This window comes from Molothrus aeneus, chromosome 10 (assembly GCF_037042795.1).
Source record: "Molothrus aeneus isolate 106 chromosome 10, BPBGC_Maene_1.0, whole genome shotgun sequence".
NCBI lineage: Eukaryota > Metazoa > Chordata > Aves > Passeriformes > Icteridae > Molothrus > Molothrus aeneus.
Genome location: NC_089655.1, coordinates 8,078,094 through 8,222,272, shown reverse-complemented (window position 1 = coordinate 8,222,272; position 144,179 = coordinate 8,078,094). Strand labels below are relative to the sequence as shown.

At 43.3% G+C, this 144,179-nt stretch overlaps 1 protein-coding gene across 1 annotated transcript; it reads left to right on the top strand.

Moving 5' to 3' along the window:
• The first annotated feature begins 30,957 nt into the window (after window positions 1-30,957).
• EPHA4 (EPH receptor A4) lies at window positions 30,958-136,049 on the top strand. Its single transcript, XM_066557045.1, has 18 exons — window positions 30,958-31,067; window positions 32,007-32,074; window positions 36,373-37,036; window positions 71,875-72,030; window positions 87,100-87,438; window positions 107,533-107,657; window positions 108,826-108,985; window positions 110,890-111,001; window positions 116,222-116,280; window positions 117,046-117,159; window positions 117,340-117,525; window positions 121,409-121,470; window positions 121,999-122,208; window positions 124,717-124,866; window positions 127,223-127,416; window positions 130,228-130,383; window positions 130,667-131,542; window positions 133,743-136,049. The coding sequence occupies exons 1-17, from the start codon at window positions 30,977-30,979 to the stop codon at window positions 130,779-130,781; spliced, it is 2,961 nt and encodes a 986-aa protein (XP_066413142.1). The 5' UTR covers window positions 30,958-30,976; the 3' UTR covers window positions 130,782-131,542; window positions 133,743-136,049.
• Window positions 136,050-144,179: the final 8,130 nt, after the last annotated feature.

Sequence of the window (144,179 nt, the reverse complement as noted above, 5' to 3'; positions counted from 1 at the left end):
AACCTATGGGATGAAGTACTTGAAACTGTTAATTTATAATGAGACATAAATTCGCTAACATGGTAAAGAACTTACTGCAGAATGATGGACAACTTGTATTAGAATTCCCCTACCAATGCAGTGCAACACTCATTTATTATTATTATATGTCCAAAAGTGCTTTTGGCACAGCTTTGACACACTTTGCTAACAGACATGCAGTCCAAATTTATTGCCAAAGATAGATCTCCAAAGGAATGGCAAACTATCCACACTGTTGCTGTACTGTCAGATACCAGGCTCTGCCAGCTATCCAAACAACTGCAGGCAGGGGGCCAGGGAAAACATATTATAACATATTATAAAACTCTATTTTGACTTGCACCTTTGTTAAAAAAACAGAAGGCTGGATTTTAAAGTAATAATAATAGAAGAAATGCTTTTGAATTGGAGACCTAGTAATCTGAAGGTAATTCAGTGACCCATCAGACTAATCACATATAAAATTCTGCAGTCAGTGCAGGGATGTGAAATGCAAACTCCTACACCTCACCATTCATTTCTTCTTTCCTTTATGATTTAATATTGAGCAATGATGAAATATGTCATCCATAACGGGAGAATTGGATGAAGTGATTTTCCAGTAATTAAAAAAATGTATGGAATCTGGGTCAGTTTTCCAACAAAATAGCCAACATAAATTGATTCAGAGAGAGACTAATCCATGAAACATATGATTTCAGTTCATTATCTGATTTCTGCAATGCTGTAGTACCTGAGGATCTTGTTTTCATTATCTAGGCAGGTGAAAAGTGATCCAAATTTATTTTAAAAGGAGAGGGGTGCATTGCAGTCTCCCCGTGATGGAAAGCATGCTGGGCATGATTGAAGAGAGTGTCAAAACTTCAGGAAGTTCAGTGTGCAGGGAGGGGAAAAGCATGTTAAATCTCCTCTCTGGCCCTTCCCTGGAAGGAATTTTCTGAGTTGCTGTGGTGCTCCCTGCCTCTCTCTAGCAGTGACAGGCCAAGTCCTGCCTGCTGTGGCCATGCAGTTGGTTTGCTTGAAGCCAACAGAAATATTTTTCTAAGTAACAAAAGTGGTCTCTAGCTGCACTAATTGCACTCATTTTTTTTCTCTATTCATCCAAAAGGCTGCCCTCTGATTTCAGTGAGCATTAGACATAGATTTTATAGCTTATTTCTTTTTTATATGGTATGTGCCTCCTGGTTTCTGAGATGCTTTTCTGGCAGAAAGTCTGTAAGATCTTCCAGACTGCAAGTAACTCCCTGGTAGGATATTTAAAGTCTGGTGTTTGTTTGTTTTGGGTTTTGAGGTGTTTGGGTTTTTTGTTTTTTCTTTTCTTTGTGGTAAGAAGAACTATAATCTTATTTGAAGCCAGACAGTTCTCCCGTTCCACTCTCAGCAATTTCAGCAAAGTAGATTGTGAGATTTTGTTTTTTAAAATTAGGATCTCTTTATTCCTATTTCATTAGAAGAATTACAGATTTGTAATAAAGGATTTGAAATCACCCTAATTTAATGGAAGCTCTTTCTAATATGAATGATAGAACCAGTACATGACTAATCAAATATATTAGTGCACAGAAGGGAGATTGCACAGGCTCATTTGTCTTTTTGTCCATGTTTTATACTGGCTATATTATACTATTTTTTTTCCATTTTCCCTTTACCTCTTTTCTGAGCTTCAACTGAACAAATTCACTTAGGGTTCATTATAAGATGGTCCAGGAGTAGATTACACAGTGCTTAATGGATTGTATTTCTGCAAGACCATTTAAAATGCATTTATTAGGGAGGTTAAGTTTATAGAAAATTAATACAAATATCAAAAGATTTGTAACATTATATATGATTCTGGGCTCCATAATTTTAACAGTTTTTGTGGAGATCCACCATCTTTGCAGACCATGCAAGTGATATGTAAGGGAAACAATTGCTGCTTTCTATAGAGCTTTCATGTTGTACTGTTTGCTCAAGGTATTTTAAAAATCAAGAAGTCTTATAAAAGTTAATTAGGTCTTTAAAAAGTGAAGTGTAATCAAAGAGTTTTCATGGCTGGATTTCAGTGCTAGACTACTGCATGATTAAGAGTCACTCTTCTAATTTAGCTATTAGACAATCATTAGCCTGACTACTACGTATTGACTGCTGCACTTAGCTCTGCCATCATACTACAGGAGGGGAAAAAAAATATAACAGCAGAAAGGAATAATTTACTGATGACAGCTCTGCTTAACAGTTCTCAGAGCTGTTTTGGTTTTTAAAACATTTTCCCTTTCACAGTAAAGGCTCACCTTGGCATTTGGGGATGTAAAAGCCAGTCAGTTGTTAGAGCAGACTGTGTGACTGGGGCTGGGTTTCATGCTCTGGATGAGGCCAAATGCTCCCTTTGTATCTCAGGCTCTGAAGTCACTCCAAAGTCAGGCTGTATTTTTATAGGAGGAGAAGGTAGAGTTTTATTCTGCTTCTGAGACCCAGAAAGCTTGAAAGCCATACTTCAGAAACATTTCCCAGCTCCTATTGAAATCCCTCTATGTAACAGATTCCTACTTGGAAAGTGGGGCTGATGTTAATTGGGTCTGTCTGGTCCTGTAGGGCTACAAACCCTGGCAGAGGCTGTCTGTAACCTCAGGGCTGGGCAGTGCCTGGCACTGGGAGGACCTGATTCCAGCTGGAGCCTCTGAGGACAACAGCAGTAATACGAAGTAAAAAGTAATATGAAGGCAAATATGCAGGCAGAAAGGAATTTTTGACTTTTTCAAAGACAAGGGGAAAATCTGTCGCCTTCAGGTTTGCTTTTAGCAGCAGTGTGGTGGCACAGCCAGCCTGCTCTCCCGAGCTCTGGATGCAGGGAGCAATTTCCCTCCTGCCCTCCCTTCCCAGGGATTTCTCTTCTGCCTGAACCTTCCAAACATCTCCTCCCATCCCATGAAGGCCCCCTGCACTGGACAGGACTCTGCTGACAGGAAGGAGGCAGAAATCTTTCATCTCCCTCTCTCCCAAGGCTGCTCTGAGCTCGTCAAAGCCCCCCTTGCCTGGACACCAGGGCACAGGCATGGGCTGGCAGGGGAAGCGTGGGCTCTTCCTGGAGCTAGGGCAGTCCTGGGCAGAGCTCTGCTGTCTTTTTATCTCTTCTAACATTTGTGCAAATGAACTGGGCACAGTGATGGACAGCCCAAACCCTGTCTGTTGTCAGTGCAAAAAATGGGTTCCAGTGAAATCTAATCAATGCCTTAATTGAATTTGGGGCAAATTCCTCCCTTCTGAGTTTGTTTTGTCCTGATCAGGCTGTTTGAAGATGAAGCCCTGGGAACAGTGAGTGCACTGTATCACCTGTGTCAGGGCTGATAGCTGCTGCTAACAGCCAATACTTCCATTCTTCCTCAGCCTGGCCCCGTGACCACCCTTTGTGCCAGGCTGTTTGTGCTGAAATGGAGCTCATCATACCTAGGATGAGCACAGAAAGCTTTATCATCCACTGCTTCTCTGAGGCTTGTTCTGTGGCTGCACTCAGCAGCACAGTGAATATCATCCATAGTAAGTAGCTAATTTAGCATCTCCTTTCTGAAAATGTGATAGTGATGAATAATCAGAAAAGATTTAAATGATCAGGAACTTAGATACTTTTTTGAAAGGCTGAAAGATGAAACTGAGATCTTCTGTTACAATATTCTGTGTATACTATATAATGCTAAGTGCCTATACGGTAGCTTATGTTAAAAGATAACATGAACATTGCTTCAACTTAGCCCCATTTTTATTCTCTCTGCAACTAATCTTAAATTATTTTCCTTGTCAGTATGATTGACTGATCCTGATTGAGGAATCTTTTATCATTAGAGAATACCTTTTTGTTTTATAATTTCCTAATTAGCTCTGAGTCCTGCTACCCCTCTCTGTAAAGAACTGACGTCTGCCAGACGTAACTGCCCACATAAGCGCGGATCCCTTTGAATATTGCCTCACAAAACTTTCTTTTCCATATCAAGAGAACACATGTGCACACAATAAAGCTAAATGGCTTCAGCTAGGAAAATGATAAGCGTGGAAATACTTGTCTCAGATAAAATACCAACCTGCCCAAGCCTCCCTGGCATACACATGCCAGCCTGGGCTGCTGCTGTTGAATGTGTTCTGCTGGGTTTTGGGGGTGAATTACAGCTGTAGGGACCCTTGTGAGCAGCGTCCCTCCATGGTTTTCCTGGGAATTCAGTCCTGAGCCTCAGGCTGTGGGTGAGAGCTGCTGGCTGCTACTGGTGCTCATTTTTACATCTCAATCCCAAAGTATCTCAGTTCTTTCCTACTTCTCCTTCTCTTCAGGTTCCTTCCTCACTCCAGGGGCTTTTCCCCTTTGGTGGGCGGTTTGCAGCTCAGGAGGGCTGCAGAAAGCAGAAGAGGTCAGTGTTCAGAGGCCATGCCATGGCCAGAGGGGCAGAGTGGCTGGTGCCCCAGAGCCCTGCCGGGGGTGGGACAGCTGAGCCCCCCTGTCCTCCCAGCACAGCTCTGGGCTCCTCTGGCCATGCCACCAATTGGGGCTGCTCCTGGAACAGGGAGCTGACCTGCATGAGACTAGAAAATAGCACCAGTCGTGGTTTTCTGAGGCTTTCAGCTCCATAAAGGGTTTAGATCAGCTTTGGACAAGTTTCTGAGCTGAAGCTTTTGTGGGGCATGAATCTTTTTTCTGCTCACGTCAGTGGGTTTTGGATCAGGCCCCTGGTTGGGATAGGCTGATGCCTTTGATATATTAGCCTGTTGCTGATTAAATGTATATTTCACTTTTTAATTTTCACTTTTTGGGGTAGCCATCACTCTAATGGAGACCCATTTAGTCATTGCTATAGATCAAACACCAAGCTTGCTCTGTGCTGCGATGGATTTTCCATGGAGCTACCCATAAGAGCCTTGTAGTTATTAAATCCTTTGTTTTGCTGTCAATTAAAGATGGGTAAACATCAGTCAAGGAAGGGTGGGTAGTTTTTTTTTGGCTTGTTAATTAATCAGTGAGCCCCTTCTCTCTTTCCTCTATGCTTTCCCTCTCCTTTCTGTGCTTTATTTTATATCTGTCCTGGATTCTTCCTAACAGTAGCAGGCAGCTGTACAGTGTGGACTTCAGTGCTTTAGCAGCAGCACTCTGTGCCTGATCAGTCACAGCCTCAGCAATTAGAACAGCCCCTGGTATGCATGTCCAAACAGGAGAGAGAACAGTCCCTATTTCATTTTATTTTATTTTGCAGCACAGCTTTGCACACAGCACACACAATGTCCTTTCACATTAAGAAATGAGTTATGTTTCCTTGATGACTCACTTTCTTATTAGGTTACATTTGGTATAACTGTTTAGGGCTACTTCTAATTATTCATATAATATTTTCTTATGTATGAGGATGGCCCATTTTCCACTAATTTCTCAACCCTGTTTTTCTTTCTCTAATGGCATATGACCAGCTCCTAACGTAAAAAAGAAAGAAAGGAGGGTGAATAAAAGGATAGGGAAAGAAAAAGAACTCTGCTGTACAACTGAAACGGGTAATTATGCTCCTCTAAGCACATCACTAGAGCCCAGCTGGCACAATTAAAGAAATAGCTGATCAGTTCCAGTTATTGATTCTGCTAACATGTTTGTTCACGGCTGCTTCTTGTCTAATTAGTTTTTTCTGCTTTCTTAGTCTGAAAGCATACCTTTTCAGTCAAATCTGTTTTCAGGCATCAGATAGCAATGCTTTATTTAGACCACTTGCTAGCCATTTATTTTAATGCAACAGTACTTCTGTTCACTTTTTTTTTAACCCTCTGTGGGGCTGGTTCTTTGGGACGGTGTTGAATTTCCTGGAGCATATTGAGATAGTCTAAAATTTAAGATGAGGCTTCATAATGGTGCAATGAACAGATCTGAAAGTAGGGGTTAGGGGATCTCTTGGGAGCACCTAAAAACATTTAGATAGCTCTTGCAGGTTGTAAGAAGTTACTGGCTGCACTTGGCAATTAGGGAAGAATGAATGCTAAGGCCCCATGCTCACATTCTAACTGTATGGATTGGCAATTTTAACTGCTCAGAGACTCTTCTGTTTACCTCAATCTGATATTTTTTTTTCTCTCTTTTGAAAAAACCAGATCCTATGTAGAAAACAGTACTTTGACAAAATGGCCCTTCTTCACAAAATGGGGACTGGACAAAGCAAAGGGGAGCAGGAACTTGGTGAGAACCAGGTTTTGTCATTTCTGAAGTGCAAATATATAGCTATAAAATGCTTTCTGTTTAAAATGAGTTTTACACAAAAGTGAAGAGAATTGATATATCAAACAAATAATAATTTCCTTCCTGTAAACCTAGATCAAGTGAAAACATTTAGAAATACAGCTTTTTGCCCTGACTCAAACAGCAACAACAAAGAAGAAGAAATCTTGGACTGTTTTGGAGCACATCAAACCTATTTGCTAACCAGCTCTAGTTCTGGTGTTCCATTGTGCTGCTGAGCAGCTCTCACACTGCACCTTAATCACAAATGCATTTCAGTGCTAGATAAAGCTTTATATATTTCAATGAACAGTAAATAGATCATTGCAGTCTGAATAATTTTTATTTTTAAAAACACCAAACAGAAAAGAATATCCTGCAGTCTCTATGACAAAATGTATGTGTCTGCACACATGAATGAACACAATAGTCTAAAATGGATAGTAGTAGTCTGACAGATTTAAAGGTGCAGAACATAGGAAAGATGTCATAATTCTCTAACTTAAAAATGTTGTTCAGGCAGGGATTCCTTCATAAGAGAGAATTGTTTACTGCCTTAATTTGAAGAATTGCAAAATCTGAACTGAGAGAAAAAATTCCTTTTATGTCTGTTTGAATCATGCTGTTCTTAAGATTTCTTTTTGGGTTATTGGAACTATATAAATACAGGTTGATTTTAACTGCTTTCAGCACCCAGAGATATATACATATTTTAGATATTGCAGTAATCCTTGTCTTTGTGACTGATAGTATTCTGTCCTGATTTCCCATTTTCCAATAAGGGGGGAAGCCAAAAAGTATTTAAGCAGTCAGCAGATGAAACCTGTACCCTACCAATCTGGTTATCATTCCAGGAGCACACACCACAAATATCCAAAAGTTTTTGACACCTCTTGGCTCTATCACTTCTTTCCTGGCTGAAATATTCTGCGCACCTTAATCCCAGCTCTTGTCCCAGCCTCCCTCCCTCTGCTCCCTGGGATGCTGTGCCTTTCCTGACACCTGAGGCCGCCTTGCAGGTCCCTTCCTGCAGCATCATGGCTATCCAAATGTAGAGGGCTGGGGAAGGGAGGGAGGAAGAGGTGTCAAATGTGACCGACCTAGGTGCTGGAAGAGCCTAGGGAGGTGCTGCTGCACACTGGGATGTGCTGCTGAGGGACCTGGGGGATGTGGGATCTGCAGAGGGTGGCTGAGCTGGGAACAGGGTGGAGGACAGCTTTACCTACCCCTGGCGGACTTGTGATGTTTGGTCTGCCCAGGGTGCAGGTGACACACTGGGAAGGGCCAGCAGAGAGGCCAGGAACAGCCCCCCAGTTAAAGAAGGGGTTTGGGAAGCTGAGGTTCAGCTCCAGCCCTGTCACAGGGGACCTTGAGCAGGTAACCTGATTTCACTGTGCCTCGGTTTGCTTCTGTAACATAGAGAAAATAGAGCAAATGTGCTCTCCACTGCCTGAGGGTGTTGTGGGGATGGAAGCTTTGGGGTGCAGGGATGAGAGGGGCAGGATAGCTCGGGGAGCCAGGGAAGAGGGGCTGCCTTGGGCAGGGGGCTCTGGCAGTGCTGGGCTGTGGCTGTGCACGGTGCTCAGCCAGACGTGGGGCTGTCTGACCTGTCTTTATTGAGCCTGCAGCTCATTGTGGTGAAGCTTTCTCTTCTGCCTACCATAAAAAAGAGATGTAAATTGGAAGGGTACAGCAGCACTTCTCATAAAAACTCTGTGCATTTATATTTAAACACTGAAGTCACACCACTCCCTATTGAAAAGCCCTCGGCTCCATTGTTGCACATGACTAGCCCAGAAAGAGGCCATTATACTCAGCAAAAATGTATTTTCCTTGCTCATTTTCCTGGAAACAAAACCTCCTGAGCTCTGGTGGCACAAGCCTCACCAAATGGTACGGATAAAGAGGGAGAGATTGCACATGGCACCGAGTCACCAGCTCTGCCTGAGAGGGAAGGAAAAAAGCTCTGAAATATGGCAGCAGATGCCTGGGAGATTGCCTTTGTGGCAAAGCAGAGCAGTTTACCAATAAAGCTCTCTCTGGCTGTTATAGCTGTGTTCAATAGCAATGACAGCTGTCAAGGAGCTCAGGGACTTGCTGGGATGCCTTCAACATTTTAATCACTCCAGCAAAGGCACGGAAAAACTGTTTGTGTTTGGAGCACTGTTATTGTCATATGATGTTTAAAAAGAATTGATAATTATTATTTACCTGAAAATGAGAAGGAGCTTTTAAGTGTTACAATACAGCTCTTGTTTCTGTAAACAGAAAGGACAGGTCCTCTCTCATTTTAATTTTGAGCAGTTAATTGGTTAAGTACATAGCCCCTTTTACTATCACACTCTCTGTCTTCGGATGATGAACTATTTTTCCCTGTGAAGCTCAACTGACAGATTTTAATATTCCATTAACTTTACAGTTTTACTATAACATTGCATCTTGAGACACTGGGGCACTTTGATTCAAACTGCAGGAAATTAATTTTCTCTCTTTTATTATACCACCAGTAACTACCTTAAAAAAAGAAACTTTAAAACTCCTACTGACATGAGTATAATACGTAAAAATGACAGGAAGAATTATGAATTTTATTTCCATAAGAGAAGGAAAAAGGGGGGGGTTGTAATTATAGTGCTGAACCATTGTATTCAATGTGAAATTAAGATACTTTTCTAAGACATGAAATTCACATAGTCAAGAAATGATCATGATGAAAATCTTTGCAGTTGAAAGGTATTAACAGTTGTTAACCCCTTTCCTTGCAGCCAAAATGTTTTGACTGAATATCTCTGCAAAAGAGGGGAACAAAAAAAATCACAAAATTTGGTGTTGGGAGGACTGAACCTTTAAGTCTTATCTAAAATGACCACAGTTCTTCCTGGGAAGGAAAAAATATATATCTGCTCAACTTGAATTTTAACTCCCATCTGAATGAGAGTTCAGTTTCTTGGTAATATTCTATTGTGGCAAAAGTTTGAAAATATGTTGAAACATTGGTATTTCTGGCTGTGTCTTAGCTTTTGTTTTATAGGCAAATATAGAATATATATATGAATATTAAATATTGCTTCATCTATATTAAACAGGAATATATATTTCAATGTAAGATTATTTATATATTCCTTGAACACAGGCAGAAAATGGTTAAAATTAAAATACTTTCAACTGGAATAGTGCATTGTTCTTCACATATCAAAAAAAAGTAACAATAAAAATTAAAATTAAAATGTGCTTTATGCAATTTCCCCAGACAGCAGAAATGCTATGAAGTCAAGAGGCTTCCTGGCAGTTTTCCATGCTGCTGGCCACACTTATCTCTGCTGCCACACTCCAATCTCTGTCCCCTGCCAAGCCACCCCCATCCCCTGTCCCCATGCTGGGAATTCCAGTGGCAATGCCCAGGCACGGCTGCAGTGGGTGCTGCCCCCCACAGCTGGACACACAATTTATTTTTAACCATTCAGTGATTAAAATGGCACAAGGTGTTTTTGGGTTTGGGAACGAGTCTGGCCGAGCAATGGATGAGAAAAGGAAAGTTTCTGAAATGCAGTAGTAACCCATATTACTGGGGTCATGGAAGAACACGTATGGGAGGATTTAAAATGACTTGGTTCTGTTTGCTTTTTAATTTCAGCTCAAATGGGGATTTCCAGGCTCCCATGCCATAGAATTATTTTTAAAATGGGATTACACACATGAAGGTTTCATTCAATTTACCTTAAATTTACACAGAAAGGACTTTCCCATGGAGTGTTGTGTTGGGTTGCACAAGGCTGGGATGTCTGCACATCATCAAAGACAAGTGCCATAATTGCTGCACAATTTGTGGCTCAGGTTGAGAAGACACTTCAATTGCAGGGGGAGGGATCCTGCCAGCAGAGAGGTTTTGGTTGCAGAGTATTTACTGGTTCTGCTTTAGAGTGAGAGTAGCTTGGGGAAGCTTTATTATTCCACAATAAGGAAATGAGATTTCTGCTATGTTTTTGGAAGGCAGGAGAAAATATGAGCATAGTTTCTGAGGAGATTCCAAAGCAACACTTGCTCTGTCTTGTTGGAATTAAGGCAAATAGAGACTAAATAATTTGAAGGTTCTGTCTTCTCTTTCTCAAAATAGTAATATCCTAATAATATTGTGTCCTTTTAGCTCTATCCTAATGAAAAGATTATTCACTGTCTTAATTGTTTAATTAATGTTTACACATAGTTTTAAAAACTGAAGAACATATTTTGCTCATACTTTCTGTGACACCTAATCCATTGGATTTGGGATGACCTGGGAGTTATATCTTCTGTCTGCTATTTTCACACAGCTTTTAGCAACCAATCCCTGCACCTTTATATCCATGGGTGAAGGATTAGTCATGTGGAGAGGAACCTGTGCAAAGTAAGCAATGTGACACTAATATTCCCTGCTGAGATAACAGCTCCACTTTCACAACAGGATGAGTGGAGAGGTAATTGAGATCTCAGAGAAATTAGTTCCACACACATTGCAGGCAGTGACTCTGGCACTGGTACCTCTATGCTACCATAACATGGGAGCTTTAGCACAGCTTCCATGTGTTTCATAGGAAGGAAAACAGGGATTTACTGCAGCGCTACAACATAGGAGGATCATACTGGCTGCTTGAGAATTCCACTGAGATCTGACAGATAAGCAGAAGCATTTAGAAAGAACTTGCCCAATGAAGCCTTCTGCCCCTAATCTACACGCTTCCCATATCTTGAGAGATTCTAGCATGAAAGTGTTGATTAATCTATATAAATTCTCAGATAGAAGCTGTCATTCACCCTTAACCAGCCTAGCAGCCTTTTGTGATGGCTTTGTATTTATTACTGGTATGAAATGTTGTCTGTGAGGAGATAAAGGAGGGGAGCAGAGGATTCTTCCATGCCTGTGTCACAACATGGATCTGCTGTCAGGTCTCTGCTGTTCCAGCCAAGCCAGCACAGTGGAGGGGAATGATAAATGCAACTGTTTCACAGTAAAGGGTTGGTTCTAAGTTTGGGCTGAATTTGGGGGTTGTGACAGTTGTTTTAAGTAGCTCTGAACTATCCATGAGTTTTCTTTCATAATTGGAGATTCAGCTACTCTTTCAGCCTAATCCCCATGAAATGCTGTAGTAAATTCAGGTATCTTCCTATGGTAATTCAGAGCCCAGGAAATGTTACTCTGTTCTGCTTTGATAACTAGTGAAGAACCAGCCTTAGTGAAAGAGTATTGCATTTTTACTCTGAACCTTAAGTCCAGATCGTGCTGACTTGAAGTGCTAGAGCTGTCACATGCTTGTGTGCCCCCTGAGGAGCTCCTTGCTCAGCACCAGAGCCACCACTGTGCAGGATGCTAGCAGGACAGCTATGCTTTCACTATTTTAGTATTAACAGTACAAGCACCTGAAAAGATACAAAAGTATTTATTGCTTCCTTTGATTTATTTGTAAATGCCCGTTGTGAGGCAGGCCTGCTGCAGAGGTACTTTGGGGCACCACAGCTGCAGAGCCTGGCCAGGGCAGTGGGGCTGTGGGACAGCGTGTCCCTGCTCCTCCTGGGGCTCCTGCCAGCCTGTCCCCTGCCAGCCTGTCCCCTGTCACCTGCCTGTTGCCATGGAGAGCAGGTTTGGTCCTGCACACTCATGACTCCCGTGTGGCTCTTCTCTGCCAGGGTAATCTGCTGTCACTGCGGTCATCACAATAACTAGCTTTTCTTTTTTTTTTAATATACTTTTCTCTGTACCACATCTTGTTTTCAGCTGCCTAGATACACTCTTGGTGTCAGCAGCATGATGTGATACTGCTCATTTAAACTGGGAAACAAAACCCTGATGTGATACTGCTCACAACATTGCTCAGTGCTCCTGTATATTCTGCAAGGTTACTTAGGATACATACAGCACTGCTTCACCTTTTGTCTTTAAAGTGATGTAGGAAGAATATCTTTCAAATGGAAAGACAGGCAACTGGAAAAAAGGGGGAAAAACAAGTAACAAGATCAAAGACATAAATAGAACAAAATATGCACAAGAGATCTCATCTGAGATCAAAGATGTGAATGTAATTACCATGAATAAGACGTGCAGAGCTCACCAGAACAGAATGGTTTGTGCCTGGAGAATTCTGCAGAAATAAACCATTCTGTGGGAAATTGAGTGCTCCACAGAGTGACAAAAGGACATTTATTCTGCACTGGAGGGGGAATAGCAGAAACCCACCATTACAGCAGGGTTGCTTATTGCTGCCTGACCCTGTGCAGGGCTGCAGCCATCGAAGTAACTCAAAAGAAATTTCTGAACCTTTTATGTTAAAAGATTCTGATCTGGGGCAAAAAAAAAAAACCCCAAACCCCAGCTCTTTAACCCTGGGAGGTGTGTTGTTCTTGGGCAGACATTTTCAAGGGCAAATGTAATGATTGTGTTATGAGTGCAGTTGGAAGAAAAACAATTGCTTCAGTTAAGCTTAACACATAGAGGAATTGTGCAGAGCATAAATCATTTATTTTCACTAACCCTGTTTGGTCAGGGATTGTGATTGTATTTTTGATTTTTATGGCTGTTATGTACACATGTCCACAGGCCCTAACAGAAAATCCTTAGAAATGCAATAAATAAATAAGAGAAGTCTAGAAGAGAATGTAAGGAAAGTTACAGCGACTGAGCTAAAATTGCAAACTGCTGATTCTTCTTTATGAGCTATATGTTGCTCATAGATACAAGAACATTGTTTGATTTTTAATGGAGTTACTAAATAAATGCCACTAAAAATAGAAAAGAAAAATAAACCTTTCTTTTTCTGATACTATAGATCTGGACACTGATCAGTCCTTCCTGTATTTCCAGAAAAGATGTGCCTTTGCCATGAATATCTCAAACCTGATGAGAGCATGAAAACTCAGAAAGTTTTAGGAGTGAATTTTGGTTTGGTTTAATTTTTACCTCTCTCTCAGTAGACATGAAATAGAAATTCAGACACAGGTCTACATATCAGGCTTATTTTCACGGGGGAGAGAGGTCAAAAAGGAAATCCTGTATGCTGAGCCTACTGTAAAGCTTATTTTCACAGAAACTTTATTAGAACAGTGTTTAGCATGTAGATGATTTCAGCAGTAGCCTAGTCCATCTTTGCACAGAAATACCTCCTGGAGGGAACCTGGAAAGCGTGTGCAGCCTCTAGAAATGAGCATTTCTGACTGCTTTGTTTTTGGGAAGAGCCCACTGCTGTCCATAGTTTCTGCTGTCTGTGACTTTGAGTCAAACAGTGGAAGTAGAACCATTTTCTGTGTCAGATCTCACGTGGATCTGTGAGCTGCACAGCCTGGGATGGAATCCTGCTTTTCCATGGCAATGGAATTCCTGTCTCCATTGCAAAATCCCCATCAGCATCATGGTGTGGTGCTGTGCCAGCTGATGCCTTCAAAGAGTCTTTCCTGCACAAGGCACATCTCCTCCCATGACAAAAACAATAAATGTAAAACTGTATCATTTTCATCAGACAAAACTTTAGTTTTCTTAGCAAAAAATGTACAGCTTCTCCTATTTTCTTTGGAAGAATAGACCAAATTCTGCCTCCAGTTGTATCCCCAATTTCTTTATGAAACAGAGGTATAGAGATTGAATTGAGAGAATGTTGTGTCCTTTTGCAGGGGATGTTACTTCACAAAAAGAGCTCTTTCTCTCTTTAGGCCAAAATGATGTATGATTTATTATCTTAAGATCATCAGTTACTGTCAGATGATCTGGAGACTGAGGAGAGTTTATTTTGTGATGTTCATGACTGTTTCTGTTCTCCTGCAAGTCTTTGCTTTGACTTCAGTTCTCTCAGGAATCTGTAAACTTACTCATAATATGAAATCTATTTTTTCTTTTTGCTTGGAAGTGTTTCTAGAATTCACATGTTTTCAAAATAACAAGAATGCCCATGGTTGTGGGAAGCCTGTGGTAGGTAACCCTCCTTGAGAAAGGGGTTGGATGAAATTCCCTCCACAAGTCCCTGCCAGTCTCAGGCTGTGGCTCTCGATTTGTAACTCCTCAGTCTCTTCATTGGGATTCAGGTGATAGAGCAATAGAAACCTCTGTCCTGTTTTATTCTATAAATGTTATCCATTCTACAAAATGGACTTCCCATAGCAATGGTGCTCACAAAATTTGTGTTTTAGTCCAGTATATCTAGTTTTTTCTTTAGATAATACTATGGGTTTTGGCTCAACTTAGTGCTTAAATGCCAAAGGCAGGCACACAAATAATCTTGAGGAAGTCAAGAGAGAGGTGCTTTTATGCTCAATACTTAAGCTTAAGGGCTTGGCTGCATTAAAGCCATCCTGATTTTTACTGAAACAGTACTGAGAAAAGCACATAGTTTGTGCAGCAGAGAGATGGGTGCATGTCAGTCTGTACCTTTTACACAGCCTTTGAAAGCCTGATGCTCAACTGATGGATGCACAGTCATCTCTCAAAACACAATTCACTGCTTAGCAATGAAGTAAACTGGATTTTGGACAAACACCATCTTGCCCAACGACCAAATAGTTATTTCAGTTTTCTTTTTTTTTTTTTTGACTGAGTTGTCTAACCTATTTTCTGGGCCAATATAGACAGAAGAGAAGCTCTCCTCCCCATCACCTCACCCTGCTATGCAAGTATTCAGTCAGTTCAAATAAGTTATTCTTACCTGAGAGCTGCTGTAGCTGATGGCAGCTGTGGGCAGTCATCACAAGGCAGCTTAAAGCAGTATGGCAAAAGAAAGCCATAGATAGGCTCTCAACTCTCCAAATATATCCCTTTTTATTTTTTTTTTTACTCATGACACCCAGGTTGTATTGAACATATTTAAATTGTAAGATTAAGGTTACTGTGCCCCAAAGCAGTAAAAGATAAAAGTTATGGGACAGTGTGAACTTGTCCCACCCTTACAAAGGGAACCAAGGCAGGGATCACTCACCATTGTCAGGGCACATGGGCTCATCTGCTCTCTTTCAAAAACATATTCACTGTCTTTTCTTGCATTTAAAAAGTTCTACACATCCACAGCATTTAGATAAATGAAACCAATGAGGGCTGGGTTCCAGTACAGGATCAATACAGGTCAGGCCCCTGTGGGTGGCAGGGCTGTCTCTGCTGCACGGGACCTCCTGTCTGAACTGGCAGTGCCAAAATATTCTGATCTGCCCTCTCCCGAAAATCAAACCCTTCCTCGCAGCTCCAGCACTGAAAACAGTTTTACAGTGGGTGTTAAGATAATGCAAGCCTTAGTTTAAATGGGACTCAGACCTGGAGTGAGTGTATTGAAGACTATTTGAATTACATTCAGCACTGTTCATGGGCTCTCAGGAGTTGCAGAGCCTGTTAGAAATGAAATGAAGCTTATGGAAAGGGGCTTATGTTTTCTACTGTGCTGAAAAAAATGAAGAGGAAAACATATTTGTGCCTGTTCAAAGGCTGCCCAAGGACAGCTTTCATTCTTTGTGACCCAGTTACATTAAATGCTTTCACAGGAACTCCTCAGATACTTATTAAAAAAAAAAAAAAGAAAAAAGAAAGGAAAACACAGATCAGTGCTTCTGATCTTCACTCTGAGGACACATCCAGGCTTGGAGCCATTGACAGCTATCTTGCATCCCTTGTTACCTGTGCAAAAATTAAACATAGCAAGAGATGAGCGACACTGGACGAGAAATTGTGTCCATGGAACTATTAAATGCCATAGTTTAAGATAATTTTGTTTTTAAGAAAAAGTGCAATCAGTCATGACTTTGGCCAGAACAAGATGATCTATTGCTCTTACCCTATTTCTCTGGTATTTCCCCCCCACTTTTGGCACAATGTGAATCCTTTGAGTATTTTGTCTGGTATGACCAGAGCTCCCCAGTCCAGCAGAAAGTTTTCACTGGCTTTTGACAGAAGGCAGGAAATTCTGCATTGTACATACAGTGACAGTCAGACAGGAGCCCAATTCCTTCTGAAATTGATGGGCTTCAGTGTACCTTGTGGCTTGAATCCTGACCAGGTGTATACAGGAACTGATCCCTCTACAGATATTGCTGATAAATGAAGTGTGTCATAGGCTGTGTTACATCCTACCTAAACCCCAAATTAGCCTGTGCTTTGAGGGACAAAAAGCAAAGCTCTTTCTGCTACTTCTTGGTATTGCATCTGACTAATGGTGTTTGCTGCTATTTGAGGAACTTTAAGCTGGAAGGATTTTTTGGGAGTTGTGGTATATCCCTTCCTATGTGCAAGGGCTTCCAGAAGTGAAAGAGAGTACACAGAGCTCCAGAGAGCACTGGGCAGCAGTACTGCAGGTACACAGTGACAGAAAAAGCCTTCTGTGGACTTGGAGTTCTTTTGGCTACCTTCTTGTTAGTGACTGAAGTAGTTGCAAATATTTTCTTTTTGGTGGTGTCGCTTTCTAATGAAGGAGAAAATACAAACTAATGAAGTCTGTTGTAATTGCTTGCTGTGATTTGAAGAAGTTGAGATATTTATCGTCCATTATACTAATTCCCCTGACACTGTGCCCTATTAAATTTGCCAAAATCAAAAAGATTTTTTAAAATTCAATGTTTTCGTGATACACTGGATTCTTGTGTTTTTCTGTCATGTGAATATTGAGTCATTGATATTTTGTGTGTCACACAGAATGGTTGAGATATCAGAGAAAACTAATGATTTGCATAAGCATCCCAGAGGCATTTTTGGCTTCCCGGCATGCAGAAGCTTTAGCCTGTTGTCTTTACACAGAGTCTGCTGTAATGCTGCATGCCAGAGATGATAATTCACTTTGTGAAACATGATCAGAAGAACCTTTATGGAGGTGTGACAGATGCAGCTGTAGCCATCACTTGAAGCTCTTTTCCATAACCTTAAAAATGCGTCTCCTTCTGATTTTCGTTCTTGATGACTTTTTTTAGGTATTGTTGAGTTGCAGCTGTCATGGGAAATGAAATTCCTAAGAGAGCAAGGAAATAAAAAGGTTAAAGTGCCCCCAGTCACAGTTTCAGGACTTAATTGGACACTAGCTACTGGGCTATGAGCATTCCCCCAAAGAATGGTGGAGTTCTTGCAGGCTTCAAACAATGGAGATGCGTGGGTTGATGCCATCTGCAGCCTAGGGCTGGTGGAACAAAAAGATGTTTGAAGAAGAGGGAAATTCTCAGAGATATGGTAGAATGGGACTGATCTGAAAGTAATCAATCATTAGGGTGACATAAATCACAACACACAAGAGCCCAGAGCCAGGGGATGTCAAACACCGCCCGCAGCGCATCAGTCTCTCTGGCATCATCACTTTTGTGTGTTGTGCCACTGCTCTTTTGTGGCCCATCCATTTTGTGGGGCGATGACACCCAGGAATGCTGGGCTGCCCCTGGCTGGCTAATGCAGCTTTATGCTTGCGCACCCTAACGTGCACTTGGGGCGCGCTCACGCCCTGACCCGAGCCAGCAATCGATTGTGAGCCGTGTGCCAAAGCCGCCAGATGTGGCTTGATCTCATAATTACGTTAGTTCTGTTGCTCCAGTGCAGCAGCATCAAAACAATACCAGCCAATCTGGGGCACAAAGAGAGGCTGCAGCTCTCATGTGGTCATCTGGGCCAAGCTTGACATTTTTTGCCTAAAGCTCTCAGATGTTAAACTTAATTTCTCTTCCTTGATTATAAGCAAAATGATCTGCGTGCATATATTAAAAAAACATTTATCAGCTGGAAAACAGCAAAAGGCAAAGCATAAACTCATATAAATGTTAATGAAAGGCAGACAAAATTGAGCAATAGTATTGTGTTCTTTAGGCTTTTATACACTTACTTAAGAGACTGGGGGAGGAGGTCAGAACAGGATTGAAGGATAAGCACAAAAAATATTGTTTTGAAATTTACACCAACTCTTATTGTTTAAAACACTGGTCTGGAAGTCCTGTTAAATGGGACAAGCATAATCCTTCTTTAACTTATTCTGATATTGATCATCAGATCAATGTAAATCATAAATCCCTTTATTTCGATAGAAAGGCTCCATCTTTCTACTGTTGCCCATAAAAAAACCCATGAATTTTTGGCTGCCTAGCTCCTTCCAAGAAACTGTCCAAAGTGGTAAAACAAAGACTGTGGTAGTTGTGTGATGAGGTCTATTCCTCTGAGCCAGGGTGATGCTATTTGGATGGTCTACAGGGCAGTCTGAGCACAAGGCTCCAGGTCCCAGTAAAAAAATACTTGAATGCATAGAACTCAAGTTATCCTTCCCTTTGTCATATTGATCTTTAATTTGCTAATGCAGAGCTGAAATACAGCAAGGGTGCTTTCATCCCATTTTTGTCAGCCCTCAGCCCCCCAGCTCACCAATTGCCCCTTTCCTTCCCCTGCTTTCCAGCCTACAGAGCTCCAAGACCTGTGCTTGAGTCGTTCAGCACTGCTGCTGTACATGGGGGCAGTAGGGCTCTGCACAGCCCATTGTAATCTTCTGCTTTTTCAAATAAATGTAGTGAGTTCTCATCAGCAGCAACTCTTAAATTAAAGCATTTTCCTTCCTCTCAATTGTGAGCTACAGCACATATCTCGGACTAGGCACAAGGAAAATTGTAGCACAGGACAGGAACTATCAGCTAAAAAGATTTTCTAAACAATACAAGTTGGCCTCAGTGTGCCCTAGTAATATTCTCCATCTTGCAGTATTTTCATTTCAACTAAGAATATAAAATCATGCCACATATAAGAGAAATTTTATTTCCTGTACTACTGCAGTTTTTTAGCACAATGGCCCATATAGCTCACTGGGCAAATATTACATCCTAAAGTTTCAAATAATTGCCATCTTTACCTTTCATATCTGATCTTTAATAAATGTTATTTTACACAGTGCAATTAGACTTCAGGATGTAAAACTCAGAGTAATCCAGAACCTTGTCTCAGAGCTGGGTATTTTCAGGGTGCACTGACATCTAGATTCTGATCTAACTAATGGCACAAATCTGAAGCAATTTCCTAGAAATCAGTACAATTACATCAGCACAATCCCCATAAAACTAGGATGAGAGTCAGACCTTTATTTCTTTTCCAGCCTGCTCCAGAGATACAGTATTTTCCATTTAGTCAACTGAAGAGAACTGTAAAGGTATAGAAAGAAATGATAGAACTAAATTTTACTATTTAACATATGGGAAACTCGGTTATTATTTTACCATAAGCTTACACAGGAAAAAGAGTGTGCTGCAGTAAAATGGAAAAAATTCACCTCAGGTGCTGTATCATGAAATCCAAGGAAGTGACATCAAAGATTAAACCTGGCCCATTTACTTTTAATCTGTTTTTGTTTAAGTATCAGTTTTATGTCTGGAGATTTTCTCTATTCTGTGAATTTTATTCCTTTTTGTAAGCATAAAACTGAATGAGGATCAAAAAGAATTGATTTTGTTGCCTCAATGCCAATATCAGACCCTCATGTTGGCCCCTGAAATTCTTTAGACAGTTTTGGGTGTTGGGTACAGAGCAGCTGCACACTGGGGTCAGTGTGCACAGCAGTTGTGGTGCAGGGTGGGTTTAGCCAGTTGTGTGTCCATGGAGAGCTCTCCTGGCTCTCCTACTGCCAGCGTGTCACCATCTTATTTTCTGAAAAATCCTCTTTGCCCAGGATTTCTCTCCTGGGAAGCTGAGAAGCCTCAGAGAAAAAGGAAAACAATTCTTATCTCCTTTGCTTCTCCTGTGTTTTGCTGCTTTGGAATGTGGTTGGAGATTGTTTATCCAATGTGTGAATTGTTTTTACTTATTGGCCAATTATGGCCAAGCTCTGTTGGACTCTGAAGAGAGAGTCACAAGTTTTTTGAGTATTATCTTTTAGCGTTCCGTCTGTATCCTTTCTCTATTCTTTAGTATAGTTTAGTATAGTATTCTTTAATATAATATAGTATCATAAAATAATAAATTAGCCTTCTAAGAACATGGAGTCAGATTCATCTTTCCTTCCTGCCATGGGAGACCCAGAAAATACCACACGAGAGCAGCTTTTTTGTTCCAAGGACAATTGTCTGCACTACCTGGTCACACTGAGACAGTAATTCTGTGTGGGATAACGTTGTCTCCTGGCCATTGCTCTGTCTGGAGAGGAGAAGTGGGAGTGCCAGTGCTGTCTGGGCAGGCAGAGGTGCCGTGCTGTCTCCTCACACCCCATGGAGCCACAGCCTGTTCCCAGCTCTGCTGCCTTCCTGGGCTCAGAATTGTTTCCTTTAATTCATCTCACTAGCTCAGAAGAGTGACAGAAGACACTTGGGAAACAATAGGAAAACTTCCAAACTCCTACGGGAGAAAGATCTGAAGGGACACAAAAGGCCTTGTTTTGGAAATGGGAGCCAATGGGGAGAGCACATCAGGGATAGGTGACATGGGGACAGTGGGAGAGGTGGCTCTGGGCAGACCCACTGCCTGCAGGCAGGAGGGTGCCCTGGGAGCCCTTGGTACATGGAGAGCTCTCTGCCGTGGGCCAGCCCTCAGCCTGTCCTGGTGCTCTCTGGAGCATTTACCTGGACTTTCAGGAGCTGGAGAAGTTCAGAGTAGTGTGGAAAGATGTGTATCTGTCATACTAAATGTTGTTCCCAGTCCAAAACTGAAAACTTTTTTTTGTGGGAAGAAGTTAACTGGAACTGATGAAGTTTCTTTTCATGGATTATTTAAGCGGTACAAGATGTTGTTAATTCTGAGTTTCTTCAATGTTATTTGGGAAAGTATGTCTGATTATGTAAATCAAAAGTTGCTGCTTAAAAATATTTTGCTTGAGAGATTGCAAAGGCAACACAGTAAATGAATTAAGATCAGAGTCTTGCTCAAGTGAGAAGATTGCATAAGTAACCACATGTGGTATTGAAAAATACATACTGTTTACAACGTATTCTTGCAAGATCCTTAAATATTTCACTTTGAGGTTTGCTTGATATAAAATATTGCATTTGTTCAAGCTGTCTCACAGGCTGGGACCTAAGCCGATTTGCAGCTACATGCAGATTAAAACCACTCTGCTGTCCCACTCCAGTTTTGGATTTAATTTGGTTGGTTTCCGTCTTTTTAAGAGAAACAAGAGAGTTTTCAAACCAACAGGCATTGACTGCTTACCTAATTAAAAATGTATCCATCTGCTGGTGGCTGACTTGTTATTCAAAGCATGCAGATCTAAGTAGGTTGATTTATTTATGAAGACCTTATGACACTGAGAGATATGCACTCAAAAACATGCAAAAATAAATGTGGTTGCAGATGGGTAGACACACACAGATCTTTACGGGGTTCTAAATAACAGATAGAGAGAATTTGGAAAATGTGCTTTAAAGGGAAGATCCTTTTATGTTGCTTTCACGTGTTTAACATTTAGAGCTCAAATAACAGAGCAGCCAGAGAACATGTTGTGAGATAACTCTAGTCTAAATATCCTATAGTGCCTTTTAAGTTGCGACAATCTTTTTTCTGAAAGCTTAGTGTGAGTGATAGACTCCGAAGCAGATGCATTTTAAGCAATGTTTTATTTAGAGAACACTTTAAAGGGAATTTTAATTAAAGAAGAAAAAATTCATTAGCACTTACAAACACCATGCATTGGAATCAGGCTAAATGTTGCCTACTTATATTTGATTTCATTGGTACGTTGGTAAATGTCTCCCAAATTAAGTTTCTATGCCCAAGCTTTGGAAACTTCAGGTTCCAATGTATTCATTCTCAATGCTGTAAATATTGTTGCAATCCTCAGGTAAATTTTATTCATCAGTTTATGAGCTCTAGGAGCTTCCCAGTGTGATGAAGCCATCAGGTATTTCCAGGTGGGGTGTGGAGGTGCTGGCGTCACACTTCGCCTCACTCCTGGTGCAATTCCGCTGCCCTGGGACTTCTGACACTGACGCAGAGGGAATGGTGCCCCTTCTTGCTCAGAGCTCCCTCTATGAGGCTCTGCATGTAGGTTTGCATTTGCCACCTGAGAAGTTTGAGGAGAATGGAGAATGCCATGTCTGGGGCAGCTCTGGAGTAGCTTTATGGCCCTCTGGTTCTGTTCACAGCACAGTTTCTACTGAGTCCTTTTGTTTTTTCTTTCCATCCATGTGCTTGGCAGCATGTTTATTCAGGTTTTGCACATTTGCATGCCTGTTTGTGTTCATTGGTAAAAAAATGTATCAAAAATAGACTGAAAATATTTCTTTACAGACCACCTTATCATGCTGCTGTACCCTTAAATTGAAGCTGTCTTGCACTAGATGATAAAGTTGCTTTCAGAAGAAATGCATTTCTTACCAAACCATGCATTGACAATTGTGCTCAGCTTCACAAAAAAGATAATTCTCTAATCCCAAGGTCAGTTTAAGCTCATTCCCCTATATATACACTTTCAGATTCCCTTTGAATTGCTTTTATTTCCATGTCAAGACAAGCATGTGGGTTTTCTAGTGCCAACAAATATAGAGACATGGTTTGTATGTAAATTAGCTAAGGAGGATATTAGACTGAGTTGCCTTTTGGTAGGAAGCCATCCTGGCATTTCTTTGAAAAACTCTAGAGATGTTTAAATAATCCTTATACTAACAGATGTCACCACTGGGAATCTGTTTTACTTTTACAGCTCTTTGTTTGAGTATCTTGCTGGCATTTTTTGATATTTTGGAATGGGGTGTGGATGTGTGTGAAACTCAAACAAATCTATATTTTCTTTTACTTGATTTCTCCCAAATATATATTTTGATTAAAGCTTCAGATAGTAATCCAGGGAAGAAAACCCATAAATTTTGCTATGGGTGTTCCTTTTGTGCAAAAGGGAGAGGACAAAAAATGAACAAGAATCCTTTCCTTTTGTTTTCAACACACTGCAAATGACTGTTTGCTGTTTTCCTGGTCCTGTGCAAGCCCTGGAAATGGGGGACAAGGGATCACAATGGGTCAAGGCAAATAGTCAGTCACACTCTCTCTTAGAACTGAATCCATTGTTCAAGCAAGGCAAGCAAGTTTTCCACTACTAATTTTGGTCTGCATTGGAAACTGTGGCCAGTGTGGTTGTGTGAATAAGGATTAGTAATGGTGAGTGGGCACGGGAGGTAGCTGAAGGGGTGGCATTTTTGTGCCTGTAAAAGCTGTAGTGGTTGCACATTTCTCTCCAAACTTAATATTTTTACTATTTACCTCAGAATACTGCAAGGTGACTTCATTGGGAAAAAAAATATCATCGGGAATATCAACTGCATATGTGTCAGGAAAGTCTTACAATTGACTGTCTCAATAAAACACTAATGAGTATTTTCTAATGGAAATCTGGCCTTAAGGTAGAATTCAGGGAGATGTGTCCCTTCTCTTTATTGTTGTTACTGATCTGCTTACAAGAAAATATGCTCAGGGTTTGGGTCTGACTTTCATTAAGGGAATGAGACAGTTACTGCTGAAGGAAAACTCAGAGGGAAATGAACTCAGAGGGAAATGGGACACACAAAGAGTGTTTGCAGCTGGAGAAAAATTGTTTGTGGTGCCTTTGGTGTAGGAAATAGGAAGAACTAATTTACATGTCAGAAATTTAAAAATTCTTAAAATGAGTTTCACGCCTGTGCAAGGTGTAATGCAGGTATAAGACCTGTGAACACCTTTTGTTCTAATGCAGCAGTGATGTTCAGCTCCTTGAGAGTGGATTTGAGGTCTGGTTGTGCTAAAAGCTGTACAAGAATATCTCAGTGCAGGACAAGACCCAGCAGATGGGTATAAATAAAAAGAGAACAAGGAAATACTCTGGCAGCAGTGCCCAGCACAACAAACTGCCTTATTCTCTGAACTCTTCCAATATCAGTGGCAGCATTGAGGAAAATAATGGCTGCCACTTTTCTAATATAAAAGCAAGGGATGGTTTTTTTCCCATTGTCCTTGCACTTTTTCATCTCTGTGCCTACTATTTTGCTTACATGAAATTAATCCAGAATTTGCAGTATTCTGCTACAAAATCAGTGCACACAGTGAACTAGAGCACACACACATACATATACTCACTTCTTCCAGTTAGTGGCTCCCTAAAACAGGACAAGTAGTTTCTTAGCTAATAAACAACCATTCTTTTTTATCTACACATAATCTGAAATCAGGACAGAGAAACACAGGAATGCTTCAGATTCTGAGTAAGTTCACCATTACTTAAAGGCCAGCCAACCTCTAGACCACAAGTTCCGCACTTCCTTACAGATGTTACCACAAGGAACTGCACATCTCCAGATTCTTGGCAATGATGGCACAACAGGCACTGGATCCCTACAGAGCTTTCTGATTTTGTTTATTTAGCATCACAGTTTTAATGTGGGCAATCACATACATCCAGCTTGCTAGTGGCTGTTTCAGAAGATCTGTGCAGAACTTGGAGCAGAGTGCTTCTCCCAGAGGTAAACTCACAAAATTCATTTTTCTCCTGTCCTGTGAATGTATCAGTCATGCCTACATGCATAGAAAAAACTTTCCACTTTGTGGAAAAAAGCAACGATTTTTTATTTAATTGTAAAGAAGGACAAAGAGTCTGCCCTCCTATTTAAACAGCACACATTAAAAAAGAAGGAGGAGTTGATATTTTTTCTTACTTTACAGAGTTTTCTCCTATATGGTTGCCAATATTTTGTTCATAATAATGGGTGAACAAAAAGATGGGTGGACCATCTCAGATAGGATGGTTTAATCTGAGTTAATTAGAATTTACACTTTATTAGAAGTGCCAGAAATCTTCAGTGCTCTGTAGGGAACCTGTCTCTGATGCAGTTTGATTGGTACCATCATTGCATAAATAATCTCTGAAAAGATTGCTGTCTCTGAACACAGAATAAAAATGAATTAGTGCTCTGACACTCTATTCTTTTGACAGTTTTACAAAAAAGACAATTCAAAGATTTTTGCACAAAAATTATCTTTGCTTATACTGAACTTTTACTGGTGCAATTAAAGTAATGCTTTATTTTTTTTAATAATACCTGTAGTAAATTATGGCAAGAAACCTAAAATTCCAGTATGAAAAAAAAATCTGGGAAACACTTTGTTTTAATTTATATTAATTTTAGATTTATTCTGTTTTCACATGAAGGGCCCAATTCTGCCCATATATTAAAGCTTAGTAGCTAAGCTGCTGGTAAAACTCAACTTTAGAACAGGCTGGTGCAGAATCTTAAACTGTGACCCTATTCTTGACAGACAAAACCCAAGTCTGCCTGACTGATTGCTTCTCCCGGTGCAGAAAAATGTGTGGGTGCTTTTAAGGAAGTCTGGATGCAGTGTGCAGTTTCAGTTTTACCTTTCCAATTCAGCCAAGGCTCCTCTGAAGCTGCTGCGGGCGATTCCCGGCGCACTCTGGCACAGGCTCTTGGGCTGACGTTTGTTTCCTTATTAATGGCACACCGAGCCCTTGGGAGGAGGCTGTCCCTGCATGTCCCCTCTGGCTGGTGGCCCTGGCCCTGCCAGAGCTCTCCTGCCACTGGCACTGCTCCTGTGCCAGGCTGACATCACCATCCCGCCAATTTTTCATTTCTGGAAGCTGAGCCACTCCCAGATGCTCCTGAGTAAGGAGCGCAGCTGCTGAGGACAGGCAGTACAAAAAGGGAGATATTCCAGAGCAGTTTGTAATAATTAAGGTGTCTGTTAACCTCCACAGCTTTAAATAACCTTTCAGTGAAACGTGGGCAGGTGCATTCCTCTCCAGGTTGCCAAGCATCTGTGCACTGCAAACAGCCTTACACAGTTATTTGCTCTGGTTTATTGGTCACACTTTCACAGGAAAAACCTGCAGGTCTCTGCTTGCCCCTGGCCTTGCTGAGGGTGAGAGCTGTGGTGAGCCAAGCCGACACCTCTGCTGCAGAGCGGGAGCTTGCACCGCTTACATTTGATCGGCTCATTCAGTGAAAAGCAGTAATACCTGTTCTGACATTTTGCTGCATTTATTTCTCTGCTTCATCCATGCTGATTTTATCTTTTGCCAGTGCCCTTTTAGGTTTATTTATTTTAGGAAACATAATCTGCATTGTAAACACTCCTGGATTTGTAAATAGCTTTGCTGATAGGATTTCTTTTCACGGACCTGGTAATGGCATATTATAAATTTTAGACTAACTATGAGATTTGAGTTGTGTTGCCAGGACCAGTGTAATAAAAGATACTCCTTCAATTGTCATTAAATTCCTGTTACATTTCACTTATGCTTCTCTAGTTTCCTTTAGCACTGCTGCTTAGAAAAGGCAAAAAATCTATGCATCTGTCTGTCTGTATATTGTCAAGTCACGCCGTGTGCCTACTCTGAATAAAGACACTGTCACAGGTCCTGTAATCAGCATCAAGGCAGTAATGAATAGGAAAATCTTGTGATGATCATCACGATTAACAAAAGGAAATGTAAATAATCTACAGTGCCTAAAGCTCACTTTTTTTGCAGAGTGGATTTGCAAGTGAGCTATAAACCTGATCCTTTTCTTATTGAGGTCAGCAGCAAAACTCCTGCTAATCCCAGCTGAAATAAAATCATTCTGCCAGCTTGATGTTTATAGAAATGCATATTACCTTCATGGAGATGTTCTCCCGCTACAGCTTTTTGTATTACAGCCTGCAACTTCATCTAAAGCAAACATGACCTGAGGAATGAAATCTTACACATATCAAATAAAAAGCTGTTATTCTGAAATAGCTAGCAATAAATTTTGTCAAGTAATCTACTGGCAAATGTTTAATACTCACAGATCCAAAAGAATCAGTGAATCCAGGGAGGGAAAGGCTGGGCACATCTGAGCACTTGTGCTGGGAAGGAGCCGGCAGTGACTGGCTGGTGCCAAGCCTGATAAAGGTGCACCTTTGGGGCATTATTTCCTTTGACAATGAGACTCTGTGTGTAAGTCTTACACTTCCTGGGGTTATTTTACACTCTTTTGCAAATACCCAAGTAGTGTGGAAGTTGTGTGGGAGTGGAGTAAATAGGATTGAATTTTTGTAGGAAAAGGCTTTTCAGAGGAGAGACGGGTGAATTTTTCCTGCAGGCTGTGGAATTGCATACTAAAGGAAGAGCTTCTTCCCCCCCCCCCCCCCCCCCGCTTTCTTATTTTTCCTTTTTTTTTTTTCTTTCCCCCTTCTAAATGTAGTGCTGGGCCTCAGGAGGCCCATGAACACACAGAGCTTCCTACTGAGGTTGTCACTTGACTGACAGCAAAAAGCTTCTGGGGAGATGGACAAGCATGAGTAGGTGGACATAGAAAAATGGAGAATGAAAAGATAAAGTAAAAATAGAACCAAACGTTCATCCAAAATCACAGCCCTTTCAGGGGCTTAATGTAACTTACAAATGTTGTGTTTGTGATTGGAAAAAGCATAAAACAACTCTGTATGTATAAGCATACATGTGTCTAAGACATTTGATATCCATTCAGTGTTCTGCTAGAAATTATATTAACTACAGTGATACATCCAAGACAACACCCTTGTGTCAGTGCCCAATTATTTATACACTAATATATTCCCTCAGTGCTTTAAAATACGAGGAGAACAAATTGTGAGTGAGTAGGAAATGCAGCAATATTTCAGTCCTTACATTTCAAGATGATTTACAGTTTCTCAGAGGGTCTGTGTTTGTGTGTTCTTGTGCCTGTTTGTCTGTACCACTTGAGTCCTGATCTCTAAATAATTTGGCTGGGCTTGAACTCTCTGAAGCAGGCAGGATCAAACATTTAACACACTGTCATAATTATTACAATGTCTGTTGCAAATGAATACAATTTCACCGAGGAACTGAGACAAATACAAGCTCTGAGACAAATACCAGAGATGTTGGCTGTGCTTTATTGAGCTGCATTAAATTGACCGTTAAATGGTGTAAACTTGACGATGGTGCAAACATGATTAGTTCCCATCAAAGCCAAATCACTCCTGATAGTGAGTTAGAATAACATAAGTTGTCAGGTTGGCAGCAGAGCAGGCTGCTCAGGTAATAGGCGTTTAAGACAAATGTAACAGCTCCAACAGCTGTAACAAAATTTTAAGGAATAAATTTTGATGTCAGATACTTTGTTGAAGGGTGGAGTTATTGGCTGAAGCTGAGAACAGGATTTAGTCCAAGTATCAATGACATCTGTTAAAACCAAGCTGGGCTTTTAGGATTTGTTGAAATGACACAAAGTAAGGAAATTGTGATTATTTTGGCAAGACTTCTTAAAAAAAGCCCCACATACTGGAGGCAAAATATAGTAGTTTTGGTAGGATTGCAAACATTTTATTTTATGACATTTGCAGGCCTTTTTTACATTGTCTGTGTTTATTTTATGTGACTTTTTTAACAAATTAAAGTTGCATTAAATTACAGAAAAATTTTTAAGGTTTCAAAGCATTTTATATATTTTTAATGACGACTGAGTCTTCTGGCATTGCCACAAAAATAACTTTAATTAAAAAAAGAAGACGTTTTGATGCTTCACCATTCCCATAAAGTTTATCCTGACTAGTAGTAGATCTGTCAGAGGCATCAAAGATGTGAAAAGAACATGCAGATAGTTTTAATTGAGGACTGCCTATATTTCTCTGTAAATAATAAAAAAGGCACTAAACCTTTTCTTCCTTCTCATTAGGCCAAGAATTCTTGTAGATAATTAAAGTCAGGAAGTACAAGTTTTAACAGTTGCATTGACTGTGCTACACTGTTTTCTAACTCCCATTATCTAAGCAGCCGCTTAAAAGATTTATTTTCTACGGAAAGAGAAAAACGCACCAGCTATCTTTGCAGGGTTATCTTAAAGGTTCGGCCAGTGGGAGCTCCAAAAGAAATGTTCAAGGCTAAGGAAAACATTCTCAGCCTCAGGAATAGGAACCTCATTGTTAAAACGGTGTTACCAAACCTTCTTAACAGCACTTTTAAGAGCCAAAAAATTGCATCCTCCCAAGATCTTGACCTGAAATTAAACCAGGTGAAAGATACTCTATGTTTTAAGCAAAAAGTGTCAGTAAGGGCGTGTTTGTAAGTATTATGTTTCAGAGATATTTGGATTTGGGGAAAAGTAGAGTGATTTAAAGAGAAAACAGCAGATTCTGAGCAGGCGTGTTTCCCGATGCACAGAATTGTTAGTCAGACTTTAAGCCGCATTCAAAATATTTTTTTAGCTAATCGGGCCTGTAAAGGGCTTCTGTGCGGAAGCTACAGCTAACTCTGGCAAGGATTCGTTTTATCCTAGACGGAGGAAAAATCCTCGGAGCGTCTGGGTGCGATTCCCCGAGTGCGAGGTGCTGGGACACAGCCGGGGGAAGGAGCCGGGTCCCGCACGGAGCCAGGGGAGCGCCGGGCGGGCCGAGAGGGAGCTGCGGGACAAGGGGGCTGCCCCACGGGACAGGGGGAGCTGCTACCGCCTCCGAACCTGCGGGAAACCGAGGCAGCGCCGCGGGACAAGGGGGCTGCCCCACGGGACAGGGGGCTGCTGCTACCGCCTCCGAACCTGCGGGAAACCAAGGCAGCGCCACCGCCGGGAGCCGCGGCGGGAGCGTGGGGAACTCGGCGGCCGAAGAGGGCTGCGCTGCGGGAACCGCCGGCTCTGGAGCTTCCCGAGGCTCAGGCAGCGGTACCGATAGCGGAGGAGGGACGGAGCATCACAGGGAGGGCAGTGGGGGAGCTGCTCGGTTTCCCCCGGTCCCGCAGCGCTGTCTCGGCAGGCGGCTGGGTGGCCGGACAGAGAAACAGACAGGTCTGGGGGCTGCTCTGTGAGTGCGGACTATTCAAGGACGGTTCTCAGCCCACTGACGCTGCCTGACCCACCCAAGGCTTAGCGGGCTTCTACAAACTACGCTTTTGTTGTCAAGGCGCGTTTAGAGAGCCTTATTGAAGAAGTCAGGTGTTCAGAGCGTTCAAAGCAAATCGCGGCTGTGGCTGCAGAGGCAGGATCCCGAGGACAGCCTGAGGGCATCAGCCAGCACCGGTGTCCCCGGGCACGGCTCGGGGGGACCGTCCCGTGTACGAGGGGGATGTGCACGAGCTTGTGGGTCCCGATGGATCTTAGCGTTCAGAGGGAGCCGCTCCGAGCCCGGCTTTCCCTCCAGCCCGCCCCGCCCAGCCGCTGCCCCGGTGCATAAAAGCGTGAACGATTGGCACCTTCGCGGTGAGCGCCGGGCCCGGCCTCTGCCGCTCCCAAGGGAAGCGCTGCTGAGAGCGGCCGCCCGCACTGTCCATCCCTGCCCGTCCCTGCCCATCTCTGTCCACCCCAGTCCGTCCCGGTCCGTCCCTGCCCGGCCCCGGGGAGCCGCTGCCGCTGGAGCCGCTGCTCCCGCCAGGTGGCGCTGTTGCTTAACGGTGGCGCCGGGCCGGGCCGGGCCGGGCGGGGCGGCGGCAGCTCCCGGGACGCTCCCGGGACACTCCCGGGACGCGGGGCAGCCGCGGGCTCGGCGCGGGGCAGGTCCGTGTGCGCGCCGCGGCCGCGGCTCCTCCGCCGCTCTGCCTCTCCTAACTTTGTCTTTTCGTCTTTTCCATCATCTTTAGGAGTACGGACACTGTTAAGGTCGCAGAGCCCTGCGGAGCGCTCACCGGCCGCTGCCGCCGCCCACCCGGGGCAGCGCTCCCCTCACGGCCCGGCCGGAGCGCCCCGCAGTGCCCGGCCCGGCTCCCCGCGGGGCGGGACGGGGCGGGGCGCGCGGCGCGGAGCGGGCGGTGATTGGCGGCGGCACCTGACGGACGGGCCGGCCCCGCCCCCTTGGCAATGTCTAGCGCGCGCCGCGCGCCCCATGTAGGCAGTTATTCCGCTGGGATAGCGCGGCCGGAGCGCGGCGGCGGCGGCATGGCCGGGGTCCCGATCTGCGCACTCCTCCCGCTCCTCGTCGGCGTCTGCGGTGCCGTCACTGGCTCTCGGGTCTATCCCGCCAACGAAGGTGAGCCTTGCCGGCGGCCGGGCTGCGCGCTCTCCCGGCGGGGCGCCGGGGCGAAGTTCGATGTCCCCGGGCAGGCAGCGGTGCTGTCCCGTCCCCTCCCCGCCCCGCCGCTCCGCTCGCCGCCGGGACGGCGCCTGCCCCGCGCTGCCCCGGCCGCTCGCTGCCCGCTGCCCGTCCGGCGGGCGCGGACCTGTCCGAGCGGCGCTGCCGGGGCTGCCCGCGGTGCCGGCACAGGTGTCGCGGGGCGGAGCGGAGCGGCTGCCGCCTGCCCCGCGCGTCCCCCAGCGCCGCCGCTGCCCCGGCCGGGCCGGGCCGCCGAGGCTCAGCGCTCCCGCCAGCCGCGCTGGGGCGGCCCCGGATCGGAGGGCGGCTCATGGAACCGGTTCTGCCGGGAGCGCTCGGCGGCTCCGCGCCGTTCCCCGGGGCCCCGGTTCAGCCCGTTCTGCGGGACGGTCCGGCGGCGGCTCCGCGGGACAAGCCCGCGGCCGTCCCGCGCTGTGGGCGTGCGGCGCCGGTCCCTCGGGAGCCCCTGCCCTGTCTCTCGGTGCCCAGCCGTGCTCCCGGGGTGTCTCGGGATGTACCCGCTTTGAGCCCATTGCTGGCTGCGGGCGCGCTGTCCCGGGCGGCGGGAGGTGCGGTGCCCAGCGGCGGGGAGCGCTCCGAGAGGCGCTCCGGTGTCTCCCGCAGGTGTGCCGGGACGCCGCCGCTCCCCTCCGCGCCCCTGAGCGGCTCCAGGGCGCCGGGAAACCAACATGCTATTCCTCTGTGAGAGTTTCGAAGTGTTTTTGATATTGACGCGTTCGGAAATAACATTTCGTTTCAAGTGGAAGGTGGATGCGATGTGCTCCGCACATATGGAAACGTTCAGGTAAACCATTTATTTTAGTATTGCCTTTTGGCAGCTGGAATTTAATCTCTTTTATTTATACCTTTCTGCAGTTACCTTGCTGGATTCCAGATCAGTTCAGGGAGAACTGGGGTGGATAGCAAGTCCCCTGGAAGGAGGGGTAAGTTTTAAACCGCTATCTGATCAAAAGGGTAAAGGGGGTGATTAGTAACTTTCAGAGAGTCCTAATGGCTCGATTATTGTTGATTGTGGTGAGGAGGTCAGATTTCTTCCCTGGCTTACCAAGTGAATTACTCTTTGTTGGAGAAACTCTATACTCCCTTTGGATAGTTCTGTCATGGAATAAGTGGAAACCAAAAGGACAGAAAAGAGGTTTCAGAATTAAGAGATTGGTTGAGGCATGGGCTTAGATGCCTATTTAAAACTGAAATACCAACAAGAAATGTGATCTGCCGACTGAATTGGCATTCTTGACTGCTATTATTTTATCTGTGGACTGTCTCGGCTGGGAGATGTTCAGGGCAATTGCTGTTCTATTTCTGGATGAAGGAGTAGGGATCAATATACACAACAGACCTTTTGTTGTGATGGGACGGTTGTCCTGTTTCAGGGTGTAAACATCGTGTGTTTTGGTTTCTGAACAGATAAATTGCAGCACCCAGTGCTTGACTGTGATTCCTTGGAGTTTCTTTTTATGTACTTTTACAATTATCTTATTGAAGAGAAGGCTGCTCGATTGCACTGCCCAGTGCTGATGTGATGATATTAAGAGGTTCATTGCTTGGCTTAGAGTCCCTTTGCTAAGAGAGGTTTAATTTTTGGTTTAGCTTTATATTATTAGATGCTCCTTGCTGCTCCCTCATCTGTGCCCTGACCTACAGGGTGCCCAATGCCTCTCTGGGAAACTCCATCGAATGTTGGACTCTGGAATTGCTGGGATCTGGAGGAGACTGTACTTCATGGGAATTGCTTTTAATAAGCAATTAGAAAGGCTTTTTCTTTCTTCATATGAACAATTTAAGCAAAAATGCCAGCAATGTGCACTAAACACTAATGTAAAAAAAAATCCCAAATCCTTTTAATATTAAAGGAGTAAAAGCAGCTTGGAATACTTAAGCAGAAGTAACTAAGTCAAAGTGCTCGAAAAAGGAAAATGCTGAAAGATCAGGACCTGTGCACAACAAAGCACTGGATTCTTCAGGAACCTACAAATTTACTTTTTTTTTTTGTGTGCATTCCCGCTCGTAATTAGAAGAAGCAGAGCTAAGGAAACAGCAGTGAGCGGAAGGAATCCGAGGCTGCGTTGGCTGCTGATGCATTATGCATAAGCTCTGAATAACCATAACACGGGAGAATGGGGGATTGTTTTGCTCCCCCATTGTCGTTCTGGGTGAACTTGACTACAGTCCTGGCTTGTGCTCCGCCTGAGCACGCTGTGCTGTCCCCGAAACTCGCTTTTTCAGAGAGTGGGGATGTGATTGGCAGGCCTCTGGCAGCGCCCACGGTGCACATTCAGCGCTGATTGCAGGCAATTGCCCTCATCTTTTGACAGCGTGGAAAGGTACAGCTCTATCTCGGGCAGAGTCGGGCTTCCCTGTTCATCCCACACCCTGGAAGTGTCGCTTAACGAGACGGGGTCTTTCGGACGCCTCTCCAAGGGATATCTACGCTGTGTATTCAAACAGAACCTAAAATACAAGTTTTAATAAGTCAGCAGTGGAATCAATGATCAGAGGACAGCTGTGTATTATTAATGGCTGTTGGATTCCCCCTTTCTCCACATGCTTTTTCTGAAAGCGCCATGCAAGCTTGAGAAGGAAAAATGTGTGCTCTTATTGTGGACGTGACTTGTTTCACTAAACCTACATATGTGTGTTCTATTTTTAAGCCTGTAGTGAAAAATTTAAGAGTACATGGTCTGTTTCTGAGATATAGTGCTTGGAAAGCATTTACTTTACTTCATATGCTGCAGATTTATTTCAAGCAGCAGAAACAAACTCCTTTTTCTTCCTGGGAAGAATTTGTCTTTCAGTGTTTTTCTTTACCTGTGTATACTTTATTTTCTATTAAAAAAAAAGGTATTTTTCTAGATCTGAACCCCACTGTTCCTGGGTTGTGTGGACAAGAAGGGCTGGAGATAAAGATCTAGTCATTTAGCTAGTTATATAGTAGCCTCAGAGGAATTATTGAATTGCATTATAAATGTAATTAATGATTTACTCTTGCAATTCACAGTTGAAAAGCAGGTTTTGTGCCCAGAAAGTTTTAATCTGCATCATTAAACTGTGGGAAGAGCTGAATTATAAAATTTAATTTCAGCTTGAAAGCAAAAAGTTACAGCTTTGACCACATACTTAGAGTCACAAGTAATTTACATTTTGGGCTGGACATTTTGGGCTGTCGTTATTTTCAGCTCTGTCAGAAAGATGCACTTGGGTTTGTTTCGTATTTGTGTAAACAGAATGAGAAGCCCAGCTCTGTACATTTGTGTGTTGGTCAGCAGATGGGTGTGTTGAGAACAGGATCCAAAAACTTGCTGAATTCAGTTGCTGTGTCTGTGACCTCAGCGGTCTCGCTATTGAATCCTCCAGCAGCATCCTCCATTGTGTTAATGCACTAAAGGAAATCCCATCAACAAGTATTATTTCCCTCTGCTTCTTCCTTTTTCTTGTACCACACACAATATTGGTAGCATAGGCAATCTGAAGATAAGCAGGATGGAAAGTGATGGATCATAAAGACAACATTGTAACAGTGCACTAGCTCTGTGGTGCTCTAAATTAAACAAGTCTGTCTTCTTACTAACAACATGTTACACTTTACATTGATAGATGGGTTTTTAAGATTTATTTCTTCCTTTTCTCTGGAAAGGAGTGACATGCTGAGTATTGATTTCCCCCCTCCTTCATTTTAATTTGCAGTTATCTCTAGGCAGCAAATAAAATATTATTCTTTCTGCTCCTAGTGACTCATGGTGCTAACTGCTGTCATTCTATAAACGGATTCAGCTAAGCTGGAAGCTTTTTAAGTAAAAATCACTTGCATAAGAGCAATCCTTGTGAGAAGAATGCAGGATATTATACAAGAAGCCCCTTCATCTTAAGAAGGCCTCTGTTTATCAAAGCTATGGCTTCAGTAGTTTTGAAAAGCACTTCCGAGAAGTCTCTTTAAAGTTATTACTGTTTTCTAAGGATAATTTTATATGCTTCATTGTATTGCTTGCAAACCTAGTCAGCATATCATTATCTAATATTGTTATAGGGAAGGATAAATTGAATGATGTGAATTGAAGTGCTATGGTTCTGCTGGTTTTATTTCCTGGAGAGATTTCTTTTCCTAATGCCCCTACTTTCCCTTCTCTCCCTGCCAGTAGAGCACTCTGATAAAGTTTTTTTTGTCTATGATAATACTTTGACCAATTTTTTTCAGAACTGTTGAGTATGTGCTTTCCTTCTCTGAATTCATTATGCTAAACTCCTGTATCTCCTCCTTCCAAACCCACTTTGGATTACACATATTGTTGTTGTTTCATAATCATGTTGCCTGGTTGGCACTTCTGAAGATGCCTGAACTTGATCTGAGGGGTGTAACAATTCTGAAGAATGCTGCTATCCTGATCTTTCAGCAATTTCCCTCTCTGGTAACTCTTTTGGGATTTTGATAGTATGAATTTAGCTGTTCCCTGACATTTCCTCCAGAAAAAATGTGTAGAGTTTTTTCTTTTTTTACCTTCCTACTGGTAAGAAACTCTGTTTGGATAACAAAGTTATGGTGATGTTGCTGGTCGACTGATGATATTGTCTTTTTACCTGTTTTTCCTTTCTAAGAGCTACCCAAGTTCTTTGTAGACAGCTATTTCTGCCCAGCTCCAAAGCAGAATTTACTGAGTCTGTCTGGGACATTGGTAAGCCCAGGAAAGTAGTTGGCAGCTTAGAGAACTAATAAGAGAGTGGCTTGTGAGTTTTGAAAATAAGTGGTAGTGATGCCTGAAATGTGGATGTCACCCTCTCTGTGTGACTAAGTTGCACTGTGTCACCTGCTGGATATTTCCAGGTGTGAGGCAGGGTCCATGAGATATCTGCTGCAGAGAAAACACTGCAGGGCAGTGCTGCTCTGTGAAGTTCTGTGTGTAGCCCTGCTCCAGGCAGTGTTCTGTAGACTGAACTGTACTGAAATAAACCGAGTCAGTCGAGGTAGCGTTCTTGGATAGGTTCAGAGGGCCCTTAAAGCACATGCTTGCTCCTCGAGGAATGAGGGATTTGGAATTTGTTTCTTCTGAACAGATGCTTCCTTTAATGTCCAAGCAGTTGAAGTCCTGGCTATGGCTTTGTCTGCTGAGCTGTTTTTTGGTCTGTTTGTTTGTTTCCCCGTAATGGAACGAGTGCCTATTTTTTGTTGTGAAGCTCTGTTGTTCCTTTTAACACGGATGTGTTTTTCTCCCCCTTTTCCTCCCTGCAGTGGGAGGAAGTGAGCATCATGGATGAGAAGAACACTCCTATCCGCACCTACCAAGTCTGCAACGTGATGGAGCCCAGTCAGAATAATTGGTTACGAACTGATTGGATTCCCCGAGAGGGGGCTCAGAGGGTTTATATTGAAATCAAGTTCACGCTCAGAGACTGCAACAGCCTGCCAGGTGTCATGGGAACTTGCAAGGAGACTTTCAACCTTTATTACTATGAATCGAACAACGATAAAGAGCGTTTTATTCGCGAGAGCCAGTTTGCCAAGATTGACACCATTGCTGCTGATGAGAGCTTCACCCAGGTGGACATTGGTGACAGGATCATGAAGCTGAATACAGAGATCAGGGACGTGGGACCACTCAGCAAGAAGGGGTTTTATTTGGCTTTCCAGGACGTCGGTGCCTGCATTGCTTTGGTCTCTGTCCGCGTGTTCTACAAGAAGTGCCCGCTGACGGTTCGGAACCTGGCGCAGTTTCCAGACACCATTACTGGGGCTGACACCTCCTCTCTGGTGGAGGTTCGTGGCTCCTGTGTCAACAACTCGGAAGAGAAGGATGTGCCAAAAATGTACTGTGGGGCAGATGGCGAATGGCTGGTGCCCATTGGCAACTGCTTGTGCAATGCTGGCTATGAGGAGCGCAATGGAGAATGCCAAGGTAGGGTGAGCCATATTGTACTGTTCATTAGGACATAGTGGAATGCATAATTCAATCAGAGATGAGAGTAAATGGACTAAAGCCAGCAATTAGCAGCCCTCTGGGATGTGGTGGGACAGAGGGGTTTAATGAAGAAGTCCAACAGCTCCAGGTGGCAAGGCTAAGAATTATATAATGCAAAACAAATTATATTGCTGTAATAGGCAGAAGGTGAAACACATTTTCTAGCAGACGCCTAAATTTGATTTGGCTCGATAGTCACCAAAATGTGGATGACTGCAAAGCAGTGCAGTTGAGCTACCATTGTTTGAAGAGAGAAATCTTTCAAGGGAACTCTGTTAAACACGGGAAATTCTGGCAAAGTTGACTTTGGATAATGCAGTAGGTTAAGAACCAGTCTGGGAGGCAGCACAGGAGTTTTAGCTGGATTACTTTCCCACTTTAGGAAGTGGAAATCTTTGGTGTTTTACTTGTCGCAAATTTTTAGCACTAAATACCCTTTGATATTTGACACTGCTGCCTTTGTTAAATATTTTCATTTCTCAGAGAGTCTCTATTGTCAGTTAAATAATAGAGGTGCTAGGATACTCTTAGAAATGCTAGAAGTCTCCACCCCACCCTCCCACACACACACTATCCTGTGTGCTGCAGAATTAGGGATTAAAGTTTGTATAAAAGAGAGATTCGCCTAAAAGAAAAACCTTCAATACCGATATTCTCTTCGCCTTCCTTTTCTGGATAAAGAAGCTGTAGAAAGTTAGGGAAGGAGAGAAGACAGTTTATAAATAAAATATCTTTAGCCTCTGCTTTGAAAGTCTTGCTCATGTAAGCATAAATTAAGATCAAACTTAAATGGTTTTTCGCACAGGTCAATGAGCTTAATTTTGCTGGGTGCTGAATTGAAGGTGCTTAGCTCCTTCAGGGATTTGGAGCCATGTTTTAGAAAATGTTCTTTGGAGTCAGTTGCCTCATCTTCTTGGTATTTTTTACTAGAGCATTTCTATCATCTTGAGACTGAGAACAAGTTAGCAAAGCAAGTAACTGGCTGCTTTTGTGATGGATTCCTGAGAGAATGGTGTCTTTTGAATGTCCTACTTGATTTCTTTTAAATGGTAATTTACAGTCAATATGAAGTTCGTTATTATGCATTGAAATTATATTTTGGTAGGAAAGAACTGCTATGTGTGACCTTCAGCTTTAATTTCCCGAGTTTTTGCTCTATGAGAGAAGCCTAATGTGGCATAGTGGCAACAAAACTGCCATGGGCTGAAATTACAGAGGACTGAAAGATGAGCTGCACAATGACAGACCATCCTGTCTGGGGTAAAATGCTGTTTTTTCTTGTTGGTTTTTCCATCCTGTGAGATGGAAACTCAAAAGCCTTTTTGTCACCAAGTGTGTGAACCTGTGGCACTGCCTGGGTGCTGCTGGGGGAGCCATTGGTGGCTGGGGAGATGCTGTTAATCTCTCACAGCTCAATAGCTTTTGAGCAAAGCTTCCTGACACCTCACCAGCCTGGGCTGTGAGAGGAGGAGGTGAAGTGGGGAAGCATTTATTGGTTTATTGCACAGAGATGATTCCACCTTCTCCCACAGCCTATTAGGTCAGTACTGGGTCGTTCTGACTGACACAGATCATCCATTTCTCAGTGTCAATGGCCCAGATGTGGTGAGCTAATTGTCCAACAAATCTTGTGTTGTTTGGGGGAAATCTCTTGAGGTTTTGCTGATGGGCAGTGGTTATAGCGGCATGCTTTTTAGGTTCATTTTTGTAGTGTTGGAGCAGACCTTGGGGATGACTGCCAGCTTACCTAAAGGCTCTCAGCTGCATCTGGGGACGTTTGGGCTCAGGAAACCCAATTCTCCATTTCCCAATTAAAAAGGAGATCAGGTGATGCCATATTGACAAAAGTGTTAGAAATGTTCTGTCTCTTGGGCTCTCCAGAGTGAAGTTGGCCTGTGCTCATCATTTTCAGAGCATTCCAGCCAGCACATAATTGAAAGTGCTAAACTCATTTCATCAGCTGTTACTTGTGGTTTCCTTTTCTCACACTTGCCATTCTCCAGCCAGAACAGTTAACTGGGAAGCTCCTCCTGATGAATTCATGAAGCTCACCAGAACTGTGCAGCTTCTCTCCAGTTTCCAGTGAGGCTGTTAAAGCAGTTTGGCCTTTGACACTACTGAATGAGGTTTCCCCTTTTCTTTCCACTCTTAACTTCATCGTTTAGCTAATGTTCTGCTCTGACAGGTTTTTGGAGGGGAGGAGGAGGATGAAGTGAGGAGGATTCCTGTGGTTTTGATATAGAGGACTGGGGGCAGGGGAAGAGACTTTGAGTTTGGGAAAGGCTGTGAAAGGGCGCTGGTCTGGGATGGGAGCTGGTGAGCAGGTTCCACCTCAATTGTTTTTCAATAGGTTGACTGTGGCAGGACAAATACAAGGAAAGGTCAGAGGTTGTCCGTTTCCTCATCCATCTTCCCCTGTGATCCTAGGGTCAGAGTGAGGATTGATTAAGATCTTAAATGTTTAACAAAAGCTCAGTGGGCAGGAATAGTTTGGGCCAGTGGACTGGGGCTTTGCACTTGTTGGGAGATCCCCAGTCTGTGCTGGAGCTCCTTGTCCTCTCCTGGGAGCCGCTCCCTGCACACAGGGCTGGGACAGACCAGCTGGCCCTTGGGCTGTCCTGCAAGCTGCTTCAAGTTCACTCGCCCTCCCAATTTTTAAATAAAAAAAAAATATCTCTTTTCCTTGAGATTCTTTTGCCTGATTTCTGATGTGTGTGTGTGTGTGTGTAGGAAGCATAATGGAAAGCCTTTTCACATCTAAAGTTCTTGTAGTGGGAGTTAATGACTTTCTGACCTCAAATGGGATTTTTAAAAATTTGTGTCGGTGGTATGGAGGTGTTTGACTATGATGACAAAAAGCTGCCCTTTCTCTGACTGCTTTTTTATCCCAGTTAATTTTATTGATGATGATTTTCTTATTGAACATCCATAAGTGTGTGTTTATGTATATATGCAAAAACCTGGTACAGGAAGGAAAAGGAGCTAAGTACTAAATCCATATTTAGTTGGGAAGCTTCACAAGTGTGTCATGGCAGTAGTTCTGCAAAATTGGTCCTGATGTGTAAAAGTTTTAGTTGAGCTCTGATTCTTTGCTTGCAAATGAACTTGTAGCTGGGAATTAGATGCCAAAGAAAATTCCAATTTGCTATTTGTACTACTGTTTATTCTCCCCCAAATGTTCTGTGTTAGTGGCTATCCATTTAGGAGAATATGAATGTGGAACATTGTTGATGGAAGACGACTATCCCAAATAGTGGCACATCTCAAGACTAAGGCAATTAGTGCTTTAGGGCAAAGCTGAGACATAAAGTAATTTTAAACTTCACTTGTAGACATCATTGTTATGTAAATTGTTTTGTTACACATTAATAAAATGTGGTTTGGATTTAGTTACGATTTCCTTATGATAAAACACGTATCTTTCTAACTCAAAGGAGGAGGGGGAAAAACAAGCAGGAAGGGAGAAAAGACAGATTAAAGAAGCAATAGACTGTAGCCATCTGTGATGATTTTGATGCTGTGAAATTACAAATCTCAATTTTAGACCTGCCATTTAGTATAAATATGTGAGACAGTTGAGATTTTTACTGTGATATTGTAAAGGTTATGAGAGCCAACAGCTTTGTCTTCATCTACACTTGCTTTTTCTGAGTTGTGAATTGGCCAATTGGCAGAAAATCCAGTGTCATTTAAAATATGGCTCAGTCCTGGTTTCTTATCAGTGCTGTTTTTAGAATTTTCCTTCGAACTTTGATAAGAGCATCCCTAAGAAGTAATAATTTGAATGATAAGATTCTTTTAATCTTGGAGGCTTTGAAGAGTGGCTGTGATCATTGAAAGCAGCAGTTCAGTTTGCATCAGAAGTGTACAGTCTAATTATATGTTTTTCTGTGATAAGATTCTTGGATGGTGGGTTTTTTAAGGGTGGGGAAGCAATGTAATTTGTGTGTACTTTCCCATTTTAGTCATAGATAACTCTTTTTGTCAAAATAGCACTGATGTAGAGTCTGTCTGCACAAAAGGGTGATCAGAAGGGTGACTAAGACTGTGCAGATTTGAGATTTCAGGAGGATTTTTTTTCAGGTTGATTATTTTTGGCAGGGGAGAAAATGCACAGACTCAACATGTTAGGTTTTAAAAGGAGCTGAGAAGACGGAAGCTCCAGGCGGGGCCTGGGAGCGATACTGAAACACAGTCTGTCTGAACCAAATTTAGTTGGTTCTCTCCTCTGCTGATTTGGTTATGGTATGTTCTCATGTAGCTCAATAGATCTTCCAAGGGTTACTCCCTCTGTGATTTTCTTGTACCACCTGGTGCATTTCAAAATCAGCATTTAAATGTTATTGCAGGAGCTCTGCTGCTTTTCTCCTGCCTGGCCTCCTCCGAAGTCAAGTTACAGTTGTCAAACAATTGTCCCTTCATGTATTGCTTGGAGAAAGGCTGTGATTGCTTCCTTTTGAATTTCTGACAAGATCTCTGCTAGTGTTGCACAGGGAAGCAATATCTGGTCCTTATTCTGTGTGTTACTGGTGAAAAGCTCAATCCTCACAACCAAAGCCAGATGAGCTTTGTGGTGGTAATGAATTTCATGGTAGGTCTGGGTAGTCTTTTGTGGGACTTCAAGCCCATCTTCTGGTTTGTGTGTTCTTTTAGGATAAAAAAAAACAGGCAACCCAAAACTTTCCAGACAACTCATCCAGTGTGTGATGAGTTCAGTATTTAGGTCTTGGCTGGGTAAGGGTTATTATCTGTCTAATAATATGCTCCACTGAGCTTGGTCTTTATTGTGCTTGTGAGTAGTGATTAAAGAAATGCTCAGCAGTACTCTAAGGTCTTTTGAGACTGCATCAAAAAGCCCCCCAAACTTGTGAGATAAATATCTTATCTGGTTTCCTCCCATTATGTGACATCCTTTTCATATGTTGCAGGGAGCAGGTGAGGTCACAGAGTTTTGTGAATCAGAGACAATTAACACTCCCATGACTAAACGGCCATTTTATGAATATTCAGAGCCTGCTTCACCTCCCTGGGAAGCAAACATGTTGGTTCCCTTCTCCTTCCTCCTGCTGGAGACTAAGGAAGCTCTCCCTGTGAATGGGGATTGGCAGCTGTCGGCCCCTTTGCCTTTTGCATGCAGCAAATTCCTCATTTCCATCATTTGTATACACCCTCATGCAAAGCAGCACACGCATTTCCCCATTTCACAAAGGAGATAAGAGCTTCCTTTGGAAACGCCAGCCAGAATCTTCTTCTGTTTATGCCGAGCTCAAAAGATTTGGATTTTATGCAAATGAATTCTGGTTTGATTTCTTTTTTGATCTCTTTGTTCAAGAGACAGTGTGGTATTTTCTCAGTGTGCTCCTCATGTCTTGACCATGGCTGGTTGTCCCTCTCACCTCCTGAGCAGCTCCCTTGCAGCTGGTGTGTGTGACAGTGCTGTGCTCACACCCTGACCACCTCCAAAACCAGGGCTGGGTGTGGAAGAGCCACTCCCCATGCCTGGAGGGGCTGCAGGCCCTTGGGTGTCCTCTCTGTCCTCCAGATGTTCACCAGTGGTCACCAAGCTCTCCTGTAGCTGCAGCCGCAGCTGGGGGGTGATGAGGTTCCGGAGGTGGGATCCCCTCTGGGCTGTAAGTGAGCACTTGGGGCATGAAAAAAGCAGCATCACATTTGACATTTCCTATGCTTTGGGCTAAGTGCCTGCTCAGGCCTGGGCTAGTGCTCTTGCCTTTGCTGGGCTGGCCTTGGCCCATGGTTATAGCGTGGTGAAAAGGGGCTCCCAGCACTCGGGTAAGTAAACATGCAGAAATGCTCTGCTGTCTTTATTTATTGAATGAAAATCTGTGAGAAAAGTTCTGCTTTCTTAAGCCTCATGATTATACGAGAACCCATATTTTATTTTATTTTTGGTTTTAGTGGCTTTCTTTTCTTTTTAACTTTTCTTTATTTCAACTTTACTTAAAATTGCCTTTGGCTTGAAATAAAGCTGAGGCTCATTAAATGCTCCCAAAACACAGGCTTGTTCAGAATGGATTTGTTGAAAGGTTTATTGATATAACTTAGAACACATGCTGCATGAATGTACTGTATTTCTTTAAAGGACTGGTATTCATTTTGTGTCTTTATAAATCAGTGGTATGAAATTGGGACCCCGATCATGTTGGAGCTACATCCTATAAGAAACCAGAAGGAAAAACATGGTTGTGGGGGGTTTTCATTTTTGTTGGATGTCCAATTAGTGTTTAACTTGAAGGTAATTTCACAGGGGTAGTAAACTGCGCAGTGTGAAACCTGGTGGCATAATTAAATGGAGGAAAGGCTCTTTAAAACAACAAAGGAACGTGCAAAAACTTTGCTTTTATCCTAAGAGTCACCCAGAAGGGGAGGTCATGCTGTTCAAAGTACAATATGGATGGGCTATTAAGGTTTGGAGGGAAAAAAAAGCAAAAAAAAAAGCTATACTATACAGTTGGTATTTGCTTTGGCTCATTTAATCATGGATGCCTAGAAAAAAAACCCATTTGCTGGTCTGCTTTTTATACTTCCCTTAGATGGGTGTGTGTAAGCCTCACTAACGTTGAGTGGATCTGTACAAACCCAGTGCAAGAGGTGTGCTGGGAAACAGGCTTTGTATTCACTGGGGGCCAGCTCAGGCTGGGAGAGGCAGCAGTTTCAGCAGCCTGGGCAAAGGCAGGTCCTGGGCAGGAGGAGGATGAAGGATGCTCCCATGCTGCAGCAGCCAGAAGATGGAGGGATAAAGCCTGGATAACTTTCCCAGAGGCACACAGGATGTCTGTGACTGAGATAAGACCAGAGTGAAGGCTGAATGTAGATGAATGTGCTGATACCTTCTGCCCCTCCTCGCTTGTCAAAAGTTTTTGCTCACCTTTTTCTAATGAGGGACCCATCTAACACATCCTTAAAACATCATTTGAGCTAAGGCAATCAATACCTATCGCTTCTGCTTGTATATGTGAAAGCTTTGTACAGCCACACTACAAAGCTGCAGTACAGTGTCTTAATTACCCAGATAATCCTGTTTGCTTGTATTTTTAAACTATGGAGCGCTGGGTAATTATTCAATTCTTAATAGAAGGCAAATGGCAATGTAAACAATAATTAGGATGTTAGACTAATGTGCTTCAAAGCAAATTGGATTTTTTTTTCATACTGTTCAGCATGAAGTCCCATAAAGCTGACAATTTAGTGGCAAGGAAGCAAGTTCCATTTTGCTTATATTTTCTGGTGTTATCTCCTCATGCCTTGTTTCTGTGAATGAATTTGCTGTGATGCTGCTGCCTGCTCCAGAGCAAAGGTTAGGCTGATAGTCAGTTCTCCCCATTTGCCTGTTCTCTCTGCAGCTTTTTGTCTCCTGCAGCCAGGGGTTAGAGGTCAGCAGCATCCCGAATTCCCTCCTTTGCCAGGGCGTGTGAGTGTGGAGGGGCACAGCTGGTGCTGCTGGTGTAGCTGGCACTGGCTCCTGGATTGGGGCTGTCTGGGCAGGGTCCAGAGGAGAGGGAGCACGCTGAGCTTGGTGACTTAAGCTCTTCCTGCATTTGGAAATTAAGACGTATTTCAAGGGAAAATCAAGTTTTTGGCTCTTCAATCTTTGCAAACAGACTAATACACTGTGTGTCAGAACTACAACTCGTTATCTCCCTTAGCTTGGAGAACACTCCTGGTTTTCATAGCTCATATCAGGTTTTCCTAGGAGCATGATGCAAGCCACAAACACTGATGCAAAACACTGAATTGATTTCTGTTCTGCCTGCAAAACTTGTGCAATGTAACATGTTTCAGTACTTGCCCAGATCTTTAATTAAACCCTGCTATTTTATCCATTCCTCACTTTGTATTTAGCCCATGATTGAAAGGCCAGTGTTGGTAGCAAAGGCGTCAGTCAATAACGCTGCTGCTTCCCGAAATACTTCAATAATGTCTCTGGCACACCGAGGGTTTTGTCTGGCCTTCCCTGTGTGTTCTGGGCAGCCTGAAGGGATTGAACAATTGCCTTTATTCTCCCCATTATCAATGCTAAGAAAGGCCAAAATGTTCTCCAGTGTTGATGCTGAATTACAGAAATTGAATTACAGAAATTTAATTTTAAATGCATTTTATTCTTCTCCTAAGAAGTGCGTGTGTGGGGGAATCAATGGAACACTTTCAGAGGTTATGGCTGAATATTTTTGATACAAATACAGGCTATCTTTATATTAAAGTGTGCACTTAGAGGGCGTGGATTTTATTTTAAATCCCAGAGGGTTTTTGCCAGGCCACATTTTAATAACCCTAATTAACAAGTCTGTCTTTCCATACATCAAACATCTCTGTCTGGGGAGCTGAAGAATACCTGCAAGTGCTTCTGTGAATTTGGGGCTTGAATTCATTTGTTTTCAGTTTAAGGTTTTCTGCTGCTGAAAAAGGCATCGCTGCTTTGAAAACAGTTTCCTTTTGAAGTGTCCAGCCTGGCAATGACTGAGCAGCCACTGGGCAAATTAGCATGTTAAAAGGAGCTGATCAATACTTCTGGTCTCTGCTGGGGCTGGGTCTTGGCAGCCCCTGCTCGGGGTCCGGCGAGCTGCACCCCAGCATTTCAGGGGAGCCGTCAATAGCGGCGTGGGTTGTGTCAGGCTGAGACTGCTTGATCTGGTGCCCAGGCTCTTTCAAGGATGGTGATTTGAAAATGGATTTGAGGCAATTGATAGCTTTGGGAAGATCAGACAGCTTGTGTAATTATAAACAGGATTAGAAGGAAAGTGGAGGGAGAAATAGGAGATCAATCATAGGGCACAAGTTGTCTGAACTCCTCTTCTGATGCTTGAGTTTTGTTGTACTTAGCTGCTGTGTGTAGAAGATTTCTTTGGGCTTTTTGAAGAGACAAGTAAACACCAATTAAAAAGAGGGAGTGTGGGCAGTCCCTACTGTTTCACAGCGATGCTTGGAGGCAGTGGCTGCTGGAGAAGCGTAGCAGGAGATGCTCAGATGCAGCTGTGTTTGCCAACAAGCTGCAGAAGGTGGTTCTGGCTTCCCCGTGTGAGCCCCAGCCCTCACACCTTCAGGGCACCCTCTGGAGCTGGTGTGGGCTGCTCCCTCCTGTCCCTGGCTCTCTCTGCCAGACTCCTGCTCACCTCCCTCCCTGGGCCTTGGCAGAGCCCAGGTCTGCTCCCTGCGGAGACACAGCCCCTGCCTTGGCAGTGGGACAGCACTAGGGGCTCCTCCTCTGTCCACCACTGTTAAAACAACAAACAGATGATTGCCGTAATCAGAATGGCTCTGGACTGTTCTGAAATGGAGACTATTTCTTGAGAGGCATCATGTGGTCTCACTCACCAGAGATACCAGAAGATAGCAGAGTTCTCTTGCCGTTTCTTTTTAGTGGCTTCAGTATTTGCATCTTGCACATCTGCCAGCCTTCCCTTAATCTCTGAAGTACCCTAACACAGTTATTAGGTTGACACATTTTGTCCACTCGTAATTAGTTCTTGGATGTTCTCATTTATTTTTGTGGTGATCAGTAGTGTCCAGGGTAGAGCTAATAAGACAGCTGAAATCAGGACCAGGTCCCTGTGTGCACTCCACCTGCTCATTAATCAAGGGCTCTGCAGTTAATGAGTGTAATTTCCAGGTAATATTTAATCTTAGAGTAGCAATAGTTACACTTAATGTGAAAGAACTTTTTTGTGGTTTGTTGCTGAAGTCATTCCCATGGCACGTTCCCATTCCCTCTGCTACTCCCAGGTGCTGTTCTGTCAGGCTGGCCCAAATTTGGACTATTTCCAAAAATTCGTACAAGGTGAAAATACTGGATCCAAGTATTTAGGCTGGGCATGACATTTCAGTGGGTGCTAGTGCAGCACACATGCCTACAGACATGGCTGATAATGTAGAGTTTTGTCATGCTTTGAGGTTCAAAGGCCTCTCTATGTGGGGAAGAAAGTTGAAAGCAATCAGCTAAAGGGGTGAAGTCAGCGTATATAACTGAAGGTGCATCACTAATTACCTGCAAGACTGTTTCCATCCTTTTCATCTGAATCTACCCCAGTGCAGATCCTTTATCCATTTAGTTGATTCACCCTAAAGTTCTCAGTGGCTCTTTGAAGATGTGCTCTTGGTGCCCAGTTTTAATGTGCCCAGAATTAATGCACTTGGTAACCTTGAATTCAACACACCCAATAGCTTGGGAAAGTGAGCTCAAAGGGTTGTGGGCACTGTGAAAGCACCCATTTGTAGATTTAGGATTCTTTAATTTGGGAGAGAAGAGAGAGCAAAATCCACCTCCAGTCCCAGCAGCAGAAGGGAAAGGAGCACGGTCACAGCTCTGCCAAGGAGGGCGGCTGGCCAGCTCCAGAGAGGGGCAGGAGCCCTTGTCCACCTTGCAGGAGCAGCCCTGGCTGTGACAGAGGCTGGTGGGGATGCACTGTGGGCTGGTCCAGCACTGCAGGGACCTGCCCTTGTCTTAACAGGAGTGGAGCAGTCCCAAGAGCAGTATGTGCCCTTAATTATCTCATCTCCTTCCCATTAGGCTGAGCCGAGTTGGTGACTGTGCAGTGTTTTTATTCAAGATGATCTGTAACTGGGGTATGAGAGCGTGCAAAAGGAGATCTCCACCCTCTTTCCTGTTTGGTTGGGCATTGTTTTGTCTGTTTGTGCAATCAGAGGACCCTGCTGCTATAACTTGTGCTGAGCTTTTGGCAGCTCCCAGCTCACTGTGGGGATGTGGGGGAAAGAGTTCTGCCTACTATATTCCTCTGCTTCTTTAAAGGTTGCCACTAACTCCTCTTTCTTGTGGCTGTGTGTTTAGCTAGCCTTTTGCAGTAATGCTAATTTGACCTCTCTATACACCTGTATTAAAGTTTGAGTCAAAAATGTAGTGTAGCAAAGGAGAGACATTTTTCCGTGGGATTGTTGAGCTCTTTGAGAATGCCGAATGACAAAGTTAACTCTTGTGCAAACATTGCCTTTTATTTGACTTTGTAGTTTGCCCTTTGAAATACAAACATATTTGTGTCAATCAGCAAGTCTCCTTTCCGGAGTTCTGGTTGACCCTGTGGAAAGAAATGTGACTGTGCAATTATTAAAGGTGAGGCCTTCCCTTTAACAAATGCTGAGTAATTGCTATTCACTCCTTTCTGTGCCTGTGCCATAAATGACAGTGAACTGCCCTTCAGCCTGGCTAAATAACAAGGAAGATACTTGTTTGGAAGGAATAATGCTTCAGAAATTTGCAATGTGTCAGAAGTATTGTGTCACAGGGAGTTGTGGGGAGGAAAAAAGTTGTCTGTCTCAGCTTAGAGTGCAAGAACCTTATTTGGGCTTTAAAATGCAATTAGGTCAAATACTATATCTATGTCACTCAGAGCTAGTAGGGGTTGTCAGAGTATAGAAGAGGGCAGAATTTGCCCATTATAAAAAAATATGAAGTGTATATGGAGGTGTGATGCTCTGACAATTTATAACTCTTTATGATTAAAAGGATGAAAGCTCCTCCTCTCCCCTGCCAGAGTGTTGGCAGGAATTGGAAAAAGGCTCCTAACGTTTCCAAGGAGTATTTCCACAGTCTGGGGACTTGGCCCTGCTTGGTGCCACTGCTCTGATTGATTTTGTCCAGGGAAGTTGTCAGCCAGAGAGTGAGGCTATGGATCAGTTGTGCCAATGAAATAGAAAGTTAGACCTCATTACTATTTTTGGAAAATAGCCCCTGTCCTCTGCCAGGTATTTTCTTCTTGCTGTTTTTTTTTTTTTTTTTTTAATGTAAAAACCTTCAGAAAAGCCACAATTATGGAATAAATTCAAGTTTAATAATCATTACTGATGCTTTATAGAGGTCCTTTTGAGATGGCCCAGTGCTGATTTGACATGTACCTTCTTTCTGTATTAGGTTCTAATTTCTATATCTTCACTCACTCTGTCTGTGATTTCTCAAAATAAAATGTTTATTGCTCTGAGTTCAGCAGCATGAGGCTTACAGGCAGGCTTTCAATAACAAATAAGTCCTCCTGGTAAGGTAAGGGGAGATAAATTTTTGAGAACACTTCTCAAAGAGATTTTTCAGGAAGCAATAGATTCTGTTTTACCTATTCACATCAACAAGCTTATTTTGGCCTTACTCCAGAAGGAAATAATTGAAACACTACGCATTGGCTTTCTAAGTAGTCCAGAGCTTGATTGATGGATTTGTAGCCCTTAAGCAGGCTTAAGAGACTAAGGCATCCCTTCTGCCTATGGTAGGGCTTACTGTCCAGTTCACTTTTAGTAGTTCAAAGGTTGGAATTGCTTAAAATTGAAGATATCTTGAAATGTCTCTCACCTTTATTCTTTAAACAGAGGTGCACAGAAATTGGCTGTAAAGAGCTGATAAACAGGGCAAGAAAAAATGGGCTTAAATTGCAAAACCAAAAGATTAGGCTAAACCCAAGGGAAAAAAAAATCAATTACTGAGATCTGTAGTTCCAGTGCAGATTGCCCAGGAATGTGGGGGAATCTCAGTGTCAGAAGATTTTCAGAGTAAGTTAGACATCCAGTAGCATGGTTTAACTACATCTTATCCTCTGTGGGGCTGGGAGTAGGCTGACTGGGATCATCTCTACCTGTGTCTCTTGTGGAAACTGCTTTTGTACAGTTGTTATGGGATCACCATTGCCTTACAAGTGAAAAGCAGCTCTTGAGGTCTGACCTAGAAAGAGAGATTTGATCATACTGTCTCCTGCCTCCTTTCCCTCAAGAGAAAGTTTTTCAGTCTGAAGAGGTCTCTTGGCTACTAGAGCTCTTGCTGGGCTGTTCTGCTTTCCAGTTTAACCAGCTCCTTCCAGCTGAACAGAACCTTCTTGAGGTGTCTTGGATAACCCTCTGTGTGTGTTCCAGTCCTTCACGGAGCCAGAGGGATCCTGGACAGGCCCTGGCTTTTCCAGTGAATCATGGCCCTACATAAGAGATTCACAGCTTCATTTTCCTGGCCTTACTATCCCCTCTGAGCATCTGAGCTGTGGTCATGATAGAGAATGTCAGGGATGCTGTAGAGTAGCCATGAAGAGCTCTGCCTGGCTCAGCTGGAAAGAGGAGCAGAAGTGCTGCTGCTGCCTGGCTCCTTGCTCTGCTCTCCTCACTCTGGAGCCTCCTGGGCACTCAGAAGAGCCCAGAGTAGATGTGTGCAGCAGAAATGCTGCTGCACCTTTGCTTTGTGGCTCTGTGCTGGATTTTGGCTTAATTTTGCATTCCCTCCTGTGGGATACTTGGCAGATGTATCTCAGCCTGTTGAAGGATGGCTCCCTTCTGGCACTGGAAGCCTTCTCTTTGCATCCAGGTTGGTTTTAATGTGGAGCACATGTGCTCACTTACAAGTTGAATAAACAAGTAACTCCTGAGGAGATATAGGTGCAGTCCTATATCTGTTAGGATGTGGAGAAGGGATATTAAAATTGTTTATGAGGTCAGAGCTATAGTGAACCTTGCACCACCTCTGAGTTATGATATCATTACCTGAGCTGCAGGAACCAAGAAATAAAACCCTTTACAGTGAAATGTGAGGAGTGCTTATGATTTTGAAGCATAGAGAGGCAGAAAAATGTGCATTATGTCCTAGTACTTTTCTTTTTTTGGGTTTTTTGGTGGTTGTTTTGGTTTTGTTGATTTTGTTTTGGTTTTGTTTGTTTTGTTTGTTTTTGCTTTGCTTACTGGTGACACACATAGACTAGATACAGCATTTGCTAATGTTTGTGGTAGAGAAATGCTCTTTTTACTAGTTAATTTCTTTTTTGGGTCACGCTAGGAAAAAATGTTTCTTCCTAAAAGGAATAAATCATTCAAGTTTATGTAAATAAACATGCTATTATTTATCTACCTGGTACCCGCACTGTTGCAAGTCCAATCACTTGTTTTCATTTTCCACGCTGTGTTTCCTGTCCTTTCTGTGAACAGGTTTTTTCCTGCCCTGGAGTAGGAGCCATTATGACATTCATGCCATATGAAAAGTTGCACCTAAAACATTGATGGGATAGAGCAGAGGTTGCTGAAGCAACATTGATTAAGCTGATTATCCCCAAAGAGATGAGAGCAGCTAGCAGCTTGCCTCTTTTATGAGACCCACTAGCTGTTTTTCAAGGACTGAAAGCAGTTGATGCTCTATAGGTAGTGATCTATCACAACATATTTTGACAGCTTTTGTATTGTCCTGCCTAGGTATTTGTCTCATAAGTCACTTTTGTGGAATTAAATAACACTATTATGAAGTTATGTTTCTACAGAGCAAGAAAGAAATAAAAAGCCACGAACAAGAGAGAAGAAAGTGTAGGTGTAAAAGCTGAATGAAAGTGCTATCAAACAAAGATGTGCTGTGGACAGCAGGAGAGGCAGCAGAAATTGTCCTGGGAGAAGTTGAGTGACAACTGCCACACACTAAACCAGTATTTAGCAGAGTTAGCTTTCGGTTTCTTTAGAAAGTGGATTTTGTGGTCCTGCTGGTCTGCTCTTATGTCAGTGACTTGCATCAAAACTTCCTCAAGTCAGAACATCTGTTGCGGCCAATGGAAAGATTCCTCTTGACTTTTATGTGCTTTGGATCAGGCCCAAAATGCAAATAGTTTTTCTCTCATCCTTTGAAGTCTTTAACATTTCATGGGCTCCCTTATGTTATTGGTAATTTGCACCAGAGGTATTTTGCATGCAAATGAAATTTTGGCAGTAACAATGAATGCATTGGTGAATATGCATGTAGGTGTATCAGTAAAGCAAATTTTACTTTTCCGTGTATCAAACGAAAAATTTCTTTGTAACAGTGAGTTGTTCACAGTATCTACAGCTGCAATCAAGTGTATTGACAAATGCATGTAAAAGACTGTATAAAACTGTCAAAGTACATTTTGATACATCTGTATAGAGCCAATTGATTTTTTCTTTTTTTGTGGCTTGTGCACGTTAATACATGTTTTCTATATGAAACTGGCATTTGTCACTAACTTCACAAAGCACTGTGGATGTCATAAATTTGAATACTGTAATTGAACCTGAATTTACTATGGATTTATTTAGCAGATCAAAGAGTAGCTTCAACCTACAACACTAATTTTGTTTGCTAGTATAAACTCCTGAGCTTAGGAAGTGCCAGAGAAGGCCTGTTCCTTTGAATTATGTGAATGTGAGCAAATCACTGGGTTTCTAGTTTTTAATAAAATTGGAAGTGTATTTTTTAGCTGAGGGCTCATGCTGATTTTAGTGTAAACATTCTGAAGTTTCTTAGAGTCATAAAGACCATTGCAGTGCTCTCATGGGTGAGTGCAATACCAATGCAATAAAATATACAAGTTTACAGTGCCCCTGTTTACCTTCTGTTGGAGCTCACATTCTCATGCTAGGTGGGTGCTTTGCTGTCCAGTGAGCCTTGTCTGAAAAACACTGAGCCCTAATGAGGGCAGCATCTTCTCACCGTGGCTTGTCACCTGCCCTGGCCACTGGGATGCTCTTCCCCATTTAAAAGTCATCCTTTCTTGCTTGGTTTGATCTGGTCCTGAGCCCTGCTTTGCAGAGCAGTCCTGCCAAGCCCAGCAGGCTGAGCTGAGCCCTGGCCCTGGGGCTCAGCCCCTCCTGCTCCCTGCAGCAGCTGGCCCTACCTGTCCTGGCTGCTCTTCAAGGGCACCGCCAGCCAGGGCCTGCCAGGAGAAAGGGCAAAAACAATTTGTGTTTCTAATTGCTCTAAGATATGATTACCAGCATCTTTCCACAGAAAAAAAAAATGTCTGCTAAATAGGGTATTGCAGGAAGGGCTTGTCAGTGCTGTTGCTGTTGGGAGATTACCGTGTGTGACTGGAAATGTGGAGAGTTAGTCACTTGCCTCGTACCCCAGGCTGTTATTTAAAGCTCTTGCTGGGAATGCCACTGCAACAGGGAGGGAGTAGCAGGAAATTAAGGGCTGGGGTCAACAGTGCTGTTTGCCTAGCAGAGAGAAAGGATGTGTCAGCTGAGCAGGGGTGGCAGTGCCCAGAGCCCTCACCTGGGCTGCAGGGATGGTGCTCACAGCAGGGCTTGGCTGGGGGAGCTTCTGTCTGCTTCAGTGCATCTTTTTGTGTAAGAAAGAAGCACATAAATAACCAAAACCTGAACGGGGTCTTTTGTAGAATTGTAAGTGATTAGCCAGCTCATAAAAAACACCAGTTGCCAAAAATACTTCTCAGTGGAATGTCTTTAAAGGAAAGAAGGGTCTTTCTGGCCCTCTGTGTTTAATTTTGCGTGCATTTAGACAAGTTTTGTTTTGAGAAAGAGGAAAGGCCATGTAAGGGTGCCCTAAGGAAGCATAAAGGGAGGCAGCATTACAAGTCACAGTATCTCACTGGTGGCTTTGCTGGAACAAAGTAACTGTGGCAAACTGATGTACTGAAACTGCTGAGGACAGCAAGGGTTTGCCTAACGCTGCTTCTGGGGCAGTAATACTGATGGGAAGGGAAGGAAAGGAGTTGGGGCTATGGAGCAGGCTTTGCTAAAGAGTAAATCTGGAGCTGCTTTTAGCCAAGCGTTTCCCACGGGCTGCTCTCAGCCTGAAGCACCCAAGCCTTGCTGAGCCAGCCCCTGCAGTCCCCAGGGCAAGCACAGAGGGCTCAGCAGCTCTGTGGCCCTGGGGAGCCAGGAGCAGCCTGCACACTGCAGAAGCAGCCCGGGGCTGCCCCATTCCATCCTGGAGCTCCTTGAGCAATGCCAGCTTCAGAGGGCACCGCTCTGATGCCTCCAGTTCCCTGTGCTGCAGGGTGGTGCCCCAGCCAGGCTCCACTTTCCCTCCTCAGCCTTCCTCAGGGCACAGCCTCAGGAATGGCTTCAGGAGAGCAGGAGGGAGGGGTGCAGTGGCATCTATGCAAATCCTCACTGCTTTGAGCTCCTCTGCTCCAACCCAGGCCGGGGAGGTTTGTGCTTCATGGGCCGTTCCATTTGTTTAAACATGCTGCTTGTATTTTCTGCAGGCAGGTGGTGCCCCAAATTATTATGTAGCATGGACTCTTTAATATCATGAATTTGAGCATTAACTTTGACATGAGCTGCATAAGCAGGGACTAAGAGTTGCTTCATTCCTGGGAGAGCCTTGGTGATAGATACTGGCAGGGGCTATCTAGTTAATTTTTGAACTCTCTTACTCCATCCAAAGTTAAAAGCTGATCCTAAACTGCTGATGACATCTACCACCGAAAACTGGGTGGTTAAATCTCAACCCATCAGCCTTGGTGGTTCAGGGGCACTGCTCAAGCCATGCTGTGATGCCAAAGAATGCTTGAAATTCACCTCACAAATGTGCTGTTGTGTTCCCAGTTCACTGCCACCCCTCTAAAGAGTCAGCAAGTGACAGTGGGTGCAGTGAGAGCTGGGCTCTGTCCGAATTAGCATTCCAAAATAAGTGTGAGGTATTGCCCAATTAATGTATTCTGCATTACCTAAGACCATGAACAGCCTCTTTTGTGAGGACCAAAGTTGTCTTTATAAAGAAATAATACAAAGATGTGTTTAAATATGCATGGAATGTGTATTGGTTATTTGAAACACTAAAAAAGCCTTGTTATCTGGGAGAACGAGGACAGTTGTTTTATTGTATTGAATCTTACAACATCTTTGAAACTTTTCAGCTGGGTGCAAGTCTAGAATGAGAATGTTCTCTTAAGGCTGAATCACATTGAGTTGTAAGCAGTATTCTATTGGCAGTGCAGAGGGTAGGATGCAAAGAAGAGGGTTGTCCACTCAGTAATGAGACAGGTTTAAAATGCAGAAATTAGGGGTTTACATGGTGTTTGTTTCCTTCTGCACTTTGGGGCAGGGATTGCTTGGTTAATTTAATTTTTTTGTTTTTTAAACCTACTGAAGAATCAATTCCAGGCTTTTTTTCACTGCCAGGAGGGATGTGCTTTGCCTCTAGGATGTGAGTGACAGTGCCCACTTAATAGTCTGTGGAGGGTGGGATTGATAAAGCAGCACACAGTGTGCAGGGAGTGCAGTGCTGATAGCTGGCCTCTGGCAAGCCAAACTCAGGCATCCTGTGGTGCACAGATCTGGTTTCTTGTGAGGCTTCTCAGTGCATGGCCCTTGGCCCTGCTTCTCCTGCCTTACAACTTTTCTAGCAGTGAAACCCCACTGACAGAGGATGAGAATTTCAATTTGCTGTTTAATTTTATGGTGATATCAGGGTGAGGAGACACAGGCCATGCATTATGAGGGCGGTTTTATGAGAGCAGTGATCAGGCTGTTGAGTCATTACATCTACTTTACACTTTGGATTTTAATTGCTTTATGGAGCTTGTTAATTTTTGTTTAGTTTGCTTGTAGTTTCTGAGACGTAGTTGTCTTTATCAAAAACTTCCACCAGCTCTTTCATCACTAATTCTCTATGGTACCACAGTTCTTAGAAACATGCAGGCAGGATTTTATCCCACGTGGCTATTACATTGTGGCTTCAAAAATACCATTGTGTTTTATTTTGGCTTGTTTTCCTTTCTCAGTTGCTAGGAACAGATATAACACTCAGAACAGTGTGAGTAATAATCAGAACTTCTTAAATATCAACTAATGTGGGAGATAAAACTACCCAGGTGACATATTTCTAAGTCCAAGCTGTAATAAAGCCATATGAGAAGTCATTACCTTCACATTTTTTAAATCATTTGTTGAGATGTATGTTGCTGTTTATTTAAAATACCCTTAGTACAAAGCTCCTGGGAATACCAGTGAGAATGTGGTTTGCAAGTCTGTCTGTGTAGGGGTTTCCATGGGCAGCTGTTCTTTGACCTTGCCCTACATGAGGAGTTTCAGGCTTTCATTTCTGGATTACCAACCATCCTCTCTCAGTATCACACATTCACCTTAGCTTTCTCAAAATGCAATGGCAAATCAGATTGCATTAATGGAAAATGTCTGGCCTAGAAAACAGCTTTTACTGCTGACAGAATGGACTGATGAAATCTGAGCTGGTAAGGTATGCTATTTTTGACTGTGAAAAGAAGCATTTTCTGAAGGTTTGCTGAATGCAGTAATGTGATTTCATGTTCCTCTTTGTTAGTTATCTCTAGCTGCTGGTGATGGTAATGGATGTTAATGTTCAACATTTAATCAGCTAAGGTATGTGTCTGTCTGCTTTTCTTTCTCGAAATTTGCAAGGATTGTTATCAGCTCCGTGTGTTTTCTAAGAATCAAAAGCAGCTCAGAGAAGATGAACAGAGGTCTGCTAAATCTATTTTAGAAGCCCATGAGTACAAATGAATGATTACGTGAAAAAAATTCATTCTTCCCTCTGACTAAAGAGGTGCTTGCAGTAACTGTTAGCTTGCACTGTCTTCCTCCAACCTTTCCATGACCATTTAGTGAGGTCTGATTCAGACTAATTCCCACAATCTCTAGGTTTTATTCCCTGCTGAGGCTGGAATATTTGGATGTCTGTTCAGACACAGAGTTTACTTTCTAATTAGCACATCAAGTGCTTTTTTTTTTCCCCTCATTTTTTTCTTTTTCTTTTTTTGAAGGCCACAGCCTCTTGTCCCAGTGTGGGCAGGTGAAATTTCACGAGCACTTCATCATGGCTCATACCTCAAGCATCCGGACACGCCTTTCTGATTGTCATTCATATCCGCCTGCCATTGCCTCTGGCATTTGCTGAGTTCACATTTCCATGTGATTTACTGCAGAACAGTTCGTTTAACGAGTCTCTAACACACACTGACAGGGAAGTCCCCCTGAAGAAGCTGAACTAATGATAGCCTTCATCTTTGCTTTCTTCAGGTAGACGCTAAAAAATCAATCTGTTGGTACCCATGCTTTAGACTTTGCACTTAGGGTGAATTCCTGAAACTTGGAAACTTTGCCCTTGAATCTGTGAGTGCTCTGAGTTGCAAATGCTCTTTGTCATGGGCTCTGTGTACGTAACAAGGTGGAGGAGCTCTGAGGCAGCCCTGTGCTCCCCAGTTGCGGAATTTCCAGTGCAATTGGGTTATGAGTCAGCAGCAGCTCTCTGAGTGTTCAGGTAACCAGTGAGGTGTCTGGATGCTGAGGCTGCTCCTTGACAGCATTTCTGGGAAACCTTTTCATATCCCAGAGCAGCTGCTCTGTCTTTTGGCCTTGGCTTCTTTGGTGCATGCCTGAATAAAGTCACTAAGTGTTTGCAATACCAAAATCCACTTAGTGTTGGAAAAGATGATTCATATGCGTCTTATGAAAGATTGCTTATCTCCCCTGATGGGTTGGGTACAACGGCAAAAATAGCTGTAAGTGTCTCATTCACAAAACCTAAGCAAATGCATTAGAATAAAATATAGCAAAAATCCTCTCTTCCCCCAGTTGGTTGCTGATCTCATGTATTTGGGGCTCTGCCTGGCACAGTGCAGATTTACTGATCCATTAGTGGCTGCTGTTTGGCTGCACCTCCACATAGGAAAATTATGTCTAGAAAATAAACTTGGCACATCAGACACGCCATAACTAAATCATTGCAGCCAGCACATTTCCTCCTGTTCTGCTTAACTGCCTCGAGTTTTGATTATGTACAAATTTAATGGTTTGGTTCTGCTAGAAAATCTGGGGTTTGTTTATTTAAATTTATATTTCTTAATGAATGCATGCAAGAGAAAGTGCTAAGTAATTACAAGTGAGGAACATGGAAAACTGCTATGCTGAGCTGAGCATTAGTTTCTGAAAGTACATGCTCTCCTTTTTTAATAGTCTAATAAAAATTTTGGTAAATGAGTGACAAAGTGCTTGCAAATTCAAGCAGATGGTGGTCCCTGGAGGACTCCTTGCTGCAGCAGCCTAACAAATCCTCTGGGAATTTGGTTTTGGTTGTTAAAGGCAGAGTGCTAGTAACCCTTCTGTGGGGTGGGCACAGGGAAGGCTCTGGTGTCCATAGGTGGGTGCTGGGGATGCTCTAGAGGATTATCTATCTGTAGTTGTAAGGTGTCTCTCTGTATGAAACTCGACAGTCAGAGGAACACCAGGAAGACAATGAAATTTTCAAGGTATTTCTATTTTGGGAAGACCCTACTGGTAGTTGACAGAGGCAGAGAGAAAAAGAGGGAAAAAATATCCATTTCTGCCTCAGGTCTTCTGTCTTGGCTTAACGTGGGAGTGGAGGTTACTCTGTGTGGCTTTGGGATCTCTAGAAAAGTGAGAAATATATGCTGAAAACAGATTTGCATTGTCCTGCATACCCAGTCAAATTTGTATAACTTCTGTAAGATCACCATGTCAAGAGCATTTTAAAACCTCGCTCTCCTAAGCTATCTTAGATACAATTGGGATGTTGGTGATAGCATTTTGTTAATTGTTGAGGCAAAATAAAGCCTTGATATGGTTTAGTGAGAGTAGATAAGGTGGTGCTCATAGGAGCTCTGAGCTGATAGCTTATCGTAGCAGGAAGAGCACGGGCTGATCGGGGCGGGCGTGAGTCACGCGCCAGCCTTGCCACCTCTTCTCTTGGCTGCAGTAAATTTTTGTGGCCTGGAATGAAGTCAATGGTGCTTTTGGCCATTTCTAAATAGCTCCATGGTTACCATAATTAATTTCTTTATTATCTTGCATTAATTTAAGCATTGTGTAGATATTTGAATAAATAGCTCTATCGTGTCAACCATGGGGGCCTCCAAGCTGAAATGGAATGTGACTGTTGAGTTTAATTGCCAGTAGTTTTGTTGGAGACAGATGCTTTTCCAGATTAAGAAGCAAAACTCAGTTTTGTCACTTTCTCCTAATTAGCAGCTGTATGACATGCAGCAGGAATTCAAAGGGAAGCTTTCCTTCTTGTGTGTCACCATTGCTGGAGCGAAGGCTCTGTGGGCTGGGCTGTGTCCTGACCTGGATCCCAGCCTAGGGACTGTGTGTGCCCTCTGGGTATCTGCTCTGGTGACCAGGGCTGCAGGAGGCTTGGGGTAACCTGACAAAGCCCCACTGGGGATGGGGTTGGCATCCTGGCATCTGTATGGAGAGAGGGAATAAAACTCCTCATGAGCACTAGCTGACATTAACCCAGTCACCTGAGAAGTCTTCATTTGCTTTAGCAGTTGGCTCAGCTGTGGGCTGGTTCCTCATGCTGGAGCTGGTCTTGAAACTGTGTTATCCTGCCATGGTTTGTGCCTCCTGCAGTGCCCAGAGTGGGAGCTCCAGCTCCCACAGGAGCAACAGGCACCTCCACCGTGCAGGCTTTCAGCCACGGTGGCTTTGCTCTGGTACAGGTGGATTCACACTCCAGATGCTTCCCCTGGAGCAAGTCAGAGGGCCCTGCCATCCTCTTGTAATTCATCGTTTCTGCTGCTCACTGGTCTGCTGAGAGCCTCCCTGGAGCTGCCTGGCAAATGCTAAGCTGGGACAGGAGAGACTTATCACAGCTATTTTTGGCTTCTTTCCCTCAGGACTTTATTTAATTTACCTTCTCATCAAAAGGGAGACTTTCTGCAGGACCCTTGAAGAGTTCTTAAAGCATTCATTAAATATCTGCCTCCATAAAAACCCCTACTTTAAAATTTTACCAGGTGATATGTCCACTGCAAAACTGAGCCAAATCCTGTACTCCTGGAGCAGCAGCTGTGCTTTAAATCTTTGGGTTGCCTGGACCTGGAAGATGGATGGGCAGAGCTCTGATTTAAAGACACCATGCATCTTATGAATTCAGGCTAGTAGAGGATTTAAAAGATGAGTCCAACTCAAATTGTGATTCTTCTTGTCCAGAACCCTCAGCAGCCACTCATAAAACTGGACTCTCTTTGGCTGTTCTTTTTCTGAACCTCTTGCTTGCTGGGGCTGTGACAGCAGGTCCTCCAACCAGCCTCTGTACATCAAGTGCCTTTCCCTCACTCTGCAGGGATGTGTGAGGATGAAAAGAGGCACTCTGTGCAGGCTTGGGGGAGACATCTGCTCTCTGCAGAGCAAGTGCTGGTGAATCAGAGTGGTGGAGAGCATTCTGAATGCACCTGAATGGGGTCAGCAGTGAGTGAGAGCTGCTCTCCTTCTCCTTCTGGATTGGTGCAGTGCTGCTCCTGGGCATGTCCTTCAGAATGTCATTATACACAACTTCACAGGGGTTCTGCTGTGCTGGTGTTTCTGTTGGTGACCTAACAGACTCTGCTTCAGAGCTATTTCTCCTGAGGTAATTCCCTGTCTTGCTTTTATTTATTGGTGATAAAAGACTATCACAGATAAATAGGCATGTTCTCACTTGACTCGATAACTTACACGGCATTGCTGAAGGTGATTTACAATTTATACATGGAAAGGATTTGCTGATCTCATTAATAACTTTCCAAACATCTAGATAAACACGCTATTGCTCTGAATCAAATGAGCATGAAACAGCCAAGGTATTCACCTGCGAGGGCTTCTGGCACTCTGCTCTTTCCCAGACAACAGAAGTTTGACAAAAGAATGTGGGAACTGCCAAAACGCGTTTCTCCTCACAGCCACCCAATCACCCTAAGGTGGGAGATTTCAGCTATTCTTGCTAAATTATTCTTCTCTTGGAAGGCTTGTTGACAGGAGAAGATTCCCAGCTCTTTGATTTTTAAATTGGGGCTGTATTTCACATCTCTGAGACTGTAGCCCATGCAGGCATTTTGCTGCATCCTCTTGAATGTCCTACCAAAGCCTGAGATGCAAAAGAGCAGCTAAACAATCTCTACAAGCTTCCTCCATCAAGGCTGTAAAAGGAGAGCTGAGACAGCCCTGGGTATTCCCTGCTGAGTAAGGCTGTTGCCATGATTTGTTTCATCAGAAGTAATCACCTCCTCTTGTTTTATGGGCATCTTGTTATCTGGAGATCTCCAAGTGCTCTATTGCTTAATTAAACCTCACAACAGCTTTTAGGTGCATGTATTGTGAATCTTACTGCCACTTCCTAAGTGGATAAACTGAGGCAGGGATATTGAAGCATACATTCTGGGTGTCTGTGTAGTTACCCTTTTCAATTTAGGGAGCCCAAAGGAGCAGCCCTGCTTTCTCTTCCTCTGCTCCCTGCTTCTTTCATGCCAATAACTCCTGTGAGAGGGTTTTCCATAACACAAGAATCTCCCATGATCTGTAGAGAGTTGAGCTGGAAGTTAGTGAGCAGAAGGTGAGGCCAGATCTGCTGGGAGGAAAAGGAATAATTTTTCCTCTCTAAGACAATGACACACACTGTTGTGTCCATGAATGCCAGAGGCAGTCCAGGCAAGCTGTTCTCAGCCCCTGGCAGAGCCAGGAGTTAAACCTGCCTTGGGCTCCCATGTAGCTGGGAGATTGCCCCTCATTGAGAAGCTTCAGGCTGTGAGGGAGAAGAAGTGTGGGTGAGTAGCTTCCAGGTGGCTCCTGGCATGTTTGGGGGTTTGTAGGTTAGCCCAGTGAGGGGAAGATCTCCTGCCCTGGAGATACTCAGAAGTGGTCTGGACACAATCCTGAGTAATGTGCTCTATAGAACCCTGCTTGAGCAGAGAGGTTGGAGTGGAGAACCTCCAGTGGTCCCTTCCAACCTTACCCATTCTGTGAAATTGATTTTCACATCTAGGAGAGAGTTGAGGGGAAAAAGGGCATCTAGGGAAATCCTGGGTGGTTTGAGTCTTCCTCTTCCAGAGCTTCTTTGGTAGCAAGTGCCATGTTTAAACAAGGGTGCAGCTGCATGTGCCTCAAGTCCAACACTTCTGAAAAGGTGGCATCTGTGTAGAACAGAGAAACATGCAGCTTGAGCAGATTTAGGGAGAAAAGGACAAACAATTGAGCTGCTGTTTTGCTCTTGCTGAAGTTGAGCTTTGTGCTAAATTTTGCATTGGTAATGAACTGAAAGTGCTCATGTGCTCCAAACAGCAAAGGGCAAAGAAGAGAGAAGCCAGTCATCAATGTATGACCCTCTCTAAAGTGTTGTGGGTAATCAAGTGTGAAGTACTTAATGGATCATGATTTGCATGCCACTATTTTGATTGATGTACTACTTAGTAGAGGTTTGATAGTTTTTTACAGTGGTGTTGATGGGAGTCTCTCAGAAGCAAAGGTATTTAAAAGTGTGTAGATGTGGCACCTAGGGACATGGCTTGGTGGTGGACTTGGCAGTGCAGACTTAGCAGTTGGACTCGGGTTTTTCCCTAACTAAATTACTCTGTAAGCACCTTGTCTATTTTCTTTACTGCTGGGGAGAGCCAAAGCAGTGGTTTTTTGAAGTCATTGTGTTTCCAGCATCTTTGTTAAACAGTCAAAAATAGTGCAGAGTTGTTATCTTGCATAGACCCGGATCTCACCAGAACTGTCTATATTTAGGCATCTTCCAAAACCTTTGTGTCAAGCAATTCTCTGGGGAGACCAAAATAGCTTTTTTTTTTTTGTTGTTTATATATAATGTTGTACAGCCATCTAGAGAGGATGTGATGATTAAACCATATTAAGACATCTTGCTATAGCTCTGGAGATAGGAGCTTTAATTGTGTTCCAGGCTGCTCACAGTTAAAGCCAGAATAAAAAAAGCCCAGAAAAACACTGTAGGTTTTAGTTTGCTGCCATGACGTGGCTCCATCACACTCATGATATAAGTTCAAACAGTAGCAGGAAACATTGCAGCTATGCCGGGTTCTGCTGCGGAGTGAAATTCCACTTGCACAAAAGAGACAGCATTAAGGGATTGAAGGGCAGCATCAATCCTCCAATTCTTTGCAATAGACAATTTGTTAAGGGGTATTAATGTAATAATTATTTCAGCCAACTTGCAATGTCACAATAGTCTGTATAAAATACAAGCGCCTTTAAAATAATGGGGAATAAGGTGTTAGGTGCTCTCTAATACATTACAAGTACAATCTTTGCAAAGTCCAGGACCCTGAGCTGATGCTTGTGTTAGGAGCAAACAGACATTTTAAACAGGAATGTCAGAGCTCTGTGGTGGGCCTTTCTGTCTTATAGTGCTCAAGCTGATGCTGTGCTCTATCACAGGCTTATCTAACTTTGGAGGTTTAATTGCCTTTCTACAGAGCTGTTAAGATTTACGAGATGAGAGATAATCCCAGGCTGGCTGGACAGTGCTTTTGAGATACAGATCTCTGTTCTCATCAGTGCTTTTACACCACTGGGGAGAGAAGCTTGTAAGCAGGTCTCCTGACAAGAGGATTAGGGTTTGTTAATGTGGAGATTCAGGCCAATTAATCAGCTTTCACTGGAGTATATCATAAAGCTTCAGTAGGGATTTTTTTTTTCCCTGTAAAATGTAGTTGCTAAAGAACAAAAATCGCGATTTTCTGTTTTGTTTTTTTATAAAAAAACCCCACCTTATTACCTTAGGTTTGCTTGAAAATCTGTCAGTTTCGTGATTCTCCTCATGCTGCTTCTGTTCAAGGGAATCCATCAACTTGTTTTTCTAATTGAGTAATTATTTGAAACTGATTAGTTGACTCATCCCTTAAATCTCACAGCTTGTAGAAAGGTGATTAAACTTTCAAAGTTAGATGGAGTCTGTGATAGGGCAGAGTGACAGCCTGAGTACTCTGAAGAGCAGAACATCAGAACCCTTGGCTCAGAGCAGTGTTTTAGAGATGCCCTCAGCACCTGGGTCAGTGCTGGTGCTCTCTGCTCCCAAAAAGGACACGGCTGCTCCAGTGCTGCTCCTGAGCAGAGATGCTTTATCCTACCAGGGCATCTGTTCAGTGTTCAAATACTTTTTAAAAGTAAAAATGCAAACAGTGACCTGCCAAGTCCCCAGTTCAGCAGCATGTTCCTCTTCCTTAAAGCACTTAAATGTGAAGCTGTGTGTGCTTTCAGTGCTCTGCTGCCTGCAAGGAAGGCACAGGTCCCTGTGCCACTGTGCAGGCACAGCAGTGTCCCCAGTGCTTCCTGCTGGTGGCTGTCGGCCGCTTCGCTTGCACTGCCAGTGCTAGCAAATATCTTCCTGTAGAGAGCAGAGCAGGTTGGGATTTTCACTTCTCCTGGAAAGTGCTGACTTCTCACTGAGAAAGGCTCTTTTTTTTTTTTTAATGTTTATTTTCAGCCACATTTTTTTTTCACCTAGTCCTTGAATTTTTTAGCTTTCTATTTTTAATTTTATTTCAGACAAAAGCCCAATGCAGCAAGTGTTCTGTCCAGGGGCTGATTTTCCTTGGTGAGATTTTCCAGCTGTTCTCCCCTCTGGTGCAGGGCTGGGAGCTTTGTGTGTTGGTGGGGTTGACAGCGCTGACGTGAGATCAGGGTGCTGTCAAAGACCAGGAGTGAGCAGGATGTGAGAAATGTCAAGCTTATTCCCATCTACTCCCCCAGCTACCACAGCTCTAGCAGAGAAAAGGGTTGCATAGATAAGCTATTATTATTAATGCATAGAAATGTGATATTTTCAAATTCGTATATTTTTAAGAAGAATTTTTTTTAGCAGTTGTGATCTATCAGCTATGTAGCAAAGTTTAGAATTATTCTTAATTTTTAAGAATTAAAGCTAATTTTTCATTTTTAACTTTTCTATGTATGTACCTATTAAACTTAATATATGAATTGCATATGCATTTAATTTATTGGTTTATGATTTTGACTATCTAGTCTCTTTAGAAAAAGGGGACCAATGAAGCAGATTTAAGCTTTTCAAATGATTTCCTTATCAGCATAATTATATTTCTTTTGCATGAGGTGCAAGTTGATTTGTAACATTTCTGTAGAAGACAAGCAATATGTTTCTCTGTGTGAAACACAGGAGAAGTGATGCTGCTTAGGAGTGGCACTCCAAACCCACAAACCCTGTCCCTGCAGAGAGGATTGAGCAGTGCCCAAGTGCATGGCAAAAACATCTGGCAATTGGCTGTAAAGGCTGTGCAAAGAAAATGATACCCAGGTGAACAGGACCTCCTTGGCTGGGATTAATAGGCCATTCTGGTTCTTGTGTCACACACCTGGGAGTTTTGTTAGTGCCTGTAGCTCTCTCTTGAACAGATTGCTGTGTCAGGTGTCCAGTCCTGTTGTGCTTGTGCCCTTTGCTCAGCTGGAGACTTCATTTTTTGTGATTTGTTTCCCTGGATTTCATGTATATTAAAAAAAAAAAAAAAAAAAAAAAGAGCTCTGGAATTCAGGTTGTAAGGTTTTGGCTTGTTGAGGAATCAGGAGGGCAGTGAAGAAGCCCACATGGGCTGGTGGGTTTTAAAGGACAAGCTGCTGCAAGCACATGTACAGCAGCTGCAGAAGGCCAAGGTGGATGGGCAGGGAGCCCTTGGCACAGCTCAGACACACAGGAGAAGCACCCAGGAGGATTCTGGAGTCCAGCCATTGCCTGAGGATGCAGAGGAGGTGTTGGGAAAGCCAAAGCTTGGCTGGAGTTTGTCTGGTGTGGGACATGAAGGACACCAAGGACACCTGCTCCTGCAGGCACAATAAGGAAGGCTGAGGAAAACATGGTCCCAGGGCACAGTGGGGGAGCAGGCCTGGTGACCAAGGACATGGCAGAGGTACTGAATGCCTTTTTGCCTTGGCTTTCACTGGCAGTGTTGGCTGCTGGCCCTGCAGGTCCACCAGAGGCTGTGACAGTGAAGTGTTACAGGAGAGGGCTGAGCACAGAGGAACTTAAGTGAGGTGGCCCTGATGGGATGTGCCTGATGGTGCAGCAGGGTTTGGCTGAGGTCAGGCACTGCGGTTCCCTGCTGTCTCTGAGAGGCTGTGGCAATGGAATGGACACCTTGCAGTTAGCAGTGAGTGCCTCATCCCTTTCCCTTCTGAGGGTTCAGTGAGAGACCTTGGATGGCGATGGTGGTTTGTGTCCACACCAAAGATCGCTCCAGCTCCTCACTTCTTAAACTGAAGTAGGCAGCTGACTTTCTAATGTCCCATGAGCCAAATAAAAATCTGGCCACCTGTCAGTGAGGTGATCATCATGTCTCCCATGGGTGCACAATCAGGCAAGGCACTCTGAGATTTGCCAAAGATGTTTGAGTCCTGCTGTGACTGGCCTCATGGGATCAGTACCCAGCCTTAAATCAGCAAACCCACAGGACTAGCAACAGACCTGCAGCTGAGGAAGCCATACTGGGGAAAAAATAACCCAAGAGATTTAATTTTTTTTAATGATTGTTCAGATTAGGTGCGTGAAAAGCTCCTCCACTTGGTTTATGCTGCAGCTTTGCAAAGGAGGTCTGAGTGCTTAACCTGCTAGGGTAGCTGCATGTACAGGTCCAGTGGCTTGGATACTCAGTTTGGATTTCAAATCATACTACATTAATGTTCCAAGGTCCCTTTAGTTCTGTTTTGAACTTCCTGAGTTTTTACCCAGTCATGGAGTAAAAGTGCTCTGCAGTCAAACAGTCTAGACTCTTCCCCAGTGGGATTTTTGTGTTTCCTTGTGCCACTCAAGCATCGAAAATACATGCTTAGTGTGTAGAAATACTGGTTTTCTCATCAGAGATACCAGCTAAAGATGGGGAGCTCCTTTTTATGTGTAGCAATAGTACAGTCATTATTAACAGGAGCCAAAGATCTTACAGTGTGAACATCAAAGGAATCTGATGTTATTTGGAAAGAGCATTTGGTATATCACATCACATTCTACAACTTGACTTTTAAGAAATGCTCAAGAGAAAGCTTTTTTTTTTCCCCTCCTGCTTGGCTTCTAAGGATCTTTATTTATCACCCTCAGGGGCATTACAGTGAGTAATTAGATTGGACCAGGAGAATGACTTAATTTTACAAGAAACTCATTAATTCATCCTATTTTAAATCTTCTCATTTCACCCCAAACCCAATTATGCTTGTAGTGGCAATGATCTGGAAAGGCATTGTCTCGTAGGTATCAGGGGCCCACTGGGACTGCTGGGGTATTCATGTCGGGGAGACAAGGGTGACTCCCTTTCTTTGACTTTTAGGTCAAAAGACCTGGTTGCTGGGACAGCTTGACAATTAGAAAACCCTGATGAGCATTTGGAAGAAAAACAGCTGTACAATAATGGAAGGGTTCATGGTGCAGGGCAGAAAGCTCATCAAAAGAGACTATCCAAACAATTGAGTTCTATAATTAACACACAAAAATCTGTTCAAAAATGGTAATAACAGTAAAAGTAAGCTAAGAAGATGCTGCCTTCTTATGTGGCAGATGTAGTTTTGTTACGATGAGAGAGAAAAAATCCATCCTCTTAAAGTCTAAGAACAACATTCAAGGGGAAAAGTAAAAGTAACTTTTTGTTCCTGAGGGTGCAGTTAAAACCTAAGCTCAAAATATTTCCAGGGAGAAGAGCTGTAGAAAAAGTAATCAGTGATGAAACACATCAAATGTGCTATCAAAGTATTTTTTCAAGTCTTTAAACACAAATATCTTTTCTCACTGAAATGTATGAACGTGACATTGAAATATCTCAATAGTTGGCTACAATCATTGACTTAAAAGTAGTTTTCCCTCTTCTGTTGTATGCAGAGAGAGATTTGATTCAAAATTGCTTCTCAAGGAATTTTGAAGTTTTCTTGGGTATGTATCTAACATTTTTCTGCATCAAGAAATGGGAACTGGAATGCATAGCTTCAGACAACTGAGCTGATTACACAGGTTTTAGCAGCATTGCTTGCCTGTGATAATAAATGTTCTTGGGGGTACAGAGGGTTCCTTTTGGGCAGGAGGGTGCAGCAGGAGCATGGTTTGGTTGTGGTCCTTTTGTTGTGTGGAGGGCTCAGCCCTTGGCACAGGGATGTCATGGCCATGGCTCTGCAGCCAGTGCTGCTGGCCTGTGCAGGACTGCATCCCACGGGGCTTCTGTGATGAGCACTTCACAACATCTCTGTCACATTTGCTTCTAATATCAATCTATTGACTTAACTAGATTTACTTGAATAAAACCACGTTTCTGTGCTTGTTTTTCTCTCTAGTCACTTTATTAGGTCCTAATCAGAAATCAGTATTTTCTTGGTTGCAATCCTCTTCAGCAGAGGCTGAGGCTTCAAGCAGGGTTTCTGATTTCTGCTGCCCTTGGTCCCTGGTGTCCAGGGCTGCTGCCAGAGCTCCTGCCCAGCAGTTCTCAGCTCGGGGCTGGCCCTCTTGGGCATTCCCCATCCCATCACTGCTCAGATCCCAGCCAGGCTCAGGGGTGTCTCCCATCCCTGCCTCCAGGCACTGCCAGAGCCTCTGCCTGGAGCTCCCTGAGATGTTTTTAGGATGTGCACTGCATTTTTAATAGTTTAGGAATTTGTCAGCAAAGAGGTTGGGATTATGTCTTTATTGAGCCCTTTGTGAACATTACACAATTTAATTTTTTTTTAAGGGACTATTAGGTGTGCCAAGCCTTTTCCTAACTCAGAAGGAATTACTGCCATTTCCACAAGGATAAAGGAACAATTTAAGAGCAAGTACTGGGGGATATTTTTTAAACAACTCTAAATTTGAAAGAATAATTTTCTTAAATATTTCCCCTGCCCCCAATAAAAAACGAACAACAGAGCAGAGCTTATTTAAAAATAGTTAAAACCAATTTAATCCAAGTATTTTGTTGTAGCATTGTTTAAAAAAATGTGATTAGAGCCCCATCCACTATGAGATGAGTTTTTAAATTCTGAAATTGCTGCCTGAAATTTTCTAGTCAAAAATTGAGCATTTGGAGAAACCAAGCAAGCAGACTTTGCAGCCCACACACGTATTCTTTCTCTTTTTTTGAGGAATCTTTAAGTCTGAAAATCAGGTTTTAATGTGAAAACAGAGTTGGAAAAACAGCTTGAGAAAATTTACAGCTAGATTTGACTGAAGTTCCATAATTCTTCAGAGCAATTTTTGAAGTTTTGACATGCATCACTCTGATATATTTGGAAAAAAGAAGGAAAAAGGCATGTAATAATGATCAGCAATGTTTGCCAGATCTTGTCTTGCTTTAAGAGAAATAGAAATCAAATAGATGTTAGTATTACTCAAAGACATCAGCATGATTATTTCAAGCTGATGTCCATTTAAATTAATGTGATTTGTTCTGAGGAAAAACTGTGAGGTGAAAATATTTTTGTTTGAGAATTTCCCCTGAATGTGGTGCAGTGGATTGTAACCGTGTTACACTTGGGGGTGACCTGAATGTGAGAAAATTTTTTTTCTCCTTCAAAAAAAAAAAAGAAACCTCACAGAAAGAACTAATTAAGGCAAAGCTAAGAAATTGAACTCAAAGTTTGCATTGCACATGTGAACTAATCTTTTTACAAAGGCATCTTTCGAAAACTGTGTAAGAACCCCATTCATGCTGGGTCTCACCCAGCAAATCCTTCCTAGAAAAGCAGCTGCATGAAGATTTGTCATGAGCAAGCAATAAAGACTTCCAGGGAATGAGTTCTGTACAGGCTTCTTGTTTGCCTACTAAATCATTACCCTTCAAAAAAAAGTCCATCTGTAGTTGTAATAGGTGTGTCAGCAGCACTTCATGCTAAGAACAGCTTTTACAGGATTAGGTTCGAGTTTTTAAGTGGTGCTACCATGGAGCTCTTGGGGGCAAAGAACTCCTGGTTTAATGCAGCACATTCTCTAACGCCCTTTTATGTCTGTTCTGAAATGTGGTGAATCTCTGAGCGCACAAAAATGAAGAAAACTGTCTTCAGGAGTAGTTGATTTTTGAAGCAAAATGGCTGTGTGTGCTTTAGGAGCAGCCAGTGTGTATGGAGAGCTTTCTTCAGGTCTTGAAATATTAATGATCTTGGCTTAATATAGTAGAAAAGAAAATACAGTGCATGAAACGAGGGGGAAAAAATCCTTGAGTTACAGAGTGTTGACCTTGCAGTACCCAGTGAATACATCTATTCCCTTTTGGACCATGGAGTATGAAAAGATAGGGAGGAATGGTCACAAAAATCTTTACCTGCAATATTTTCTTGTCTTTCTAGAAGCATGTTGTAGCCCAAATAGGATTTTCAGCCTTGAGCTAAATTGTTGAAGTTGAATTGCTGAATTGTTGAAGTATTTTAATACCCCAAATATGCTAAAGATAGCTTACTGTTCAATGATTTCTGTGGTTCGTGATGTTCATATTAAGAGTAATATTAGTTTACGTGTTTAGTGTTAAAACTGTGAATGATAGAAAGAATTTTGTGGATAAAGGCAGTCAGATTGGTTTCCTCTTGTATTCTGTTTTTCAATGCCTTGTCTTTATATGTGGCAGCAAGATCCTTCCTGTGGGTGTCTCTCCTGGTCATACACAGACTTAGGCATATTTCTCATCTGAGCTGTGACAGTGAAAACCAGGAGTAATCTCTAAGACCAGCATCTGCCACTTGATTGCTGCTGTTGTTAAGCCCAGAACACATAGTGATATGGCAACTTGCTCACCAGATAGTGCAAATCATATATTAAAAAAAGAAGGGTTATTTTGTTTGTTTGTTTGTTTGTTTGTTTTGCTGGGCAATTCCCATCCCAGGCAGAATAAACTGTTTTCCAGGAGTTGCCTTTGCATTCTGATGGTGCCTGGCAGACACGGGGGCTTTGAATTTGTGTTCAGGGACCAAAATTGTTCCTGACATGGGGCAGGCTCGGTTTAACCCCTGCAGTTCTCCCTGCCAGAGCTGTAGCTGCTGATTTTAATGGAAACCCCAAGGCTGTTTGAAGCATAGCCAAAACACACCTTGCAAGTCAAACCTTATCTAATACCACGATGCATGTGAGCTCTGTAAATCTCAGTCACTTGAGCAATGTGTTTTCCCAGGCTCCTCTGGTCCTGTGGCAGCCCCCGTGAGTGTCACCAGGCTGATCTCCCAGCGCTCTCACACACGGCATGTGGCACATCGTAAAGTCAGGACTCGTTAAGGACATTTCATAAATGGCTTTGGCTAATAGGAATGAAGTAACTCGCTCTTTTATAAACGTGTTACTAATATCCCCCTCTATTTCCTCTTATGAAGGAGAGCTTCATAAGAGAAGCAGGGAAAGAGTGAGGGGGACTAAGGGAAGGTTGGAACAGCAAGACTGAGCCCTAGCTGTGAGGGGACTTATGCCCTCCCAACAGGAGCCTGTGTGTAGCAGGGGAACCCTAAAGGTAGTGTAGGTGATAAATGACAAGATGTGGGAGTGAGTCACACAGTAAATACTGGGAACAGCATTTCTTTTTTACTGGTTTGCATGCCTGGGAGTTTTCTCTCCTCTCTGCAGTGCTAAAAGCCAGTGGTGGTGATGGTGGGCTTTTTTCTCTAGCCAAGGGAGAAATTTCTAAGATGACATACCTGTTAGCCACCATGAAAATGTGTTATTAATGATGCTAATGAGTTTTTTCCAAGTGATGTAAAAGTAGCTTTTATGAAGCTGAAGTCACCAAAAGCTTGCCAACTGCACGTGGGCCCGGGTGGCAGTGGTGCAGTTACTGCTGTGCCCCAGCTTTGAGCAGGGGAGAGCATTGCTGATCTCCTCCCTTGGGGAGAAAGAGCCAATTCTGCCTTGCCAGGAGGGAGATGTGCCATTTCCGGGCATGCTGGGTTCCTGTCCCACTCCCTCTTAAAAATTGGCAATGTCTGACTGTCAGCTGCCATTCCTTAAGTGGTCATAGAATAAACCAATTGCACCCCTTTTGTCACGCTCTGTGTGTGTGGGGTGCAGGTGGACATGGGTTAAGCCACATGCGACTCCACAGTAAGCACAAAGAGGCAGCTGATTTTCTGGCAGTGTCAACAGAAGAGTACAATTTTTTTTTTGCCATCTCTAAACCAGCTTTTAAAATGGCTCCTTGTTGGAATTAGAAATCAGTATCCCCTGACGTAGGACTACTCATTAAGAGTGTGATGATTGTTAATTCTTCACCTGGGGCTAAGAGGACATCATTAGATCTCTTTGAAACGTCTCCTGCCTTGATTTTGAATGAGTAAGCTAGCAATTTATGATCACAGCCCGGGCCAGTAACACTCTCCCTTCCTGTTCCTCCATCTAGCTTGCAAAATCGGATACTACAAGGCTCTCTCGACTGACGCTGCCTGTGCCAAGTGCCCTCCCCACAGCTACTCCATCTGGGAAGGCTCCACGTCCTGCACCTGCGATCGCGGCTTCTTCCGAGCCGAAAGCGACGCTGCCTCCATGCCCTGCACTCGTGAGTTGGTCTTTGAGCAATCTCCTGCCCCTTTTATCACCTATTCTCTGTGTCTCTAAAATGTGTTCTGCTTCTGACAGCAGCATTCAGTAGCTCTTGTGGCCCTTTGCTGATGCAGTTTGCATTTTGGGTCACACTTCTGAGTGACAGTGTTAGTTCTCAGCCCTCAGTTCCTAATGGTGGCATGGTTGTGCTGACCCTTGTGAGGTTGTAGTATAAATAAATCAGGAGACACAGCTACAAAAGAGGGACTTGCACACCTTAGTAACACAGCTAGAAGTAAAGTACAGGCCTCAGTTCCAGTCTGAGCACCTGGCCAGTAGAGCACATCACCTTTCATATCTTTAAATATGAATATTTGTAGAAATTGTGAAATCTTTCCTTGGAATTATATGACCTCAGGTAAACAGGCAATATTTATAATCTCATTATATTTCTAATTTGCTTGAAATATAGCTGGTGACCCTTAGGAACCCAAGTGTTCATCTGAAAGGGATGGTAATAATAAATCTTAAACTTTAATGAAACCCCCAATGCATGGTTTATTTTATCCTGTGTACGTAAATGCATCATGTGCAGCAAATGGAATTTCCTTTAGCTCCACCAAAATGCCTTCATCAGGGAGAAGGAGAGAAGCATTGAGCACAGTCACAGAGTTGCTAGATAAACTCCTTGTCCTATGTGTTGGTTAATGGCTCATGCTGTTGAAGACCTGGGATTCCAGGCATGTCCTGGTGTTAAATTGTGATCATCAATTCCTTGGTTTTCACTTTCTTAGGAGCAGAGCAGTTTGAAACAATAAGTGAAAGGGCTGTATTTTACCAGGGGGATATCCATGTGTGGCATTCTCTGAAAACTATTGGAAGTGTTTCCAGATTTTTGGAGTTCAGCTGTATATTTATGTAGAGAGACAGTGTGTGTGTGTCTGAGTGAAGAAAAGCTGAGATACTTCTTTTGTAACATTTTAATATATTGAGGATTAATTTTGTGAGAGATGACTCACATTTATTTAAACTTTAATTTCTCCCTTACAAGGCAGAAACAGAGCATGTCCATAACTAAGTTAGCACTCATCCCTTCCCCACCCCCCCTTGATTCCAGCTGTTCTCCAGTGATTTCCTTCTTTTCAGCAGTGAGTTCTGCTGGGTGGTGGTTGAGGAGGCCAGGGCATAGCCAAGAGCAGCTGCTTTTGCTTAGTAGGAAGCAGAGTGGTGCATGTATCCCTTGCCAAGTATTGACTGGGAATGGAGTCTAACTGTATTGTGAAACCTTGTCTAAATGGGCAAGAACATGCTTTCTATAATATAATTTACACTACTAGATCTAAAACGTGACCAGTTTGATAGAGAAAATTTCTTTCTGCAACAACAGAACTATTGTGTGAAATGTACACCCTGAATAACATTATACCAACAAAAGTTTTTCAAAGCCCTGGTCCTTGTGAAGGATATTTTGACCAAATTGAAATCAAATTAGTAATCAACTGGTTGAATTTAAATAGGCATGTGCAGTTAGGGAAGTATGAGGGGAGAGCAAAACATTTCCAGATGGGGAAATGGTAAGCAAATGATCTGTATGTTTGCTGGTATTATTGCAAAATGTACCCCTGCAAGCTTAGCCCTTTTTTGTCAAGTCTTGGGCCTGCTGCAGCCACTCGTCCCCATTCCTGTCTTGGCAGATCAGACAAAGCTGAAGTTCCTGATCTTGGTCTTTTACCCCAAAAATACAGAGAGGAAAGGAGAAAAGGCAAAGGCTGTGGTGGTGCTGGCCTCAGTCTTCATCTCTGCAGCAGCCTAGGAGGGCTTTGCAGGCAGAGGCAAGCCAACACCACAGTCCTATGGATGCCTGCTCTTGGAAAACAGGCCTGTCTCTGGAGGTCCTGGTTCATAGCTTTGCATTTTCCTGTAGCTGAAGGGCTTGTATTTCTGTGATCCAAGGTGAAGGATGCCACAGGAGCTGTTTCTGAGCTGGCCTGTGGGCAGCTGTTGCCCCCCAGCCCTGCTGTGCCCCTCTCTGAGCCCTGCCTTAGCTGTGCTGGGAGGGTGGTGCTGTGCAGGGCTCTGGGGGCTCTGCCCTTGCCATGCTGCCCCTCTGAGTGGCTTCTGCCCATGTATCCCAGGCAAGTGACAGCATTCAGAGGGCCTCTGCTGACGGAAGGCCCTTCAGAAGAGGGTCCCTGTTTGTCTGACTTTCCTGACAAGACGTGTAGACAGAAGGGAGCATAAACATCAAAGGTGTTTTCAGGTGGATTCAGACTGTAATCAGTTCTTACCAGTTGGTTAAACCAGGTGACAAACCCAATTCCCTTGTGCTGACAGCCATAATAATCAGGCACCTTCTTTGTTCATTATGCTCTCTTTAACTCTGGTATTCTCATTCAGGCCTGCATTTAGTAATCACTCAGTGTGACGGCACACTAATGAAGAAATAAAACAGTATCTGAGATCCATTCTTCTAGCAAGAAGATAGACTCTGCTCCACTGGCTTGTAAAATCAGGTTTCTGTTCACTTGGAGAACTATTAGACCAGGTGAATAAAAGTAACATTGGATAATTTGGAAAGAACACCTGGATTGGACTGTGGATTGATCCCTTCTTTATTATTCCTAAACACTTTTTAAGATTAAGAACTTCAGCCTTCTTAAGATGTGTTTTTGTAAAGCTTTGACCCTTGGCTATTGATTTCCTTTAGTAGTAAACTGGCTGGCCTTGTCATTTATCTTGCCTTCTAGGTTGGGGGAGGAAGGCTGTTAGGACTTTCCATTAGACTGATTGTGCTAGTGGATGAAAGGGAATTAGAGAATTTCCCTTCCTTTTCCTTTCTTGCAATTCCCATGATAAGCAGCAAAAGCAGTAGCTACTTCCTGGTGTGCTGGCCAGGAGAGGTGCTCCAGAGTTTTACCCTCCCATAGCACTACTCTCTGACATTGCTGTCCCTTGCTGAGCTGTAAAAACTGTGTCTAACCTCAGGTAAGCCAGGCATCAGGCTCCTAAGCGAGTTACTCAAACTCTGGTTTTAGTATTCTGCTCTATTTCAGCTCTGCTAGAGTGAGTAACTATGTCTGGTGTAAAGTTTGTGCAAGTAAGAGCAGAATGTGGCAGTGTGGGTGTAGAGAGAGCAGAGCGGGCTGTGTCAAAGGCCAGGCAGAGACCCTGACACACATGTGTGTACTGGTGCATGTTTCCCCTCAAACTTGCTTCCTGGGGATAATCATCAATGTGTCTGTCACCACCGAGGGGCAGAGCCAGCCTGGATCTGCTGCTTTGGCCAAACTTGGGAATTCAGACTTTGAGCTCTGAAGCACAGTGGGCTTGTCAGCTGAGTGCTTTGGGCAAGGAGATGGCATGATTGACTTGTAATACACCTGAGCCCAAACCATGGGAGACACTTTTCCCTTTTGGAAGCAAAAGTAATGTCCAGGCAACTCTACAGGCCTGCATTCTATTTCAGTACTTGCAGAGAGGAGGGGTCTTTCATAAGGTTAGCAATGTAATGGAGAATAAATTGCCTTACCCACACATGAATCCATGAGGCAGGAAAACAAATCAGTCTCAGTCATGGCCCTTGTCCCTGAATTCCCTTCTCTGTAAGGAGATACCCTGTGAATTGCAGCCTGGTGCAGGCAGGTGCAGTTCCCACCCAAATTAATGGGCGTTGCTCCTGCGTCCCCACCATTAATGAGTTGGGTTCTCTAACTCTTAACAAACAATGCTCACATTATGAGCCAGAATGGGACGGTTTTGTATTGTTTATGTTGTCTGTTCAATTCAAATTATTAATGATTTTTAATTGGGAGCCCTTTACAAAAGAGAGATTACCATCATGGACTGTCCAGCTTGAAATCTGCCTCAGTAAATGACCCTGAATAATTTAGTCAGTTGTGTCACCCAAACAGGGACTGATGGATTGATTGATACTTTGTCATGGCCTGAAATATTTCAAAAACTGTTGCATTTAAGACAGTTTGTACCACAGAAGCTTGGAGATTATAAGAGCAGATGTAGTGAGATGCAAGAGAAGAGTGCCTGCTTTAAAAGGACCTTCTCCAGTGTAGGTTATCAAGAAACTGAATAGCCTGACTTCAAACAGCAAACATCACTTACTTGTCTTTACATTCCCCTCTTCTAATTGAATTTAGTGCACTGCTGTATTTCCTTCAGAAAGTATATTGTTTTTAAATTACCATTTCAGTGCTATTACTCAAGGCTCCTGCTTCTAATGCTTTCTGACAGTTATCAGCATAATGAACCATAATGAAATGATGAGCAATCTACAGTGGAAGCTCAATGTGAATTCCACTAGAGCTGTGTGACTGTGTTGTTAAAATTTGAATGCACATTAAAATAACACTGTCCTTATTTGTTTCCAAGGTCAAGGCTTTAAAAAAGGTTTCAAAGGTCTAAACACTTCAATTTTGTTAATGTTGCAGTGTAATATATACCCTTAACTTAATCTTGTGTTACATTTAACATATCTCAGAGATAAATATTTGACCTGCATTTTCAAAAAAAAGAGTGAATTTACCTACCTAATAACTGTGGCTGCAAATGAGTAATTACGTAGGACCTGATTATTTGAGCACATGTTTATAATGATTGCTTAAACTATAAACAATATAAATAGGCAAATGTGCTCTTTTTCCTTCAGCTGAATTTGTTCCTTTTCTAAGTTTCCAGTCAGATATGGATTATCACCACTGTGGCTGCCAGGAAAAAGGGAGGCAGGATACCCCACACAGTTGTGCTGGCTACTGCACTTTAGGTGGCTTTGCACTGGCTTTGCCACACTTCCACACTTGTGCTGGCACTACTTCAGTCCTCTGCTGTTGGAGCCTGTTCTCTGTAGTATGAGGTATATGCCAGTAGAGCCTCTGATCTTCAGAATTTAAATTTATGGCATAATAACTCTTCCACATCTTTATATATATGTCTGCACCTTCAGTAAATGATTTTGTTCTTAAAACATCCTGTGATATTGTTCATTATGTAAATAGCACATCAGAATGCCTTTTAAGCTGTAGCACAGCAGTTACAAGAGCAGAGGGAACAGTGGGTAGGCTGTAAGGAGAGAATGATTTTTCTTCTCCACGTAGGCTGGGAAAATGGACCATCCATCCCTGCATTGCTGCCAGACTGAGAGAAAGGGATTGTGAGTGATGGGAATCTCAAAGGAGAAAGCTGTCTCCCCTTGTGTGTGGTGATGGGCTGAAGGAATTGAATAAGAAGGGGAGTGGTTATGGCTTGAGAAGGGACGGGAGTAATTTGACAGTGTGTGTTTATAATCAGTAGACTTGAAATCATCACTCCTTTAAATACAGCAACTGTTTATTAGCTGTCTTCTGATTTTCTGGCCAGAGCCTTAAATTAACAGAGACATTTACTCAATTAAATGGGGGCTTTGATTTGGTTAGTCAGGATCTAGTTCTGTAGAGTTGTTGAAGTAAATTAGAGGGCAAACAGCATAAGAAATTCAGCAGTTGGGCCAATTACAGAACAGCTTATTTTTCTGGTTGGATTTCTTTCCTGTCAGACTGTCAGATAACTTTCTGGTTTCCGCAGTAGAATTCTTTTTATCTCGAAAGCGTGAGTGAACACAGGTGGTATTGTCTGCAGCACAGTGCATTAGAGTAGATGTGATAACATGGCTTAGCATACGTGACAATGCAAAATGTTCTTATATGGCAGCTCTTGGAAGGGAAGCCTAGAGCCCAAAGGAGTGGTACCTGCGAGCATCAGTTTCCCCACACCTCTGCCAGAGGTACCTGGAGCTCTTTGCTTAACTTCTTTAGCCTTTTTAGGAGAGGAGCTATTAATTGGATTGTTCTCTGCGTGAAAGGAACAAAGCCTATTGTGAAGCTGGTAACTGGGTTACTTCTGGCAAGTAAATAGGAAATCGTACATTCCAGTGAAATGGGCATTTTGTCACTGGCGCTGCTCCAGCATCCCTGGCTTGGCAGGACTCCCGCTGAAGTCAAAGGAATCTTGCCCAAGTAAATAAATGAAGAATTGTTTACCAAATCATTTGCTTTATTATAACCCAGTTGTAAAGCTGACTATGCAGAGAGGAGAGAGGGTGGAAATGGAGCAGATTACTGGTATTTTAAGTGACTGCTGCATCTTGCGGCCTGTTGGCTTTGGTCTCGCCATTGTAAAGCACATAATCTGTGATGATAAATGGTCAGGAATAGCCAGGCAGGCAAGAAGTGAGGGCTGTCCGAGATGCCTTTGCTTGTGTGAATTAGCCCACAACAACAGGGGACCTGTCCACAACTGCTGAAAGAAACAATTAGTGGCAGCAACATATACAACTGTCTGAGGAAAGTGTGGGCTTTATTTGCAAGCTTAAACGTACAGGACCCAGGTATTTACTCTGTGTTAGAACTTTTCTTTCAGATGGTTAGAGATCAACAACAAAGGCATATCTGAAGGGCATCACAGCTCACATGCTGAAACATCGACAGCTCCACTGCTGTACAGGTTCAATAAAGCCTTATGAGATGGAAAGAGGAGGCCAAAGTGCTTCCTCTTGAACACTGTGCCTGGCATGGCTTTGCCAGACGTTTTAGTCAGTGAACTTTAAGGTGTTTAAAGACATTGATTATTTAACAATTACTTTCTTTGCACCCTCTCTACAAATAGTAGAGAAATACTCTCTCTTTTATGCTCTCTGAAATACTCTCTATTTCACGCTCAGCCCTGCCCCCGGTGAGGTGATTCTAGGATCATGATCAAATTAAAGAGCATTGATTAGAGTTGTTAGAGGCCATCCATACAGTACCAGTGGGGTGAGGCCTTGTTGAGAGAGCAGCAGTGTGACCCCATGGATGAGGCCGCCAACACGACCCACAGCCTCAGCAGAGCCCCAGTGCTGCCTCTGTGCCTGAGCCAGCCCTTTCAAAGGCACCTGATGTACTTCCAGATATGCTCCAAGGATCTATGGAAGCGTTCATTGTATGGATCCTTTTATTTTTTGTACACCTCTTTATTTGGTCTCTTTATTCTTGCTGTGTAACACACAAAAGCTGGCTCTCAGATCTTGTACAGCAGATGTGCTAAACTTTTCCATGCTTCTGATAGAGCATTTCTAGTCAGGTTTTCTTGCCATTAGGCAGTTGGATGCTTGCTCCCAGGTGCCTGCTGCTCCTTTAACTTATCAAAGACTTTGCTGCTCCTCTGTAGTGCAGCCAAGGCCAAGCTGCCGATTCAAAACAGGCCAGTTCATCCTGGGCTCCTTTTAAACCACGGTGTGTCATAGCAACCTTCCCTGTTGTATGAATCTTGTTTATTATGTAGCGAATTAGCTCAAGATTTCTGAATGCCCCGAGTTGCCTTTGAAATCAGGGCAGATGAAGAGGGTCAGCGTCCCTGGAGCAGCCTCATAAAGAGGATCCTTTTGTCAGTCCTGGTCCAAAGCCCATTGAGGCCTGCTGGTCTGCCTGATTGACTTTGATTAGCAAACACCCATAGCTGGCACACAGCTGCATTGAACAGTGTTTTTGCACGGCTTTCACAGTTTTAGGGTGAAGCTAGAAAGCTTCAAACTGTAGCAGATTATTGTTTTAATTTTAATACAGTATTTTAATATTTTTTGTTTGTTAAAATAATTTTGAAATGGTATCAAGCTAAAGTCTGCTTTTTCTGCCTCAAAAAAGAAGTGATATTTTCTTCAAGAAGAGTGTGGGAATGGTTAAAGAAGATTAAAGTCTTTTCTACATGCTTGAGGTTTTCTGATGTCTGGTGGGAATTGCCAATGAAGCTTCCTTCTGATTTCACACTGTCAGGCAAACGCAGGCTGAATGCAGTGTGACAACCCACTTGAAAATAATTATCCCCACTGCCCTGGCTGCAGAGACATCTGTTACCTGCTGCAGAAATGTGCTTTTACACACGTGCCCAAGCAGATGGAGTAAATTATTTTTTTAATCATTTTCTCCTTCCAGGGCTCAAAAGTTTCATCATGCTAGTTACTTAGTCACATACATACCTTTAGAAAGCATTTCTGTTTTAAAGGAGGTACATTTTAAATGCACTGATCTGGTGACTGACAAGATGCTCCTAACAAAGGCTTGCCTTCTTGAAGGTATGTGTTTGAAATATCTCCATTAGCACTTCCATGGAGAGTGTGGGTTTCAGTTTGCATTTTTAATAGATCTCCTCCCACAGCCAGATCTTTCAAGGTAATAAATCTTAACTATAACAGAGGCTAGTAGTAAATAGATGTGGTTACAGTCCTAATACTGATAATATCAGTTCAGTCCTTAATGGGTAAGGTGTCTGCCAGAATAATTCACTACCACTGTTGATGGCTGAAGACTAAGCTGGCATACAAAAAGGAGCTCCTCAAGGAGCCCTCTGCCAGGCTGTGACAGAAACGTGCAGACAGGCAGCTATTTGTGGCCAAGAGAGCTTTATTTTGGGTGTCACCAGAGTGGGTTTCTTGGAAGTGCTAAATTCACTTCAAAGGAATTAATTGTCAGAAAGAACCCTGTGCTGAAGTGCCTTTTGGTTTGTTTTGTGATGTTTTTGTTTCTTAACGCAAGAAAATAGTATATTAAGGCTACTTGTGTCTGATAAAATTGGCCAAACCAAAGCCCTCAACTTTATCATCAGTCCTGTGGCCATGGGACCTCTGAGAAAAGGAAAGAAGAATTTTTTTACTCCTGTCTTTGGTGAACAAAAGTTGTTTGCCCAAAATTTGGAGCTGCTAGTTGTCTAGAGTAGGATTCTGGAGTCCTGTCACCCTGGTGCAGCAGAGAACCAAGCTGCAAGGTCTTTCTTCTTTCTTCTCATGTTATGGGACAACAAGGTCACTGAGGAGCTGTTTTGCTGGGAATAATTTCTTTCTCATCTCCGTTCTCTGTGCTTTAATCCACGCCTCCTAACCATACACTGTTGCTGAACTAAATTAACTGGTTTAGTGAAGACAGTATTCTTGATGTCAAACAAGTCTGTCTGGTCTCCTTGTAGAAAACTGTAATTGAATTTACCGCATACACCCACAGAGACTTTTAGAGAAACACCTTGCTGGGCAGATCAGTAATAAAAAAGGAAGATGTAAAACCAGGGATATTAAAACCTTTGTCATAACCATTTTAATACAGTTCCCCAGCACAGTGCCCTTACAAGTCTACCTTCAGATCCCAGGGTTAGTTTTCAGGGATATTTTTTGGTTGTGTGGATCTGTCGGGTTTGCAGCTGTAGGGAGGAAGGGAGGAAAGACTTGGTTGGAGTCTCCCTGCACAACCAACCCACCCTGCCTGCCCGTGTTCCTGAAGCCCCTCCAGCTTCTGGAGCCCAGCTAGAGCATGTCCTCTGCCATGGCTTTGGGTGGGTTTGTGGCATATGGCATTTGTCAGGGGAGGGGCTCTCTCCTGCCCACTTGTGCCTCTGGGGTGGTGCTGCCCTTGCAGTCCTGGCCTGCCCTGGTTAGACCCTGTCCTTGGGCACACTGCAGTCCTGGGGTCTGTGTTTTCTCCGTGGTGTGCATGAAGGGTTGGGCACACTGATCCCTCAGGGCAGCAGGAATATTCACTCAGTTGTAGCTAATCCCCTTTGTGCTATCTTTCTTTGAAATCATTCTTTGCATTGGGGTAGACATTCTTTCTCCTTGGCAGAATGGCTTTGCCAGTGAGGCTGGTGAGGCTGAGCCTCCTACATTTGTGCTGCTGTCCTTTGGGGACAGGAAGAAAGGGGCTTTGGGATAACGTTCTCAGCTGGATGACATCCAAACAACAGTCAAACAACCTGGTGATGTTTGACTCAACTATCTCTGATGCCCCTTAGTCTTTAGGGCAGCTGATTTAAATGGAAAATCCTTGCAAATAAACAGCTTACCGAGGTGTTATTATGCCCATGTTAGTCTGCAGCCTGGTTTGCTTCCCAGCTATGTCCCCTTGCCATCTGCACCCCACAGGTGCTGCTTCAGTCCTGGAGAGTGAGTTCATTACTGGGTCTTCACTGTGGAAGCTCTCTGTGAGTCACTGCAGATCCCTGGTGTGCATCATCAAAGCTCCTTAAGTGTGCCCACAGAGACCTGTAATCCACAGACAGCTGGCACCCAGGGATCTCCTGTGGTCTGGAAGGAAGGAAGGAGACAGTCAGGTGTTGGTATGTGCCCTTGTCATGGTTTTCACCAGGTCCTTGTCAGTTGTACAGGCATGTGTGGGAGGCTTCTGACTGGAGAGAGACTTGAGTGTAGGAAGGGAGGGAGAGAAATGTTGATAAATGAAAAGTTAAAATACTGCCTGAAGTTGTAGAAAGAGTGCTAAAATACATCCTTTTAATACAAGTAGTGCTTATGCTATTAATGCCTTAAAAACTCTTGTTTTGCTGAATGTTTGTTTAACATAGGGTGTGTTGTCCTTAAGACAGACAGATCTCTCTATCTGTGGATGAAAGACAGCTGGAATGGCTATAGCCTATTGCAGCAAGAGAAAGCCAAACAATCTGCATTGCCCAATATATTTAAGGAAATCGAATAGGAGGGTTGAGGAAGATGGCAAGATTAGCTTGATGAAGATTATTTGTTGCTAAACAGACTCTGCAGTGTTTCCCTCAGCCCTGACACACACAATGAACTGCTCCACCCAGGGCCTTCCCATTTGCTTCATGGCTCACTTGATTTTGATGGTTTTAATTTGAAGCAAGATTTATGGAGCCCCAGGAAGGAATAAAATTGAAAACTTCCGTTCCCTGTGTTCCCACAGAGGAGCCCCCTGTCCGTTCAGGGTGCTGGTTAAAGGGGCTGGAGAGGGATCCGGCTTTCAGGCCCCATGATCAAACTGTGTCCCCTTTGCAATCACTGGTGTGCGAAGACTGACTGGCTCTGCACATCCACCCTCAGATTCTGTTGTCCTGTTGCAGGGGAAAAAACAGCACCTGCCTTCCTAACATCATAAAATGAATTTTAAATTAATCTGTTTTCAGAATTAAAATGTTTAGATTTAATTTTGATTTCCTGTAGGAACTGTCGCATTTTCAAACTGTTCCAGGCAGTGTGGCAGTATTAGCTCCATTCTTCCACAGTGCCAAATAGCCCATGCAATAGCAAGCTTCCATTGGCAGGAGATTGATGAAAAATGCTGTAGATCGTGGGACTTGTGACAAAATTACAGATGGTGGTGGTGATTCAGAAGCACAGGTCCTTGTCTCCTCTCTCATCTGCCCTGTAGCTCGATTCTTCTGCCAGAGGACACAGGTTTGTGGAGGGTGATGGTCTGGCTGTCAGGATGCTGTTCCCTGTGGAGTCCTGCTAGCTGGGCTCATCCAGGTACTATCCTGGGGGCATTTCAGCCTGCCCTGGCCTTAAAAGGGTTTGTCTCATCTATGGACAGAGGCTCTGTTGTCAGAAACAAAGCAAATCCTGATCACCATTGAAGGAGCGGATCCGCCCTGTGTTTTAACATCTGAAACCAGGCCCATCAATCTGAAGCTATTCCTGCTCCCTGTGCCAACAGCTCCATTGATGACTATACTCCAGGAAGAAAAGAAATTGCTTTTCCTCTCACTGTAATGTCAGCCCACCATTTGGAGACTCCCCTACATCTTCCTTTTCATGCTGGAGGTGGTGCACTCATCTCTGTGACCTGCAAGCATCTGCTTCCCTGGTTTTCCACTTCACTGCATCTCTGTTTAGACACTGCAGTGCCCTGTCCCACATACTAATTACTGACTTTTTGCTTCTGAGGAGCTTGATTCATTCTGGCACATTTTCCCATGTGAAACTGGACTTAGAGCCTTGGAAAATATCTTAATGGACATCAGACTAAGTCTGAGTTTAACCCCAAACTGGCTGCTGTATCTGAGCTAAGAGGCACATCTTTCTGACTGCAGCTGTGGTAGTGTGAAGCCTCCCCCCATGGGGGTCTTTGCTTTAGGAATACCCTCATGAAACAGGGATATTCTTGGCCCTGGCAGAGCTGGTGCTGCCTGGGGAAGGAGGTGTTTGCACTGGCACCACCTCATCTCAGCTCTCCTGGCTGTGCTCTGAGTGGATGCTCTCGTGTGTGTGTCTGCAGAGAGTGAACGCTCTGTAGGAAAATGCCTTTTGCTGTTCCTCGCTATCAGGCTCTTGGTGTTTCCCTCAGGAGCAGTTTCTGTTCAGGGCTTGCTGCTGGCAGGTGCTGAGCAGTCTCTGGGAGGACACACAGCCTCAGCTCCCAGAGCCTCTGGCTGCTGCTCCGTGCAGGGCTGACCTTCACCGTACAATGTGCACCTGGGCTTGCAGCCTGCTGAGGCTGCTGTTCCCCCCAGAGGCCTGTGTTGGTTTTCCCGTTCCCTTGACAGTTCAGAGGCACAGGTGTTGTTACCTTGTGCACCTGCCTGCCCTGAAGAGAGCCCAGGTGTGAGGCAGTTTGGGGAAGTCCAGGCTGGAGAGAGTTTGGTTCAGTCCCTGCTCAGCAGTTCCGCTTGAGTTCACGATTTCAGGAGTGTCTTCCACCTCATTGCACTCAGAGTTTATTTTTGAAAAGGAAGCTTGTGTATTTGCAGGCTAAGCAGAGACCACTTTCTCGTACCCAGGGGAGCTGGCAAAGCCAGCTTTCGGGGGAAGGAGAGCTGCTTATGGGACAGAGGCATTGGGCTGGGACATGGGACAGTTCTGACCACTGCCCAGATGTGCAAAGCATGTCCTGTGTGCCCTTGTCTCACCACATCTCTTTCTGCCTCCATTTCCACATGGTGAATAGAGATTAAAACCAGTTTCTCTCCTTTTTCTTTCTCGTCTTGTTTTTGGATCAGGAAACATCTCTTACTGTGTTCAGTAACTGATCTTTGAGTAAAAGGGTTTTCTCCTTAGGAGTCCAAAATGCTGCCAGTGCATAAATAAAAGCCATGAATGGCAGCCTGGTGGTGCAGCAGGCAAGAGGGCTCCCTGGCTCAGGGGCTGGACTCAGCTCTCTCTTCTTGCAGTAATTCTGTCTGTCAACCCCAATTAACTCAGAGACTTTTCAAAGGTTTGGCAAGAAGGGAGGATTTCCCTCCTTTCAAAATAAATATATTAATTTTGTATTTTTGAAATCAACACAGACAAACAACCCCTGTTTAGCTACCCCTGCCACAGAGACCTTTCATTTGGGTACGGAAGACCCATTGGAGCTCTATGTCGTTTAAGAGTCTTTTCTTAACCTAGCTAACTCTCAAAATAAAAGTCCTGTCTCCTGTTGAGCATGTGTTACATCAGGTGGATTCAAATACAGACCTGAGGAGGTGATGCAGCCCTCAAAACCTTGTCCTATGCAGCCTGTTCAGGCCTCAGGCTTCCTTTGAGATGAACCTGATAAATTGAGGAGGGAGCCACAATTAATCTTCCCCATAGTCATCCCTTAACAGCTTAACCTTTCTGCTGTTACACTTGATGAGCCACTTTGTAATTTCAGTAGAATTTCACATTTTCAATATGTTTGTTTCCTGTCTTACCACAATGACTGTTTTTGTACCTTTGGCATATGAGAGATTATGACTTACTTATTTATACACTTAATGGAAAATGTTGGTGTTGGCTGATTATTTTTTGCCAGGTTCATAGTTTCATAATGTTTGACAAATTCGCCAGAACTTTCTCCTTTCCTTTCTCCTTTCCTTTCTCCTTTCCTTTCTCCTTTCCTTTCTCCTTTCCTTTCTCCTTTCCTTTCTCCTTTCCTTTCTTCTGCAAGGAGATCTAGTTGAACTTCTTTAGAATTGCAACCATCAGATGTATCTTGATGAAATCTAGGAAGTTTCATGAGCTTTCCTATGTCTTGAATTTGTGACTTTACAAAATTATTTCCAGTATTTTTCTGCTAATATTTGTACGTAAAGCTCTGACTTTCAGTAAGCAGAGCTATTTTTATCGTGTTCTGGTTTGGATTGATACATTTTGCAATCTTCATTCTCATTCTGTCTCATTTCAGTTTGATGCAGTGCTTACCTGCAGCCCTGTCCCAAAGCCCTGTGTGTGTCAGAGTCCCTGTGTGCTCTGCCCCAGAGCAGGCTGCCTGGCAATGGTCAGGGAAGCCTTTTGGGATGGATGAAATACCCATCTCTTTCATGGCTTCACTCTGAATCATCCGCCGAAAATTTAAGGGTACAAAAAGTGTGTCTCAACTGTATTGAAATTAGATTAAGAGTTGCAGGATTAGCTCTTCTGCATTTTCAATTTGCCTGTGGGTTTGAGGCCCGTGGGGATTTAAGCACATCAATAGGATTTGTGCCCATGCATTGGTCGGCACGGGCAGGGCAGGGAGAGGTGCTGCAGGTGCAGGAGCGTTTCTGCCTCTGGGCTCTGCCCAGCCTGCCCAGGGAGGTCCTGCCCAGCCTGCCTTGGGCTCTGTGCTCTGATCCCATAGTCCCTGTGCTGGAACCTGCTGGGAGCTCTCTGGCAGCGTGTTTATGAAGTCTCCCATCCCTGTGGTGGAAAAGCTGACCTTCTGTCTCAAATCCAGCCTCATTGCCAAGCTTTCTGTCTGGTCTCTTGTTTCTGACCAGGTTTCTTTTATCAGCCCTTCCTTCAGATGCTTGCCATATTTTCCTCTTCAGTTCTTTCACTTTCTCCAACACTCCCTGTTGTAAACTTTATTTTCCATCTTTCAAAGCCTTAGTTCTGTGTCGGGCTTCCTACTCAAATCTCCATCCTGCATGCTGAAGTGTCATGTTCAGGTCCCTGCTTGATGGGCTGCAGTGTTCACTGAATGTGATTTGACATCAACTTGTCTGGAAAATATTGCACTTATATTTTTCAGAAAAAGATACCTTGAGATATTTCTATAATAATTTCAATGAGAGTCTGCCTGTAGGTAATGGAGGACTTTGAAAATCTCAAGTGAAGCAGAAGTTTGTGTATTTGATGCTTTGTTTAGGAGATAATGGAGAAAAAAAGAGTGTAAGATATGTAAATTTAACATTTTTCAAAACAAGTGTAAACAGTGAAAAGGAAAAAGTCCCACTCCTGTTTAATTCAAATACTGAGCTCTCAGGCTCATTCAACATCAGAGTTGCACAGCATCTGGGATGTGCAACTCTGATGTTACTATGTAGGCTTTGGGTTTTTTTTTTGCTCTTAACTAAAAACACATGTACTTTTTTTTCTTTTTAGGCCCTCCATCTGCTCCCCAGCACCTGATTTCCAATGTCAACGAGACCTCAGTGAACCTGGAGTGGAGCCCCCCCCAGAACAAGGGCGGCCGGGAGGACATCTCCTACAACGTGGTGTGCAAGCGCTGCGGGGCGGGCGAGCTGAGCCGCTGCCGCTCCTGTGGCAGTGGGGTGCACTTCAGCCCCCAGCAGAACGGCCTGAAAACCACCAAAGTCTCCATCACCGACCTCCTGGCACACACCAACTACACCTTTGAAGTCTGGGCAGTGAATGGAGTGTCCAAGCAAAACCCCAGCCAGGACCAGGCTGTGTCAGTCACTGTGACAACTAACCAAGCAGGTAGGAACATAAACAGCAATGCCCTTCCTGTCTCTGCTGCCTGTTTTTTAGGGAAGCTGTGATTTCCATTACATTTAGCATTAGCAAATGAATGCCAGGAGCCCTAAGATGTGTAACTGGGTCAAACCCTTATTTTCTGGTGATTTGTATGGATACTTTAAATGCTTCAGAGGCAGGGAGAGAGGAGGGTTTGGGTGCTGTGTCTGTGCTGCAGCACGCCGGCACGACGCTGGGAGGCATTCTGCAGAAGCACAACAGCAAAGCTGCCCTGATCCCCCCTGGCCCACCAGCAGTTCTGCTGCCACCCCCTGTACGGGGACACAAGGATGTCCTTGGTGTCTGCAGAGGGAAAAATACGTGCCTGAGGAGCACAGGGTTGTGCTCCTGCCCCCCTTGAAAAAGGGCAGTGTAAGATTCAATGAGTGGAACGAGTGGGCGCCCGCTCGCCTGCCTGCTCGCTCTCCTCTCCTGGAAAGTCAATTAGATTCTGTCCCCTTGTTAAATAAATACCTCCTTAACCTGCTGCTGACAATGTTTCGATTGATCAGAGCTGGCATTGCTGTAGAAATCCTATATGAGCTTTCAACTTCATGCTGACTGATTTTTGCCTTTCATTCATCTGGGAGAGCAAAATACTATTTCTGTGTATACTAGATTATTTCAGATACCCTGGGCAGCTCTGCTTTTTTAGTACCCCATGCTTGACCTAGTAAGGGCAAAGGCTGCAGCAGCAGATTGCCGTTTCGTTTTGATGCTAATTTGTTTGATCTTTTTCTTTAATTCCATGAAAACATTTCTTAGTTTGCAGCCAGCTCGGGTTTAACGCACAGGGTTCCAGTTGAATTTTTAATTTAATGCACAAAATTATATACATTTGAATATGACACTCTTCTAAATGCAAATGAGATCTCCAGACTGTCAGACTGGCTACAAGACCGTCAAACCTGTTATCTGATGGCTCAGAGTGCTGATTGCCTTCAGGTCCCACAGATGTTGCAGGCATTCAGCACCTCGGAGCGTAGCTCACAGGGTATCATTTATTACCAGGCTTACGGTGTATGAGACAATATTAATATTGCATATTTTGATAGGACCAGACCATATAAATATTTTGAATTCTGTTTCCTAGTAGATGTATGTGAAAAATAGGTAGGCATAGTCTAAATCTGCAGATTTTAGCTGTAGTCCAGGCCATGTCAGTATTACCAGTGAGAGATACATTCAATTTTGCAGTGACAGTTACAAGCGAAATTGTCAAGTCCGTGCTGAAGTGCCTTTGAAAATCTGGTCCAGTGTTTTTTGTTCTTCATATACAGTTGACAGCATCCCTTTTAAATTATGATTCAAAAATTCAAACCACCACTTTGCCTAGTGAAAAGAAGACTAATAGAGAGCAGGGGCTATTAGGGAGTCTTGGGAGAAAGCCGTGGGAGAGTGCTGTCATACGCTCTACGAAAAGAGAAGGTTGAGAACAGCAGCAGGGACAGTGTTTTTGTGCTGTGAATGCCTAGCAAAGAGAGTATTTCTGACTGATTTTGGCACGTCTAAGGATTAGTGGATGCATATATGCATGAATAAGTGAGCGGGATCCATCTACCGTGTGAAAATTCTACCATCTTATGCTTTTATATGCAAACCAAAATCTGATTGAATATGCAAATAAGAATTGATTTTGTTTATTATCCATGAGTAGTATTCTTCCCATCAGGAAATTTGTATTTTTGCCAACTTTTCCAATTTTGAAACACGCCCAGTTTATCAAATGCGTCAGAGGGACAGAGAAAATTATACTGGTATAAATGAAAATTAACTCCAAGGTGCACTGTTCTCTGTTCTTCATACAACTTCATGGTTTCTGCTGCATAGAAGATCTAAATAGAAATGTGTGGCCTAAACCTACAGATCCCAGCTGAGATAAATAGCCTTACATATGCAAATTGTCTCATTGATTTTGGTGAAACTGCTTGCTTGAGTAAAGGTTTGTAAAGTTAGACCCTTGGGTTTTACAAGTACTCATCTGTTTAATCATTGTAAATGTGTGTCTGGGGTGCATTAAAATCCTTGTGCCACTAATTTTCTTTCACTATATTTCATTATAAAGAAATCATGTCATGATGGTGCACTGCCACAGGCTTGGTTTTCATCTTGCACTTTTCTTACACTAATGTAAAGCTGCCTTGGTTTCTTTAAGGCAATTCTAAATTCAGATTAGAGCCAAGCTCCTCCCTTAATAGCACTTCTTCCCTGTTTTACTAATAAAAATGGAGCCACCAACACTGAAAATTTGTAAATTACTTAATTGATTGTGTTCTCTATGCTTGTGCTTGATAGAAAAAAAATGTTGTCAATATGGGGAGTTTTTAACAATTCTTTACATATGAGCAGTGCTTTTGGGTTGTCTTCTGGAGAATTTGCTAGAACTCTTTGCAAGAGGTGTATCTCCTGAGTTAAATTCAGTAAAGATGAGAAGTATACAAGAGTACAGGGAATTCTTCCTCACAACAACTTCACCTTTCAAATTTTCTTCAGTATAATCTGAAGAAAATAGGCAGGAATTTTCCAAGCAGGTTTTGATCAGTGAGGATCAGGAATCTGGGTGTCTGTGTGTTTGCTTGCCATGGTGCCAGCCCCTGTGCAAGGCGTGCATTTGGAGACAGGCAGAAAGCAATGAGAAATCACTTGTGGTATATTCAGCACAAAATTGATGGAATGCATTGCAGTGACATAAAAGGTGCAGTTGAAAAGCACAGGTGGGTTTTTGTTTGCTTTTGTCGTTTTACTCCTGAGATAATGAAATGAGGCAGTTTGCTTTCCACTCTTCATTTAGAAGCTCTCTTTTCAGTTTCCGATACTATAGAAAAGTGTTCAAATTAGAATAAGATTTGCCATTCACGGTAGGATCAAAAATAGTTTGAAAAAGTATTTTTCTGCTTCTTTGGAAAAGGTATTGGTTATTATAGATTGCTTATTTTTCCAAAAAAAAGCTAAATTTCAGGCTTTTAAGCAAGTAAAAAATTCAATCTCCTAATTAAATACTTCAGTGTTGTGACTTTTTAAGAATTTTGAATTAATTCAGCTCATTGTTCTGCATGTTTAGTATTTTATTTTTTTTTTTTAGTTGGGAACCATTACTCTTTTCCCCTGTGAGATTGAAAAAATAGAAAAAGCAAGGATGGAATACTGAGTGGCTGAAACTTGAAGCCAATGTCCTTAGCACAATGAGTACTGCAAGGGCTGATATTGGGGGTCTCACCATTGGCCGTGGTGGCTTTTGGGCTTTCAGTTTTCAATGAAATGAAATCAGCACTTTGCCCATCCTTAAAAATTTGTGAAATGATTTGTGGAAGAGATGCAGGCCAGCAATTCTCATGTGATGCTGCTAGGAGAAGCTAATTTCAATGAGGAACTCTATCAGGCTGTTGACTGAGTAGCTCAGAAATCTCTGGGCTTCTTGGTTGGGTTTTTTGGTTTTTATTCTGCTGAGGTTAGTACTGCAAAGCTGCTCAAAATTAAAAGAAAAGCTCTCAATAAAGAGATCTTGTTCACAGCATGCAGGAAGCTTGTGTGGTTTTCTTTTGAAGATGCACTGAACAGTTTATATTTTTATTAAGGCTTAAGGAGCTGAGCTGTTTGTGTCTCCAGCCTGAGAGGCAGGTTCCCTGCTCAGGCCCCTGTGGGGGCAGTGCCACAGGGACAAGGTTTTTGCATGGATGCTGAAGGCATTCATAAGGCAGGGGAGTGGTGTGGGGGGCAGAGCCTGCACAGGCTTAAATGAGATTTAAAATCCAAACTTATTTTCCTGCTTGCTTGGCTCCCTTTGTTTTGTTTGCATTTTATGAGAGATGGGTGTCCTGCTTGCTCCTTTGCTTGTAGGAGTTGAAGCAGTTGATATTTCTGAATAAACAAACTGCCTGGTGATTTGTTACCTTGTTAGGTTACCTTGGGCTCTGTGTTTCCTTAAGTGGATCAGTAGAGCTGGATGGATGCAGCATGTGCCAATTAGGATGAAAATACAGTGTGTATAAATAAACTTACTTCTTCTCCCCTTGCATCACCCTGGATGTTTTCAAGCTGCCTGTGCTCAAGATCAAGAAATGATCTTTCTGGAGAATATCTCGGGCTCTATGTCCTGGTTTTCCTGCTGCTGTTGTCAGTGCTGTGCCTAGCCCCTGTGTGTGTGCAGTGCCCCTCTCCTGGCCTGTGCAGCTGTGTGTTCAGTGTCCCAGGGCTGCCCCATCCCTGGCAGAGCAGGGGGCTGGCAGTGCTGCAGTCCTTGCCCCTCTCCTGTGGGCTCCCCAAATCCTGCACTGGCACTCGGAGCCCTGCAGTGCTTCAGTGCCCTTTCCAGGCAAGAGCTAAAATGGGTCACGGTGCCACCAGGATTTCAGCACCCCCGACAAGATCCATGGGAATTGGGTATTCTTCTGGGACAGGCTGCAGTTGTGGTGAGCCCAAAATACTGACTTTCTGTGCAGGGAAGGGAAATGTCAGCTGTTACTCAGTTTTATTTAGCTTTTAGGTTTGTTTGTTGTTTATGTTCTTAATTCCTTTGCTAAAAGGGAAAAAACCCAAACCTGAAAGATCCCAATCCTTTGAGGATGATGGTATTTTCAGTCAGAAATGGCAAGGGTAAGGAGGAAAGAATTGGGAGTTATGACTCATAAGTTCCACTGGACTTTTTGGTTGGGGACTATATATTCCCATTTTACATTTTGGTGGGTCTTCTTTGAAAGCCCACGTTTCCTTTCAAATGCTGATTAGCATTCCTCATGTGTTGTACAGAGCAGCACAGAAAATGCATATAAGGTCTTACATTATGCCAGTGTGGTTTAGCCTGTGCTGAGCTGCATTTGCAGTCAGTAAAAATTCATGGACATACATTGCCCTTGGTCAGTGTGCACTCCTCATGTCAAAAAAATAATAGTTGCTCAGGCAGATCAAAAGCAATGCATGCCAAGGCCAGGAAAGCTAAGGATTTTAGTGTTTTCTTTTCAATGCACTATTTTCCTGGATATTTATAACTTACCCATAAAGAATTGCTCTATAGTGAAACATCAAAAGACATTGTTAAGTAGATTTCAGTCACAGAGCTTTCTTTAGGTGACTGCATGAACACCCTTAAACTACTACTGGAAAATAAAATTAACTGTTACTGTGAAGGTTGATCAACCATCTGATTCTCTAAGCTCCCGTATGTTGAGTATAATCCTGGTTTCAATACAAGTAATAGTAAATAATTTCTGTTTGCTGAGAATGAACATAACATTTTTTGATTTTATGTGTGGTGATATTTATGTGCATATTAAAAATCTTATCGATAGGGAGGTGCTGAAGGAAGTTAATTTTGATTTTAAAAATTGCAAGGTCTGTAGTCATTCAGACTGCTAGTTTTATGCTCAGCTCTTGCAAGAGATGTTCCTTTTTTTAATGCAGTCCTGGTGAAGAACTGTTTATTGTTGTGTTGAAACATAATTTTTGAAGGGCTGTATAACCCCAAGGAAGACTTCATCTCCAAATAGCCGGCAAAGGAGCTCTGTGAATGTGAAGACAGAATTCATCATGCACTCGTGTCACAGTTTCACAGACCCTATGAAATAGTGTAAGCTGGCAAAATCAGTCATTTTCTGGGCTGGCATCCCCCTTCCCTGGTGCCTGGTGAAGCTGTGGGGATGCTCGTGCACATCAGCTCAGCAGCCCAGCCCCTGCCGAGTTCCTGGATGTGGGGATGGGGCTGTGCTGTGGGGTTTTGTGGAAGGAAGGCTTAAGGTGCTGGGCCAGGCTGTTCCTCAGGAGTCTCTGGACCTTTGGAGGGTGTTGAGGTGACATCCAGCTCAATGGCCCACCTGGGAGAGGTGCAGGAGGGTGAGTGAGTTCATGTCACTGCCCAGCAGAGGAGCGAGTGGCACTCCAGATGCTGGCCACAGCTGGTCTGCCTGTAGCCTTCACAGGCATCCAAGAGTCAATTTAGTTCTTTATTTTTATTCTAAGTACTTGCTACCAGCACAGTCCCACCCTTTCCAGTTACTTGTTCCCTGCAGCCAAAGGATACAAATAGCCTGTTCCAGTAGTCCTTTTTCAGGCACACAAACCCGTGAGGAAACTCATGCACGTATCTGGGTGTGTATAAACAGTCACAGCACCCTGGCCACCCACTTCCCAACAAACCTGATTTAAACTAATCTCTTGGCAAACATCTGGGTGTGTGCCAGCTGTCCAGAGCATGGGAAGTGTGTGTGATACTACCAGCTGCATTCTTTTTTCTGTACAACGTCAGGGTAATGGGAAAAGGGAGCTGCAAAGGGGTGTTCTTACTTTGCTTTAAGGTGTTTGTACTAAGGATGATAGACCAGCAAATTATTCCCCAAATGGAGCTGTGTCAAGCCTAAATTCAGTAGGAAAGAAAATCAAAATAAGCATGGACTTGGAAAAGGGGTGATCCATGAGCATGATACTCTTGAGTGATTTCTTACAGCATCTTGCAGAATTCCAGGGTAATTATATGCATTTTTCTCATTTCCAGTCGGTAGGGTTTCTAAGGCTTCATGTTTTTCTGCTAGACATGAGCAGCGATCCCTCCTGCACATTGTTCAAGCAGGAGGGTTGGGACAAGCTGCCTGCTGTTGTTGGGTTTTATCTGCCCTGATCAGTGAGGTGACCTGCCAGCACGTGCAGGACAGCCTTTTCTTCACCTGCCTTTTCTTCCCCTGCTTTGGCTTTCAAAGGGACTGGTGTTTTGGCTTTGGACATCTGAAGATTTACATTGGATGAGTTACTGTGAAGATTTCTGCAGCAAACCCAGTGGTGTATTTTGGGAAACCACAGATCTTTCAAATATTAATGCAGTAGGAGATCTAGAAAGAAAAGTGATCCTAGTGCTAGAAATTTGGGAATTGGGTGGAACTGAACAGTGGAGGGGATACTTTTGAATGGGCAAATTTCAGCAATGAGCATGAGATTTCTCAGGGACTTAAAGATGCCATGTGTTGACTGCTTCAGGTTTCTTCTGCTGCACGTTTAATTATGTGTGTAAGTTTAAATGTCTGAGTAAGGAGCTTCTCCAAGCTGGCAGATGCAAGTGGGAGTTTCTTCTTAACAACTTCATGTTCTTGCAGAGCCTTTAACTGATGGTCTGTAATAAATGTGTAGTTATAGGCATACGTGCTCCTGTCTTAAAAACAAAACTGGGAAAACTATTGTTGAGAAGGATTAAATTATTATTTTAAGGTAACTGCAGCATTCCACAAAGAAATAATAATTAAAATAACAACTGCCTGCTTTCTGGCAAAGCTGTCTGCACCACCCATTTCCATGAATTTGTATTCAAGGTGGGGGATACAAGTCTTGGTCGGAAGGAAAAAAAAAAAAGTGCTTTCTAAAGATCCTTAGTAAATAACCAGCTTCAGGGTTCAGTGAACAGCTTAGACAAGCTGCATGTCAGATAGAGCCAAGATGTAATTGCAGCATTTAAATAAAAGTTTAGTCACATTTTTTAAAAGATCTCGTGGTTTGCTATGGAAAATGGAAGTTAGTTACACACCCTCCTAGGGAAAGAGATGCTTAATTTCAACATTGGGTAGTGTTGATCATATTTAAGTCATAGAAATTTACTTCAAAGAGGAATAAAATTCTAGTCTCAGTGATGTTGGTACAGATGAATAGTTACCAAACTGAGAGAGATGGAGATGTGGTCCTGCAGCTTTTATTTGCCCTGGACTATTTAACTGTGTGCTCACTTTCCCTGGCAGCAAACTGACATTTCCCATTCCTGGAGCTTGATGATCAGTGTGAGTGCTTCCCTTAAATAACTGGCACAGAAATATTTTCATGTGGAAGCAGAATTTGCCCAAGTATATTTGTGGCTACTAAACATTTAGATGGGCTTCCAAATCCTCTAGTTGTTTTTGCAGCTGACTAAATAAATTGGAAAGCAGCCAGAGAGACAGCAGAGTCCAGTCGGTAGTTCAGCAACAATAAAAGGCTTCGGAGAACTTTATCAAAGCTTCCATTAACCCCCTGCTGATGTCCTCAAACAGGATTTTTTTGAGAGAGTAGAAACACAAAAACTAGGCTGCACAACTGCCCCTGTGTGTCCATTCACAGTTTTTAAATCCACACAGTTACTAATTAAAATGCCATGCAGAGTAGCACAAATAAACATCGCTAGTCCCCGAAGCCCAAAAGTTTCTGCATTGGCTCATAGTTTGGAGGGCAGGATGCTGAACTCACCCCAAAGGGTGGGTGAAGCAGCCCATTCTGGTTCAGATATTCTGTCCTTGTGAAATGTGTGTCAAGTCCATCCATATGCATGAAATCCCACTCCCAGAATGCCGTCCCAAGGCAGCCCGTTATATTTTATTTATGTGTTGCATAGCACTGTGCTAAACCATGAGGGCTAAATAGAGCTGTGGCATGCCTGCTGGCTCCCTATAATCATGTTTGCCAGCTTCTGGTGGACATCAAAATGCTGAGCACACGAGTGAATACTGCTTCTTTCATTGAGAAATGTCACTTCAGATTTAGCCCCACGTGTGAACTGGTGTGCAGGCAGCGCTTTATTATCGTGGCAGGGCTCCAGTGGGCTTCCCCGCCCAAACAAAGTGGGAGCCTCTCTCTGCATCCACTTGAAGGATTTCATGGCATCTCCTTAGATTAAGGTAATCTGTCTTCATTACTAAATTCAAGAACTAGAGCCCCAGAACTTGGAGTGCACTCTGAGAATGGATTCAGGGTCTCTGAAAATTGTGGTTTGGAAACTGGTGATAACAAAATTGACCATGGTTTTGTATTTACTTTTTTAAATGCAGTCAAAAGAGGTGTAGGAAGCTCAAGCGTTTGTATTTTATTCCTGTGGTCATTTGTATTTCAAACCATCCCTTATGGAAAAATCCTGCTGTTAATTTGAAAGGAAATGATAGCTTTTGTCTCAGCCTTCTGAACTGTTCCTGCAGAGTTTATTAGGACTTTTATCCCTGCTATCGAATTCTATCACCTAGTCTTAAAAAGACAATTGACTGATGCTGATTTTTTTATTAAATTCTTCTACTGCTCCATAAAATATTTTTGGTTTTGTCTGTATTAAAATCTATTGAAAGTATCCATGGATTATTACAGTCAGAAAAACCCTTGAACTGTAATGTGCTTTGGATATAAATGTCTTCCAATTCCACAGATTACCAAAGGCTAAAAGGAAAGCACTGAAATTTTTAATGATCTTTTTATTATTTTTAATTTTCTATGTTGCTGTTAAGTGGTCTTATTGCGAGATAATAGAACAAGACAGTTTTGACTGAGCAAAATAGGAAAGTAAAGTGGGCTGGAAGAGGTGTCTGGTATATGAATTGAGTTTTGTGTGCTGTCCCATTTATTTTAGCAAGCAAATCAAGGCATGATCTGGAGACAACCCGCTACAAGGGCTCCCTGGGAAGATTGTGCTTGTCTTGGTAACAGACTGCGTTCTTTAAATCTGTCCTCTGAATCAGCCCCAATTTATCTTCCCAGCATAAAAGGGAATGCAGATGGAGTAGCCACAGCCTCCCTTATAGTTTATCAGGATATTGTGCATGCACATAAATAAGGCAGAAAGTGACTGGAATGTGTAAGTGGCTGGGTGTGAAATCCCATGTTTTTCAAGTTCCCTGGGCACTCAGGGATGGAGCAGCCAAGGGAAGTCCTGGAGGAGCTGCAGGGGTTTGTGGGCTCTCCAGACAGGGGGTGCAGGCTCAGTGGTGCCTTTGCAAGAGGTCAGTGAGTGTCATCCTGTCTGCTGGAATATGGGACTGGAAATGAGGGTCCAAACTCAGGATACAGACCAGTCTGTTTGACTGCTGCACAAGTTATTGTTTTCATGGGCTTTTATTTGCCCAGACTGTAGCTCAGTACTCTTCCAGGACATAAATCTGGCTGGTCTTTGTACAGGTCAACGTCCTCATAAACCACACAAGGTTAATTTTTTTTTTTCAAATTTTTATTTATTTATTTTTAGGATTGAAATTTTTCAGACTTTGTAATTGCACTTGCATTGCACAGGAAACCAATTATTCTTTGGAGCGTTTTACACTGAGGCAACCACCTTTAATATTTAATTGCTGATTCCACTTGGGGTTTTTCCAATTGACACAATTTTAAAACAAATAATGCACTGGTTTTCAGTATCCAGAGTAAAACCAAAATAATGAAACCCCTTTATAAGTTTAATTATGTGCCACCTATGATGTAATTGGCTACTGACATCATGAACTAAGATTTTAATTTTAAGGTTTATGTGTTTCAGGAAGCTTAGGACTCTTCCCCAGTTTGTACCTCATCACTTTTTTTTTTTTTTTAATGAATAGCAAACATAGGTAATTTTGCTTTTTGTAGCAACACTGTGTGCAGAGTTTTTTCTCTCTCATTGGGTCTATTAATGATTTTTAATTTCCTGAACAAATCTGCCTGTCATGGGTGAAGAAAAGGGGGTTTAATTCAGTTGTAGTGAAAGGACCTGGTGGGAGAGCTCCAAGTATGAGTTAAGTGTGCTGTAGTCTGATCCTCTGTGGTACTTTCCAACAGCACAGAGTATCTTTGTTCCCTGGAGAAGAGACACTTTGATGGGGGAGTATGGCAGAGTGTTTTGCAGCATCCTGCAAGAATGAGGATCTCAAGTGCTGTCAGAGCAGTGTTCTTCACAAAGTGCTACTAACCTGAGCTCAGAAAACCCAAACCTTGATTCAATCACAAGCATTTCTCAACAGCACAGAGATGGTATCATGTCAAATCCACCTAACCTTTGTACAGAAGGTACTCCACTGGAGTTCCAACTGAGCACTCTGAATATCAATTATAATTAAAATGTATAGCTTGTTCAGCTGAAATATAAATACATAAATGCAAACCTTCTGCACCAGCCTTTTCTGTGTGATGGAGCTGAAACTAAATATGGCTGAAGTTCCTTACCTTTGGTGGCTTTGAAACAATTTATGCACTCAAGTGTTGAAGTGAGAATTGTGATTTTTATTGTTGAGTGAATCCTTGGTTTGGGTTCTGTTGGGTGCTGCAGGCTCAGGAGGGCATGGCTCAGGCCCAGCCTGCAGTGGCTGTTGGAACTGTGGATCACAGTGGGAGTAAAATGTTTATAATTTTATTACTTTCTTCCCCCAAGAATCTTGCCATTTCTGACTTTAGATGATTGATCGAGAAACCCAAATGGCACAGTCTAAGTCTCTGCTATTACTGCAGCACTTCAGAAACCAGGATGAGGCAATGTGGCCAAATCTATTTATTAAAACAGCGAATGCTGCTTTAGCAGAATGAGTCATGCCATTTATTTATTTATTTATTTTGTTTAGAAGATACTTCGGTATTTCCAAGGCATCTAAGTGGCAAATAGGGCAGAGGCTTCTGCTTGTCTGGATTTTAAAAAGGCTTTTAAGCAGCACTTTTTACAAAATCTAATATTCTTAATGCTGAAGGTAAGTGACAAAGGATGTTACTTAGCACATGTATATACATCATCTAGACATCCATGTTTCAAGTAAATAGGAAGTAACTGTGTGAGAACCAGGGAGAGCAGCATTAGGAGATGCCTTGGGTGCCAAATTACACATTTGTCCTATAATGAATTAACCTTTATGCCATAACTGTTGGGGTAACCACATGCTCAGGTGACTTGGTGGTAAGTATAAGAAAGGACCAGGGAGCAGAAATGAGACTTTCTGTTAACAGATACAGACATGGGACATCAGGTGAGAGTTGTCCTATGCCCTGTGAGACAAAGGGCTGCCCCTTTGGGCTATTGCAACAGCAGGGTCACTATTTTTTGTTGTTTTATGGATTATTGAAACACTGTTGTAAGAGGTTTGAAAGCTGTGCACAACAAGTGGTTTGCAGGGCACACATACAGTGCAGTTTGCACAGACATAGTCAGTTATTTCATTGGTTCTGTGCAATTTAGGAACAGCTCTTCCCCTCTTGCGTGTTGACTCATGATGTGTGTGCAAACGTGCCTTAACTGTGGGCAGGAGGATGGCACAATGAAGGAGGAGCAGTGGATGGTTGTTTGACTTGAGGAAGGGCTTAGAGAATGAGATGGGGTCTCATTTCAGGGTAGCTGGTGTTTCTTTAAGGGTAGCTTTGATTTCCTGGTGGAAGGGGCTGAGGGGGAGTGGAGTTTGTTTACAAAAGGCAGCTCAGCAGATCCTCCTCCTGTGCAAGGGTGAAAGACAGGCTATTTCTGGGCAGGAATTAACTCTGGTGGCTACTTCTGGCTTCCTGGGAGGAACAGCAGGGCATGTGGGTGAGGCAGAGCTGCCCTGAGGGAAAGATGCTAAGTGGAGCATTTTGCTTCAGACTACTTATTTTGAACTGTTGGGGAATGCTCCATTTCCAACTTTATCATCTGCTTTAACAGCTAGGGGCTATGGTCTCTAATTCCTCCTTTCAGCTCCTCCCAAGCCACTCTCCTCAGGGGTGCTGTACATTGTGTCACGCCATCAGGGGTTTCTGGTGGTCTGTGCTTGCTTGGACCAGCAGCTGAGAAGTAAGAGGATGATTCCAGCACATCCTTCCCACAAGTGTCCTGCCCAAATTCAGGTCCTGGGGTCCCACCTCTAAGTATGACAGCTCTGGACCACAGCAGTCTCTCTTTGTCTGGACTGCCTGGCCCATTTTTTCTGCTTCTCTCAAGCCAATATAATGCAGTGGAGCATCAATGTTGGCTTCTTTAGGCTACAAAATTTATTGCTGTTTATACTGGATCAGATTCCAAGCTCAACCAGAGGGAAGAGTAAGTGCAGCGTGACTTGCTTTGTGACCAGCGGCTCCAAACCTGCTCAGGTCAGACAGCTGCTGACTAATTATCCATCTTAACAAATTACTTATAGCTCTAGAGTTTCCAGAGCAGCTCACAGCTCAAGGTATGTTCACCCTTCCATGTTAATCATTCTAGCATTTAGAAATGTTTTGGTGCTGGGATTTTTAAGTGGTTGTGATGTTCAGATAGATTTTTATAGATTGCTTCCAACTGAAAGGCTTGTTTTCCTGTTTGTTTTAAACTGGCATTGGTACATACAGGAAATACACAGTATTCTGCCATGTTTCTCTTGGCAACTATTAAGTTATCCTTGTCAGAACATGCCAACAAGATTTCTTAGCAAGCTAGCAGAAAGAAAACAAGCAGTTTTCAGATGAAACAGACCCCATGCTTGAGTTGTAATACAAATCTCTTGCTAAATGCTATGTAGATTCTATAATCCTTTGGTTTAAGGCAATCTTTGAGATTGTAGGTTGCAGATTCAGATCTTTGGAGTAATTCCAGACCTGCATTGCATAAGCTGACATCATTATTTCGCCTTCAAAATTGGAGGAGCCAGTACCTGAGCATAATGTATTGCTGTCAAGAGCTGGCCCTCTTTGATCCCCAGAATGAGCCATCTCCTGGGCTTACAAAAATCTTCTTCATCCTCCCTTCATTTCTGATGTAAACCACAGGGAATTCTGGTCACATCTCAATTCCTGTAATAGTTTTCATCTTAATTAGAGGGGTTCTGGTATGTTGAAGTAGTCTGTGCTAAAAGTGACACAGAACTGGATGTGCAGCCCAGAAAATCCACAGGCTCTTTGTGGATGCTCAGCAGCCACTGCTAGTTGCCAAGAAATGAAGCTGGACTTAGGTAGTAAAAGTACAGCACTCTAATAATCCTCAACTACTACTATTTGTTGCTGCTGAGAGCCTGGGTTTTCCTTCAAGCTTTTGATTTGATGCAAGTCAGAGCCAGCTTTTGTGGTTTGGCAAGTTTTGCAGCACAGGTTCTTTTGGGAGAGGCAAGAAATGAAAACTTTAAAACAGAGGAAATGTTTAAAACATAATAATACTGTGTTAACAGTCTTTAAAATCTCATTTTCTAGCCCCTTTCTTTATGAACACGTCATTACAAACAACTGATGTGAGCTGGTCCCTAGGTTTGAGAGCCTGTCACTTGTTTTCCTCGGAGGTCTTTGACTGGGTTGCAGAGCCTGGAAAGCAAGGGAAAGATCCCTTGTGCCTATTATTTTGGGATGAAGGTGTCCTGTGAGAATATCCTGTGGCCAAGCTGGTGCTTTCCCTCAGCAGTGTAATTTCTAGCAAGAAGGAGGGAAAGTTCAGCTCAGCAGCATTAGGGCTGGTTAAAGGGATTGGGAGAAGGAGGCCAAGCTCAGCTGTCACACTCCTTCTCCCTTCACTGGCTGGGATTTTGGTGTGTTGGTGGATAACCTGGGGCACTTTACTCCACGGGAGGAGATTTAAAGTCTTTGCTTTAAACACTAAAAGCGTGAAAATGCTGCCCTGAATCTTGGCTGTCTCCCTCCCCAGGCTGGAGGTGTTCCTCGCCAGTCGTCATTCCTGGGGGAAGGAGAGGCAGACGGTGGGAAGACAGAGGACTCGGGAATGTCTTGGGAAGCTTCCAGTGGCTTGGTTGAGCAATCAGGCTCTAGATCCTTGTCCAAGTCCTAACCTGGCCCAATCATCACTAGCACAAATGTTTGCTCCACTTTTACAGAGGGAATAATGAAAAAAGCCCCAAATATGCATGTGGTTAGTTTTTAAAGCACAGAGGCAGCCCACAGACTGTGGCAGGTCCCTGGGAGAAGGCGTAGCTGTCATGCTGACAGTGAGGAATGGGAATGCCAGACTCCAGCTTGGCTCCTCAGACGTGCACAGACATCTAATCTGGGAGTGCACATCACCTCACACATGTGCAGGAGCCTTTGCTGTGCTTATCTTGATGAGCATACATGCCTTGTACATATGCTTTGCATATGTTTGGAACTGTGGTCATGCTAAAATGTTTTCTGGTCCCAGTGAGGCCACATCTGGAGTGCTGGGTCCAGTTCTGGGATCCTCAGTACAAAAACAAAAAAGAGTGACTGGAGAGAGTGCACAAAGATGATGAGGGGTCTGGAGCATCTCTCTTATGAGGAGAGACTGTGGGGTCTGGGCCTGGTTAGTCTGGAGGAGACAGGAGATCTCATTAATGCCTACCAATATCTCAAAGGGGTGCCAAGAGCATGGTGCCAGGCTCTTTTCAGTGGTGCCCAGTGATGGGACAAGGAGCAAAGGCCATAAACTAAAACATAAGCAGTTCCTCAGCATGAGGAAGAGCAGCACTGGAACAGCCACCCAGGGAGGTCATGGAATCTCCCCTTCTGGAGACATTCCAAACCCATTTGGATTAATTTCTGTGTAACCTGCCCAGGTGACCCTGCCTTGGCAGGGGATTGGACTGGGTGATCTCCAGAGGTCCCTTCCAACCCTAACAATGCTGTGATTCTGTGAAAGAGAACTGCCTTCTTTTTAATTTAATCTGATAAATATGTTTTAGTTTTATGTAAAACTGTGTAAATAATTTTATGTTACTAAAGAGGGTTGGACATTTCTCTCTTCCCTCGATTTGAAGTCAGTGTGACAGCTAGTCAACTAAAATGCCCTCTTACATGAATAAAAGAATCAGAATCTGGTCCAGAGCATGGGCCTTTAGAAATTATTAAAAATGTGTTTGATTCTTTGTGCTGTATAACGTTTTCCTGCTGTGAGATTATTTACTAATATAATTTACAAAATCTCATGTAAACGCCCACAGTGTTACAAGGTAAATAGTCAAAGAGAAAACCTGAATTGTGCCTGGTTCCCTTAAATATGTTGCATCCTAATCAAGAGAAGATTTTTTTAATGAAAGACCTTTTATTTTCTTGCTTTGATTTCTAAGAGGACTTTTCTTCAGTGTTAGATTCTCAGAAATATTTTCTCTTTTTTTTCTCTTTTTTTTTTTTTAAGTAATTAATAATGGAGCAGGCTTTTAGTATCTACCCTGGAAGGTAAAAACCCTTAATCACAGTAACATCATTAGTGCTTTCAAGCATTTAATTTTGCTGCTTGACAAAGTGCATAGCCATTGATAAGAACAAATAAGTGTTGTGTGCAATTGAGGGAATAAAGAAAAGCATGAAAACCCCTAAGCTTCAAGTAATTAAATTTAAATATGTTATTTGAATTTAGCTGAGATAATGTACAAACTGTGGGTATATTTTTCAGTCTGTGAAAGACCCCTTGAGTAAACATGATCCATTTAAATTCAAATCATGGGGAGTGGAAAGTAAACCCCGCTGTGGGTAGGAAGGCATCTTCAATAAAACACTGGGCATTGTGTATCTTTGATATCTGAGTACTCATGTGCTGTAGTTTCATAAAGGGCTGTTTTCACTCATGGATGCCTACATGCCAGAGACTTTATTGCATCTATTTATTTCCTGTTTTTTTCCTCTTTCCATTCCCCCACCCCTCCTAATTTGAACCAGTAATGAAAAACTGACACTCTGCCTCTGCCATCCTTTAAAGTGCCTCAAAAGTGCAACAATTCAGCACTGGCTAGCCTTGGGACATGGCTTTATGGCATTTGGGTGAAGTTTTTGTAGTACATCTGTGCTCTTTCTCTCTCTGTAGGCCGCAAGCTCAGAACTGAGGTAATAAAACTACTAGTAGGTGTTTAATGGCAGGTTATTGAGGAAGTAGATGAAAGAAAATTGCAACATTCACATCAGTAGGGAGTGGGGTTTTTAAGGGAGAGGAACTGCTGAGCTTTGAACTCAGAAAAGTTACACTTGGTGCTTTTGTTCAAGGGGAGACCCCTTTTTAGACACCAAAATACCTCATTTTGTGAAATGGGCTGTTCTGGTAGAATTGGTGCTTGGTATGTGCAGTCTGTGCACGTGTGGCAGAAAGCTGGCTGTTGTAAGCAGTGATGATTGAGAAACAAGTCATTGCTTACTGCTCCTTTCCAAACATAAAGGAGCAGGGTGGAGGAAAGTGCAAAAAATGAAGGAAGAAGTGATCTCCCACTCCTTTCCATAAGTTTCATGGGATCTTACTGTGAACACCTTAATTGTGAACATTATTACTTTTGGTCAAGCTGTCCTCAATGTGATTTATGTAGGAATGTATGCATCTAATGAACAGTTAGCCCACGCACATAGGAGAGAGTATTCTGTCTTTTATTCTGCTTGTGATCAAAGCATCATTTTACAACCTGTTACACGTTTATCTTCACATCATCCCTAAGAGGCAATTTCAAGGCAAAAGGCAGAAGAAAGAATGTAAATATTTTGCACAAGCTCGCTCAGAAGGCTGTGTCTGCTGCCTGGAGTGCCATGTTGAGCTGGCAGTGCTGACATCTTCTTCATCCTGCACAATATTGACCAGACTCTTATGTCCTTTGGTAATACATGTGCAAGGAGAAACTGGTGTTCTTCCAGGAGTCCAGTCTTTCAGGTCAGATGGTGGATCCTGAAAAGCAAGGGTTAAAAATAAACCTGATCTGTAGGGCTATTTGCAAAAATAAAAGGGAATTGGTAAATGAGGATTATATGCAGTGGGATAACTGTAGTATCCTCTGGGTACCGGGTCCAGCTCCTCAAGGTCCTCAGAGTTTCAGCTTCCATCCTATTGCACAGACCACTGTAGGTCTGTGCTGCAGGGATGTCACTCCTGAACAGCTTCTTGCAGTTCTCTAGTTGGACTTTGGCATCCTTAGGATTTCTGTATAGCTATGGAGAGGCAGGGTGTGCAGTCAAAACAAAGGAACAAATGGCTCATCTGCAGAATCCAGGACAAAAGAAGATACTAAAAGTTAAGGAGGATGAATTTGCATATAAAGGGCAGGAAGGGAAAAATATGACCATTCTTAAAAGTGTAAGGAGTAATGAAGGAATTGATGTACAGGTCCTTTTTGTGTTCTGGAAGCCAGGAGCATGTTGCTTATTGCAGTATGGTGCCATGCCTAAGATCAGCTGTCCATTTTTTGTAAGAAGTGAGAAAGCACTTGTTAAGCTATATAAAGCTGAGAGTCTTTCACTAGAAGGCTTAGTTAATATAAATTCTTCTGCTGCAAATAGCCATTTTACAGAGAAGAAATGTGTTTTCATACAGCACTTACCTGCCCAATATTGAAGGACTCACTAAATTCCAATATAGATGCTGGCTGAAATGAAATGGCAAACCAAAGAGGTTAAAGAGAGGATAAAGGAAAGAAAGGGAACTTTCTCTCTACAGTTCTTGAGGTCAGAGCAGCATAAGTGATGGATTCTCAGTAAAAAGAATTGCTTGTCTGCCCTGCATGAGGCAGCGATTAACTAAGCAGATTTCTCTCCGCTTGGTTTATCAGTAATGGCGTGTGCGTGTGTGTTTTAGGGTAACAAATCTGATTTCTAATTTATTAGCTGAGCAGTATTCTTATTGCAGAGGGGAATTAAAAAAAGGTTTGATTCTCTCTTGAGGAAGTGTGAGGTTATTAAGCAGGTTTGCAGTCGGGCCACAGATATAATTTGATGGAGCACACCTGGATCCTCCCTGTTGGCTGTGTGTTTATAGTCTCCTCTGTCATTCAGTATTTGCCTTTGCCTGTGAGAGACAGACAAGGAAAAAAGAGATAAAGGTTTTGGAGGCATTTCTAACAGAGATGCCAAACTGTCAAATAGTAAATCGGGAAGCAGCTCCCTGATGGTTTCACATCAAGAGGAGACACCCTTTTGTGACTGCAGCATCTACCGGTTATTTTCACTTCCATCAGAACTGTCTGATATGGTCAAGTAGGTTTGAGGCTTTCAACATTCAATTTTCCTTTCATTTATAGTGACTGTTTTATTTATTTGCCTTTCTTGGTAGTTTTCAAGGATATCTCTTTCAAGGATACTTTTAACTTTATAACGTTTTCATGGATCATCATTCCAAAGTTAAAGGTAGAAAAAGAAACAAAAAGAAAGGGAAGTGGGGGGGGAAAAAGAGCAGCTACAGCATCAGGGGACAAAAGAAGAAATATATTCAATTTGGGAAGACCTCTAATCTCTGGTTATACAGGACAGCTTTGTTAGATAAGATTAAAAATTTCATGAATGTCCCTTTTTATCCCTGGAGACTCCACCATTTATACCAGCTATTGTCAGCATCAAAAGAGCTTGATAACAGCTGGCTAGAGATGTGACCACACAGCAACACAACAGCAAGAAAGGGGCAGCCGGGTTCATAAATCTTCAGAAAGCCCATTCCCCAGCTCAGCCATGAATCTGCTGCTATCACAGGCAAAGGGAGAAGGCATTGTCCTCCAGCCAGTCAGAAACCTGAACTTCAGCATTAGCAGGGGCTCTTTAAGCAGTGCACGGTGCACAAAGAGATGTTTTCCATTATCTTCTTCATTGCAGCCTTTATTACTGACACAGATACAGTTTAAAGGGTCTTGGAGTTTAGCTTGTTGCTGGGTAGAGTTTTTCCAAAAATGCTGCAGCCCTTACCCGTGGTGGTGCAATCCTGCTCTTTCTGTTCATGGCATCAATGCAGCACCACGTGGGACAGGGTCAGGAGATGCCATTTTGGCACACACTGGACCAGTCTCTGGTATCTTTTGGCTGGGAAGGAGCTACCAAAGCCAGAATCTGGCCCTTGGCCATTTTCCAGGGACTGCTCACAGATTTGGGTGTAAGCAGGGCAAGTTATTAGGCACAAATTGGCTCAGATTGTTGAAATACAAGTTTTCTGGTTTTAATGGGAGGGCCCAAATTCATATGTATTCAGCTTTACTCTGGCCTTACTAAATTCAGTGGCAATATTTTCTCAGCTTTAGACAAAACAAGATTGGAACTTCAGGTACTTCATAGTTCCTTTAAAGTAAATAGCTAATGGAATAACATCAGTTAATTTTAGGAGATGGAAGAAGAGAGCAATGGTGGACCAAAATGACACAGGACAAAAATAAGAGATCCTTTAAGTACCATGATCTCTTATAAAGGTTTTTACCTGGGTCTCATGAACACTGCAGTGCTTAGACAACTGTGTTGTTACTTTAAAACCCACCTATCTAGTACTGTCCAGCTTCCAAACCCAATCCTTCTTAGAGAAGATTAAATGTCATTTTGGTAGAGAAAACAGGAAAAATCTTTAATGTTTCTAATTTCCCCTCACCCCCCAGGGAAAACACAATTTCTGAAAGTGCTCGTGTTGTGAAAGTTACAACTAAAAATACATGCTCCTCATTAAAACTAAATGATTGCTTATAATGTTTCTTTGTTTTTTGTTGTTTTTTTTTCTCCTGGCAGCTCCGTCCCCGATTGCATTGATCCAGGCTAAGGAGATAACAAGGCACAGTGTTGCCTTGGCTTGGCTGGAACCTGACAGGCCAAATGGAGTCATCCTGGAGTATGAGGTCAAATACTATGAAAAGGTACTCCTCAAAAATGGACAAGCCAGGAGTTTCCTTTGGGCTTGGGCACAATTTTTTTACTCCATTCTACTGTGGTTTATTTCCAGATAGGATTCCATCATTTGAAACTAAATAGATTCAGTTTAATAAAATCCAATTAAGGATTTTATGCACTTGAATGGTTGCTTGAAAGAGTAAGACTCATAGGCTGTTCCTGCTGTACAGTATGAATTTATTTTGTTATTTCTTACCTGCCTAGAAACTGAGCTTTTATAGCAATCACATTTATAATGAGAGTCAATAGTGTTGGGCAGAAGTGAGACATTAGCTTTACTTCATAGACAGAAGTATAATAATGAACTATATAACAGAGTCATAATAATAAGATCTGTTTGCCGACAGCTTCTGCTTAGAGTGATAGCGTGGACTGGCTGGCTTTTAATAGAGAATAAGGAGAGAAAATTAGATTCTTCATACTTTCCAAGTTAGAGGGAGATGTTATTCCTTCAAATAACTTCTCAAGTAGGGAATTATGAAAAGAGCCATTTTCTTTGAAGGGTCTCTGCAAAAATGAACAATTACCTGCTCTTGCTTGTGCGTGCTGTCTCTCACATGCACATGAATACCTCTAATTTTTTTATTTTAAAAAAATCACTTACTTGCTTTCCACATACATTAAAAGGCATCTGCTTTGCAGGGAAGCTAGACTATTATATTTCCTGATAGATTTTTCCAGCCAGAAATAGAATGATTTTTAATAATGGACTTTCTGGAAGATATTTTCTAAGTCTTTTCTTTTTTAAAATATTTTTATCATTTTTTTTAATGGCTTCTGGCTGGTTGGAAGAAAAGGAAAGTGCCAGCATGTGTGAGTAAAACGTGCTTGTTCATCAAGAGGACCCTATTTGAATGCTTGGCTGTTTTCCAAGGGTTTTCATTGTGTGACTTCTTAAATAATCAGTGATATATGAGCATCATACGTACTGCCTCATCCTCCTTTTTTGGCTTGCTCAGAGCCCCGTGCAGCACACGGTGCTAGGGGGATTGAGCAAGGCCAGCAGCAGGAGCCCTCAGGGTGTATTTTGAGAATTCCATTGCTGTTACTCATCTTTGATCAGACAGTTTTGGCAAGGCAGCAGGGTTCCAGGTTCACAGCTTCACTCCATCACCCCGTGCTCTGCCTTGGCAGGACCAGAACGAGCGCAGCTATCGCATTGTGAAAACGGCCTCCAGGAACACAGACATCAAAGGGCTCAACCCCCTGACCTCCTACGTGTTCCACGTGAGGGCCAGGACAGCAGCAGGCTATGGGGACTTCAGTGGGCCCTTCGAGTTCACCACCAACACAGGTAAAGGCATCCCCACCCTGTCCCTCTGCTGCTCCTCCTGCAGGGAGTGCTGATATAATGGGCTGTGTGTGGGGAGTTTCATGTTGGATGCTTGTGTGATAGATGAGTAATGCCATGATTGACTCTCACAATTAATAGACAAATATCATGTATATAGGTTAAGAAAAGTTTTATAGATTTATAGTTGTGTTGTACCCCCTGGCATGGTTATCAAGGGACAATGGGAGTTGGGACAGCTGGGAGGGCTGGCTTGTCACTATGGAACACCTGACCTCCAATCAGGATTTGAGGAAGAGATCTCCACCACTGGACAGCAAAGAAGGGATTGATGGACAGAACTTTGGGAGGGGTTAAAAGGTTAAAAAGGGAAAACTTTCATTGTGAGGGGGCTAAGCACATGGCGGGGAAAATCTTTTGCTCCCAGCGCTGTAACCTTTCTTCTTTATTCAGTCTTCCATTGTATTTTTGAGAAGGTTTAATAAACCTTCCTAAACTATGAAAAGTGAGTAGCTGTTTCTCACACTTGGGCTGTGGTGTGTGTGCTCTGAGAAGATGTTCCTGCATGGCCACATGGCTGTTGGTGATGGCATGATGCTGGCCCAAGACATGTATTTGGATGTGCTGTATTATTGTATTTGAAGGGACCCCCGTGGCAGGGAGGAATGGTGAATCTGACTCCATGTTCTCAGAAGGCTCATTTATTATTTTATTATACTATATTATATTAGAGAATACTAAACTAAGCTATACTAAAGAATACAGAAAGGATACTTACAGAAGGCTAAAAAAGATAATAATGAAAACTCCTGACTCTCTCCAGAGTCCTGACACAGCTTGGCTCTGATTGGCCAATGAGTGAAAACAACTCACACCAGAATCTAATGAAACAATCACCTGTGGGTGAACAATCTCCAAACACATTCCACATGTGAGCACAACACAGGAGAAGCAAATGAGATAATAGTTTTCCTTTTTCTCTGAGGCTTCTCAGCATCCTAGGAGAAAAATCCTGGGGGAAGGGATTTTTCCAGAGAATGTGAATTCCACACTGTATTGTAGATTCTAGCAGTGACAGTGCTTCACTGTGGTATAGGGAAATAGGCATTCCATAAGCACTTGGAAGCCATTGATGCTTCAGAGATTTTGTTTTCTGAAAAGCAGACATTTGCACATTTCTGGAATATCTTATTTCAAGGAGAATAGAACCCTGTTACTCTCCTTTACAAGCTATTGACACAGATCAGTCAGGTGTCCTACATCAGCTTCCATACTTGCACTTTTCTTTAGACAGTTATATAAAGACAAGAATGTTCAAACTATGTTGTCAGTAAGGCTTTTCACTTTGTTCAAAGAAACATGCAGATTTAGCCCCCAAAATGTTTGCTTTTCAGTGGCAGAAAGGCACTGTGACCAAACCTATTTTATTTCGGACATATAGGTCTCCTTAAATCAAGTGAAGGTCATGCCAGTTAGTGGCAATATCATTCAGGAAGTTAACAACTGAAGACAATCCATCAGGAAGAGAGTAGGCGTTTTAAAATTACTCTCCTACTCTGGAGTGATCATCTGGGCCCCCTGAAAGAAAAAGGAGGAGGAAAGAAGTGTGGAAAGCAATTAGAAAGGCAAAAAAATTCATCATTATACCCTCTGAGCAGCACTGGAGAGGAGGAGTCCTTGTGCCTGGTGAACTGAAGTTCCCCAAATAATTATCAAGCATCATGTCTTCAGCTCATTAGCAGTTGGAAAAATTGTGTCAAATGGCTATATAATAAAGGCCTGGAAGTAGGTGTGAGTGCTACTCTAAACTGCCTTCATAAGCCAGAAAGCTCATTGAGCTCATTGAGTGCTACCTAGGTTGATTTTTTGAGGTTGTCTGACACAAATGCTCCCTTTTCTGTTTTCAGTTCCTTCCCCCATCATTGGCGATGGTACCAATCCCACAGTGCTTCTTGTTTCAGTGGCTGGCAGTGTTGTTCTTGTGGTCATTCTCATTGCAGCCTTTGTCATCAGCAGGAGGTAAGAACTTAAGCTTCTCTCTCCCTCTCTCTCTTTCATCAGGCAGCTTTTTGTCTCCTCCAAACAAAGCTAAATTCTTTGATTAGCATCATAAACAGTACATTTGCATTACAAGCCTTCTCCCGTGTAGCTTTGATCTTCTCACGTTAGTACCAAACAGCATGTGATGTAATGGCAATAGTTCCAGCTCTATTTGCCCTTCAAATGCAAAGCTGATTCCAATAACTGGCATTGAGAAGCAAGCCAGCTAGAGATTTGTGGTTAGTGTAATTTGAAGTTAAGTTTAATGGGTATGGGTACAGTAGATTTTCTTGGACTGACTCCTGACAGACAGGGAATAAACAATGGCAGTTTTGTTAACTAAGCCATCAGACTGCTATTCTGGTGATTTTTGTGCTAGTCTGTGAGTCTGTACTAGTCCTTCCTGTGTGAGGGAGTATGACTGTAAAATGGAAGCCATTGGAATAAAATGGAAGCTGAATAAAATTCAGCATCAGATGCAGTAACACAGCAGAACTGGATCGATGGGTATTTCATCAATGCAGCACCATAATCTTCACCAAGTGCTTGTTCATTCTCCCAAATTCAACCCAGGCATCAGGAACAATTCTGTGAGTGGGAGGACAGTGTAGCAGAAACACAGTGTTTCTGTCTTCATCTTTGTGTTCAATCTCATTTAAAAAGATCAGCATGATCTTGCTTCAGTGTAATTTTGAGATAAAACTGCTTGTATCATTACTGCATCTGAAGCCTGGGATCTGAGTGATGCACATTTTGTCAATCTCTGTTGGTCAGTTTAATGGCATCAGCAGTAAATGCACTCAAACTCCTCTTCATTTGCTCTCTTTAAATTGTCCTGGGGAGCAGTTAAGTGACTATGATTGTAATATCTGGAAAGTAGACATGCATTGTGATCACTTTCTGTGGGTGTTCAACTCAAAGCCTCTGTGCTGGCAAGAGCAAAGACGAGCAGAACATATGAAAATGTGGTGTGGAGAGACAGGTTTATTAAAAGCCATTGCAACAGAAAATAGCATCACTGAGCTTGATGACTTAATCTCCTCTTGCTTTTATTGATCACTTTATTATTTAAGGTAGGATTGATAGCAGGATACATTGGATTTCTAATTATGAGTCGCCACCTTGGAGAATTGAGCCTGTCGAGCTGCTTTGAGATGATTCCTTCCCCTTCTCCCCCCATAAAAAAATGTCTCTTCCCAAGGCTGATAAACACTGCTTGGTGATTGGCCCTCAATGGATCACGCTTTAGAAAATGAACTGTCAACCCCTTGCCCTGGTATTGATTCTCGTTAGGATCGGCCATAAAGCTGTCAGAGGAGAGGCTGCCTGGAGCCAGGTACTGACAGACCTGCTGGGCTCAGACAGCTCTGCCCAGGGCTGTCTGCTCACTTATCTCTGCCCAGGGGTGTGCAGTCACACAAAAGCACCTCAGAGCAGGTGGCAGCAGGGACAACAGCCACTCCAGGCACTGGTGGCAGTGGAGATAAAACATCCTGGTGGCCCTGGGCTCGGGGATGTCCCCTGGCTCTGCCTGGTCCAGGCACTGGTGGCAATGGAGATAAAACATCCTGGTGGCTATGGGCTCGGGGATGTCCCCTGGCTCTGTGCTGGTCCCTCTCAGAGGGGCCTTGGAAGGGGAAAGACAGAGCAAGATGAATGAAATACTAGGACAGTGAAAGTACTCTGTGCATACTAATGGTGCCTTGCTAATTAATAGCCCTTAATACACAGCTCTCCAGTAGCTGGAAGTAGCTCTCAATAAACAGAATCTACTTTAACATTCACTGTTACTCTAATGATTTTAACCACCATCACAATGTCATTTAGAGGTGTGGACTTTGGGGATATTTCACGATGTTCCTACGCCAGCAGAAGTTAATAGCAAAATAATTATACTTTGTTACAAAATTACTTCAGATGAGAATAAGCTTTTCTGTCCAGAGAGTCCCCATGAGAAGGTTTTGTAATCTAACCATGACCTGGAAGTCATATTTGTACAATCAAGCCTGTGCTTTGGCCTGCAGACATGGCCTCTGTGCATCCACGAGCCAGTGTGGGAACAGGGCATATGCTGTGGGTGCCCACTTTTGAACACTGGGTTATTACTGATAATTTAGCCTCATGCTTTTTTCAAGACATTGTTCAAATCCCAAAATTCATCTTTCCAGCAGAATTAGTCCAAGGACTTTGCCTTCAGGCAGCTCAGGCTGTTTGGCTCTGTCCTGCTATGCGAGAAGCAATCTGCCTAATGTTCCTGTAAACTTCCCGAGGTTTGGATGGGGACATCCATGGAGCAGCAGGCAGGACAAGGCGTGGGTGGTCCTAAACCCTGCTCTGAAGGAATGCTGAGGGAAGTTGCAGCATCTCAAAACGAGTTGTAAAGGATTTGGGGAAGTGTAAAACAGAGAGAGACACCTTCTAAAAGGGCTTGTGTGTAGTAAGATGGTCTGACCAAATCCTCCGGTCACCTGAAAGCTGTCTGAAATTCTTCCAGCTGAGAGATTGATTTATCTTTGCTCTGCTGACACATTTGCCCACCTTTTCCCGGTGGTGTTGGAGCAGGTGCTCTGCCAGCCTGGTGCCTGAGCCCCCCATCCCCTCTTTGTGTGGGAAGGAGGAGGTAGGAGTAGGGCCATGGCAACCAGGTCCTGCTGTTTCACCTCAGTGCCTGCCAATTCCCCCCCCCGCTGTTAACTCCTCTTCATCACCAGCCCCACCTGTAGCTCTGCCTGTCTCTGACCCCTGCAGCTCCTGAAAGCTCCTGTGTTCTTTTCCTGAATGCCGGCTACTTAATCAGCACTGCCCAAATCCCCGTAATTAGGGGGTTCGGATCTGTGACAAAGGCTCCCTTCTGCCACTCAGGTGAGCTGCCCCAGAGGCGTGGGGCTCCTGGGCTGCTCTCCAGGACAATGGCACACAGCAGTGTCCTGCCCAAAGCCAGGCAGGAGAGGTCAGCAGGTGACACTGCGAGAGGTGGAAGTAGGTAGTTAGTTTAGAAGGTATTATTTAAACTTAATAAGCTACAATTACATTGCTTGAACAGTAATCCCTTTGTTTCCCTTTGCTTTTTGCTGCCTTTGAGTTTTGGTGGGGGAAGGTTATTTTTTAATCTGTTGTGAGGGTGCTTGAACTTTTTAAAAATAAAATAAAGAGAATTTTTTTCATACTTAAAATGCTTTCATGCAAAGTCTGTTTGCATTTTGTATTTCCCATCTGTGCCTGAACATTAATAAAATTAATTTAAAGGATCCTGATTAAAATGCAGAATCTTCTTTTTCCCTTTATTTTCCTTTCTTCTGAGAGAAGTTGTACAATACCTGAAACCATCTCTGCAGTCCCCTTAGCTGGCCTGGCCTTTTGTGGCCTTGGGTGAGATTTGTGCTGCCCCTTCCTTCTTACTCAGTTCAGCAGCTGGGAGCAGAACATCATCCCATTATTTCACTCAGCTCTGTTATACCAGTGCTGGGCAAATAAACTGTTTAAGTAGATGTTTGGATCCAGTGTGGGTTTCAATAATGCTCTTCTTGTGATTGGAGCCATTTGTGTTCCAAGAGAAGAAGCTCCCATTGGTTTTTGGTTGGATGTGTACCTGCTTTTTCTGTCTGGACACAAGTCCTGTCAATGTTGGGAGCTGTGACCCTTGGTTCAAAGATCAGGTTGTTGTCACATGTCAAACAGGACTTTTTTCTTTCTGTTTAATGGTTAATTTATATTTTTTATTCTTGGCATAGTGTGTTGTATGACCCAGCGCGAGGGCTGCAAAGGGAAGGGCTGGGGATGGGCTCCCAGCTGCCAGCAGTGGGAAGCTGCCATTCCCCACAGGGCAGGTGCAGAGTGGGATGTGAGATGCTTTTTGCTAAGGGGCAGAGGGGTTTTGCTGACAGGAGAGGTATGGTAGGACTCAGGGAGATTTGCTGCAAGTGAGGCTCTCAGTTGTGTCTTTTCTTCCTATTACCTGTGAGTTTTTTGACCCCTTGCAACTCACATCTTAACAGGTTTTTGTTGTACCTGCTCCCATTTTCCTCTTCTCCTTATTCACCATTTTCAGCCTATTAGTTAACCCAGTGTCACCCTGGTGTCCCTGGCAGGCCTAGCTGTCCCCTGCCCCACTCCAGGCCCAGCTGGACGTTGCTGGCAGTGCCATTCTCCCCTGCTGCTCTCCAGGCTGGCTTCTCCTTCTGCCTTCCCTCTGCTCTCCACCCCAGCCTCTTGCCAGTCAGCTCTCCTGGGTCTGACTGGGAAATTTGGATTTCTTGGGAACAGGCAAACTGAGAGTAAGCAACAGTAAACCCTTCTCTCCATCAGTGTCGGCTCTGTGCTTGGTTCTGAACACTCAAGGATGGGTGGGTAAAGCCCAAATAATTTCTCTGCATCTACATACCACTGGATGCTGGGCGACTTCAAATTCCTACACATTTGGCTGAGCAGACTCCTAAATATCCTTCCTAATGGACTAACTTCTTGTATTAGCTTTTTGTAGTGCTCCTTGTCCATTGGAGCTGAAAGCTGAAGTAATTAAATGCATAACTAGATTACAGTATCACAGGTGTAGGTGTAGAAGTAGTAATCTATAGAATTAACATACTCTGCTATGCTATTGCCTCCAGCTCAGAGAGTTAGTAGAGGAGTTCTGCCATCAGGAGTTTTTCAGCCCTTTCAATTAAGCAGTGATTTAAAGAATAAGCAAAATCCTTGGGATCTTAATTTTTGATGGTCAGGGTTGGTGGTTCTTCCTTTTTTTCTGCTGAGATCCCGATTTCTGTGTTAAGAGACTTGTTTCCAGTTTTAAATTTGCAGTTAAATAAGTGTATTGATGTTGACATTTGCCTAATGATGTTTGAAAGTCAATCTACCAAAACACCTCCGTGTAGCATTTGAATCCCTCTGTGGTAGGGATAAAAAGCAATTTGGGCTCTCAATTTCAAAAGTAAGTTTGAAGAAAAAGTGGCAGAAGCACAAACTTTTTTTTTTTTTTCCTTTCTTTAAAAGCTGAGATACAAATAGATTTGTGCTTCCTTTGATGCTCTGTTGATGCCAATATCACGCAGGGGAGTGTGAGGATCCTCCTGCCCTGGCTGTGTGTTGTGTCATGGCTGTGGCAGGTGCCAGCAGCTCGAGTCTCTGCAGGTCAGGACAGCTGAGCTGGTTGCACAGTGAGATCCTCCTTGTGCACTCACTTGCTGTGCTTTGTCCTGACAGGCGCAGTAAGTACAGCAAGGCCAAGCAAGAGGCAGATGAGGAGAAGCACTTGAACCAAGGTAAAAAGGCCCTGGGGCTTGGGGGTTTTGGTTTGGGTTGTGAAACATGGCTCATGTTCTGGTGCTCAGGAAATAAGGGATTGCATTCCTCTTGAGGAGAACAGGTTTCTGTTTTCCCCTCCTGCTTCAAAATTTATTTACTCTAGTAACAGGGAAAATAGAAGTGTCTGGGGAAAATGTTTTGAGGGTACAGAGGGGAGAAAGGTTTATCAAGTTTTTCCATTGTTCCTTCCCATTGAAAGATACCTGTTCTTAGCCACTTGATGTATAGGCAAGGTTTTTCCCCACAACACTCTGCTAAAGCAGTTTCTGAATGGGCCAGAGGCAATCCTGCAGGAAAGGGAGTGTGAACTTTGCTGCCTTTTTTCCAGCACTGAATCCTATTGTTATTTCCATGTACCAAACCCAGGACCTGAGCTCAGAATTTCCTGGCTCCCATAGGAAAAAGGGATTTGGTGTTTTAGTCTCACAGGTCCCTGACAGGTTATGCTAGTGATGGCTGTGATTTGTGGAGCTCATTAATTGGCAAAAGCCTGATTCCTTACATCAATAATGGGAAATATTAAATGTTTACACTTTAAAATATTGTACTGGGGGGAAAAAATACTTAAGTCCTTCCTTCCTTATCAGTCATTCCTGGCTTACAGTACATTTTTATTGTACACTCTCTTTGCTGTTGTATATCATTAAGGCTTCAGTCTCATATGTTCTGTGTTCAGCAGCATGTAGATCAGTGACTTCAAATAAAACATTTCTGCCTTGCAGGTGTTAGAACATATGTGGATCCTTTTACATATGAGGATCCAAACCAAGCTGTGAGGGAATTTGCCAAAGAAATTGATGCCTCCTGCATAAAGATTGAAAAAGTTATTGGTGTGGGTAAGTGCCAGAACTTTTGCATTTTTTCCCGTAAATACACTTTTAAATTTGCTTTTAGGGAATGTGTGATCCTATGATTTTTGTATGACAGTTCTCCCAAATGTACTGACATTACTGTTTGACAACACAAGTGCATGCTTCAGGCTCCTGACCATGGATTCTTGTGCCTTTTTCTTCAAGGGGAGTTTGGTGAAGTGTGCAGTGGACGTCTCAAAGTGCCAGGAAAAAGAGAGATCTGTGTTGCTATCAAGACTCTAAAAGCTGGTTACACTGATAAACAAAGGAGAGACTTTCTGAGTGAGGCCAGTATCATGGGACAATTTGACCACCCCAATATCATCCACTTGGAAGGTGTAGTTACTAAATGTAAGTAGGTCATTTTCATGACAAGTCCAATTTAGAAGTCACTGAGAAATTAAGTCTGTATGGTGTGTGCTGGCTTTTTTTTTTCCTTCTTACCCTCTTTCCTGTAAAATGACAGATGGAACAGATCCACTGATAGCTAATAGGAGGAAATCAGTGCAGGACAAGTCATTAATCTTGTTGTCAGCTATAAATGGGTTTACGGTTTCAACTGATATTCTATCTGTAGGCAGCTTGTACAAGATTTTGTAGAGGGAATTAATACTGCAGGGGTTGGCTTTTTTTTTATCCCTTCTTGCTATGCCAAGCAGGCATCTTTCACATCTTTGCTAGACTGAGATGATTGTTACAGGATAGGCAAAAGCAGATGGTGAGCGAAGAATTCAAAATGATGGGGGAAAAATACCAAAACAAAACTACACAGTCATATGTTTGAAGTACAAAGCACAGATGTAAGGAGCAAGCCTTTGAAATGAAGCAGGGTATTTTAGTGTGAAACTTGCTTATTTGTTTTCTCTGATTTACAGGTGTGCTAATTTCACTGTGCAGAATTTACCTGGACGATCTTTTTGTTTGCTTTGTTTGGGGTTTTTTAAGTCCGACAGTGCTTTAGAGAGGGACAGTGCTGGCTGGGTGCTGTCTCTAGGCTAGAGCTGAAAATGCACCTGTGAGACAGCAGTGCTTGGGGCTGAGCTGAAAAGGTGCCACTGCCATGGTGCAGGTATTGTCTCTGCCCAGCTGCCCTGGGGAGCATGGTGGCAAAGCCTGGCTCTCATTGCTAATCCTAAAACACTCTCTGGGTGTTGGGGCTCATGCTCAGGGTGCCATAGAAAGCAGGCAGGGATCTTGTGAGCTGCTGTCAGAGTGGACTTTGTGAACCTCACCTTCTGCAGCATGAGGAGCATGAATGCAGGGTATTAATAGTGAGAGCAATTAAAATTTGAGATGGATGAAAAGTTTAAAAGTAAAATATCACTAGAAGAACAAAGTACCTCTCATAAAAGGTTATCAAAACCATCAGTTCCACTGTAAAACTCTGTCCCTCTTGAATGTCAGTGAGAGCTGATAGTTACTCTGCCACTTTTGTTTCTGGAAATCTTACCCCTGCTCATTTGTGTTGCTGCCTCCTGGTCTGCCTTCTCTCAACAGTAGAAAATGGCTCATACAGTGTGTGGCAGTTTGCTTTTAAAGGCAAAGAGCAGTTTGGACTAATTTTGGCCATCCTTTACTGAGAGCCTCCCTCAAAACTAAAATGAAAATACAGCCCTCTGTTTAAGTTTGGAAGGTCTGAGTGTCTCTCTCTGTGATTGTTATAACAAAGGGGCTGTGATCAGGCCACAGTGTTTGCCTCAGACAGTGATTCTTTCAGCACCTCAGTAAAAGAAAGACAACAGGAGAATCTTTGTGTTGCAATCCCACTGAGGCTGGAAGCCCCTGAGCTGCTACAGCTCCAGCACTTATAAATGGCCGTAGGCATTTGCATAATGCAGTTGTCAGTGAATTAAAATGATTGGGAATTTTCACCCAGGGAGGAGGTGGCAGAGTGACCTGGCAGTGCCTCGTTCCTGGCTCCCAGTAAGTGATGCTCCAGCAGCAGCACAGCTCCGTTACTGCCAGCTGCACTCCTGGGGAAACAGGGCCACTTAAGAACACATTTATCTCCATTTCTCCATAGGTTTGCTGAATGCTGTGATAAATGGATGCATTTAATAAACTGAAAATTAAAATGTGAGATAAATAGTGGTATAGATGGGGGTTGAGAGAGGCAGCAAAAAACCATGAATAAATTATTGGCTGCTAGTCAAGTACTTTAATAATTGACTCGCTGATGGTAACTTCTCCCTCCTCTCTCTATCCCCCCTCCCCTGCTAAAGAAGTGTCTGAGTAATGAAATTACATGTTAATGCACTGAAAGAGTCTTCCTTTTTTCCCTTCTACGTTGACATAGTATCTTTTGATTGAAGAAGGTTAATTAATACTCATTTAGCTGTATTTGTTCAGTGGAAGAGTGGCCGTTGCAGTTGCAAAGCATAAATGAAACAGTGCCATGTGCAGATTTGGTTGAAGTTTTTTCTCTTTCTACCAAAGAATGCTTTCAAAGGTGAATTAGAGGGAGGATGATGTTTAATCACATCCTTTTACTTAGAGATGTGCTCAGCCAAGGTCACTCAGCCCTTCATCCAGAGCAGTTTGCTTTATGCAATACCATTGCTTCTCTGCAACATTCTGTAATGGCATTTCCCAGGCATGCTGGCTTGCTTGGGGACCAAACCAGTAATAATTTGGATACCAGCAGGGAAGGGCTGTAAAAGCAGGAGTAGTAAAAGGCCTGTAAAGGGTAGGTTGGGACCGGAAAGGTGAAATAAGTAATGATGAGTGAAATAAGTTACGTATCGCACATAGATGTTGGCCTAAGTGAAATGTGGTAAAATGTTCCTACAGTCAGTCCCTCTAGCATATGGTTTTCTAATTAAAAAAAGGTTACTTCAGAACCAGAAATCCCTGACAAATGAAGAGAAAAGAATCTTGGTGAAAGATGCACTGAGGTAGAAACTATTAGGGGAATGTTAAATGCTGCAACATTTCACGGTAGGGTAATTTTTAGAGATGGTTGTTCTGGAGCAGATCCTTGCTGGTGACAGAAGCAAGGAAAAATTAAGTATTTCTGATACTTCCCATGCCAAGATTCAGTTGAGCTATCTACAGTCTGGGTGACCTGGCCTTTGAAGCCTTCTATCCCTATGATGTTCCCTTATTCAGACCTGCTCCAGGAAGTAAAAGCTGAGTTTCTCTGGGACACCATCTTTTATTTAGGAAGAAAACTATAGTTCCTGCAGATAAAGCATAAGAGAGAGGAAGGTTTGCCATGCCAGATAGCACTGATTGTCAGGTGCTCACCTTAAAAGTGCTCATCTTGGGACTGGGCTTTTGCCATTCAACCGTTGATGAGTTACTTCTGTACGTCGGCCATTGCTCTTTTGAGACCTTATCAGACCTATTTCTACAAATACCTGCATGTCAAATATGGAGTAGGATTTAACTCCATGAAATAATTAGTGTTCCTTGCATGCACCTAAGTGTTCTCAGTTTCAGCACTGTGTGATCTTTATAAAACTCTGAAAGGCAACACCAAGCATTATTGGTGTATTGGCTGTTGTTTTATGCAGGAGAGTGCCTAGAAAGCATCGCCCTGTCAGTAACATGGCATTTCTCCTCAGGTTGCCCAGCTTGGCCCCTGTTGCAGCATGGGGAGCTGGGTGCTGCTGAACTCTGTGCCCCCTGTGTGACACAGGGCTCTGAATCATTTTGCCTCTGGCTGACTTCAGGAGGCAAATGGCTTTGGTTCATGTATAAATAACAAGAGAAACACAGAATACAAATTCGGGACAGAGAAGGTTGAAAGGAACAGCCTGCATTTTTCATTCTTGAATCCAGTTGTCTTGGAATACCTTGTAGCTTCTGGCAGCTTCCAACTTGCCTAAAGCTTTGATCTTTCAAGAAAGACCAAAGCGTTCACAAATTCCATTTTCTGCTCTGCGAACAATATATAATACTAAAGATTTTTGTCAGGTTTGGACAGATCTGTGTTTCTTAGTTCTCAATTATCAATTCACATATTCCTTAGGGAATAGGAGCCACTTTAGTTAAAGACCTTGTCAATGAATCAACCAAAGGGTTAACCTTCCAAATGGGCCCATTAAATGTTTCTGTCCTGTAATATTTCATCTCTTGCTTCCCACAGCTGAGGCATAAGCTTGGTGCATTTCAAATTAAATTAGATTGTGTAAGCCAGGTGTCTTGGCAGTAAAATCATGTGCAAGCCATTTTTATCCCATTAACATTGGTGTTCATCAAGGAATTGTGTTTTTCTTTCTGCACACTCTAGGTAAGCCAGTAATGATCATAACTGAGTACATGGAGAATGGCTCCTTGGATGCCTTCCTCAGGGTAGGTGATTTCTTCAAAAGCTAAGGAGATTTTATACTGGGAAACATCTTTTTCCTTTTCTGTTTCTGTTTCTTTTAGATACTGAAATTTGCACAGTTTTAAAGAAATTATGTTTGTACTTGGGAAATTCTGTTTTCTGCTGTTGCTTTTATCAAAAACTAGAATGAATATAAAGTGGAAGAATATAAAATAAATTAATTTTTAAAATATCAGGATTTTAAATAATCCATGTTTAATGTGAACAGTTCTGACTTGCTCCCTTTTTGAAAGCATTGCAGTGCTGTACACTCATTAAAATCAGATTCATTGCAAACAGAGTACTGCATCACTGAAAGCTGTGACAGAACCTCTGGGTTTTTGCTTTACTGGTGAATTATAGACCCTGGTGAGGAGAGCGAGGAAATAACATTGCATTTTATTGGAGAGAAGATGGGAATCCACAGCTCTGCTCTTTGCCAATTTCAGCAGTGGCAATAATGTGGCTTTTAGCTTAATGCTCTGTGATTTTGCTCCTTTCCCCATATGCAGAAGAACGATGGCAGGTTCACAGTCATCCAGTTGGTGGGGATGCTGCGTGGCATTGGCTCAGGGATGAAGTACCTGTCTGACATGAGCTACGTGCACCGCGATCTCGCCGCTCGCAACATCCTGGTCAACAGCAACCTGGTCTGCAAAGTGTCTGACTTCGGCATGTCCCGCGTGCTGGAGGATGACCCTGAGGCAGCTTACACCACACGGGTAAGGAGGGAAGGAACATGGCCATGTTGTCGTGCCTGCATGTTGGTTTTGTCTGACTGTGTGGGAGGTGTCAGTGGTTTGTTTTAAAATAGTCTCAGTCACAAGTGAAAACCTAAATCACAGCCTAAAAGTAAACATTGGCCCAGGCTCCACAGCTCCTATAAATTGATGTGCTGTTGCTGCTACAGCAGTGGCCACAGCAGTATTTCTTTTCTGAGGATGTGACCCATGTATTCCTCTTGTTCCTTCATCATGATACAGCACGTGACAGGAATCTGGTGCCAGAAATTACAGCCTGGACTTCTGCTCCTTCTGATATCTACAAACAGGGTTTCCAAATGGCTGCTCATACTCATGTTTGATACAGAAGGGGTAGACACGCCACAAAAAATTTAAAAAGATGATTCCACTTTTGCCCATCACAAAGCCAGTCATAAATTTGACCTAAATTATTTGGTCAAATGATTTGGACTGGGAAAAGTGTTTGGCCTGCATTCCCAATTTTTGTTTCCATTTTATCTATATTTCAGCATCCCACTGTTAGGTAATTTTGCTAAAGCCATTTTAATATGCTGCACAAAGAATAGGACTAATGCAAGTATTCTGGCCACAAAACAACATCCCAGCCATTACCAGCCTTTGTACCAATACCTCTGATATCAACATGCACCTAAAGAGAAAAATTCTGTTTTTAAAGTCTCCTTTTTTAATTGCTTCTTTTCTTCGTTTTTAAATATCTGCCATTCTCCATCTGTTCTCCCTAGTGCTGAGTTTGTTTGCAGCACTCAGATCTTGCTGTTTAATCCCAACACTCATCCTTTAATGGATTCTCAGCTCATTACAGGGAAGGATAGACTCCTGTAGTATTAAATGCTGGCCAGCCTTGATTTCTCTCACTCATAAGGGTGGCAAGTGGAAGAAGCAGAAGCAGAGGTCTGAAAAGCTGCATTCCGGGAAATCAGAGTTTAGACAAGCACACAAGGGCAAGACAGAAATGACTGAAAAGCTTCTCTTTGAATTTAGCAATTGAAGATATGGTATTGTTGGCTCTCAGGAGTAAACTGGAGAGAGTCAATGACATTTGCTTTACAGTCATTGTCTTCATTTGGTATCAGTAATGAAGGATCAGGGATATTTGGATTAACTCCACTGTGCTCAAGCAGCTAAATATAAAGAGCTTATTGACAATTTTTAGAGTGACAACCATGTATAAACAATGTCAGTGCATCTGTGTCTGAAAGGAGGAATAAAGCTTTTGCATAACCAGAGAGGCTGCAATAGAATGCAATTTTTTAAAGCAACATTTTTTAAGAAAATGATGTGTTCTGCTCCTGTTAGTAACTCATTAAAGTGAGAGCATCTTGTAGTCACCAAGGCACATATTGCCACAACCTGATTCACAAAGGGCCTGATGCAAAGGCTGAAGCAGCCAAGGGAAGGACCCCTTTTGATTTCCCTTGGCTTGGAACCAGTCCATATTAAACACTTGAGAGATATAGTAGAACAATATACTATTAAGTATGCACACACTGCACTCGGTTATGGATAAAAGCTATCTAGGAGATGGCTGGGAAAAAAACTACCAAAATAAACTTAATCAAAGAAGCATAAAAGCAAATGAAAAAAAAATCCAAAAACCTTTGTTCAGCTTAAGTCATTCCCCAGATGGAACTGCAGGAAACCAAAAGCTCAATTAAAAACACCTTGCATATTAGCATAAACAAAAGGAAAAATCTCTGGCCTGGGATCACTCAGCTAAGGCAAAATCAGATAAACAGGATGGAGTGAGTTCCTTTTTAAACAGTGTAGGACCTCAGTGGCCCAAATCAAATGGCCAAGTGTTTTTATTTGTTTAAAAAAAAAGTATTGTAAGAAGAGGCAGATTTCTCCAACAGGTATCAAAAGCAGTCTTGTACCCTGGTTTGGTGTTGAACTCGTCCTCCAGGGTCTGGGAGAGCCCAGAGGCTTGCTTGCCTTCTCACATCTCTGGTAGGAGTTGGGATATTGCCCATGGGAAACACCACTGTATTCATAAATCTTCCCGGTTTATCCTCTCTTTATTTTACCTTTTTAAAAGGAAAATATTTATAATCCCATTTTTCTGAAACAGGCCAAACAGGTCAGACAGGCAAGCAAGGAAATAGTAATTAACAGAGTGTACTTATTTGTTTTGTCAACTAAATCTCTAATATATACTTTGTAAAACCCCTGGCTTGTTCTCAGGCTTCAGCATAGCCCTGAGCAGAGATCTCTTGGAGGGCTGATAAAAATACATTTAACAATTTGCTGGTTCTCCTCCTGGTGACTGAAGCCAGCAGATGGGCAGCATTGCCTCCTGGTTGGATCTGACAGCTTTATGGCGAGCAGGAGAGAAAGCGGCTGCATTTTTCAGAAGGGTTCTGGAGCTGTACACAAAAAACCATTTTGTACATTGAATACATAGAGCAGTGTCAGCCACACACAGCACTGCATTGACTCACCAGCCTGTGGTTCTTTCCCTGGTGGCAGGGGGGGAAGATCCCCATCAGGTGGACAGCGCCAGAGGCCATCGCCTACCGCAAGTTCACCTCGGCCAGCGATGTCTGGAGCTACGGCATCGTCATGTGGGAGGTGATGTCCTACGGGGAGAGACCCTACTGGGACATGTCCAACCAGGATGTGAGTGTCTGCTGAGCTCCCCCTGCCTTTCCCCTCCCCATGCCTTCATCTTTGCCCTTAGATGTCTGCTCATGTGTTTCAGTGGCAGTTGCTATGTAGCTATAAGATGGTTATTCCAGGTTTTTAAAAGGATACCATGGGTGGTAGACTCCTGTTTTCTCAGGGAACATCTCTGGAACTAAAGTTCCTTGAGTACTTCAAGCTTCAAGGGGATTATCAAGTTAGGGTCTATACACAAGGGTTTATTTGGTTTGGTCTTTTAAATGTAAAAAAATAGCAATTATAGAAAAATGGAGGAAAGGGAAACTAATATATTTAAACTGTCAAATCATAATACTGTCAAGAGAAGGAAGATTTGAATGTTCATATTATATCTTGATTTTACTGAATATCTTTAAGAGAAAAACACTTGAATTTGATTGGGCTTCCTATTGGTAGTTAATTCTTGAAGCTCTACTATGCTTATAACTCTTCTAGGTGATTTTATTCTTATAGGATATCTAAATCAACACATAGGAAATCCAGTTCTGATTATCAGTCAGAGCATCTTTGTGACAATGGCATAGCTGCCCCCTGAGGGCATTAAAAAGCAGCTTTTGTAAATGACCATTCTTAAATTATGCATGTCCTGTTTAACCATACCATCTGGACTACTTCAGTGTGATCCAAGAGGGACTGTGCACAATGGCTGCTGTTCCAGAAGAGTATTTAATAATAATGCTAATAAGAGCTTTTGCTAATAGAATTTTTATTAAATGGAAAAAAAAATCCCACTGAAAATGAGGCCTAGATTATCCATAATTCTTTTCCCAGGGGATTTACAAGCAAGTAAGGGAGGAAGAAAATGGTAATCTGAATATACAGCCATGGGAGTGGTTAAGGCATTTTACAAGTCATCTGCTTTCTTCTGTAGAGCTGAACGTTTTCAAAGAGTGTCTAGATGTGGATGGCATTTAATCTAAATGGGAGATATAATTTTAATTTCCTTCTGATGTGAAATGTCTCTTCTGGCACCCAATCTTGCCTTCCTTTTGCTAACAGGAAGTCATCAAGACTTAGCAAGAAAATAAAACACCAGATGTGTCTTGGTTATATCAGGCATGTCTGCACAGCACAGTGGAGCTCCCTGCAGAAACAGCTGCTTTTATTAGAGCTGTTTATGTTAGGCTGGTGTTCACTGAGACTGTGCACTGCTAGACCAGGTTGAAAAGCTGGCTTGAACAAGACAGGGAAAGCCAATATTACTGTCTGTGCACACTCTTTACAGTTCATAGCATAGACATGCCTTTTTTCTTCCTTAATGATGGCAAGAGCAGTTCCTCTCACAACAAAGCAGAAGGGGATTTCAAATCATACTCAGTGTCTGTTGAATCAAGAGAAATCAAAAAGATCTTCATACTTCCTGGAGGAGTGAGAGCCACTTTATTTGTGGTCACTGAATAGCTGCTAATAATGCAAGCATATCGCTCACCTTGTCCTCCCAGTGGATTTTAGCCACTAATTGGACAAGTCCAGAAGGAGAGAATTTAGTGCAACTCAGTCTCTGAGCACTCGTGGTCTCTAGTCTCATGGTGAGTCCTGCCAGCAGTGTCATATTGATTAATTCAGATCTGAAGGCTCCTGGGTCATGTCCCTGTCATGTCAGAATTGAGTTCTGGTTGTGTCCCATTCTCCTGAGAGAGCTAAGAAGCCATTAGAGCCTCTGGAGTGCTTTTTAGAGGGTTTGAAGTGATTTCACTCTGAGTTTCTCTGGGTTCTGTTAAATATGAAATATATACTTAAGATGTGTTGGACTTTTGTAAAGCTGCACAAAAGGGTTCCCATCTCTGCATTTCTTGGCTCAGAGCATACAGCAGTGACGGAGCAGGTTCTCTGCAAGGCCTCTCTTACTGACAGAGGTGAGCTAGTCCAGGAGGACAGGGGGAGGGAGTGACCTGCTGTACCTTAAAAATGATGGGGAAAATACAGTCTCAACATACTGCACCCGAAACTGACTGATAATGAAGACTTGCTGTAGAGCTGTTGCTTCTCCAGCCCTCTGTCCAACGAGGCTAGTTGCTTATTTCTAACCAGGGCTCTTCTGTCATCCCTGTATCCCATGTGCTTTTTTGTGACAAATTGCCCTGCTGTGTCTGATGTCTGCTCTGGGTACACTTTCAGTTTTGAGTTGCTGAGGAGAAATGACAGTCCTGAGACCACCAGCTGTCTGAGTCCGCGTGCAATTTTCCACTTTGTATCACTTAACTGGGGATTTGTCACCGTAGTCTGGACAGCCCTAGGATAAACGGTACTCGGCTGGTACTACCCGAGCAGGGTGTGATGGTCTCCAATGTCTCCCTGATTGTGCCGTTTGCAGGTGATCAAGGCCATCGAGGAGGGGTACCGGCTGCCCCCGCCCATGGACTGCCCCATCGCGCTGCACCAGCTGATGCTGGACTGCTGGCAGAAGGAGCGCAGCGACCGGCCCAAGTTCGGGCAGATCGTCAACATGCTGGACAAGCTCATCCGCAACCCCAACAGCCTCAAGAGGACAGGCAGCGAGAGCTCCAGGTCAGCCCTGCTCTGGGACGGACTAGGGAGCACCGGGGAGGTGACAGGCAGGGTGCAGGTGGCACATGGAGTGCAGGTGGCACACACGGGGTGCAGGTGACAGGCACAGTGCAGGTGGCACACACGGAGTGCAGGTGACAGGCAGAGTAGAGGTGGCACAAGGAGTACAGGTGACACAGGTGGAGTGCAGGTGGCACAGGGGATGCAGGTGGCACGGGTAGAGTGCAGGTGGCACACATGGAGTGCAGGTGGCACACATGGAGTGCAGGTGGCACACATGGAGTGCAGGTGGCACACGGAGTGCAGGTGGCACACGGAGTGCAGGTGGCACACATGGAGTGCAGGTGACATACACAGAGTGCAGGTGGCACACATGGAGTGCAGGTGACATACACAGAGTGCAGGTGGCACAAGGAGTGCAGGTGGCACACACGGAGTGCAGGTGGCACAGAGTGCAGCTGACATACACAGAGTGCAGGTGGCACACAGCTCCCAGGGCCAGCCTGCACAGCAGCTGCTGCTCTGTGTGGGTGAGCACAGGGCTCTGCTGGCTCCATGTGGCCCCCAGGGCACCGAGGCTCAGCCCTGCCAGCAGGAAAGGGGAGTGAGCAGAGCTGTGCTGGATCACACCAGCGCTGAGAGAGTTCCCAGCACAGCCTTAAGCACGTCCTGACACAGGCAAGCTCTGCTGAAAAGCAAAGTTTGCTGCTTCTTTCCCCTTCTTCCCCCGGTGAAAGGGCTTGAGTGGGTAGGGTCACCTCAATCAGTGCAGCTAACAGGAGTGATGTGGTTTTCTGCAGGAAAAGCACATCATCAAGTTTTATAAACCCTAAGATTTGTGTAGGATTTGCAAATGAGCATTGCAGCATTACAGCCAACCCCTCGCGGGCATTGGGGAAGGTGTGGATTAATTTTTATGTGAATTTGAATTTAATTTTGTGGAAAGCCGGTTTCATGTCTCCACTGATCCTGCATTACATTTGTTTTGTTTGCTGAGCATGGTGTACCTGGTACGTGCAAGAGAAGTGCAGCAGGAAGGAAAGCTCCCAGAGTTGTAGGGTAACACCGAAATAGCTTTGTTGGGACAGATCAGCAGTTTGTGTAAGCTGGTGAAACACTGTTGAAGTAATAGGAGCTTTACTGATCTCTACCAGTGTTGGTCCATTTTTTCCAAATGTTTCTGCTTTGTCAGGTAGATTTGCTTACAGCAAATATGGGAAAAAAGTTTAAAAGGAGCAAGGAAAATAATAGGAAAATGTTTTTTAGTAGGAGGAAAGGTCCAAAAATATTCATTAGACAATGCAAAATTAAGTTTCTTGAATCAGTGGGGGAGTAACAGAGATTCTGTCTCAGCCTCCAACAGAACGATGTCCTTTTTTAAGCTTGTATGTCCCTTTGTGAGTCTTGCTTACAATGTATGTCACCAGAAGAGGGATCATTAACCCTGTGAGGCCACTATCACCACCTCTTCCAGATTGCCCTAATCGCACTGGGAGCCTGGCAAAAATGTATCCTCCTTCGAGGCTTAAATAATTCATGTGGTGAGAATCACAGTATGATCTGCTGTGATAATGTGGTTGAAATCACAGTATGAACTCCTCCATTTTCCTTTCTTTTCAATTTACAGGTGGTCTTTGAAAATATATAGGTTTTCCAATAGTTAATAACCTGTTCAAGGTCATTCTCTGTGTATGTAAGTTAACAGCCTATTCAAGGTCATCTCACATTCATGGCTGTTTATAAATATTTTTTTTGTCTTCAGAGTAGGAATTTCAAATATGCATATAACATTATTAATATATGACTTTATACATAAAGCATAATTATATATAAATAGGTTATCATCATTGGTCTTGTGTTAGATAATGCAGTAAAAGAGTTGAACCAACTATTGCCAGAGTGTACTCAATGCCTCAGGCAAGACCTAACCATGCTATTGCACACCTAGTCTTTGATGATGTGCATTTTCAAATAAATTACTAAATGATAATTGTTTTGATTAGATAGATAACACTAATTTATAGTGCTTTAATGAAACTGTGACTTATGATATACATGAAATAGTAAATGCAATATTAATAAGAGAAGAAAATGTTGTAAAAATAATTATTAGCAAAAGCGTGCAAGGCAAAATGAGAAGCACATTCCACAGTGCAAACAAAGATCAAAGCTGGTGTGATTCCCGCCACTCCTGGCACACACTCGGTCAGGAATGGATTGATTAAAGAGGGGATTAACTCCCTGCTGTCCTGAGTTTGATTGAATGCACTGAGCAGACCTGGCTAGAAACAGGAGTTATCTGAACCTGCCCAGAGTCTTACCCTCTAAACCAGTCTGGCAGGGTGTGAGCTCCCAGTTCTTTGCACATACTTCAACAGTGTTTCTATAGCTGCTGAGCTGGTCTGACTCATGCAGGGCTGGCAAGGTCTGGCATTGCTGCCCATGAGATACAGACCCAGCAGGCCAAATGCCTTCCAGCATTGCCATCTTCTTTGTTTTGGGGAGTAAAAGCATTTTCTGTGAGCTTGGTTATTTCTGAGATGGAAATCATAAGCTGTATTGTGGTTCAGATTAGATCTCAAACCAAAACTAGAAACCTCAGGTGAAATTCATTCTTAGCAAAAACTGGCCCATTCCTTTGCATCTTGTTCAGTTTTGATCTGAGTTGATGTGCAGAGTTTCTTTGGGCACAGCCTCTTGCCCTTGCTTTCCCTCATCATTTAGGTTAATTGTTGCAGAGACCAAACTTGGGTTTGTGGTTTGTAATCCAGCTGACACCATTTCTCTGTCCTTTCACTGTTTGGCATCCAGACCTAGCACAGCCCTGCTGGATCCCAGCTCCCCTGAGTTCTCGGCGGTTGTTTCTGTCAGTGACTGGCTCCAAGCCATGAAAATGGAGCGATACAAGGATAACTTCACAGCTGCTGGCTATACCACCCTAGAGGCTGTGGTGCATATGAACCAGGAGTAAGTACTCAGAGATATAACAAAAAAACTGGTAAATCTGGATTTAATCAGCCTCTCTTGCTTTGTGCTGCATATCATTACACTCATTAAAGGAATGGAATGCTTTCATTTGGATGGAGGATAACTTTAAAATGCCTCCACAATGCCTCCACTTATTTAATTAAACATTTCTGTACATCTGCTTTTGCTAATGCTGCTTGTGGTTGACTCTTAATATTTTTCTCTGCATCTCAGCATCTGATCCACCACTCTGAGCCCCTGGTTGTTCTCTTGCCTTCCACAGGGACCTGGCCAGGATTGGGATCACGGCCCTGGCACACCAGAACAAGATCCTGAGCAGCGTCCAAGCGATGCGCACCCAAATGCAACAGATGCACGGCAGGATGGTTCCCGTCTGAGCCAGCACTGAATAAACTCAAAACTCTTGAAATTAGTTTACCTCATCCATGCACTTTAATTGAAGAACTGCACTTTTTTTACTTTGTCTCCTCGCCCGTGGAAATCAAGATCTGCAGCGTTGCTTGATGTACAGATTGCGGAAGCCAAGCGTGTGTGTTGGGAGGGGGCCTCCAGAAATGATGAGCCGTCGTTTGAAACCAGACCTGGAACAAATGGTTTCTTGGAACATACTTCTCTGTTGATCAATGATATGTAAAATACATGTATCTATATAAATATAAAGTCACATTCAAGTTTTGATGCTATGTTTGCTGCCAGATACTGTGCTTAAAAAACAACAGCATTACTTTCCTTCTCCCTGTGACCTGTAGGATTACAACCATAGTGTTTTATTTGTGGGTGAAACCACCGTTGTGTATCTTTCACTGGAATGAAGAATCTGCCCTAGGATATTCTTTGCAGACTTGATGCATCACTAACACCTTGCAAAAACCTCAGTGAGAATATCATGTGGCTAATCAGTGCCTGCCAATTAGTGATCTACCCGTTTATGGGCTTGAGACGTGAAGTGACCCACCTTGTGGATTACTGGGCCAAACTGGACTTCTGGGGAGGTTCTTGGCTGTTGTGCCATGCTGAAGCCTGCCATTGAAAGACTTTTGTGACCATCTTGCCAGTAGTCAGCTGTGACAATCGTGGCTGTGGAGCTTTCAGACTTCTTTTCTCTTTCAAGAAGCTTACTCCCTTTGCCTCACGGAAGGTTAGTGGAAATACTGTGTCCAACATATTCATGGTGCTTTATTTTGTAAGCTGTGTTAGGATTTCATCACTGCTGGGGGAAAATAAAAACTGCTGTGGTATGTGTTGTTTGGGGTTCCTAACTGGTTTGTAAGAATCTGTGCTGGTTTCCCAGACTAATTGCTGAGCCTTCCCATTGTTTTCTCTATTTGATGGCAGTGAAAATTGCACTATCTCAAATTGCTCTCAAGCTGTTGCCTGGTAGGGTGTGCAGACAAGGTGTAGGAGTGTCTTGGGGCTCAGCTCAGTGCTGAAAGCTTGACCTCAATTCACACTTAGAGCCCTTATGCTGTGGTTGGAAAAGCTCAACATGAATGGATGCCACAGTGTAAAGTACAAATAGTCATAAATGCACTGAGAAGAACCAAAGACTTTTCCTACATTCTCATGAACAGCAGTAAAAACAGTGTTTGGGTTTTAGAAAGATGTGTTTCAGTTGTGGTGTCAGTGGTTTTATGGGAAAGGGAGCAGATAAAAATGGGATAGAGCACGCAGCCTTGCAGGTTTTGTGCAGTTTGGGTGTCAGGCAGGGTAACAGCTCATGCACCACGATCCTGTTGGATCAGTTGTGGGAACCAAGCTCCACTTGAAAGCCAGCCCTGTAGGGTGGGTATCTGGGATTATCAGGGCAGCTGTGGGTGTGTGAGTGCCAGGTGCAGACTGCACAGCTGGGGCCTGACCCCCCTCTGCAGGTATGGCCATCAGGAGGGAGCATGGAAAAGCTGCCCTCTGCCTCCTCCAGGGAATAGATGGAAGTTGGGTGACTGAAAGCATGTCCTGGCTTGCTAGGTGGAGGAGACTGCTATGGCAATGTGGTTGTCCTCAGCAGGTCACACGGGATAAAGCTTCATCCAGTAAAGCTCTGAACACACTGAGGCTTGAATTTATTTGTCATGAAGATTTTATTACTCTTTTTGAACAGAGTATGTAAGTTAGATTCTTTAAAGTCCTTCTGAGGACCAAAGTGATGAGATGACCTTAGAAAAAAGATGGGCCACTTATTCTGTGCTGAGCAGGAGGAGGATTTTCATGACATGTCCTTTAGAACTGACATTGCATTTCAGCTGTGCCAGGCACAATGTCAGAAAGGTGAGATTTATCGTTTAATGGCACTAAGACTGGTTCTTTAGTCTATAATATTTTGGTCCTATTCCACACCTGACAGCAAATTCAGAAATGATTTAGTGGCTTTATAGGTCAAACTTTCTTAATAATTGAGTTTATCCTAAATCCAAAGCAGTTCACTCAGTTGGACAAATCACACATACTGTATTGTCACTCACATCACTTTTTTTGTCACTTTTAACAATAACTTGCTGATTTTAACCACTAACTCTCCTTCACTCCAAACTCTCTCAGAGAACAACTTGTTCTGAATATGAGATGCTAAATTTGGATCCTGTCAAGTCATGACAGCTCAGTATAAACTGTTCTGCAGTATTACTTATAAAAGCTTTTCCATTTCAAGAAATTTAAGATTTCTTTTAAAAAATCTATTTAAACCAGCATGTTTTAATGTCACTTTGCCAGGCAACATAAGAAGTAGTTACTCATCTTAAAGACCTGACATTTGTACTTTCAGCAGGAAAAATTCTTCTGCCTCTCAAGTGCAGAGATACTTGAAGTTTCCTTGCTGTAAATCTGTTGCGTTCTGTTGAGATCATCTTTTTTATCTAAAACCAAAATACACCCAATTTTCTGGCCAGTTTGTTAAATTGCTGTCTCAGAGTCTAGTAGTGGTAATTCAAAACAGTGCAATATTTTCTACACAAAATGGAAAACTGTGTCCCTATAGAATGAAAACTGTGAAGGCAGCTCAGATGCTGAGTTTTCAGCACTGCCACTGGTGGTTGTGTTTCCTGTGAGATAAAATATGGCCAAGGAGGGGCATCCACTGGAATGTGGTTTTAGCTTGAAGAGAGCAGATGGAGGGGAAAAAAAAGGTGCCCCATGTAAGTATAGATAGAAAGATAGATTGGTTGATTACATATCTGTATGTAAGGTATGCCGTGAAAGCAAGACTTTGGAATAGTGTGAGGGAAGGAAGAAGGACAGGGAAGGCAAATGGTTCCCACCCTTTGAGCGCTGCCATTTGGGCAGGTTTGGGTGTCTATCTTGGAGCATGTGGTTTAATACATTTTATTTGGGTTCTCTTCGTGCAGGGAAATGGATTTTGCTTTCACAGCCTCGTAGCCCATCCTGTTGATCACATTGACCATGGAGGAACACAGAGCAGACATGAAGCCTTCTGAACCCACAGTTGCGTCTTCCATAGCACCGATTCTGGAAAACACATGCTGAACAGTCATCAGTCCCTGAAGAGAGTGTGACTTTTACTTACTCTTTTTTTTCCCTGGGCCACCCACTCCGTTGTTTTTCTCCACTGAGCGATAACTGACTTGGTTAAGACTCAGCACCCAGTTGTCACTTGAGGAATGTACTGTGTCAAAGCCCTGCAGACTTCTGGATTTTGTTTTTCCTCCTCTTCTGCTTTCTCTGCTTACCTTTGGTTTTATTTATATATTTTGTTGTCTCTCCTCATTCCCCTGGCTGTCACCGCTGCATCCCGGACGAATGAAGGTGACAGAGCACTACACATCTTACCATGGACACCAGGCCAGGTGCCACAGCAAAGAACCCAGTTCCTGTGAGCTGCCTGTGTACATTGCTGAAGTGACATTTTACACTAAAGGTGCCATTGCAGTGATATAAATATATTTTTTTCCTTGAATGGATAATGGATTATTATCTCCTCCGAAAGGTGTGTACGTGTGCTTGTGTGCGTGTGTCGGCGTGCAAGTCACCTCCTGTGTAGAACTGCCTGTGAACGTGCCCCAAACACCTCTGTCCTGTGAGACCAGGCTGATAGCTCATGTCTGAAATGATAGCAAGAACACACACATTAAGAAAGTGTTGAAATTTCTGTATCTGTAAGTGTATTTTTTAGCTGCCACACTAACGTTGTTGAGTAGTTCAGCAGCCTGAAACAGGGGCAATTTCAAGTTAGTTTTGGAGTAATGGATGCAGGATCTAAAGGGTGCTAAAGGTTCTTGTTAAGTGTTGTTTATTTGTACTAGTGCCCTGCTCATGACCAAGAACAACCAGATTCTCAGTGGCAAGGTGGTGGAGGCAACACCTGCATCTCCATCCACTGGCAATCCTGAACTGAATTCTTAGCCTTTTTTATCTTCAAAAATAGGATTTTAAAGACTTGTTGAATGCTAGCAAATATATGCAGTTCTTCCATTCACAGAAGCACCTTGCTCTGTGTGCAACGTAATAATCAGAACACTTCCCTGGTTCCCAGCACAGATAAGGAACAAATTGCAACAAGACCTGTAAAGTTAACAGTTAGCAAGAGTTGTGCAGTGTGTCCTGTTCCTTGTGCAGTTGAAGGGCAGTTGAAGAGCAGCAGAAGACACTCCATGGCCCAGGGAGCAGTGCTGCAGCGTGCTGACACCGCCTGAGGAGAGCTTGCTGTGTGTGGGGAATTCACCCTGGTGTGCTGTGGGGCAGCTGGAGTGGAGCCGAGTGCCTGCACCCAGGGACACAGGGTCACCAGCACCGGGCAGGGACAGGTGGCCGTGCTGCCCACGTGGGCCAGGGGCTCTTGGGCACACATGGGGCAGTCTGGGCACTCAGCCCTGCCCAGAACTGTGACCTGGTGCCCAAGGCTGCTCCTGTGCCCTCTTTCCCCCCTCGCTGACCCTCCGTGGTAATTCCTGCTCTGGAGGAGCAGGAGCAGGGCTGGCAGGGAGGTGAGGGCAGCTGGGCATGGCAGGCACCAGGACGTGCCAGCTGTGCCTGTCAGAGGTGGCCACCACAGAAAGGATGGGCCACCACAGGCTGCTGCAGACACTGCTGCCCTCGGGGACAGGCCAGCTTGTCCCCCACAATGAGTGTCTTTAATTGTCCTGCTCACACACCAATGGTTGATGTTTGTCCAGGTTTCTTGCTGTGCTAATTTTGTGATGGATCTTATGTATTAAAAATATATATGTATAAAATACAAAAAAAAAAAAAAGCTGGTAAGTAACCAGTAAACAGGACTTAAAAAGCAGTATTTTTCTTTTATGTGACATTTTCATAACCAGAAAAAAAATCTGAAATACTAATCAGACAAATAAAAAGAGAGTGCATTTATTTTTTTGTATCACTGCAAGTATGTTGGAATATGCAAGGACTGTGTAAATTAGAATGTATGAGGCATATTATAATTTAGTTCATACTGAAAAAAATCTAACAGCATTTCTTGGTTCGTGCATTTGAACGATCTCTGGGTTAGATATATAGATTTTTCTATTTTGTTTTAATTTGTAATTTTTTTCTCCCTCTGTGAATTTTAGGTACACATAACTTATGTCATTTATTTATGGTCTTTTATACCTAGTTTGTAAAATTGTAAAATAGCAAACAATGCAAACATTTGCATTTGAAAATAATAAAGTAGTTGCTGTACAAACCTGAAATGGACTATTTCTAATTATTGCATGTTGCTTTTAATTTAGAGTTTATCCACAACAGATACAGATAGAAAATTCAGAGTAACAATCCTGGTGTTAGCCCCAAAGGGATTCATTCTCTTCAGCAGATTTCAGATTGCCTTGCTGCTGTCCTGAGCCATGGTGTTTGTGATGTGGGTGGGTTCTGCAGCCAGCTTGGAAATAACATCAATGATCCTTCCTTAGAGACCAGGTGCTATCCATGGGAAAACGGATACAGGGCCATAATTTTTGCTGTTCAAGACTGGGATTGGCTAGGGATGGTGTCTGTCCCCTGCTCCCCAGCTGGACCTTGTTTAAGGTCAGGTGTCCTTGGCAGAACTCCTGCAGTTATCCCCGTGTCCTTTGGGCCAGGCTGTCACCCCTCCTGTGCAGCCATGGCCTTGCTCTGTTACTGCTCACAGTGCTCTGCTGAGGGGCTGCCTTTGCCTGTGCCAGGGAACTCGTGTTGGACATGGAAAGGTGTCAGGAGCAGCAGAAAATGCAGAGGGACAATTTCCCTGAGGAGTTTCCCTCCAAGCCAGGAGCTGAGAGCATGGATGTTGTGCAAAGGACGTTGCTGTGTGATGATGTGTGGGCTGTGGGTGCCAAGGGTGCAGTGGCCTCAGCCACCACCTCCACAGCAGGGCTGCTGCTTAGTTTGGGATACACAGGCCTTTAACTACCCAAACTACACATGCACACCGTTCATCGCAGGCAAAGAAACAGCGGTGGCTCTTGTAGCATTTTCCTTAAGATTTTGAGCTATTTGAAGAGGATTTTGAACCAAACGAATTGGGAAAGATTCCAGTGATATCAGCAGAGCAGCATTGTGCTGGTGGCCAAAAGCCCTGCTGCTAGCACTGGGTGGTTGTGATTTAAAAGCAAGTTCAGTAGCTGGGTGAGGAGGGCAGCCAGCTGGGTGTCTCTGAGGTGTCTCTGAGGATTCAGCAGTTGGGTACTGAGGGAGATGTGTCATGGGTGGAGAAACAGATTCCAGTTCACACACACAAAGATGTTTTACAAATTGTTTAGCCTCATTGTGAAATGAAAGAAGAACCTTTAAATCTTTTTTTAAGAAACTACTGTTTCAAACTGTCCATTGAGGGTTGAACACTTGGGTCCTTCCCCTCCTTTTGCTGATTCTCTGCTCTTTTCCCCTTTTAGCTCCCAAATCTAAGACATCATCTTCTAGAAACTTTTTACTCCAATGTTTAATTTACTTCCAAGTATATGGATTTTACTGAAAGATTCCTTGCCAAAAAGACATTTTTTCTCTCCCTGCCATTCATTCTCTCCACATATTTATACAGTAGCATGAGGCAAGTGAATCTATTTCCACCCAAAGCCTATATATTTGCATTTCATTCATGGTGAACATCCCTGTCCTTGAGCTGAGCATGGAGTAGTGCAAAAAACAGATGTGGGGGCCACTGTAGACATGTCAGGAAAAACAAAATGTTTTTTGACAATTGCAAAAAAAAAAAAAAAAGGCTTGTTATGCTCTAAATCAGCAACATGATTAAAACTAGAGCTGGGTTTGAGGCCTTGACCTCAGTTATTTTACCCTTTCCCTTGAAGGGAAGTACCCTTGGGCCATTGGCTGATCCTCTATTGAATGGGTTACAGACCCCTGACATACCTTATTTCTGGCAGTGGCCCTGAACATAATTCTTTCTTTATAGGAGCCTCCAAGAAAGTTATATGTAGACTTTTGAAAATAAAATCAAAACCTAAAGTACTTCATTCCAACCAGTTTAGTGAAATGTATTCTCCATGGGTGGATGGAGAGAGTAGCCATAGGAATATGCTATGTTAACTTGCTTTCATACATATACATGCATTTATATATACATGGGTCAATTATATCCCAGTAATCTGCTGTGGATTACTAGCCTTTAACCAGACCAAGAAAAGATGATAATCCTTGTTTTTATAGTTCTCCTGAACTTACTCATTACTCTCTTCTATAAAATCTTGTAATTAATTAAATGGGCTGTGGCATTTTGAGACATTCACTTTTTGAAGACTATTTTTAAAATGAAAAATCCCACTGGTCAGCAGAACAAAGCCATCATGAGGAACCCAGCTCCCCTCCCATTTCTGACGAGGTAACCAGCCTCCCCCAGGGTCAATAAGCATTTATAGGTGTGGGTAGGTGCCTACTGCCAATTTTTAATGATGCTGCTTGGCAGAGTGGTGCAGCAGCTCAGGTAATGAGCTCCCACTTCCCACTTGGATTTTCAGCCTTGCACTAAGCATCCTGCTGATGAAATTACCTAAACTGCACTCTAATCACCTTGGGGAGGGACTTTTCAGGAGCCAACCATGACAGAAAGAAGCCACATGAGTTCAGAGGGGCTGGAGACCTGTGTGGGGGGGGCCCTGCTGTGCTGCCCTGGTGCCTCTCATGCCCTGGAGCCTGCTGCAATCCGTGCCCTGTGCCAGCCTTGGAGACAGCTGCCTCTTCCCTCCTGCCTCCCCTGCTCCGTGCCAGCCCTTCCTCACCATGACAATGTCCCTGGGATGGTGAAACTGTGTCCTGCCTCCTCCCCACAGCCACCAAGGTCTGGGAGGGCCTGAGCAGGTCCAAGGTGCCACAGGGACCCCAGGAGGTGTCTCTGAGCTCACTGAAGGGCTGGGATGAGATCCCTCACTCAGGAACATCATCAGAGGTTGGGCTGCTCAGCACCTGAGGCTGGACCAATCTCTCATGCTCTGGAAATGCGGATAGCAGGAGGGGAGTGGACATTGGAGGTGCCAGTTTTCAGCAGGTTTAAATCCAAAAGCCCTTTCAGGATTCTGGCCTCAAGTTTTCAGAATGCTGTGGAGGCCTGTGCCCTCTCAATGCCATGTGCCAGTGGAGTCACCTGCAAACTGACCATGTGAGAATTCAGCACAGGAGTCCCCAGGGGTGCCTGGTTCATCTGCTGAGCACATTAACCTGTGTCTGAGACCTTACCCAGCCAGCAGTTTCACAATGGGTGATAAGTATAAAATATCATTTACCTCTATCTTTTTGGAAAATTGTTAAAATTATGTTCGAAAAAAGTGCTTCTAACAAAAGGGTTAAAATTGAATGTTAATATTCTTCCACAATTACAGAGGCTGCTGGGTTGATTAAGGCAGCAGAAATGAATGGCCTAGGAAAGGTGACACTGACAATTAAGGAAATAAGGATAAATGAGTTGATCTGAGCCTGCAGGTGGTATGAACTGATTTCACTGGGAGTGCCCTGACTTGCATCATCTCAAAGATCTAGCTCTTATCTATGTGCCACATGAAACTTAGGTAATTCTGTTTGTATATTTCACCAGAAAATATATTTTCAATTGTGGTTTGGCAATGACTAAAGCAGTGATAGCACATTTAGGCTGGTCTTTTTGTCTGTTGATTTTTTTTTATGTTGCCATTACTCATACAAATATTTGAAGTACTTGTTGAACAATACAAAATAATGGTATCCAACAACAGACAGGAGGGTTTCCGTGGAGTCCTGCAGCTCCTGGCTTTGTCAGCTTCTGTTTTTAGGTTTGATGGCAGAGGGGTTTTATTTGCCCAAATGGTTTGGATTGCAGCACGACATCCTCAGAGACCATTTTTGTCATTTTTGCCATTTTTGCAGACTCTCCCAGTTCTCCACTGTGCTCCATGTGCCTGCAGGAGCCCTGGGAATGGCAGAGACAGGATTAGCAGCCCTCAATGAGCTGCCTGTTGTGTTCTCTGCAGCACCAGCAGGGCAGGGCTGGTTCCAGTGCTGGAGGTTCAGCCACACTGATGCTGTCCCACACCGTGTCCCTGCAGGGCGGCTCTGGGGAAGGCAGGCAGGAGAGCCCGAGCAGTGGCAGCTGCTGAGCATTTGCAGGCAGCAACTCCACTTTTCCTGTGCCCAGAGACACTGCTCTCTGCAGTGTGGGTTCAAAAAGTGATGTCTGTAAGCTTTTCTTCCACAGATGCTGCTTCACATTTCACCTGCTTTTGTCTTCACACCAGGCTGCACCCTGTTAGGAGCCACTTTTGACTTAGGCAGAGTTTTGGAAATTATTAGTTTTGGAGCCAGTTTATCACCCTGAACAGGTGGAAGAGATCATCAACAATTTTTAATCAGCTTTGAAAGTGGGTGTAGTTGATCCAAGAACAAAAAAGCATTCACCAAGTACTAAATCCAATCAACCGTGGGTGACTGATTACTTTTAGCTTTCTTAATTGATTGACTGTGGCAGTTCTAAGAAGGAGCTATTCTGAAACCCAAGGAAATCCACACAAGTGTTTCAATTCTTGGAATAACTTGTAAGTGATGTGTTAAACCTGTGTTTGTCTTCAACAGCACTGTGTGTTATAAGCCAAATATACAGATGGTTGTGCAAGAGCTCTGCTCGAATAATGGGTGGGTTTTTCTTCTTGCCTAGTAACAAGTTAAATGGTGGAAGGCATAGGTTTATGGATCCTTTGAAAAAGGTTTGAAGAGTTTTTCTTGGTTAAAAGCTCCTAGGAGATGCCTAGTAGCATCTAGCAATGGAATTTTCAAACAGAAGCTCCTTTCACCACAGCAAAGTAGCACAAAATCTACCTGCATCTGTCTGTGTGTAAGTGTAATTGCCTTTTGCACACACATGTGCAGGAGGAGAGCTGTGTTCTGGCTGGCTGGGGTGGTGCAGCTCTGAGCACTGTGCTCAGCTCCTCTGTGTCCCTGGGGCTGAGCTGCCCTGCTGAGGGCAGGCTGGACTCTGCGCTGACACACAGAGTGGGCACGCTGCTCTGGAGGATGGGGCCTGAGCTCACTGTGCATGGGCTTATCTGTCCCAGGGCTGCCCTTAGGACACAATTCAGGCAGGCTTTGTAACACCAGTGTCGGATTTTTCCTGGTATTTTACCTCGCTGACAGCTACTTGTACTCACAGAATTGAGAAGGAACCTGTCAAGTTCTGAAGTGTGACTTTCCCAGCAATGTGTTCTAGGGCAAATCATTAATGTCATTATTCTTTTGTTTTCAACACAGTTAGACAACTCCAGCTGGCAATCAATGTGCATAATACACAGGGATGCCTTTGGTATGATACAGAGCTGCCTGTCAGAAGGTGACTCAGACCCAAATAAAGGTACCAGCCCTCATTGAACAGGGCTCAGTCATCACCTCCAGCTCTCAGACCTGTTTGCTGATGGGTTGGGACCAAGGCTCTTGTGGGTTGATTGAGAACTTTTTTAAAAATGCTTCTGAACCTGGGAATTCTAGTCTGTAGTCTAACAATCAGAGTCCCTAGGAGCAATCACCTTCCCTGTAAAGCACAGATTTATTCCTGGGTCAACCTCATTTTACTAATTACAGGAAGAAATTCCTTGGGAGTATTTTAGTAAAAAAAATATCCTCTTGTCATAAAACAATCAAGTCACATCAATATGTTCTTGAGCTTGGCTTGAGAGTTGGGGTGGGACTGTTGATGTAGTAAAATGAAAGAAATTCAGTTGGCAAAATTCTTTCTCTGGAGCACCTTTTTACCTGTGAATAGCGGTAGTTTGGTTAAGGAAAAAGACAAATACACTCCTGACATTGCATCTTTTTGCTACCCTGACTTTCAGCTGCATTATTTTGGCTTCCATCTGTGGATAATACAACACGTTTTCTTCAACATGCCCTTTTCAAGGTGTATAAAATCAGCAGTGGTCAATGTGTATCCAGCCTTTGCCAGCTGTGGAAATTATCCAAGGTGTATCACAGCTGCTGGGCATCTTTTAATTGCAAGCCACAATTACACTGCTGCCCTGCTCTTGGTTCCCCAGCCAGCAGCTGCTTGGAAGGGGAGAAAGAACTCACAGGGAGCAGTTCCCTGAGGATAAAATGTGATTTTTCCCTTTTTGGACTGGGTAGCAGGTCTGGGAGCTGTTATGGTATCAGGACATGCAAATGCTCTTTCCATGTGAATTAACAGCTGAACTGACTCAAGTTCCTGCTGGCCTCACTGTGCTCCCAAGCTCAGCCAGGGATGCACCTGAGCCCTGTGTGTCCTGGGACATCCCAAGGGATGATGTTCCTGGGCTGAGATGTGGGGGAACAGCAGTCCTGGTGCTTTTGTGGTAGGTATGTTTTGTATTTTATAGCAAACCTTTAGTTTAGCATTTGCTCGAAGAAAGCAGCAAGCAACAAACAAGTGTGGCTTAAATCAGAAACACCTGCGAAATTATGCAGGGTTTGTGTGTGTGTTTTAAATGAAAGTGGGGGCAAATATTTTCTTGGCTTAGAGTTTTGCAGTTTGTTGAAAAATTACATGGTCTCCATTCCCTCCTTGCAAAGTTAATTGTTGTCAAACCCTGAGCCAACTGAAATAAGCTTTTGTTTCTCACAGTGGAGAAGAAAAGCTGAGCAGGATCTGTTTATGTTCTGAAAGCACACACAGCCAGTTCTGGGCCTGAGCTCTGGTTTGTGTTGCCTTGATCAAAGACACCAGATAGAGCAGCAGACAAAGCCAGGGCCTGGGCTGGCAGCAGAGGCAGGAGATGCCCTTGGCAGGTTTTACCTGACATTCTCCTCTCTCCAGAAACCTGCATGTTTTCATTGCATTAACTGTTAATGCACTGTGCTCCCCACACTGTTACCAGCAGTGCCAGTGCTGAGTTTCTGCACCAGTGCTTGGGTCTCCACTCCCTCCATGCAGACAGCCCCAAGTCAAGCTCTGTCTGATGAAGTCCTGGTTTATTGGTTTGCTGATTGCTTCCTTACTACAATCATCCCAAATTAATCATACTTCCTCTTCTTCAGCTCCCATTTATGTCTGTTATTTTTTCTTTTCCATCATTAAACCTCCTTCATCCCTCACTCTTGAATCTCCACTGGTGAGGAGTTTCCCTTTTCCCAAAGCACTGTGAGTTCCTGGCTGTCCCCACCACAGCAGTCTCAGGGCTGGAGAGGTTTGTGCTTGTCACAATGACACGTGCAGTGGCATCACTACAGCACCCACTGCACATACAGACACATTTCAGGGAAAAAAGGAAAGCAGCTCTCCTTAAACTGCTGAGGAAATAAGGACAATGTGCTGCTGGGCACTGGAATGCTTCCTCCCTTTGCTCTCTAACAAAGCATTTGTCAAACCCAGCACGTTCTGCTGTGTGTGGTTCATGTCCTGAGGAGGAATTTGCCCCCCATGTGTGACTGAGGAGCATTATGTAGTATTGTCAACACACACAGGGCTGCCTAGGCTCTTCCAAGTGTCCACATAACCCAAACAGCTCCCCAGCACAAGAAAAGCCACCAGATGATTTTTGTAATTCTAACTCTTATTTTCTTGCTGGAATAGAAATCTTTTTGTTCACTCATCCCTTTCCTTATTGGGTCTAATTTTATTGATTGTTGAACAAACTTGTACTAATGCTAAGCCCTTTCTGCTTGTATTAAAAAAGGGATTTCCATGGGTTTATGAGATTGCCTGTTTGAATCAGAATGCCATGTTGGTTTATCTCATAATCTTTAATATCTCATTACCAGCAGGAACAGCATATGGAATCTTAAATTGAGCAACTGAAGGTCTTGGTTGTGAACAAATTGTGTTCATTGTAAAGTCTGAATCTGTGCAGAAAACCCCCCGTGCCTCTCCCATAGGTAACTGCATGAACTGCATTCATCCTGTAGATGCAATGGCTTTCAGTGCAGCGTTTACCAAGGGCAATGTCAGACTGGTGGGATTGGAGCTGCCCTGCTTCATTTGTTTCATTTTGCAGCTTTTTCTCTCCTCTTTGGAGTCAGTGCTGTGTCCTGGGGCTTTGGTTCAAGTGGAACCCAGCTAAAGCAGCTGCCTTTCAGCAGTTCTCCCTTGTAGATGATATCTGATATCGATGGTGCTGCCCTTGCTGTTTATGTATCATATTGTAAACTAAAAGCTATTGTTTTAATGGATTTGCTGAAGAGTACAGCCAAGCATTCAGCTCATGAACTGTCCTCTTTGATTCATTGCTATTTGAAATTCAGTGTGTGACTGATCAACTGGGTTGCATAGAATTTTTTTTCTTTATGTTGCCTGAATCAATCAAACTTTCTCAGTGAGAAACTGTAATTTAAAAGAAAAACACACAAAACTGAAAAACCCTATTTATATTCTAAGGCCTGGATTTTTAGAAGTGCAAAACAGC

Excerpts from the sequence above, each read along its gene's own strand:
- EPHA4 (XM_066557045.1), top strand. The coding sequence starts at position 30,977 with ATGGCCGGGGTCCCGATCTGCGCACTCCTCCCGCTCCTCGTCGGCGTC. Across the intron at positions 72,031-87,099 it reads TGCCTCCATGCCCTGCACTC|GCCCTCCATCTGCTCCCCAG; the intron begins GTGAGTTGGTCT and ends TTTTCTTTTTAG. Across the intron at positions 127,417-130,227 it reads ACAGGCAGCGAGAGCTCCAG|ACCTAGCACAGCCCTGCTGG; the intron begins GTCAGCCCTGCT and ends TTTGGCATCCAG.